This window comes from Punica granatum, chromosome 5 (assembly GCF_007655135.1).
Source record: "Punica granatum isolate Tunisia-2019 chromosome 5, ASM765513v2, whole genome shotgun sequence".
In the NCBI taxonomy this organism is placed as follows: domain Eukaryota; kingdom Viridiplantae; phylum Streptophyta; class Magnoliopsida; order Myrtales; family Lythraceae; genus Punica; species Punica granatum.
Genome location: NC_045131.1, coordinates 3,532,465 through 3,652,124, shown reverse-complemented (window position 1 = coordinate 3,652,124; position 119,660 = coordinate 3,532,465). Strand labels below are relative to the sequence as shown.

The 119,660-nt window shown below is 38.7% G+C and overlaps 15 protein-coding genes, 6 long non-coding RNA genes and 1 other non-coding gene across 34 annotated transcripts; 9 read left to right on the top strand and 13 right to left on the bottom strand.

Annotated features, from left to right (window-relative positions):
* Positions 1-5,182: 5,182 nt before the first annotated feature.
* On the bottom strand, positions 5,183-7,788 carry LOC116206717 (heavy metal-associated isoprenylated plant protein 5-like). 2 transcript variants are annotated; one of them, XM_031539513.1, is made up of 5 exons: positions 7,630-7,788; positions 7,368-7,530; positions 6,677-6,885; positions 6,349-6,427; positions 5,183-6,131 (listed from the first exon to the last, which is right to left on the bottom strand). In XM_031539513.1, the coding sequence occupies exons 1-5, from the start codon at positions 7,636-7,638 to the stop codon at positions 5,506-5,508; spliced, it is 1,086 nt and encodes a 361-aa protein (XP_031395373.1). In that variant the 5' UTR covers positions 7,639-7,788; the 3' UTR covers positions 5,183-5,505. The 2 variants fall into 2 exon arrangements, with proteins under 2 accessions (XP_031395373.1, XP_031395374.1); XM_031539514.1 differs by having other exon boundaries at positions 7,368-7,527; positions 7,630-7,725.
* A 3,330-nt stretch (positions 7,789-11,118) lies between these two features.
* Positions 11,119-15,823, bottom strand: LOC116206975 (glucomannan 4-beta-mannosyltransferase 1-like). 3 transcript variants are annotated; one of them, XM_031539819.1, is made up of 9 exons: positions 14,319-15,823; positions 13,444-13,542; positions 13,115-13,367; positions 12,909-13,019; positions 12,555-12,676; positions 12,341-12,454; positions 11,967-12,166; positions 11,669-11,854; positions 11,119-11,536 (listed from the first exon to the last, which is right to left on the bottom strand). In XM_031539819.1, the coding sequence occupies exons 1-9, from the start codon at positions 14,628-14,630 to the stop codon at positions 11,377-11,379; spliced, it is 1,557 nt and encodes a 518-aa protein (XP_031395679.1). In that variant the 5' UTR covers positions 14,631-15,823; the 3' UTR covers positions 11,119-11,376. The 3 variants fall into 3 exon arrangements, with proteins under 3 accessions (XP_031395679.1, XP_031395678.1, XP_031395680.1); XM_031539818.1 differs by having other exon boundaries at positions 12,540-12,676; positions 14,319-14,630; XM_031539820.1 differs by lacking the exon at positions 14,319-15,823 and adding an exon at positions 13,911-14,232 and having other exon boundaries at positions 12,540-12,676.
* Positions 15,824-16,672: 849 nt separating this feature from the next.
* Positions 16,673-20,775, top strand: LOC116206976 (transcription factor-like protein DPB). Of its 2 annotated transcripts, none has more exons than XM_031539822.1 (9): positions 16,673-17,566; positions 17,916-17,995; positions 18,122-18,165; positions 18,845-18,907; positions 19,007-19,153; positions 19,259-19,327; positions 19,445-19,543; positions 20,001-20,071; positions 20,214-20,775. In XM_031539822.1, exons 1-9 carry the CDS (start codon positions 17,295-17,297, stop codon positions 20,461-20,463), a joined length of 1,095 nt encoding a protein of 364 aa, XP_031395682.1. In that variant the 5' UTR covers positions 16,673-17,294; the 3' UTR covers positions 20,464-20,775. The 2 variants fall into 2 exon arrangements, with proteins under 2 accessions (XP_031395682.1, XP_031395681.1); XM_031539821.1 differs by having other exon boundaries at positions 16,677-17,566; positions 17,913-17,995.
* Positions 20,776-23,737: 2,962 nt separating this feature from the next.
* LOC116206977 (zinc finger protein 593) lies at positions 23,738-26,049 on the top strand. Its single transcript, XM_031539823.1, has 4 exons — positions 23,738-23,928; positions 24,060-24,168; positions 24,481-24,543; positions 25,701-26,049. The coding sequence occupies exons 1-4, from the start codon at positions 23,844-23,846 to the stop codon at positions 25,801-25,803; spliced, it is 360 nt and encodes a 119-aa protein (XP_031395683.1). The 5' UTR covers positions 23,738-23,843; the 3' UTR covers positions 25,804-26,049.
* Positions 26,050-28,042: 1,993 nt separating this feature from the next.
* On the bottom strand, positions 28,043-29,944 carry LOC116206792 (transcription factor RAX2-like). The gene is made up of 3 exons (XM_031539597.1): positions 29,622-29,944; positions 29,309-29,438; positions 28,043-29,003 (listed from the first exon to the last, which is right to left on the bottom strand). The coding sequence occupies exons 1-3, from the start codon at positions 29,755-29,757 to the stop codon at positions 28,280-28,282; spliced, it is 990 nt and encodes a 329-aa protein (XP_031395457.1). The 5' UTR covers positions 29,758-29,944; the 3' UTR covers positions 28,043-28,279.
* A 6,723-nt stretch (positions 29,945-36,667) lies between these two features.
* Positions 36,668-38,816, bottom strand: LOC116206726. The gene is made up of 3 exons (XR_004156780.1): positions 38,619-38,816; positions 38,262-38,332; positions 36,668-37,119 (listed from the first exon to the last, which is right to left on the bottom strand). It is a non-coding gene; the product is annotated as an uncharacterized LOC116206726 (long non-coding RNA).
* A 632-nt stretch (positions 38,817-39,448) lies between these two features.
* LOC116208533 (protein PTST homolog 3, chloroplastic) lies at positions 39,449-44,600 on the top strand. 6 transcript variants are annotated; one of them, XM_031542022.1, is made up of 12 exons: positions 39,452-39,796; positions 39,911-40,021; positions 40,486-40,655; positions 40,740-41,291; positions 41,531-41,750; positions 42,067-42,124; positions 42,267-42,317; positions 42,413-42,466; positions 43,030-43,149; positions 43,290-43,402; positions 43,953-44,004; positions 44,099-44,600. In XM_031542022.1, exons 1-12 carry the CDS (start codon positions 39,633-39,635, stop codon positions 44,195-44,197), a joined length of 1,764 nt encoding a protein of 587 aa, XP_031397882.1. In that variant the 5' UTR covers positions 39,452-39,632; the 3' UTR covers positions 44,198-44,600. The 6 variants fall into 6 exon arrangements, 5 of the variants coding, with proteins under 5 accessions (XP_031397882.1, XP_031397885.1, XP_031397884.1 ...); XM_031542025.1 differs by having other exon boundaries at positions 39,902-40,021; positions 41,531-41,663; positions 42,067-42,109; XM_031542024.1 differs by having other exon boundaries at positions 39,902-40,021; positions 41,531-41,663.
* Positions 44,377-46,540, top strand: LOC116208535. Of its 2 annotated transcripts, XM_031542027.1 has the most exons (7): positions 44,377-44,518; positions 44,615-45,457; positions 45,561-45,658; positions 45,747-45,818; positions 45,925-46,049; positions 46,127-46,199; positions 46,292-46,540. In XM_031542027.1, the coding sequence occupies exons 2-7, from the start codon at positions 45,160-45,162 to the stop codon at positions 46,394-46,396; spliced, it is 771 nt and encodes a 256-aa protein (XP_031397887.1). In that variant the 5' UTR covers positions 44,377-44,518; positions 44,615-45,159; the 3' UTR covers positions 46,397-46,540. The 2 variants fall into 2 exon arrangements, with proteins under 2 accessions (XP_031397887.1, XP_031397888.1); XM_031542028.1 differs by lacking the exon at positions 46,127-46,199.
* On the bottom strand, positions 46,499-47,528 carry LOC116208537 (thioredoxin-like 3-3). The gene is made up of 3 exons (XM_031542029.1): positions 47,078-47,528; positions 46,939-46,964; positions 46,499-46,817 (listed from the first exon to the last, which is right to left on the bottom strand). The coding sequence occupies exons 1-3, from the start codon at positions 47,228-47,230 to the stop codon at positions 46,598-46,600; spliced, it is 399 nt and encodes a 132-aa protein (XP_031397889.1). The 5' UTR covers positions 47,231-47,528; the 3' UTR covers positions 46,499-46,597.
* Positions 47,529-47,686: 158 nt separating this feature from the next.
* LOC116208534 (FAD synthase) lies at positions 47,687-52,561 on the bottom strand. The gene is made up of 17 exons (XM_031542026.1): positions 52,298-52,561; positions 52,013-52,120; positions 51,475-51,520; positions 51,235-51,392; positions 50,968-51,085; positions 50,768-50,850; positions 50,582-50,641; positions 50,230-50,484; positions 49,812-49,908; positions 49,644-49,694; positions 49,463-49,543; positions 49,136-49,207; positions 48,767-48,829; positions 48,480-48,629; positions 48,335-48,392; positions 48,183-48,235; positions 47,687-48,077 (listed from the first exon to the last, which is right to left on the bottom strand). The coding sequence occupies exons 2-17, from the start codon at positions 52,111-52,113 to the stop codon at positions 47,994-47,996; spliced, it is 1,530 nt and encodes a 509-aa protein (XP_031397886.1). The 5' UTR covers positions 52,114-52,120; positions 52,298-52,561; the 3' UTR covers positions 47,687-47,993.
* Positions 52,562-53,008: 447 nt separating this feature from the next.
* LOC116208532 (pentatricopeptide repeat-containing protein At5g66520-like) lies at positions 53,009-55,594 on the bottom strand. The gene has a single exon (XM_031542020.1). The coding sequence runs from the start codon at positions 55,349-55,351 to the stop codon at positions 53,180-53,182; it is 2,172 nt and encodes a 723-aa protein (XP_031397880.1). The 5' UTR covers positions 55,352-55,594; the 3' UTR covers positions 53,009-53,179.
* A 6,881-nt stretch (positions 55,595-62,475) lies between these two features.
* LOC116209439 (probable xyloglucan endotransglucosylase/hydrolase protein 32) lies at positions 62,476-64,882 on the top strand. Its single transcript, XM_031543076.1, has 4 exons — positions 62,476-62,879; positions 63,021-63,121; positions 63,281-63,498; positions 64,043-64,882. The coding sequence occupies exons 1-4, from the start codon at positions 62,660-62,662 to the stop codon at positions 64,407-64,409; spliced, it is 906 nt and encodes a 301-aa protein (XP_031398936.1). The 5' UTR covers positions 62,476-62,659; the 3' UTR covers positions 64,410-64,882.
* A 3,864-nt stretch (positions 64,883-68,746) lies between these two features.
* Positions 68,747-68,831, top strand: TRNAY-GUA. The gene is given in 2 exon segments: positions 68,747-68,783; positions 68,796-68,831. It is a non-coding gene; the product is annotated as a tRNA-Tyr (tRNA).
* A 210-nt stretch (positions 68,832-69,041) lies between these two features.
* On the bottom strand, positions 69,042-74,229 carry LOC116209363 (E3 ubiquitin-protein ligase RFWD3-like). Of its 2 annotated transcripts, none has more exons than XM_031542976.1 (14): positions 73,683-74,229; positions 73,398-73,476; positions 73,212-73,301; positions 73,064-73,108; positions 72,727-72,828; positions 72,042-72,138; positions 71,900-71,958; positions 71,388-71,498; positions 71,151-71,290; positions 71,022-71,061; positions 70,579-70,641; positions 70,314-70,501; positions 69,550-69,924; positions 69,042-69,347 (listed from the first exon to the last, which is right to left on the bottom strand). In XM_031542976.1, the coding sequence occupies exons 1-14, from the start codon at positions 74,117-74,119 to the stop codon at positions 69,125-69,127; spliced, it is 2,049 nt and encodes a 682-aa protein (XP_031398836.1). In that variant the 5' UTR covers positions 74,120-74,229; the 3' UTR covers positions 69,042-69,124. The 2 variants fall into 2 exon arrangements, with proteins under 2 accessions (XP_031398836.1, XP_031398837.1); XM_031542977.1 differs by having other exon boundaries at positions 73,403-73,476; positions 73,683-74,181.
* A 1,198-nt stretch (positions 74,230-75,427) lies between these two features.
* On the bottom strand, positions 75,428-77,817 carry LOC116209595 (dual specificity phosphatase Cdc25). The gene is made up of 3 exons (XM_031543285.1): positions 77,638-77,817; positions 77,378-77,516; positions 75,428-75,906 (listed from the first exon to the last, which is right to left on the bottom strand). Exons 1-3 carry the CDS (start codon positions 77,721-77,723, stop codon positions 75,736-75,738), a joined length of 396 nt encoding a protein of 131 aa, XP_031399145.1. The 5' UTR covers positions 77,724-77,817; the 3' UTR covers positions 75,428-75,735.
* Positions 77,818-77,967: 150 nt separating this feature from the next.
* LOC116209596 lies at positions 77,968-79,056 on the top strand. The gene is made up of 2 exons (XR_004157285.1): positions 77,968-78,283; positions 78,420-79,056. It is a non-coding gene; the product is annotated as an uncharacterized LOC116209596 (long non-coding RNA).
* A 331-nt stretch (positions 79,057-79,387) lies between these two features.
* On the bottom strand, positions 79,388-79,798 carry LOC116207054. The gene is made up of 3 exons (XR_004156847.1): positions 79,707-79,798; positions 79,553-79,616; positions 79,388-79,460 (listed from the first exon to the last, which is right to left on the bottom strand). It is a non-coding gene; the product is annotated as an uncharacterized LOC116207054 (long non-coding RNA).
* A 3,383-nt stretch (positions 79,799-83,181) lies between these two features.
* On the top strand, positions 83,182-83,948 carry LOC116207000. Its single transcript, XR_004156839.1, has 2 exons — positions 83,182-83,283; positions 83,661-83,948. It is a non-coding gene; the product is annotated as an uncharacterized LOC116207000 (long non-coding RNA).
* A 371-nt stretch (positions 83,949-84,319) lies between these two features.
* Positions 84,320-85,563, bottom strand: LOC116206998 (dual specificity phosphatase Cdc25-like). 2 transcript variants are annotated; one of them, XM_031539850.1, is made up of 3 exons: positions 85,446-85,563; positions 84,664-85,337; positions 84,320-84,587 (listed from the first exon to the last, which is right to left on the bottom strand). In XM_031539850.1, exons 2-3 carry the CDS (start codon positions 84,747-84,749, stop codon positions 84,434-84,436), a joined length of 240 nt encoding a protein of 79 aa, XP_031395710.1. In that variant the 5' UTR covers positions 84,750-85,337; positions 85,446-85,563; the 3' UTR covers positions 84,320-84,433. The 2 variants fall into 2 exon arrangements, with proteins under 2 accessions (XP_031395710.1, XP_031395709.1); XM_031539849.1 differs by lacking the exon at positions 85,446-85,563 and having other exon boundaries at positions 84,664-85,409.
* On the top strand, positions 84,586-86,037 carry LOC116206999. Its single transcript, XR_004156838.1, has 2 exons — positions 84,586-84,766; positions 85,408-86,037. It is a non-coding gene; the product is annotated as an uncharacterized LOC116206999 (long non-coding RNA).
* Positions 86,038-86,164: 127 nt separating this feature from the next.
* LOC116207001 lies at positions 86,165-86,628 on the bottom strand. Its single transcript, XR_004156840.1, has 3 exons — positions 86,565-86,628; positions 86,401-86,472; positions 86,165-86,321 (listed from the first exon to the last, which is right to left on the bottom strand). It is a non-coding gene; the product is annotated as an uncharacterized LOC116207001 (long non-coding RNA).
* Positions 86,629-89,509: 2,881 nt separating this feature from the next.
* Positions 89,510-94,460, bottom strand: LOC116207861 (aspartic proteinase-like protein 2). Its single transcript, XM_031540977.1, has 10 exons — positions 94,222-94,460; positions 93,130-93,232; positions 92,786-93,021; positions 92,320-92,532; positions 91,302-91,461; positions 91,142-91,203; positions 90,453-90,558; positions 90,299-90,362; positions 90,135-90,206; positions 89,510-90,055 (listed from the first exon to the last, which is right to left on the bottom strand). The coding sequence occupies exons 1-10, from the start codon at positions 94,458-94,460 to the stop codon at positions 89,922-89,924; spliced, it is 1,389 nt and encodes a 462-aa protein (XP_031396837.1). The 3' UTR covers positions 89,510-89,921.
* Positions 94,461-119,660: the final 25,200 nt, after the last annotated feature.

Here is a 119,660-nt window from a genome sequence, read left to right as displayed (position 1 = left end):
GTCCCGTTAAGTAAAGCAAAACCATTAATGGCAACCACAGACCAAACCAAATCTGACTGTATTTATTTTGTCTCGTCAACCAATGAAACATAATATATGTGCATGAGGTCAGCTCAAGTATACATACGTGCATGAAATATTTCGATGTCTCGTCATGGTGGTCTTGTTAGTGTTTCCACACCAAAACTTCACGAGGCCACAGGGATGATCGCACTGCTAAAAATTAAAGCCATTCTATCTTTACCTAATCCTCCATATATGCAGACACATATATGAGTTGCCATATATTCTTCTTCTTTTTTAAGAGTTTGGGTTAATTATGACATACATGTTCACAATAAACTTCCCTTTTCCGGTAAGTAATTTATGTAAATATATATGTGGGAAGAATTTGTGTGCATGCAGCTGATGATCATGCAGTACATATAAGTTTATAGCTGATCATTTCCGTTATGTTCGTGTTTCTCGTGTCCTATCCATAACACATGATTTCTTACGCCACAGATTTATATATATAAATGGAAATCAAAGATATTTATTCTCTATTATAAAAATAAGGGATTTCATAGGGTCTAGAAAACATACCATGCAATCGAGAAAGTAAGTGTAAGTGCTGTAGTACACATTCTGACCTGTAATTATGTAGTTTTGGATTTGATTCTTACAAATGGGACTTTTTGTGCCCCAATTATTTTTTTCGATAATTATTTTTCAAATGTAAAAGACACATAGACCTTCTTTTTAATCATAAAAGAAAATTACTTCGAGTAAACTTAAGGTTTCCATATTAATAAGATGAGGTTGCACGTACTGTGCCATCTTCTTTTCTGAACCTAATATGATCATTTGATTGAGCGCTGTTTTCAGACGCCAATATGTGGTCGTATATTGCCAAATCTTGCCAATGTGAAGAACTATGCTATTGCATTTACGGCCAAGGAATGTGCATGCCCTCCCTCATTCAGCAACTGATGATTGTCCTATCGGTTAGGTGCTTCAATAATTGGTCGAAAAATGGAATAATGAGCCGGACAAGGATATAGAATTTATAAATTTGAGTGACATGCTTGTAATTTCTTATTTTTCTTATTTTTAGTGATAATTTAATATTTATGTATAATACAACAGTACCAAGCTCCTAAAGATCTTTAATCGATGCATGCAAAGAGACGTGCACGATGATGCATGCAGAAGCGTGACCTCCTAATCCCCAGCTAGTGAAAGGGACATTTAATTGTACATTCGTCTTCGTAAATGGAAGTATATATTTATATATAGCTAGTAGATAGCTAGCCAGTATAGATCTTTTATTATAGCTTATAAAAATTATGTACCTGCCATCACTAGGCAAGTTTGACAATAATTTCATCGTTGGTTGCTTTCTTTATTAGCATATATATCGATTATGTCTAATGTGTATATATCCTTGTACGTACGTATATATGCATTGCAGGTACTTTGAATTGCCTTTCAGGCAAAAAAAAAAAAAAAAAACTCATGCATGTACTTACAGACTTACAGTTGTGCACTTTGCTTTTTGGCCAAGAAAATAGATAATTAGTTTGGAGAAAGTGTCGAGAAACAAAGGTATTAATTCAACTGTCTTGTTCATCATAGTCAACTTCATGTACATCCCGATGAATTGATTCTTTATCTTTTTCCTCGGTGAAATATAAGTAAAGTTCAAGCATGCGATTGCGATTGGGTAAGTCGATGAAATTTAAGTAAAGTAACATTTAAGCATGAGATCGTTCGGGTGAGTACGTAACTTCCCGTCAATATTTTATATATATCAACCTCTTACATACAATGTTTCCCTTTCTTTTTTAAATGAACTCAATTGTTTTTTCGAGAATTATACAAATGAACTCAATTGTTGTTTGAGTAGATTATATGCAGTCAGATATGATTGCACGCGAAAAAGAAAAACTACTATTTATTTGATAGTTTATATAGCAATAAATTTTGTACAAATATGCATGCATGAGGGTGCGCGCCGAGAACGGCATGCTTAGAAGCTGATAGCAACTTCAAAACCTCTAATGATTTTATTATCATTTCTCACCCGCATGATTCATGTATGATAAGGGAAGTTCGAACTGCATAGCAACATGTTACGCATGAGAATTGATCCACCGAGTATACGTACCATACAATATAGTGAACCAAGCGTAATTTTTATTTTATAAGTATTTTATGTTTGATAATAAGCCAAATGTAAGTTCAATAATTAACTGCCGGGATCTCATTAGTCATGCCTTAGTTAATTACCATTATCTGAAGCGGCCCTTTTAAGATTTGGCAAATCTATACACGCACATGAACGTACTCATATATATATATAGTGCAAATATATATATATATATGTACATAACATTTATTTGGCCAAAAACTAATTAATTAAAAAATAATTGTTGAAGAAGATTTTTTTCCCCATCTTTAATATAAATGCTTGACGTTATCCTATCTTTGTCACTTGACAGCACTGGTATACTTATCTATATTGGTTCACCCAAAAAAACTTGCAATTAGATTGACAAATCCAGTAAGCTCCGCTGTGTCCCATCACCATATCTTTTGGTATAATAAGATAGGGGAATTCTTGCTCTCATTACTGAAACGTGACATCGATTAGTTGATGGAGGCCTAATTAATTATGTAACTTTCTGGGGTCATGAATATATAACGTCCCAAGAAAAATTGACCCTTAGGAAAGCTCGAAAGAACAATTTCTTTTAATTCATCAAGACTTGCTATATATAAAATGCCCCAATTTTCATCATGTTAATGAGTATATTTATAGGTGCCTTTCTCGTATACTCAGAGGTTATATATCTAAACAAGTTTTATTAAAAGCGCGTCGAGTTTTTTAGTTTTTAAACATAATCTCAGTCTCTAGAATACCATATCATGAATACGAAAAGCCATATTACCTTAAAATTTAGAAAGACATTAAAAAAATGAAAGTCGCATATTATAAGTATATCGTACAATTTAATACATTTTTGGATGCACGGGGATTTCTTATGCTTGAATAAAATTACAATAGTTCTATAAAGTTTGAAGATTTCATATATTATACTCATAATATACATTATTTTCTTTTAAGTATTCTAGTAGAATACTGTCAGAAATAGTAGATCTTTCTCATATTACATATATATATATATATTTAACTAAAATAGAAGTGGATACCTTCAATTAAGTGCCTTATATATACAAAACTGTATCCATTTTAACTGTTGAATTTTGTTAATTAGAAGTTAGAAGTGACTAAGAAGAAAGTGAAATCACCCAAAAATTGGATAATACTATTTTACTATTATTTATTAGAGTATTATGTGACTCTTAGATGCTGGCAAGGGATATTAAACTACAATATCCCGTTTGACTCAATACGTATATAAATAGAGCAAAAGGCCGCGTGCTCTCTTCTATAAAGTAAGAGAGACGTATCATGTTGTTAGTTATTGATTTAGTACGAGGAACTAATTATCAATGTAATTTACGCATAATTAACATGTACAAAATTTATAATAAAGTAAAAGTGGATCATAAATTGATGTCGTTGAATCGATCTAATTACTTTTTGTTTCACTACTGAAATTGGGATAATATAAGGCAAAAGGTGCGCATAATGTTAATGCTCGAGTAAGTTCTACAAGATCATAGAACTTTCAGCTTTAACATAATTATTAGATATCATGGTAAATGCATCTTTACTTTCCCTCACATTATTTTCATTTGAACATGTTTTGAACTTTTTTTTTTGTGGATTCAACATCTTTATTCTTTTCATTTTAAACATGCTATTATGAATAGAAGATAGGGAATTGGATACAAGTAAAAACAGGAGGTTCCACTTAATAAAACTGACGTGATCTTTTAATTTAGAATTGCCGAAAATAAGTGTTAAAGCTCTAAATCCTTTGTCATTCTAGCAAAATGGGACTCTCCAAATGTATTAAATAAAACGAAAAATACACATCTCTCTAGACGTAACATTTTTAGAATCAAAGTCTTTCAAGGGTCATCGTTGTAACCCAAGAACATTGAAGGGCGGAGCGTCGCGAGGATACATGATTTTGCCATTTGTTATAACTAGTCAAAATTGGCACTTCACGAGTGGTCCGTTTGTTTCGGTTTTTTAATTGTCGAAAGCTTGGAAAAATATGGAGGATGATCATTGCTGTGGGTGCTGCTTCCTTGTGCAGATTTATCTTGTTTCATTGGGAACAAAGAATTAATAGAAAGTATCCTAGCTCGTACGTGCGTAATTAAAGACGTCCAGACCCTCTAGAGCTGTAGCTGGTCGACCAAACCAAACGTAAAGTTGTAAGCAAAACGAAACAAACTTTCGATAGCCTCCAATTTTTGAACTTTCCACAAACGAGTTTAGTTAATTAGATTATCGGGGTTCATTTTCTAGCTTTGTCCTCCCTAGGAAAACATAACATCGCCGGACTTTCATATCTATGGCACAGGAAGATATTGCATGCACGTGTATTTTCTCACATAATACAAACGATAAATCGATAAATAACTTGCTAGCGAAGTACTTCAAGTGATTCTATATGTGTTACTATCGTACAAAAATTGACATCGAAACGATAGAGGTGTAGCGTTACCCGACATTGATATTCTCTCCTATGAGGCTAAGGACTTACTTGGCACCAAATTAAAGTTTTGAAAAAAAAAATCTTTTTTTCTCTTGTTTGGCCGGTTTAATATGATCATCAAATTAATCTGATAAATAGTTTTTTATTTGTACGTACATTATCTGATCACCAAACTCTGTCGTAACCCCCCGGCCCCCTCCCCCAAAGAAAAAAAAAGTGTCGTACTGGACTCATGTGATCATTAAGTTCCTAACACTATTATTAGAGATAATGAATACTACTTAACGGGATAAAGGGCAAAAAAAAAGAAAAGATAACGGATCCCTCACCGCTGCCGTCACCGTTAGGTCCCACCGTGAAGATAGAACTCATCCGGCCACTCATTTTCCTTTTTTTTGTGCCACTTCCTATACAAAATATTATATACTACCGGAAAAAAATATTATAAAACCAGTTCATTAAAAATTCCTAAATATTGCAAGTACGCCACGTGTCCTCACCGGAGATTGCGAGATATAATAGTATGTTTTTCTTTTTTGATTGAGTAAGAAGTAAGAAGGGAATATATAATACATAATATATAATATAACATTAAATTAATACACGCGTCACAAAATTTTTATATAATCAAGAAAAAAATAACAGCCAACTGCTACCCATTGCCAACTACTGAACCGGCCAGCTCGCCGGCCGAGCTTATTTGGGCGGTCGGCATTTTATCTGACCTCATCGATCATCGACGAAGGACGATTTCAACGTAATTTCCTTTTCGTCCATTTCAATATTTACTTCGCCGAAAACTGTGTTGGGTTTTCCACTATTTACAATTTGGACCCCCATTGTATAATTTCTCTCCCTAACACACCCCTCTCGAGTCAAGTCCACCTCACATGACGGAGCAGGCATTTGGATTCTCGTCGCTGAACATCTGCGGCGCTTGTAGCCGTGGATCCACAGGGTACTGCGGGTAATGCGAGTATCCCTCGTGCACTGGATGAGCATAAACTGGAGCCGGCGGGCCGGCATATCCACCGTGGTAGCCATAGGGCTCCACCGCGTAGCTATGGCTGTAGTAGCTCGGTTGTCCTTGGTCATACCAGTAGGACGGCTGCGAATGGTAAGAACCGTGGTGCTCAAATTTGCTCATTTCCAGCTTCTGCTCTCCACTCTTTTCAGCCTTGACCTCCTTGCTATTCTCCTCTTTCTTTCCGCCGTCTCCACCGTCCGTCTTGCCGCCATCTCCACCCTCCTTCTTCTCTGCCGCGGCAGGGGCTTCTTTACCGTCCTTTTTGTCTCCACCTCCAGATTCCTTGCCCTCCTTCTTGTCTCCGCCACCGGATTCTTTACCCTCCTTCTTGTCCGCGCCACCACCGTCCTTCTTGGCCGGCGGAGGAACCACCTCGATGCCGCGCTTGAGCTTCTGCTTGAGGTACGGGGCTAGCTCCTTCACGTCCATTGTCCCCGTCACCGCGACTAGATCCTTTGCTGCCTCGATGTTCACCGAGTCTACCCCTGATCAAGTTGACAATAGCATCAATTAATTTCGTTAATTATAGCTGAAAATATTTTCTTTAATTAAGCGGGAAACGGATCTGGTCCTGTGATCGAAATTAATTTTGTAGCAGAAATGTAATTAAATAAGCAAGATTACTAATTAAAAAATACAATTAATGTGAATAATAAAACTTTGTTAATTAATGTCCGAGAAGCTTTCGACGTGCAACCTCACCTTTGATCTTTAAGATGATTTTTCTGATCTTCTGAATGCAGCCATCGCAGTGTAATCTGATCTTCATGACGACCGTCGTCTGAAAAACACACACAAAAAAAAAAAAAGGGATCAGACAAAATTAGCTCCAAATTGACGTCATTTAATGGACATTGATGGACGGATAGTTCAACGTGATTTGTCGAATTTCAGTTCTGATAAGAAAATAATAAATATTAATAAATGAGAATGGTAAATAGTCTTAATCTGTCCGAATGAAGAATCAAGCCACCAGCCGGCACCAACGCATTGATGGCGGATTAGATTAATTGCGCGAACGATTGGTTACCTGTTTAGGTTTCTTCTCCTCTTCCTTCTTCTCGTCAGCCGGGGGCTTCTTGTCGCCGGCGGGGGCGGCGTCCTTCTTGGGTAGGGGAGAGATGATGTCGACCTTCTTGCGGGTCTTCTCCTCCAGCCTCGCCTTGACCTTCGCGGGGTCCACCTTGCCGGTCACCGTTAGTTTGTTGTTGGAGCTGTCGGCCTTCACGTCTTCAACACCTGCCAGCACCGATCACCCAATCAGAAAAGGCAGAGCTGCGTCAGCACTAACATGCCTTTTGCTCCCTCGCTTGTTCCTCACGGCATTCAACCCCCACCATCACATCGCACTCAACTCAACAACCGTGTCAGTCATTCATCATCCCTCAACCAAAGAGAGCTTTACGTAATTCTTATGCCATCCTTTAATCTCATCCAAAAGAATTACCTAAATTGTAAGCTAGGAATCTCTAGTCTAATTTTCTGCCATGAATTTGACCGGAACTCGGTGGAGAAGTGAGAAACAGTTCATGAATTTGACCGGAACTTGGTGGAGAAGTGAGAAACAGTTCGTGATAGAATCATCTCGAATTGCTCTGCTCGGCATTGCTTCGAGTCTCCAGGTCGAAAAACACAACCCACAACCAAATTTGACTTCAGAATGTCTGTTAAGGCCTAGATTTTTAAATCTGGATCGACCGAGATTGACAGTTTAGTCTTACCCTCGAAATTCCGGATAGCTCGCCGGATTTTCTTCGCACATCCCTCGCAGTGCATGTCCATCTTCAGGACGATGATGTCATTGCCGTCGTCCTTCTTAGCTCCGGCGTCTGCGGTGGGGGCTGCGTCCTTCTTCTCCCCTTCATTCTTCGCCACTTCTACCTGCTGCAAATCATTCACAGAACCAGAAACTCGAAACTCAGTCCCAGAACCATCGGACAATTATCGACTTAAGTTGCTAGTCATTGCCGTATAATTGGTTACCTCGCCCATTACTTCGACCTGAGCAGTTGACAGTAATTAGGGGTTTGATTTTCTGATGAGAGCTTGAATTGTTTGAAGGGGAGAAAATGGAGGCAAAAGTTGGGGATATATAGGGGAGGAGGTGGGTGGGCAAGGTGGTGGTGATGATGATGATGATGATAATGGGCATGTCATGGTCATTCATGGGTTATGTTATGTATGTATGGTATGGTTTGGTCTAGAAATGTATGGAGCATGCCATACAGGGTGAACTGACGGTGACGTCATTACTCACGTTTGCCGCCGTTTTGGACTTACCGGTTTCGTGAAACGACGGCAGCTGCTACAGCTCCACTCCGTCGGGAATTCACCGCTTGAAAATTTGACTACACTGCACTGTTGACTCTTTTTTTTTTTTTAAAAAAAATTCTCTGTTTTATTTTAATTTTAATTAAATTATTTATGAATTAATGCAAATAATTTTTTAATAAATATTAAGTATTGGGAGACGTAATTTGGAAAAACGACAGCTCCCACCATAAGCCATCGCCGTATCTGGACAAACACAGCCGGATATAAATATTTTGAAATTTATTTTGAATATTTCAATAAAAGAAAAAGTTAATGGAAATAAAGTGGGGGGACCAAGGTGTAATGAGGGTAATTTGAAAAAGGAAAAGCAATAATCATGAATCTCACGACATTGAAAGTCATCGTTGATTAACAACGAAAGCTGTTATGCTAAATGAGCTTATATTGTTTACAATTCAAGGATTCGAATGTACTCAAATAGATCAAAGAGTTAAGGGCATCTAGCGGTCTCATCGAAAAAATTGTAATGATTCAATGATTGAGATTTACGTTATGAACCTGATTGCATGATAAAGTGATGTAAAGATTTTTCACGATGAATAGCCTTAGACATATGTAGACGTTTTGCTGTCTATTTGATAGAATGTCTCGGGCTCTCCAGATTTTGTTTAGCGCTTATGCACTGCGATACTAGACTAGAGACTGCATAGGTTTGTACTATATATATATATATATATATATATATATGTAAATTGCACTGGTGAATTTACACTGGTGGTTCAAAAGTTTTTATAAATGTTTTAATATAGTATAAAAAGTTTTTTTGCTATTGATGGTACAAAATGATTTGAAGTTATTTCAGTATAGTACAAATCGTCATCTCGCCATTTACGTCATCAAGTCGTCCCTTATAAAATCTGTACAATTTACCTATATATATTAGGCATCTATAATCTTTCCTGCCGAATTACTGTAAGTATCAACTCGCATTTTTGTTACTTATCTGATGAAAGGTATCGGGTTACGAAAATTCTGTCCGTCAGCTGACGTACTGCGGAAAAGAAAGCGATATGGGATTGGGAGGCTGCTAACACTCAATATTATTATCCATCGTCACAAATTTGATCAAAATATTTGCATATTTAGTTAAAATAACATTCTTCAGGTTGAAAATTGATGTTTGGGTGTGATTAGAGGTTTCCGTTTGTCTCAGTTGCTTTTATCATTATGGGGTTAACCGAGTCCATGTGTCTTCTGTGACATGCCATTCCAAAAGACAGCACGTTCCCCATGCCATCTGATCAACTTGTGTTTTGCGTAAGAAATTCTCCGATTAAGACGCGCGGAAAATTCATCTCGACATGTATCGCTGCCATTTGTATGTCCAGGTCCAAGCACATCCGTCCCAGATTATGTGCCTTGCAGCCTTTGGCTGTTGATATGTCTTTAAAGAATGCACTCTACGTGTACGTCTCGGATGTTGCAACATCGAATTGTTATGTGCGACAGATAGAGTAGTAGTTTCGAAAGCGCCTCGTGATTTTTCCGAGATTATCTTGCTATTCATTTGACACACGAGATTGGACTTGTGACAAAATTTAACAATTGACGTTGCTATTTGAGAAAAAAAAAAAGTAGATATTTTGGGACAAGCCGTCAAGAGTTGGGCACGACGGGCAGCAAAAAAATCAAGAGGCAGTCTTAACTTTATAATTCCATTGGCTGCTATTACGTGGAATATTAATAATCTCTCTTCAATAATAATAAAAAAAGTCAATTAATTTTATGCATGTTTTTAGAACTTCATTCACGAAGGAAAATGTTATTCCCATTTTTCTTCTTAAAAATTTATTCTCATCATGAGATAACTTTCAGTGCAACAATTTCTAAATAATGACCCAGTAGAATTCGGAACAGATTTTTATATAGTCAAGAAACTCGTAATTATGTGTATAGTAGCATGGGGATTTTTTAACACGATTTGATGAGACGTGTTCGTCGAAATTAAGGAACACGATTTGAGACCCAGCGAGCATGATGATAGGCGAGACTGAATTCCAATAAAATACAAAGAGTTATCACCAAAAGAAAGGAGTGATATGAATGGAATTTTTCTTTCTCGAGGTGAGCCTCGGTATTCAAAAGCTCAATCGGACTCCGACTAATCCAATCGAGCCAAGTCAGTTCGCTAAAGGTTAAAACTTTTTCATCATAAATTTTCTTTACTCATAAGATTCAAACTGGAGACATTACTTAAGGAGAACAAGCGTCGAGCTGTTTGAACCAACTCACGTTCGTTATGATTGAACTTATCGGATGAAGTGAGCGAGCAGAACCAGATTGATACCTAAAAGGCCAAAGGACATCCTCAGTGCGCCCATTGAAGTTGACATGATTTTGGACCGTCCGATCCTAACGAGGGGGACCCCTTATGGGCTGAAGATGGGAAAACGGGTTAGCTTGTGAAGTCGGGAAACGTGATGGGCCCATTGCTGTAACATCAAATTGAGCAAACGTCCAATCGAAGCATTGATTGTTGGAGTTTGACACAATTCCCCGCAAGTAAAAACACTGAAAATGAAAGTTTTGCATTATTTTCCCGTGAACATGTGTCGTGATTTTTGCAGATTCGGGCCGAGGGGGATGTGATTAAACGAAGTGACTAGATCGGAATATCGTGCATAAAAGCGGGGGGAAAAAGGAGAAACTCATCGGGCACTTTGAGGTTTTGTGGAAAAATCGAGAGGTATCGTGCGAAAGCTAGTGCTATAATTGAGATTGGACAAATGAAAAGAGAAAGGATTGTCGTGCTGATGACATTATGATGATGACGAAAAAGACACTAAGGTTAGACATTTTTCCCGTGGCAAATCGACACCCCTGTGGAAATTTCCAGGAAGGCCCCTCACCTGTTTGCGTGTGTGTCGACTCGTCCTCGTGTTCTCTTACGAACCTACTATCACGTTCATTACGAAGCCTCCACTAGCTCGTCGTGGAGTGTTCTGCATAAACCGGCAAAGCCTAGTCCAGACTGGGCTCCCGATTCCTGTTAAAGTTTTTGCGGGGACCATATCATCGACAACCTCGATTGCTTCGGTCCAGAATCCGATTAACATTTCGACAAAAATATAAAAACTGTACGGTTAAGCTCATGCCTCTTATCTGCAGCTGCATAAGATCAGAACAAGAAGCATCAACTGCATTTGAACAAACCGAGCGCGTTAGATTTATTCGAATAAAACAATACCTCAACCTATTACGGTATCTGACATCCGACCTGCCTCTATGGCGTTAAATTTAATAGGCTAAAAATTTCAAAGGCTGAACATACTGGCATCTTTATTGTCTCCGGTACAGAGTTTACAGAAAATTAATCCTAAACCTGAAAACTAGGAAACTATAATTTAGAGATAATCAAGAAGCATCAATGAGTTGGAAGCTGTGTTGGTTCCATGACTAACTGGGAACAAAAGTTCCAATGTATCCGAAACCCATTACGAAGAAAGCCCCAGCCTGGAGTAAGAGGTAGATGAAGAAGTGGTCTTTCCCAAACAGAAGGTCGTGGATGGCACAGTAGAGCATGAAGGTCCCCATCATCAGCTCCTGCACATGGATCCTGCTTGTGAAGCAACAGAGCAAAACTATGTATTAAGATGCAAACAAACGGATGAAAGCACAGTTTTGAAACTATAGCTAACAGATCATTTCAAATAATTCCATGATTACCCTCGGAATGGCAATAGAATACCTTTCTCCTAGTCGAAAACGCGGTTTTTTTGCTGCTTTCTTTTGTTTCATTGTGTTCCCGAGCTTTTCTGTCACAACCCATTCATTCACTCGATTGGCCTCGAGGAGCCCTATTATTGCAGCTTTGGTACGATGGAGGGACATGACATTCTCGAAAAGAATCCAAAAAACAACAAGATGCAAAGACCTGCCACAGGCAAGAGCTTTAACTCTCGAATACTTACTCAAATTACTATCAGAGATAAAAGTGAAGAAACTGACAAAGAGTAGTGGACAGAGAGGGGATACTGAAGTGATACCTGGGAGTGCATACAGCGTTCAAAAGAGTAATGATGGCGGGAATGTAAATTGCAACAGGTTTTGTGAGTTTAATTTCGGGAACCAAGACACTCGCTGGTATAACTATACAGTAGAAGAAGAAAGTCACCCAGTGGGCGACAATCTTCCTCACGAAGAAGAATGCGTAGATGACATGAAATCTCTTCCATATAGATACCCTCTGCAAAAAATCGCACGGTGTTGAGTTTCTTGCAAATAGGGTTCGAGCATGTGTAAAACATAAGGCCCTGTTTTCAACCAGATTTTTAGTTCTAATGGGCTGAAGAACTGGTTCACAAGTCCAGCTGAGCTGCTAACATCAGCTGCGAGAGTTTGGATACACAAGTTCACTCACCTCACACTGCAGGATCTCTCGGGTCATTTTTTTGAAAAGATTAGCAGGCCCGCAGGACCATCGGTGCTGCTGAAACCTATATGCCTTGAAGGTACTCGGGAGTTCATTCTTCACCTAGTAAGTTTGAAGAATAAGCAAGCTCAAAAAACATAAACCGAAGCCATAGAAGGGAAACAATGAAAGCAACAATATAATTTACCGCCAAGTCACCCACAAAGACGAATTTCCATCCTTTCAGGCTCGCCCTGACAGCGAGGTCCATGTCTTCCACTGTGGTTCGGTCTTTCCACCCACCAGCATCATGGATAGCTTGGATCCGCCAAACACCGGCTGTCCCTGTGATTCAATGAATTTATCAAACAAGAGAGTCAACTCAACTACGCGCGTGAGGAAAGAACAAAATACGAAGTTCAGGGAATGCTCAGAAATGATATTGCTCTATAACATCACCAATTTTACGAATTGCTTCTGACTGTGTTTTTAAAACACATGATGTTTGGGGACGTGTTTTGAATACAGTTTCTGAAAACCAACATCCAGGCCAGTCCTTAATATTCGATTCGCTTACCATTGAACCCAAAAAATGAATATGTTGATGAACCCACTTCTTGCTCAACGCTGAAGTGATAGTCAAGTGACATCTCTTGGAGTCGAGTCATCAGACATTCGTCGGCATTCACTGTCAAATATAATGCTAAAAATTGAGAAGAAAAACAAAACATAATTCTAGGATTTCGAGCAACTACGACATCTTTCTCCAAAAAATTTTTTTACCGAATTTCCAACGAGCCTGAACAAGACCCAAATCTGGGTTTTCGAGCAGATAAGGAATTGTCCTCCAAAGGAAATCCTTGTCGGGTTGAAAGTCTGCATCAAAGATGACTACAAATTCGCAGTCTGTGACATATTGCTTCTGAAGACCTTCTCGAAGAGCCCCGGCCTTGTAACCATTCCTATTGTGCCGATTCTCATACTTCACATTCACACCCTTCTCTATCCACTTTTTGCATTCCAGCTCCACTAATTCCTGTGGAGATTCATATAATTATCAAAAGGCCCATAAGTAAACACAGGCAGCGGCAACTTGAGAAGAATAGGATTACCCTTAAAGTTTCATTGGTGGAATCATCGAGAACTTGAACTATAAAGCGATTGCATGGCCATGAAAGACTGCACGCAGCTCCAATTGAGAGCTTGTAAACCTGGATGCAGAAAAGAGGTACAGTTACCAGTTAAATTATCAGCTCCCTAAAATATACCGGTATTTTGGACAAGAGAAAATTCAAATAGATGAAACAAGATAACTGGAAACAATTTTCTAAAGTAATTAAAAAGCTATATTGATGAGGAAATCAGTGGTTTTAGATTTCATATGTACTTAAAGATAATTAAGAGCAGAAACTTTTACACTGTTTTATCCATCTAGGCTTAATTAGCCTAGATAGGAGGAAACTAAGATTTGGGATGAATTTGAACTAGACATTAACAAACAAAGCTTGAGTGAAAACCTTTCACCTGACTAAAGTTCTGTTAGTATCTTAATTAAATTCTCAGGCATTTCAGGGCAGACCTTGGTGATCAACACACGACAATATGTGGTCCCCCTTATAGAAGAAAGTTGCAAGAAAAATTGATACATGAGGGGAAAACATGCTGTCAAATATCTGTATTGAACTTCTGACTTCAGAGGGACCATATGTTTGCCTCACAAATTGTATGCATGCTTAGTGAACAATAAATGACACGAAAATAGTTACTCATTCTAAATTAATATAAAATCTATCTAAGCATTTCGCTGACATTCTTCTAACAACGACCTATGGAATGTCGCATAAGAGAAATTTTGAAATCCATAACTACCTTATACTCCAAGGCATTATAATGTTGCTATGCAGAAAATACAAGCCACAAATTAACTGTATAAAGATTGACCCCAATAGACGGAAAAGCAATAATGGTATAAGAGAGTTGAATGTACCTCCTTCTCATTATACATTGGTATTTGAATCAACACCATAGGGTAGCTTTTATTAAGCTCTAGGTCTTCTTTCATGGCATTCAACCTATACTTGGTGTATCTCTTCTTTCCAAAAAGTTTCACAAATAAAATTATAACTGCCATGTAAACTCTTTCAATGAAAAGCATAAGAGACATCACAGTGCACAGGACAAGGGCTGCACGTAGAATCGGAACGAGAATAGGGCCCCCTAGAGATTTCAAGGTATAACTGAGGCTACTAGTTGTATTGGTGAACCCAAGCCTTGGCTCTTTAAAAATGAACTTTTTCATGGTTTCTGGTTTCTAACAGAGTGAAAACAGAAACCAGAGTTCTGGCTAGAGGGGTAATGACTCAGAGCACACGGACCTTAAAGTCCACTCGAGCAATCTATCCCAGCAATGAAGGTTTATATAGAAAGGCAGCTCACACAAGCAGATGGAGAGACCTAAACTGAAGTTTAGGTGGCATGAACGTGTGTGAGGAGAGACCCCATTAATAGGGAGGTATCTGTTCATAGAGACACACGGTCCACATGCACGAAAAGCAGCTGCAAGCCTGCAACGTATAAGCTAGATGGCCGGAAATCTGGCCTTTCCGCCGACAGGATTCTCAAAAGTTTTCTTGTTCGGTTATGGATCATTATCTTTCTTCCCCTCTCTGTCCATACTTGCACGTAATGACTAAATGAACTTCCAGCTTGTACTGCACCTCATCTTGAGATCTGGTGACTCAGATCATAGCATTAAGATGGATGAAACAAAATCAAGCTGGCATTTCTTGTTTTTTTTGCATGTCTAAGCGCGTTTTGTTAATGTTTTTGTCCATATTTCTCTTCACCCTAAGGTGTGAAGTAAAAAGGAAGGATGGCGAGAAGAGGAAAATAATAAAAGTTATTCTTTTATCAGATTGAAGTCTCATTTCAGATGCCAGTTGCTTTCAAGAATTGAGAGATACATTGGAGATATACAGAATATGACCATATAACAGAATTTACTGAGGTGCACTTATTATGGTAAAAGAAATGTTCCACAAGGATCATTGGCAGGGGAAATTAACTAAGAAAGAAGAGGCAAAGAAGGAAGCTGGTTGCATAATCAAAATTAAAATTTCATGCAGGATAAACCCTGGTACAAACACATGGTATCTATCATAGTTGACCTGTCAAAGAAGAAGAAAGTATTCTATTCATACGATGCTGATGTAGCAGTTGGAGACACGCAATACTGATGACAAATCTACATTAATGTCTTAGATTAATGTCAACGTCTAGAGGAAGCTTTCCATGGAATCGAGTCATTTGCATAGATTATGGTTTGCTACGCGTAATCTATCCTGGAAGTTTCTATATTTGTTAATTTGGCCAAGAGACCATGAATCAGGCTGGTCCCGATTCATCTTCTTCATCTATGTATGTATTTCTAAACATTGCTTCTTTTCTTTTCCAAAACTTTTCAAGCCATTATTGTAAGCTACAAACTAGAAAAGATACACAATTTAAGCAGTATTTGATTTGGGAGATCTGTTTACAAAAAAAAAAAAAAAAAAAAGAGGTTAGCATGAGTATTTTTTGCAATGCTGGGAACTCTCATGAGATTCATAACATCTTTCTGATATGTGACTGACTTTCACAGCTCAATCGCATTTAATGCTAGCAATATGCCAATATCATACAGAGTAACGAGATAAAGGGGCTGGAAAAAGAGACTCTTTATCATCAGAGGAGAGGAAGAACAATTTTGATCATAACAAGATAGTCCCCGCATTCACCTTCGTTTAACATTACCAAAACTTCGACGAAGCTTTGTCAGCTGAAATCTATTAGCTCCTACTAAGAAAAGTGACATACCATATCCATAGTGAATTTAAGACAAACATATAGAACGCCACATTTGGAAATAACACACCATTGATATCAACATACCGGGGGAAAAGAAAATTCATGTTGTAATATTAACAGTATGAAATTTGACCTGATGATAGATAATTAAAGCAGTCGGTCGCACTCCTATCCGATCAGGACATCCTAATGGAAGAGTAGGTCGAATATTTAGACGCATTCTTTTCTGAATATTCCTCTCCTCAAATGGAAAATACCCCAGAAAGGAAAACTACCCCTTCATCACCAGGACATAGTTAAGAAGGGTAACCCAGGACTTCTTTTCATTCTTCCCACGGAGAGATTCGTTCTCCCGTTCATTGAACATCATAGTATAGGCTCATAAGCAAAGCTCAGCAAACCGGAATGGCAATGGAAACCAAGTCGGAGACTAATGCAAATTACTTCATCCATTACTCCACAAAAGCAGAAAACAAACTTACACTGACGAACGCAGGGCCGATGCGCCGGAGGTTGAGCAACTCCTCGCCATCGCATCTTCCACCTCGAGCTGAATCTGGTACAGTCGACCAACCGCGAGGGCTATTGAGGTGCGCAGCAGCAATCCTGTTCCTGCATGCAGTGAGACAAGTGTCGTATTTTCAGAAGCTAAAGAGAGGGGCTGCTCTATTGTTCCCACATCCCAGCCGGTGGCGCGTGCTTCTTCTCGGCGGCGCGTGTTGGACGAGCCCAAATTAAACTTTAACAAGGCCCGTGTATAGGATCTATGGGCTCATAAATTGGGCCGAGTCCGGCCCAATAGGAACTCCCGCCACTCCGCTTCTCCCGCCGGTTAACGGAACAAAAACGGAATCCGTCGGATTCCGTTCCATGCGCCTGAGACTTGGTGGTGATCCCTCCTCTCAGGTCAACTCCCTCTCTCTCTCTCTCTCTCTCTCTCTCACTCTCCCGCGACAAAACGAAACGTACACACAAGAAGAAACATTCGAGCGGGACGGCAACGAAATCCCCAACAATCTCGAGAAACCTAAGACTTGTTGTTGCTGCTGATAGCATTCATTCTCAATTCGATCCTCTCCGGCAGCTGCGATTTCCCCCCAGCTGTAGGACGGTGGCGATGAGCAGCCAGCAGGAGGACGGGGACAAAACCCCTGCTGTTGTTGCCGTGATGGCATCGGCGTCGGCAACGGCATCGAGGGGCGGAGGTGCTACGAGGTCGTGGGGAACCACGGTGTCAGGGCAGTCGGTGTCCACGAGCGGCAGCGCAGGGTCGCCTTCCAGCAGGAGCGAGCCGACGATGGCGGCTACTCCGGCCAGTGACAGCACCTTCCTACGCATCAACCACCTCGACACTCAAGGCGATGACTCTGGTTCCCAAGGAGCTGCTGAGTGAGTTTTCCTCTTTCTTTCCTCCCTCTTTGGCCCTTACGATGTCAGTGAACTGTGGTGGCGAAGAGGTTTTGTGTTGTGGTTAATGCAATGGCGGCAATTTGTTAGAATGGAATGTGTTGAGGTTGATTCGTTTTCCCTGAATTTTGCTCCATGAGCTTGCAATAACTGCTTCAGTGAAAAAACCTTTAACAAAGCTGTCATTTTGCTCGGGTAGTTGGGCCTACTGGGTGACAGAGTTTATCTAGAGGTTCACAATCCAGGGTGTAGTTTGTCCTAAGGACCTTCTACTGACTGTTCTTATGATGAACTAGTTGTATGCTTACTGACGATCGTTCATGTGTAGTAGCAAGAAGAAAAAGAGAGGCCAAAGGGCAGCAGCAGGTGCGGACAAGAGTGGTAGAGGGCTCCGCCAGTTTAGCATGCGAGGTATTATAATTCTGTCCGAATTTCCTCTCCTGCTGCTCTTTTCCCTCACTTTACTCTCTTGAATTTTCTGAAGTTTGTTACTTGTGATGGCTTTCTTGTTGATCATTTATACTTTGTTGGTTTCAGTTTGCGAGAAAGTGGAAAGCAAGGGAAGAACTACTTATAATGAGGTCTGGAGATTCTACATTACTTTTACTTCATATGTCCTCTTGCCATAGCTTTTAATTTCAACATGTAAAAGTTGCTAAATATTATCTGTTTGAGACTTAGACTTCCAAAAATCCATGGTGCACAGTGAGAGTTATTAGTTCCCCCTCCTTTCTTCTGCTCCTGTGTTACTCTTGTTATGGGGAAGATGATATCCTACCCCGAGTCGTGGCAATGTAATGTCTATTTCCTGCTTGAATTAGATTGTATGCGACAACGTCCCAATTCTCTAAGCTATTACAACTTTGCAATTTAGTTTAGAGATAGAAGAAAAAATAATTGGTTACTTTTCATTTAGAAAGGCTTGAGGCATGATTATAACCAACTGATGGAGTGAAATGCATTTCTTTGCTGGTGGAGCTAATTATGTCAATTTTAGATTACAAGCTGGCCTTAGTTCTTTCTGTTTCGGTTCACCTTGAACTTTCTTCGTAAGTTATGCAGACTATAGCTGCTTAGGACTGGTTACATGAAAGGTCCTCCTTCAGATTTCTTTGTTTGGCAAGTCTTCTATCTGTTTATAGCATTGGCTTCTTTCATCCCTAGAGTGATATTTATTCTTTGAACGTCTTTCATTCTTCTTTTTCTTCTTTAAAGTTGAAGATAATAGGCCTGAATCTGATTACTAAAGATACTTGTCAGGTTGCTGATGAGCTTGTTGCGGAATTTGCTGATCCTTGCAATAGCTTGACAACCCCCGATCAGGTTCGATTTAAAAATTTTATGAAAATGTCTGGTGAAAAGTACATCTCTGACTTAAAATTAAGAAGCTGACTCAACTGTTTGACCGTGGTATTCTGACAGCAACAATATGATGAGAAGAACATAAGAAGAAGGGTATATGATGCCCTGAATGTTCTCATGGCTATGGACATTATATCAAAAGACAAGAAAGAGATTCAATGGAAAGGACTACCTCGTACTAGCCAGAATGATATTGAAGAATTGAAGGTTCAACCTTGGTCTCTTGCAAGAGCTCTCTGTAAATTAATTCTTCATGGTTAGTAATTTTCGAACCTGTAAGCTAATGTGAAGTTTGTCATTTCCCTTCTGCAGAGAGATCGTCATCGCATACGAAACAGCATTGAAAAGAAAGCAGCATATTTGCAGGAACTAGAGGAACAAGTAAGATCACGGTTGCCCATCGGATAATTTCCTGCATATTTGCCCTTGAGTTCCTTCAACTGAATTACACTTGTCGACTACAATCTCCTGACGTACTCTTGTATCTCCTTCATCAAGTTCATAGGTCTGCAGAACCTGATACAAAGAAATGAGCAATTATATTCGGGTGAAAATGCTCCAAGTGGGGGCATTGCTTTACCATTCATTTTGGTTCAGGTGAATATGCTATTCATTATCGAAACTCCACTCTTGAATAACTGAATATTAGAACTTTTGTCATCCTTAGTTATGCAGAGCATTTATATTTTCCATGTTTGCCTGTCTAGAATCTTTTGTTTGCCTCTGGCTTTGCTTCAGAAAATTTTGAGCATTAGCTGTAGGACCGTGATAATGATGAAGAGAAATGCTCCAACAGTATCTGCTGTTAGAGGCGTGATTGATCTGTGCTCAAGATTTCCTTATCTGCTACGACTGTTTCTAAAACGAAAAAGATTTTGGGAGTCTTATTACATCCGTTAGGTACCAAGAACTTTCTTGCCATGCATAGTGTGTTAAAGTTCCAATCCCATAGAAAATAGGTAGGAGGCCGTATTAATAACTATGTTATCCCATTTCATTAAGGACATTCACATTATTATTCTGTGCTCTAATACGCCCTCTGTCCTCTATACAGACGAGGCCCCATGCAACAGTTGAGGTTGAAATATCGGAAGACATGCAGCTTGTGCATTTCGATTTCAGCAGGTAAGGGCATCGGTCTGACCACATTTATTTCCATTGCTCAACCCAGTGGTTCTTGCTGATATGTTCAGTCGAGGACGTCTGAAATGATTTTGAAGTGATCTGACACGGTGTTTCTTTTTTATTTTATTGTTTCGGTCTTTAGCACTCCGTTTGAGCTTCATGATGACAATTACGTTCTCAAGGCAATGCAACTGTGTGGAAGACCACAGAGCGATGAGCCCCCACAAAGATTTCCTGAAGACAGAGGCGTCGACCCAAGCATCCCTGACGTAGTTTATCAGCCGCAACATGTTCCTCATCCTATAGCATCCGCAGCTGCTCCCTCACGGCCTCCCACCTCTCCTCCTCCCGTCCCCGGAATTCTCAAGGCACGAGTCAAGCATGAGCACTGATGCGACATGCTCGGGTTCCTATACCCTGAAGCTGTAGTGTGTAGGAGAACCTTCTCAGATTCGTTTTTTGTACATTTTCGGTGTAAAGTATTAGGAAATTGGTCAGGCAGGAATAGGAAAGGACTTGGTTGGTCGAGTCATGTAATTTCGGATCATGTCAATCATTTCCTCGATCTTCTCGGCCCTTGTAGATATAGGAGGGGTCGAGCTCGGGTATTTTGTTTTGCCTCGGCTTATACGTTAGGTTTGCGATGATCCCACAGGAATCGAAACATGGTCACCTCCGCGATCCAGCTGGTCCTTGTATCTCTATGTGCCAGGTATTAGTGGATATTTTTGTCGATAATTGATTGATAATAATGCGGTGCGCCCATCTAACGAAAGATCTTACGGAGAGATCAGATCAATGGACGGCAGGCAAGGCCGCGGTGTGACTGGGGGTGTGGGGTAAGTACTACGATCACTCATTCTGAACTCGAAGTACATCTGGGGCACGAGGGGCGGTGGTGGACAATGCCTACGTGTCCCCCCTGGATTGGTCGAGGACATTGCGTCTCACGTGCCCTAGTCCATTTCATCACGTGGAACCGGTCTCGTCTTTGATTTGGACTTCGAGTGGGAATCAAAATATAAAATCCCTTGAAAGACGGACAGATAAGAACTAACCTTAGCCAGCTCTCTCTTTAGTCGAAACCCACTGACTGGGCTATTGCACTAGCTCTCGGAGAAGCACATTTTTTGTTCTTCTTTTGGCTTCGGGGACATCGTTTGTTGTCGCCGTCGTCGCGTGATCGGCAGCAGAAGACGTTGTCATTTATCTGCATTTGCACCTGCACTCTCGTTCTCATGGTCGTTATCGGTTCCTGGAGCCGCTGATAGATCATGATCAGCGGCGGAGGTCGGTCGAGTGAGATAGGTGATGGTGCGGGTCCAACTGCAGACGAGTGCCGTCTTTGCTCTCGTTACTATTGCTATATGTACGTGTGATGAAGATGAACCTCCAGAGACAGTCCGGCGGCCGTGCACACGCATAATCTCTTGATATATGTTCTTTTTGTCGAGGCGAGTCATGAACAGGTTTCGCAAATTTATTATAGTTGTTGCTGTTTTGTTTCGTGATCCGCCCATGTATACTCATCAGATACGTAACAAACACGTTACTTGCATCAACGTGTTTTCTCATTGTCTCAGGCTGCTACATTTATAGATAGTTTTCCGAGACCGACTTAAGCGAACACCAGTTAGAATTCGTTTTGATCGCAATTGGCGCCATCTCTCCTGCACTACGTAGCCATCTAACCATCCTTCACTCCATAATATCAGAAACTAGTCACATCTGTTTGATTAGGTATCGGTCCTCGGAGTACATATTTATTGAGTAATACTTGCTCGTGTGAAATCCTACATAACCCTGCAATTTTCCTTTCGTTCTTTCCTTTTCTTTCCCTCTTCCTCACTGGAAAAAAAAAAAGCGCATGGAATTTTATTCGTGTCTCTCTAATTGATCGATGATGAATTATCGGTTGGCATCTATCATTTATTATAGTGGATGGCTATTTATATTGCTTCTTGGATCGATACGAATTATTTGGCGTTAACCCTTTGAAGAGAGTTCACCGGGTGGCTAACTAGTCCCCTGATTCTTAAGGATGTGATTAGCTCTCAGAAAATGAACATTTGAAAACTCATCTGAACCCTGCGTAGGTTTTGTGGCTGTGAGTGAGCACATGGCGATCGCTTCTTACTGGTATTTGCATAGCTATATCAAATTCTATAGCCCATCCTGTGGATACTTATAATTTGATTCTTTTTTTTTTTCTTTTTCCTCTTATTATTACTAAATGATTGCGCACTTCAAAGAACATTTTCTTATGTTCTCTCAATTCTAATATTGTCCATGTCAGGGGTGGATCAAGAAATTTAGTCCCGGGAGGGCCCAAAATCAATAGAAGGTAAACACAATATTCAATTTACAATAATTTCATGGGAAAAAACTAAAAACTCAACAAAATATACCATATAAGTTTTATAATTTTTCTTGAGTCTAAGGGGAGCAAGCACCCTTTACGCCCCCTAATTCAATTCATCCCTGTCCATGTTCTTGTGGCTGCCACGTTCTCGTGACATTTCTTCCACTGCTAATGTCCTTCCTTATCATCTTGGTAGCTTATCGAGTATCTTCATGCATTAGCATTTAGCATGTTGCAGCATTAATATTGCTATTTACATGTGCTAATGGGAAGTATTAGAAGTCCGTCACGTGCAGTGCGCGCAAGGCCCGAATTGACAGGTAGATGCACTGGATCGTGTTAGAGCTCGCCATTTTACAGGTTCACTTGACTATCTCAAAGGCATTTGGTTCTTCCGGGTATACACCTTGCACCTGAAGTGGCCCTGCTGCGAACCCCATGGTCCATTCGATGCACCAACTGCGCAACTACGACTAAAGGCGGACCAGATTCTTGAGTTTATTATCATCCACGGATCTCACACAGCTGAGTGTCCCATTTGACCATATATACCTTTCTTGTGGTTTCTTTCTATTATGTGGTTCCCTAATCCTTATCTTTTGTCATTGATTTCCACAATGTAATTGTAATTGGGCATTATAAATCGAGATGTGTATAATCTTACTTATCGAGAAAAGTTGGAGCTTAGATAAACATTCTTTCTACTCTTTATATTCTTATTGAGAAAGAGTTGGAGCTTAGATTTCAGACAATGCTGGACAGGCTTTATTTATCATGTTTGGTTGGAACGGAATCGAAGAATATTTCAAGGAAAGAAGATTGATGCAACTCAATTGGAATGCATGATTGTGCAACAAGCAAGATTTAAGTAATCTATAATACCCAAGTTTAGGAGTAGGATAGACGCATTGCACTTTGGCTGATGTATCGAGCTAAATGAAGGACTCGAAGCACTTGGTTCGATAAATTGAAAAGTGGGATTCACTGCAAAGAAAATCAGATGATCGAAGAAGAACTGCCGATGCATGAGCAAGTGAACATACTAGATGAGTTCCAATTCCGATGCCTTTTCCCTCAACGAACACCCCACCGAAGTGCTGGCCACTGGCATTATGGGCCATCAATTGGGTTTTAGCCCATTCCTTGAAAACTTTATTGAGGTTTTGGGCATTAAAGCCCATAGATCAACTGGGCCAACACATTTTAGCTATGCTTAGGCCCATTCTTCAGCCCACCACGAGCAGCACAACCGACTGCTTCGATACGGCGCCGTTTCCCACCTTCTTCCCGCGTTACAAAGCTCCAGAGCCCGTCTCCTTCTTCCTCTTTCCGGTTCCTAGGGTTTTCAGCTGTGTCAGTGAGCCCTAAATTAGCTTGCGGCAGCCTCTCCGTCAGCGAGGATTCAGCAGGATGGGCGGTAAGTGCCCCCATAGGAAGGTGAAGAAGAGAAGGCTCTCTCACAAAACAGCCCGCCTCTCCAAGTTCCTCAAAAAAGATATCCTTTTCTTATTTTTTGCTTAATTGAGTATGTTTGGCTCGAATTTGATCCTGTTCTCGGTTAGCTTTCGCTTCTGGGGTTTGAGTGGCTGAGGAAATTGTTAATCTTTGACTGGGAACTTTGATCACGCGACGATGCGGTTTATGAGGAGCTGAACAAGCCGGAGGATCTGCGGCAGCCTCTTCCTGTTGATGAGGACCTCCCAGGGATGGGCCAATACTATTGCTTACACTGCGAGTAAGAGACTGCCTCTGTGTTATAGTTTTTCTTAAAGAAATTTTTTTTTGGGGAATTCTTAGTTTTTATCAATGACTTGCATGTGTAAGCTTAAGGTGAGTAGCTGTGGGGTATTGAGCTTGACAAGTTAGCGGTGAGGGAAACTGTGGTTGGGAATTGTTCCTCTGGGCTTAACCAATAACTTGATAGAGTTTTGGTATTTGCTTAATTTTGCTTTCAATCCTGAGTTGAGCTGAAGCAGTTAATGTTTCTCCAAACCTTCTTTCAGTTTTTAAGGCTGAAAAAGACGCTAACTTTTTTGCTTCTTTTCAGTCGATATTTTGCAAATGTCACCGTTCGGGATGAGCATTTCAAGACGAAGCGCCACAGGAAACGGTAAGAGAACTCTGTTTTACTCCTGAAGTTTTGACAACTTATCAGCCTATTGTTTTTTAGCACAATCTTGTGTATGCCAGTTTGGGTTAGGAGGATATTAGAGTCAGCTACTCCACAAGTATCTGCTGTTTGAGTGTGTGCTTGTTATGCTATATGTATGGGATTAGTTACTGAAGGCTGTTTGTTACTCACACTGCTTGGTTGGTTTTTTTGCCTCATGCCGGTTATTTCTTGCTGTGGTCCATTTAACCACTCGTTATTTTGTATTACAAAATGCTTGAGAGATCAGTAAATCGGTCATTCTCATTCATGCTGTGTGTTTGTTATCACAACTGGTATAGAAGCTTTGTGCTTCTGATTAAGCATAGAACATGCAAAGTTGGTGGACATTCACAGTTGCTGTAGTTCCGGACAGATCATAATCCCGAGAAAGGCTTTGGTTCATGGAAGTTTTAGTTGTGTTTTACAAATTACGCGACCTGCTGACTGCTGAGTCCATCGTTAATTAGGTTTCTTTTATCTTGCTCCATTTTTCACTGCTTTGTTGATGTGTGCATTCTCCTCTTATCTGCTGTTTGAGTGTGTGCTTGTTATGCTATATGTATGAGATTAGTTACTGAAGGCTGTTTGTCACTCACACTGCTTGGTTGGTTTTTTTGCCTCATGCCAGTTATTTCTTTCTGTGGTCCATTTAACAACTCGTTATTTTGTATTACAAAATGCTCGAGAGATCAGACGATCAGTCATTCATTTTGGATATTTGTTATCCAATTGAATTAGAAGCTTTGTGCTTCTGATTAGGCATAGAACATGCAAAGCCGGTGGACATTCACAGTTGCTGTAGTTCCCAGACAGAGGCTTTTGTTTGTGGAAGTTACAGTTGTGTAGTACAAATTAAACCTGCTGAGTCTGGTGTTAATTAGGTTTCTTTTCTTTTATCTCACTCCAGTTTGCGCTGCTTTATTGATGTGTGCATTCTCCTTTTTTGTGTTTGTTTACAAAATTGATTCGACTTGTTGGCTTACTATTTGTTGTGAGAAATCTGTTTAATTATCTGCATTCCTCGTGGTATATAACTTCCGAGCACAACTATCATGACTATAGAACCAAAAGTTATTATGTTCTCATTTATTCTCATTGTTTGCTCGACTTTTCAGTGCAAAGCAAATGATGGGCCCTGCCCCGCACACACAACTCGATGCGGACTTGGCTGCTGGAATGGGCATGCCCGATAATGGCCCGAAACTTATGTCAATGTGATCCCCAAGTTTTACCTGCTCTAATCTGTGCTGATTGAAGTTTTGCCTTTCAGCTGCTTACATTTTAGTTATGTTGGATTTTATCCCGAGTAATTCTAAGCATTAGTTATAGATTACTGTTGTAGATGCGTGTGTTCCAGTCATTCATCTCGATATTGCATGTCTCTTCCAGACAATGTCCATAGCACCTGTATCTCCGTTGATGATGAGCATCATACAGTGTATCAAGTATTTCCAAGTCTCTTCAGCTCGGATATCCAACATGTGAAACCTCTGAATCATGCTGCTTTCTATTAGGATGTAAAATCAATACGAACCATGTGCGGCTTCTGAGAAACGTGATCCTAATGACCGATTTTATCTTAACCAAGTAAAATGCGTAAAAATCAAGGCTGGCCGGTTGTGGTTCTCACAAAACCACCTGTTACACGATTTGCTCATTTCAGGGCCGGTTCACGGAAAACATGGCTCCAAACAAGCTGAAAACAAAAAGACAAGGACACATAAATTTGATAAATCAAATAAATTTTAAACCACTGAGCTAATCATATTATTATCGCATAAAATATATCCGCCTTCATTGTTGATGTTGCTTGCGAATAATGTGAATTTTAATCTCTAGTCCTAACTCCTAACTAAAACTAGCCCTCAACCACAGAATCCACAATAAAAACACACCTAATATTTCAGCCATTTTCCTAAAGAAAGTTGTTTAACGTTTATGGAATCAGTAGGTATCCTAACTTTTGACCTTTATCATTATACTGCACTTGAAAAGACATTCCGAGAAAAAGCTTCAGTTCTTCCACATTTATTTCACATATATACATACACGTATATATGTATATATAGATTGATAATCTGCTCTCACCAGATAAAACCTCTTTAATTTAATCAATCAATAAAGAAGAATCAAACAAACCGGTGAAGGGGTCAATGCACCATCATCATCGGGTTTTCAACGTTTTCCTGTCTCCATTTTCCAATCCTTGAAAAAAGTATCTACATATGTATGACTTAAGTCTTTCTTTTCTTTAAATTTTATAGAGATCTGATCGATTATTATTGCCCCTTCGAACACGAATGCGCTGTTCAAAGTACTTCGAATTCGCAATTATTGGCCTATATAAATTAATTGCACTGATCTGAGAATCGCACATTTCTGAGATTTTATTGGTGTCATGTATTATTGTCAGTGTCAGCAGGAACAAGAAGCAATAAGCATAGATCAATGATTGTTCCGACCGATCTCTTCTCTGGGTATCATTATCTTTATCTCATCCACTAAAATCTCATAAAATTGGTTTATTCAAATTTTCTTCCCCGATTGAATCTTTCTTTCAAAAAGTTGGATTTGCTTAATTTATATTATATTTCTAATCAATGCCTTGCGCTGCCCACAAGTCAAGACATACACACATATCTATATGGGTAAGTATATATATACATATATATATATATAGAGAGAGAGAGAGAGAGAGAGGAAAAGTGATTAACTTTCAATTGCTGGAAAAACCCTAGTCACATGTGTCATGAGGTTATTGCATGCATATCATATGTGTAATTTTATAAATATTTTACCCATCAATTTTTTTTTATCAATATTTTGCTTTTATGGAAGATTTTGTTTTGTTTTAATGTCTCCTTGCAATGGGTGACGTCAAATGAGAGAACTAATTGGAGATTGAAATGCAAGCTCACAAGAGATTTTTCAAACAATACACCGTCTAATTTTTAAAGTATAAACTATGGCTTGGCATTTGGATCGAGCTAAGTGGGCCGACAGTGTTGATAATTAAGAAAGGACGTGTAAACAAATAATTGGGGTGAATAGATCAGATATAGTTTAATCAAGTAGGCCTAAATCGAGAGGCAGAATATGCCTGCCCCATTGCAGTCCAATAGTTGCTTTTAATTTGTAGATCAAACAACACATTAATTTTGTTAATTGATCAGATAAATGCTGTGGTTGTGGATTAACATCAAGGGGCATGATAAAATGTTTTAAAAAAAAAACTATATATGTTTGTACGAAGAAGATCTTGTATGCAATGGTGGTACCACGTAAAATTATGCCACAAGATACATAAAAAATATTAACAACAATATTTTATCAACGAGATACATGAATTATTTTATGTCATAAGATACATGAATTATTTTTATCAACAATAAATTATTTTTATTTTTTTTACCCACTAAAAATGAACATGAATGTATAGAGGACAGTGGACGCATGCTTGAGTCACAAGCTCAACTACATTATTTTAATCGAATGTTCTCTGATTTCCATGACATTTTTCCTATTGCAGAGAGAAAAAAGTAATAGTAATAGTAATACCCCGATTTTTACCATATTGTCCTTCTGAACGCACAGACGGAGTCCAAATCTCTGACATATTCTAACTCCAATACGTTGATTTTCAAATCTCTTTTGATCTTTCACCAGAAGTCACCATCACTTAATTAATTAATAATCAGTAGTAGTACAAGACTCCTTCGTCTGCTCTAGTAGGTACATTGGCCGCTACGCTTTCGGGACTACTGCTCCGGTTCTCGACATCGAACAAGAAGCCGCTGTAATTACAGTCATTATTATTATGGTTAGTAGTAGCGGTGGTGAGGCTAGAAGAAGTGTTGCTTATAAGCTGCTTGATCTCCTCGATGGAGCCATAGTAATCTAACGGGGCACTGTTGCTGCCGTAGTTAATCATGTCTTGATCGCCTGGCCCCAAGATCTCATTCCCATAGTGAGACGGTGAGAAGCCCTGCAGATTATTGTTGGGCACCTGCTGGTGATGATCGAACCGAGGATGATGATTATCTTTGTCGACGGAGCTTCCATCGGAGGAGCTGCAGCTAGCAGCTTCGTGACCGTACATATTGATGGGGCCCACAAGGGTCTCTCGGGACTGAAGGTTTGTTGCTGCTGATGAGGATGACGAGGAATTGAATGGACTGAGTTCGTAGAAGTCGGAAGTGGAAGAGCTAGGGACTGACAGTGTTGGGATCGTTGGAGAGAAGGGATCGATGAAGTGTTGTCGTTGTTCGGGTGCCAACGGCATTCCACAAGAAAGGTTACTATGACCTGGCGGGTTGATGTAGAAATTGCCCATGAGCTTCTTCTTCAGCTTCGTGTTCCAGTAGTTCTTGATATCATTGTCCGTCCGCCCGGGCAGCTGGGCGGCTATTATGGACCACCTGCAACAAACAGGACATTAATTCCGTGACTCTTGAGAACAGTACGAGTGGATAGATACAATGGCTTTCCTTCTGTTTTGTTGATTATCATGACCAATTGATGTCCATATAATTGGATATGTACATGCATACAGTATCCATCAAAAGGCAAAGCAGTGGCGACAAAAAGGTTAGAACACAAAGAACCTAGATAAAAGCAGTTCGCTTAATAATTCATTGAAAGCCATGATTTTTGACTTTTTCCCACGCCTTTTTTGATTGATTATCACGATGACCATTATCCATGTAAGTATGCGTGTATGTACCTGCTCCCGATATTAGCAAAAAGAGTGCAGATGATACGGTCTTCGACATCGGAGAATTCGCCATGTTTAATGTTCGGCCTGAGATAGTTGAGCCATCTTAACCGGCAGCTCTTCCCACATCTCTTTAGACCTTCACAAGAGAACAAACCCGGATCATATATGTATCATCATAAGATTAAATGGCACTGGAATTATGCACACGCGCACACGCATGCGTTATATTATGAAAATATTCATCATCATAGTCGCCGTCTTTAATTGTATAAACCGAAGCTTGAACGGCTAATTAACGAGTGGTGGATCGATCGAGTACCGGCTTTCTGAGGGAGAGCGATCCAGTTGCCCCCGGTCCCATGTTTCTCGATGTAATCCTTGAGCTTCGCGTCTTCTTCGGGAGACCACGGCCCTTTCTTTACATTTGCCTTGTCACAGCACGGTGCTCTTCCCATCTCTCTCTGTCTCTCTGAGTGTGTTTCCCTTCCAGTCGAGTGTTGAACAAAGGGAAGGGAGGAAGATGATGATGACTTTGCTTTCCAATTTGTGGAAACAAGCTATCAGCTATACCTCATATATATATACATATATAAATATATATAATATGGAGAGGACAGCAGAAGTCAGAGGGAGACAACTCTCTCTCTCTCTCTCTCTCTCTCTCTCTCGTATAATTACAAACTCCATTTAATTAAAGACAAATTAGCAACAAAACAAACGGGCCAGGCTCCATCATATATGCCTGCGTGTACATATATTAATCAAAGCTTTTTTATCTTTGTTTCTGGGGTTTTCTTCATTTTCCACATGCATGGTTTTCTCTATATCTTGCTTTCCGGAACATCGGACTAAAACTCGTCAATTGATGAACATGGAAACTTAGACCGATCTGAATATCGAGTTCTTAATGCCGCGATATATATTTGCTTTTATATATCATCTGCTGCCTCATACCTACACACACACACACACACACCCCATGAGATTGATTTTTTGCGAGATTTTTTTTTTCAACACGGCACGCCTAGTACTACTAGGGCACTGCCTTGGTCCCCATGTTGTGTTATAAAATATAGCTCATCTTCTCTATCTGCCATGGTAGAGATCATAATCTGCATGTTCCTGTGCCGGTTGGATGGATAGAGAGAGAGAGATAGTCTTATATATATTAAAGTCGATCGATCATAATTGTGTGGTCCAAAAGCTGAAAATTTGGAGGGGGAAAAAGAAACATTTTATGAGACAAACTAATTAACCAAAATTCGTGTCAAGTCCAAGTTTTATCAATTTAATTCATCCATTTAATAAATGTTGTTGACAATCTTGGCTTGTTGATTAGCTGTCGTCTCACCTTCTTCCACCAATTCATGCAAGATATCTGTATATGTTGACCTCTGTTCTTTCAAAATTACTCAAACTAGTTTTCTTATTTTCTATCTAATTCTTTTTAATGGGATCACATGATTTTCTCAATTTAAAAACTTCATTTATATCTCATTTTTCAAAAGAAACACAAAATTCCCTCAACTTATTGAACAGTTCATGCATATTTATGTCCATTTCCGTTCGGATGTCGGCTTGCCCCTTTAAGGATTTCGAACTCCATGTACATGACTACGAGTAAAATCCTTCCGCTGGCAATTCAAGTTCAAACCCTTCTCGATTAATCCTTAATTTCCCAAGAAAATTCTACGAGAAGGGTGAACGTTTCCAAGTCGTCAAAGGAAAAAGAACCAACGGCGTTGATGTATATATTATATGCTGTTTTATACTTTTCCATTGTTTTGCCCATAGCTTCTCTGGATTTAATTTTAAAAAAGAGAACTTTAATACACAGCCATGTCCAATGCATTTGAATGGACAAAGCTCCCGCTGCCCATCCGAACAATTGTATCTTTCTGCGCACGATAAAGAAATTTTTGCATATTGGTGCACAGGTTCGACTCGTGATCGATTAAGCTTCTTAATTATAATAATCAATCCCTAGTCTACCTTTTACGAGATACACTCTTTTGGGGTTTTGCAACCATAGCGTATCTCCGAGGTGCAAAGAGCAAGCCTCTCAAGCTCCAGGGAGAGGCAAATTGGCCTCGGCCCCCCAATTCACCAAAAAAAATCCCGAGAGGGTATGTACTGTCCACAATGGATAAGAAGCAGCGACTTATCGACCGAAGTTGACAGCTTCAAAAGTATAGTTAGGAGCGAATCTAGAAACAAATTACCAACTGCAGCCCCTTCGAAGGGATTGAAATTTAAGCTTACATTTAATTATATTTTAGTTTTCGGGAAATTCTAACCAAAATGATATGGCTTTGATAAGCATGTAGAAAATCTGTCCAAAAAATATACATAAGCTATACATAAGAACCTTCTGGCCATCTTCCTAAATCAAAGGTTAAGAGTTTATTTGGGAGTGCCGTGAGAGGTTTCTTAATCACTTTTCCTTATAATTTTAAGCAGATTTAGTGTTTACGGGGAGTTTTTAAAATCACGGGGTTGGATAAAAATTACGATTGCAAACATGATTTTCTCAAGCAAGTCAGTAGATGCTTTTCAAATCTCCTTTTGCTTAATTCAATTTCAAATATTAATAATAATTTTTTCTTACTTTCAATAGTTTTAAATTAGTTTCTTCCAAATACTTTAATTTATTCTGAAACCAACACTTATTTTTCAGCAATTTTATTTCAGTACTTCTCCATTAACAACAACACTCCCAAACCAAGCCTCAATAACATTTTTTTTCGGTTACAATGGAGACCCGTGAGGCTAATACAATGAAATAGAAATCCTAATAATAATAAATGGGCACGGGTAATCTTCTAAATATCGAACCCATAATCTCTTAATTACCAGGCGAGTACATGCGCCACTACATTACATCATCTTTTTACTTCAATCACACGCTAGGGTAAACTACATCATATACCAATCAGAATCATAACCCTACGACCAGTAATAAAGTAAAAATATTATATTAACATCTTTAGACCTTTCCCTCTCGATCACCTTGACCAAGTAATTATCACTCCGAAATTTAGTTTAATTAATTTCGTGTCTTCTAGATGCATGATTACATGATCTCTCTCACTTTGAAATGCAATTATAGAAAGAAACTTGCAATTAGTTAATCCGATGAGGCACGACAATTATGTGTCGCTAACATTGGAGACCCTGACCATAGAGAATTCCTTGTTCCTCCGACCAATCATTATCTTAAACTAATCGCTATCAAGGCATATAATATTATAATCGTGTATTTTTACTCGTTAGGTAGGACCGTAGGAGCATGCATACCAGAGGATTCCTTGTTATATACACACACACACACTCACGTATTTATATAATATATATATACTTCTTTTCTGATGAAATATATGTGTTATATTCAGTTTACATATATGTATGTACAAATGTGAATGTGCCTTTTCCAGCCAAAAGAAAAAAACGTGAATACTTTTAACAAATATAATTACTTTTGATAATTTCTATTTAAAAAAGTTCACTATCCTTCAAGGTTTTTTAAAATGGGGGGAACTGTACTTTAAAGTTTGAAATTCATGCAAAATTCGCATAAGAACAAAACCTAACAGATGGCAAATGATCAACGGACCAAAAAGTCAGCTCTTTTCTCTTCTCATTGATAACAGAAAACAGATATTCTCAACTTATATGCGATCCCCGAAAACAAACAATAATTGACCCGACACCACAACCAAGCATAAGAAGATCAGGTGGTTTGTGGATGTATTTCATTTTCCTTGTTAATTTAATACAAGGAGCAATACGTAGCTAATGATGTGTTTGGTTTTAGAGTTAAATAGAGTTGAGTTTTGATTTTAATTGGGTTATAATGATTGTATTGTTGAATTATGAGAAAAAGTGTAAAAAAGTAATGAATAGTTGAGAGAATTTAGTATTAAAAATTGAATTGAATGATTAAAAAAATTAAAGAAAAGGAAAAAAAATTGTGTTGTTGACTTTTGTTGTGTAGTGAGTAGAGTTAAAGTTAGAGTTAAAATTTTAAAAACCGACCATAAAACTAAACGGACTGTAAATGATTTGAATATGATTCCAAGAAAGGTTAATGTCGAACTCGCCACACCACTTCTCCCAGAATTAGCTAATACTCATGTATCATTTTCAGTCAAAAATTTTCATGCAAGAAAACAAAGCAGAAAACAAGAACATAGCTATCATGTAAGCGGCCATTAAATTGCTTGATGAGGTACAGCCAATAAACAAAAATGGTAGAAGAAGAAGAAATAAAAGGTTAATTAGGGAAATAAGATATAACTGAGTGAGGTGATATAATTGGTCAAAAGTAGATCATAAAATGTAGAAATTATATAGAGAAATATATATATATATATATATATATATATTTATATATAGTTGCAGGCATTGTATGCCACTTTAATAAATTGAATTGCATTATGCAGAGGAGTACCACTTTTACACCTAAAAGCTTGCAAGTGGACAATCGGTCTTCACCTGCATTGACTTGTAGCGTTATTGGGGCAAAAGATTCTCGACTTCATCTGATATAAGTGAATGACTGACTGGATAAACTAAGATCAATTTATAGAAAAAGTCATGTCTTTTATATATATACTATTCATACAAATATAAAATCTAACATAAATAATAATTTCGCGATTACAATAGAGGTCAAGGCTTAATAAAATAAAAATTTTAAATGACTAATAAAGAGGTACATGTAGTAGTCCCATTGTTATCGAACTTAAAACTTATTAATTATCGGACGAAGGCGCACATCACTTTACTATATCATATTTTATGAAAATGATGATTAACTCTTTAATGGATTAGCATTAACTCGATTGACTTAGCCAAACCCTTGTTTGGTAAAGACATATGAAGAGCGGAAAGTTCTTGCTAATATCAAATGTAGAAATATTCACTTCTTGCTTATATAAGTGAACGACTGACTGGATAAACTAAGATCAATTTATAGAAAAAGTCCTCCCCTTTATATATATACTATACATACAAATGTATTATCTGATATAAATAATAATTTCTTGACTACAAGAGAGGTTAATGTCTAATAAAATAAAATAAAATTTTAAATGATTAATAAAGAAATACATGTAGTGGTTTCACAACGGGTATCGAATTTGAAATCTATTGATTATCAAGCGAAAACGCGCGTTACTGTAATGCACCATTTTTTTTTTATGAAAATGATGATTAACTCTTTAATGGATTAGCATTAACTCGATTGACTTAGCCAACCCCCTGTTTGGTAAAGACATATGAAGAGCGGAAACTTCTTGCTCATATCAAATGTAGAAATATTCACTTATTTCAAGTCAGCCAGTGCTATTAAATATAAATATTTCCGTAAGAATTAATAGATATTTTGACAGTAAATAAGTTTCATTAACATTTCTGATTATAGATATTTGGAATTTAAACTAATCATCACAAGTCTTCTTTCGCATAAGATGATAGATATTACATGCCCGCGATTTATTACCCATTTATCGCATGAAATTATTTAAAATCATGTCATAACCGTTTGCTATTATGAAGCTATCGTATTGACGAACTTGTCTTGGGGTAAGGTTGTGGTTGCTAGTTTCGACTCGAACGACATCGAAAGCTTCTTCTACCCCTCTTAAATCCTCATCCTCTACTTTTACCTCGAGTGGTCGATGGCAACTTCGTGAATTATTTAAGATCAAATCATAATTGTTTACTACTATGAAGCCATCGTAACTTTCATTATTCAGATCATAATTATTTAGGGTGCGGTTACAGTTGCTAGTCTCAACTCAAACGACGTCACAAACTTCTTCTACCCGACTTAAATCCTCGTCCTCTACTTCTACCTCGAGTGGTCGATGGTAATTTCGTGATATTCTGAAACACTAAGGGCCTTCAAGCACTTGACTGAGATACACTGAAGAAAGAGATGACAGATTCACTGACAAAACGACGTCACTTTCTTCAAGAGTGAGTAAGCCAGGGTGCAGTGCAGTGTATTCTGTACAGCATCCCGCAGAAAATTACAAAACTCAAAATTAATTAACAAATCAGCATAGTGAAACGTGTCAAAAGGTGGCCGTGGCCGTCAGGAAAAGAACATCGCTGAAAACTGGACTGTGGTCAACTAATTGAAATTTTAAAAATAAAAGAAATATATTAATAAAAGTAGTGGGACCCAATCCTGTTTGGATCCCATGCGATGACCTCACCGATCGCTTAGTTGTCTGGTTGTTTTGAAATTTGGGTTAGTGGGGTGAGATCAAATCAATCAATCAAAGCCATCAATCATGTTTCTAGCGCACGGCCGTGATCTCTTGGCTCTGTGCGCTCCAAGAGTACAGGGGTGCTTTAACCCTCTTGCGAGGACGGAGGAATCGGCTCTCGGATTCAGGTACGGGCAGTTCGCACGTGTGAGATCACTGACTCGTCAGTGCCGAGGTGACACTCTCTGACATTGGACCGGCTGTCGTCGACCAATTGGGTCTTGTTGAAGCCACTTCGAGGACAATAACAGGCGGTCCTCCATATTGGGCCAACTTTCTTAGGCCAGGAGAGAATTCGAATTTAGGAATTTCGAGTTATAGAAACAACACGTGGGTTACCAGCGTGGAAGAGGTCGCACCGCTGTAACCTTAATAATAATACTTCCAAAATCGATTCCTTTGGGCTATAATAGCCCATTTAGCAATCAAGCCCAATCTTATTAGGTCCAGTCCATGAGTCAAACACATTAGGGCACGTTTGGTTCGAAGGATTAGAATAGACATGGAATAGAATAGACTGGGATTAGAATAGACAAGGAATAGAATGAAAATTCTGATGAAATTTTTGTGTTTGGTTAGAGGGAATGGACAGGGAATAGAATTATAATTCTGATGTTTGGTTGGGTTGAATAAGGAATAGAAAGAACAGGAATATGATAAAAGACAAAAATACCCTTCATATAAATATAATGGATTTTATAAGATAAATAGATAACTTTAATGACAATTTTTATAATTAATAAAAAAATAAAAATTTTAAAAAATATAAAGAAAGGTAATTCTAAAAATTAAAAAATTTAATTAAATTACTAAAAATTGTGTTTATTAATAAAATTAATTATTTTAATAATGTAATAAGCATAATTATCTATTTTTATAATTTTAAAAAATAGATAACACACCAAATGGATTACGTTATTACTTTAAAAAAAAAAAAAAAAAACAAATGAAAGACTTCTTTGTTTAGCCTAATGAAATTCTAATTATTCTGGATAATTAATTTTTCTGAAAAATTAAGAATCCAATCAAGGGGAAGGGTCACTTCATAGTTCTGGTCCATCTCCACATGCTAGAATAGGCAACGGAATTGAAAACCGATTTTGCATTCATTACTCGTTTGGATACAATTCATTAAAAGGAAAAAAAATGCGAGGAAGAGAAGGGAAAGGAAAGGAGGAGAATGAAATCGTAACTGCATTTTGTATCACATCGTCGTCCCATCTACAATATTATGCATATCACAACATAAGCCCAACAATAATATAAAGCCCCCTTCTAGAAACTGTTAACCTTCGACCTGCTCCTCTCAGTCAAATCGATAAACTAACCAAAGCAAAGCCCTCTGGTGCTTCTTCTGTAAGTACCTAACAGAACCTCATCCCTGAACTGCCCAACATTCCGAATGGCTTTTCTTCTTCATCTTCTCTTCATGAATCATAGTTTGGAGCAGCCGCCGTGGGATTTTCTCTTCTTTCTCTTCCTCTGCTTAGGGGGCTGCAGTACCACCTTAATGGCTGCGTCAAATACAATTTTCACGTTCTGTATTCAAAACAAACGGAAGTTTGATGTCAGTGAGGATGACAGTAACAAGTCCATTCTTTCAAAGTTTGTGCATAGCTATAGAGTCCGGGTCGGTCTGATGGGTCCATTATTCACAAAAAAAAAAAAAACCAGATAGGCAGATGGATCCAGCAAACTGTCCAGACACACATACACAAATATATAGAATTGCCATCAAATGCAAGATTCTGTTTTTGCAATCAATGGAAATCTAATTTACAATGCACGTTTCACCTCTCCGTCTAACTCATATAAAATAAGAAACCGATCAAACAAATGGCTTCAACGACCCTGAGATAGAACAAGAAAAGTTGAATTCAATTAATTCAACGTATAAGACCTTTGAACAACAAAGGGGAATTACAAAATCATGCTGATGATGCAGAGATGTTTCTTCTCAGAAGTTTCAAGATATATATCTTCTCAACTGAGATATCCTCATAAGCATGAATAGGGATGAGGCAAATGAATTTGTTCAAAACTGCAGCATATTAATTGCAAAAGACAATCCATTTGAAAAGGACGGAAAACATCTACATCAGAAAAACTCTTCTTTTTGCCGTTTACTGTCATTTTTAATGCAGGTCTTGCTCATTAGCTTCAACCGCCCTCCTCCTTTGGTCTGTTAATGGCAGAAACACCAGCTAGCCTCCACAGTCCACTATCCCTATATACGTCTATATGCATATATGTCCACAAACACAACATATATATCTAAATCAATTGCCCAGATTTTGCCTTTTATACTTCTTTCGAATTGGACAACCTGTCCTACTATATTCTACAAAGAAAATTATAAAGACGAAACCATTCATTTTGAACAACAAAGGGGAACAATGTGCAGAAGGAACATATATAAATATAAATATGTACATATGTGTGTAATAAACCTCAGAAATCTCAAACAGTGAAATACATATCAAAAGATAATAATCCCAAACAAAAAAAAATCAGAAGACAACAAAAATCTTAAATATTCTAGCAAAACAGTCAAAACCCACAAACGCAAAAAACTGAAATCCAGATCAAGATGACAGTATTTATTAATCAAGATATATCTCGTGATGAATAGTTGAAGCAACACGCAGGCATTGATTCGAAGTACCAAGAAAGCAACCAACCTGAGCACAAATCCTTCTACTTGCTTGGGAATCTTCACCATTCTTCTCCAAATGGGGATGTAGAAACATATCTACAGCATTTGAGAGCCCAATTATGTACTGACATTATGCTCATGAGTCATCCAGGAAAGCAAGAAAGCAACCAACCTGAGCACAAACTCGAATTATACAGACGTTATGAGAACGAGAACCTTCAATGAGACCGACTCATCCTTGATACAATCCTTCCCAGACAATAGGGAAGGCACCAGTATATCAAATCAAAAATTGATTGCGCGACTTCATGAACAAGCAGCTGTATTGGGCTAGCAAAAATCGAAGAATCCTTTCGGTCAGAGCGAAACGAAGCAGACTTACCTGAGCAGGGACGTCCGCCTAGTTTCCGCTTCTCCTTCCACTTTCCGACCGGCAATGGAGCGGCGGAGATCAACCCTTCCTCGAATATCCTCTACCAGACGGCCGAATCGAAGCCCAAATCGCGTCGGAGGGGATGCGAAATGGACGAGTTTAGCTCTGCTAGGGTTTCTAATTTCCGACTGAAAGGAAATGTCGGGGAAGCAAGGTATTTTATAGGATGGCATACGTTGTAATTACTTGACGAAGGCGAGGGTATTTTGGTCTTTTTGCGTCCTAATCCGCACCCGGCTCAGCTAATCCGGACTATACTGGGGGGCTTAGCTAATCCTGACCTAATCCGCATATACAAGTCCGGTCGGAATTTTTATTCCGGAATCCAGCGAACCAAACGCCGGATTATCTATTCCGTACGGAATACCTAATCCTTATCTGATCTAATCCGGCGAACCAAACATGCCCTTAGTGTTTGTTCATAAGTCGGTAACGCGCTAATGTTTTAAATATTAAGTCAGAAGTTCAAATCTCTTTGGGGATTTGGAAGTAAATAAGCGGGAATGCCATCCTATTGGTTGTCGGACCATAGTACTCCGACTACAGATTTACGAATAGGTAATGTCTCTCCCGTATTTTATTGAGGTCGCTGTGATGAGTCCATACCACCAAAAAAACCTAGTATAATCCACGCACAGAAGTGAATGTCCAACAAACTCTGGCCCAAAAAACACGATTCTAGCAAACATTTTTTTATGCAAATGCATGGGGAAAATTTGAATTTAGGAACTTGGGAGTTACGAAACGACACGTGAGTTACCAAACCCTATCCGCACGCGGAGCAGCGTAGAGGGGATCGCACCGTAACCTTAATAATGCGTCCACTGTTCTCTGATCACCAGAGATGATGTCGCCCTCCGTCACGCTCAGTCTCAGTCACAGTCAGTCCTCACCATCCCTTCCTCTCCTGTATGTGAATATCACCAACCTCTAGATGCTACGAGATCCTTCTTCCGCCCTCCCATGGCTGCTCTGACACTTCACGTCACGACTTCCTTCACTCTCTCCCCCTATCGGCTCCTCTTCCACCACCGCCGTGAACGCCCCAAGCTTGTCTTCTCCGCCCCGACCTTCTCGTCCTGCCACCGCTTCTCTGTGTGCTGTGCTTCCATCCGCAGAAGGCCGAGGTCCCTGAGCCGATCCCCTAATCCTGTTTGTTCAATTTGAGCTTTCCTGTGCTGCAATGCTGCTAAACTTGCATGGCTGACCGTTTCTTTATTTGTGTATTTAAGGGCTGGTAGGAAGGTGATGAGCAATGTGGAGCTGCGCAATGAGATTAAGGAGTTCTTATCTTCTGTCGGATTTCCGGAGGACCATGTGCCTTCCATCAAGGAGCTCTCACTGCACGGAAGGTCGATCCTATTTCTGTGTTACTCTTGATTGATAATATAGTTTTGTTCCCTGCTCCGCTTTTTCTTGGAAATATAACATTTCAAGGCCCCATCATGCCAAAAAATCCTAAAGTTTGATACTTGGATGTCAAATGGTCGTTTTAGATTGGAATTTTGTTTGATGAAACAGTGGGCATTGGGCAAGTTCCAGACTGATTAAACCCCAAGGAATTCACGGATGCTTCTTTTGAAGTAACAGAGATAAAGACGATTAGAATGATTTATTGATTTTGGTTTATTCCCAAAATAGTTATGCAAGTCGAAAGTTGTTGACTTACTGATGCCTTCGTCTTCTCTGCGTGATATATTCTCACACTCTGCCAGACTTGCAGCTGCAATGACTCTCTTGTTGAACTTAAATAAACTGGTTATTATCTAGGTTGGTACCTTTTCAAGTTGGGACTTATTGGAAAACTATTCTGCAGGAATGACCTTGCCAACATTATTAGAAGGAGAGGGTATAAGCTCGTGAGAGAGCTTCTTACCAACTCATTGCAAATGGATGTTGATGAGTCGATTGATATGCAGGACGGCTTAGCTGATAAAGAGGCAGAGGCAGAGGCAACTGCCAGTGGCAAAGTAGAGCAATTGGAAGGTCAGTGATTCTAATACTTTACTTTGATCTGTATACAAACCTTTCATACTTTTTGCTGATAGTTTGTGTTGTGTTATCTAAAAGGTCAGGATAAGAAGGCAGAAAATTTGGCTGAACAAACTTATTTATCTGATGAGGTTCTTGTGGAGGAACACTTTTCTGTTGGCCATGATGTGCGCCCCCACATTTCTTTCCACGGTGATAAATATGCCAATCAGGAACCTCCAGTCATCCTGTACTCAGAGGAAAAGGACCCTTCTTTTGATGGGGATGGTTTAACTAATTATGCAATCTCATTAAAGGAAGGAACCACTGCTGAAGAAGATTCCAGTGGTTTTGATACAAAAGAGGAGTCCGACTTTAGTAACATTGAGCGTGCTCCAGCAAAAACTTCGAATAATCTGGACTCAGAGGTTGACGCCTCCTCTAGTTTCAGGGTGCAAGTTGAGGAGTTGGACTACAATGGTCAAAGCATATCTTCATCGACAGATGCTCCTTATGGAGAAATTTGTCCTGAAAATTCAGAGTTTGATTCCATGGGCAATGCTGGTAGATCTAGTGAACTACCAGATGCTTCAACCTTGGAGGAGAAGGTGGCAAAATTTATGGCAGATGGTTATCTAGATCCAGTTGAGGGTAAGTGTATTCAATACCGTCTGCTTAATGTTCAATGTCAAATTTTCATGACATTAATAGCACATGATGTAAATATACGCATGATGTTATAGTATTTTCATGCTGGATACATGCAGTGTCGATCTTTATCTCATGACACTGATTTTTCTCACTGGTTATATCTTCAAACTGGATTTCCTGGTGACTTGCAGTTGATTCAAAAATCTACTTCTCAGTCCATTGTATTGCTTTTGATTCAGACAACCCCTCTGGGATATATAAAGAGATTGGTGGGGAAGAACCTGTTGGGCTTGCTAGTTCAGATTTCACTGATTCAGAAAATGGGCTAGTGATTCGGTCAAAGACCACAGCAGAGGTGCAACCTGTCCATGTGTATGGTAGCTTAGATGCTCCTGTAACGCTGCATGAAAGTACATCAAATCCAGGCTCTTCTTGTGCAAAATTAGATTATTCTCTCGTGTTAGTTCTTCTCTCACCTGCTTGACTTTCACATGTTAGTATTTCCATCTCTGAAAATGTGACTTTATTGTGTTGGTCCCAGTCACTGGATGATTATAATACATAGCTTTTGCCTCTGGCTTATTTTTGGTAGTAGTTCGTATTAGCATAACAGCAAAAGCACCCACGTTTTTTCAGTTTAATCTTACTCATTTTCATTTCACATGATATGATTGTTCAATCTGTGAAGTTGTAAAATGCATCTCAAGGATAGAAAACCTTTATGTATATCTCATATGATTAAACTTATTATCTTTCCCCACTCTAATTTCTGTAGGGACAACCAATCATCTGGTGAAGGAAATGCTGATATGCGCAAGGTTGTGGATACTGAGGTTATGATGTTAATGCACCGTCGTGTATCTTCTTTCTTTTTGGCCAGGCAGCATTTAATATTCAGTAACCCTTGATCTGAGCTGGAACATACAAAGTTGAGGTGAACTGTATTAAATCCTTTCTCCTGTTTCTGTAATGCAGATGAGTAGAGAGGAGAACCGAGCTGAGATCAGTCAGCTCAAATATATGCTGGTACTCATCGATGAGGTTCTTTCTTCATGAATGTTTTTTATAATGCTGATGTCTAACCATTGGAATGAAGTTGATGCTTCTTGCTGTGTATTCAGCATCAGAAGGAACTGGAATTGTCTCGATTAAAGGAAGAGATTGAAAGAGAAGAGGTACTTTAGGCTCTCTTGTCTGAAATCTTATGATTTAAAATAAGCAAAGAGGATCGTCTGTAGTAACGGCTGGTTACTTTAAACATAAAGCATTTAACTTAATGAACTAACGTATGTTTTATGCTTCTGATGGTCTAAATCTGACGAGTTCCTATAGATCATGGGAAATTTTTCCTGGGCCAAGAGTTTAATCCAAAAGATTTGGAATCAGATCTAGTGGGATCCACCTAAAAGTTCTGAGTTCCTACACAATCTGATGATTGCTCGTCATGTTATATAAAACTTGGTCCAGGCCAAATATTTCCTAAGATCACTGGGTGCTGAGTGAAATATCAGAAGAAATATCTTATATTGCAAATCTTAGAGTTAGTTGTGATTTTGTTTTCTTGAGGTTGAGCACTCTAAAATTGTGATTAAACATGTCTTCATTTCTTTTCAGGAGTAAATAATAATGATAACAATCCATTTGTTGAAGCTTTTGCAGATTGTATAGTTTCCTTTCATGATTGCCTTAATTTCGTTTATGGACTAGTTTGGCTCATTCGTTTCTCCCTTTTTCCTAGCTTGCACTGTCCTTCTTGCAAAGGAAGGCTGAGAATGAGATTAATAAAGCTCAGAAACTTATCTTAGAAAAAGATGCGGAGTTACAAGCTGCTGAAGAAAGTCTTTCTGGGCTGAAAGAGGTACTGCATATATTCATCTCTAAATTGCACTTACGTGTGCACTTCTATGTTGCTCTGTCAGAAAGTCTCTTTCAGCTCCATTTGGGCCCACTGCCTTGTGGACTACTAAATCTCGAGGTTTTATGTATTTGTACTAGTAGGTTGAGATCCAGTATTGTGGGGATGGTGATATTGTGGAGGTGTCAGGTAGCTTCAGTGGATGGCATCACAGAATAAAAATGGATCCCCAGCCATTAGCTGGCACAGGCTCAAGGTTTTCTCTTTTCCTTCCGTAAATATGGCTTTATCCTAATCATAATTTTTGGAATATCACTTCCTATACGATTATGTTTGTAAAAGAAGAGTTAGCTTCCTGTATGATTGATTTAACTTCCATTTCCTTTTGGAAAGGCCGCCTTACTTACTGACTTTTTGGCATCTCATTACTGTTACCTAGGAACTCCTTATCCATCTGATAATTTCAACTCCTTAAAAAGCAATTTAAAACTATCTTAGTTTTCTTCTAAACGGTTCGGTTTTACTTGTTTGGAGCAAATCTGCCCCATTTAGCTAGAGTTATACAGTAAAATTAATTGAAAGAACATACCGAACTAATAATTTCCATATCGGAAACTCTCTGAGATAAACAAATAAAAGGGAAAAAAATAACATAGGGTTGAGGGGCTGAACTTATGCATAAGTCATGATAGCTAGTAGCTTCCCATATCTTGTGTACTTGATTCTCTATGTTGGGTTCTTTCTAGTCATATGAATCAAACTGAATTAAGTGATTCTGATATTTTGGTGATGTCATGCTTTTGCAGGAAATCTAGATTGTGGTCAACAGTGCTATGGCTCTATCCTGGGGCATATGAGGTGAGGTGTTTTGAGGTGTATATATCTTACTTTGTGTAGGGCCGGATGTGCATACCTTAATTCTCAATTTTCTATCTTCACTTTCTTCTTTTAGATTAAGTTTATCGTTGATGGCCAGTGGAAGGTTGATCCCACAAAGGAGTCAACTACAGAGGGTGCAATATGTAATAACATTCTTCGAGTTGACAGATGAGATATTTATGTTGCCCTGCATCAGTCCGCTCTTGATACAGTCTTCTCGCCCACCTCGAGGAAGCGAATTTTTGCCGATATCCCACTTTAATAAAGAAGACTCGAGGCTCCCAGATTTGAGTATGCAGTTCTGCCTCACCTTGCAGACATCTTTTGAGCCTGCATTCTGCTCAAAGCGATTGAGGATTTGGGTACAGAATAGGGTCTTCAGGACTGATGGAAGTTGTTGATCAAGTCAATAAGTTTGAGCATATGAACTCTATAGCTTTTAGGCTGCTTCATTTTGCTAATCACGGTTTAGGGAGCAGCAGGATGAAAATAGGTATGTAACCTTTGTAGGACATCTCCGAGGACTGTACATAAATAAAGGTGCACTCATACGGTATTGATCGGTTTGTTGATGACATGCACATTGCAGATTCTCAAACCATGCTCCTCCTGCAGAACTGCAATGAATATAGTTATGGGATCTGACCTGACCTCAAGACCTCAAGACCAAGTTTGGTAGGAATATGTATCTTTGGGCTCTGCGTTACATGAACTGTTAAAGAGTAACGGGCCCAATTCGGCCATAATCGTGTTATATATGAGGAAATATTAGTTAGTTGTCGATCGCCGCATGTTATTATATAACTTCTATTACAGTATGCCGTGTCAGTCATCAAAACTTCGATTATGAGCATAGTTCTAGATGTGAATAGTCGAGTGACGGTTGTAAACTGACTAATAATTTCCCGATTTGAAAAGGAGGTTATTCTCCAAAGTCGAAGCGCACCCGGGCGGGTTAAGGCCACGCTCCTAGTCATAGGAACTCCTTTATGGAAGTGTCGTGAGATATTGAAAGCAGCAGAGGACTGGAGCGTGTCTCTCTCCTCACCTTTCCCACTCCTCTCTTTTCTATCTTAATTCTCCATTGCCACCCACTTCCTGTCTCTGCTGAATTGTCCTCCCCACCGATTCTCAATGGCTATGCTTTTCAGTGCATCTGCCCGCTCGCATTCCCTTCTCCCAACCCCCCATTCTTCACTCCTCCACAGGCCGAAGCCTTCCTCCCGAGTCCCGCTGCTGTCCACGGGAGCAAAGTCAAGAGACAATGGAGCTTGCCCAGGCAAGGTTTCGGCCCGGAAAAGGGACTTGTGCGAAGCTGTGGACGAGACAGAAATGGCGGGAGCTGAAGAAACAGGGGAGCTCACTGAGAGTGAGACTCTGCTGTACTCGTTCACTCCTCTGCCTCTTCTCCTCTTCGCTGCTCTTCCTGGAGGTACTCATGACAGCGCTTCTCGATTTAAATGATGCGGATGGGTTCTTTTATTTCTTCCAATCCTTGCTGTTAACAAGTTTGAATGCCCGACTCGATGATGCAGCTGGGGCTGTGAGATCTGTGTTCGGGCCGTTTGTTGAGCTTGTCAAATCGTGGAATCTTCCCGATTGGCTAGTGCACTGGGGTCACCCCGGAAACATGGTAAAAGTTCATCCATCCTTCTCTCGTTTCCTTGATGACCGATGTGAATTCTGCGGTTATCGGCAGCATGTTCACTTGCAACTCTCAGGCTGTTGTGCTCTTCGCCATGGGAGGATATGGGACGTATCTGGGTTTCCGCATCAAATACTCGGATGACGTGGTAAGGCGTGAGCACAACACAAGGACTTTTTTATTTTTTATTTTTTGTTTGAAGTTTACGATCTGTGCCGTTCATAATCAGCGGTTTTTGTATCGTCGGGTGATAGGAGGAGAAGGCCAAGGCGAAGGACTTGCACCCGAAGCTTCTCGGCGGGATGTTCTTCTTCTTTGCTCTCGGGGCGACTGGTGGAATAACATCTCTTCTCACCTCTGACAAACCTATATTCGAGAGGTCGGATCCTCCTGTAAAATCCTTACATATCTAATCACATCCAGTTGATAAGCTGAATTCGATCCTGTCATTTGCAGTCCTCATGCTGTCACGGGATTTATCGGTCTCTCACTCTTGACTATACAGACCATTCTGCCTACACTATTCGAAGTAATGAACTCGGGGCTGCCTAATTTTGTGCATCTTTTGCTTTCTTCGAGTTTCTCCTTCTAAAATATCCCATATTTCTTCCCAAAACGCAGGGCAACCCGGGACTTAGGAATGTTCATGGGATACTGGGCAGTGGAATCATGACGCTTTTTCTCATCCATGCTGCCTTCGGACTTCAACTCGGCCTCAGTTACTGATCTCAATGATTTCCTGTGTTCATTTGAAGCAGGACTTGGTCGAGCAGTAACAGTCAATAGAAGATAAAATTTTGATCTCATCATCTTTCAGTAGAATCGAAACAAGAGAACATATATATAGAGAGAACATTTTCCATTGCTGAATGTTTCGTTTAACATGTTTCGATCAATTCCAATACAATCATACAGTCATACACCCAATCAAGAATGCAACCACAGCCGATCATGAAGCCGCTCTTCCCCAGCTCCAAACATCTCATCGACCCTCTCCCCGTCCCGGTAGAAATGGAAGGTCGGGGTGTAACGGATGTGCTGAGTCGCTTCGGGGCACTCATCGATATCTGCATACACGAAAGACAGCTTCGGGAACTTGTTGCCCAATTTGCAGAATGATGGGAGGATTTGGCTGCATACTCTACACCTGAAAAACCGAAGACCGCATAAAGGATAACTCAGCATACGTACGTTCTCATAGGACTTTCAGCAAACACGTTCTGTCCAGAAACGACCCAAGTTGTTTCAGGGTGTCGGAGGAGACATACCAGGAGGCGCCATAGTTGATCACTGCCTGCAGGAAAGAAAGAAGGGTAAGAGGAAAAGCTGAAGAAAATGAAAGTATAGCCGAGAAACATCCAGTCTTCGCAAAGCGATGAAATTAACCGGAGCTTGTTTTCAGCGTACGGGTTTCTTGGATGACTTGATTTCGCCCATAATTTGGGTCAGGCTCTGGTCGGTGGAGGCGACTCTGAGGTTGCCGTGTCGGTTCGCCGGTAACTCAACTCCGGCGAGCTCCTCAAGTCCTTTCATCAAGTTGTCCTCCCCGCTGCCCGCCATTTTCCTCGACTTTCGTCAGAATCAGAAGTACGGGAGAAAGAAGAAGAGATATGCGGACACTACCCGAGGATCAGATACATATGGTCTGCCCGGGTGCATACACCAGTATAGGAAAAATGCTGCTGCGCTATTCCCGGCTTGCCTCTTCCGGCGTATACACCTGGTGTTTATAAACTTTGAGTCGTTCTATAAGCCCAATGGGCCTCTAGTTGATTACGCAGCGGCCCAGTAGACCTGCGCCCATTCCCTTCCCCCATCCATGAAAGATTCTCTATTGCTGCTTTCTATAGTGAAAACCAATCCCCCCCTCCCCCCTTCAATTCTCTGTTCAAACGTAAACAATCTACACACAGCAAATATGCTTCGACCTCCTAATATCAACCTCTTCTTCGACCGGGTCAGTTGGACTTAAATGGACATAAACAACAAATATTTCGGCGGTAGAGGTGGAAGAAGTATCGGAAGGCAAAGTAGATTATCGAACATCAGTAGAAAAAAGAGATCAGAAAGTGATCAGGTCAATGATTGTTTATAAATGATGATGCCCCATGTATCAACATTGGCACTTAATGGTTTGGGCTTCGCCCAGTTTTAATGCTGCAATTCATTCCCTTCATCTGCTGCACTCTCCGATGACTATTTTGATCTCATCATCTCATCGAAATCGCAACGAGTAAGGCAGTGCCACGAGGAACTAACACAGCTATCGACCCCTCTTCCTTCCTCTAGCTTGACAGGCATATAGCTAAAACTGGGGGTGCAGTTACTGACTCGACCGCTCAGGCATCGACCCCACAGGGAGTTTCTTGCGCAGTGCCTCTATTGCTGAGTCGACACGAGCCTCGTCCTGAGACCAGTATCAGTGTCAGTCGAATGTTGACATAACTCATATTATGCAGTCTTCAAAAAGAATTAATGGCATTCCTAGGCAGACATGAGATCAAGTCATTACCTTGCCCTTGAAACTGACAAAGAGAGCTCCGTATCGGGATTTCCGATGACACGCTTTACATGAAACAAATCAAAGTTAGAAGCAAATAATAGTATTAAGGCAGTGTAGCCAACAAATTAGAAAGGATTAGTATTACTAATAGTATTTATTACCGATGAAAATGTCAGGAAATTCAAGGCAAAGCTTAGACAGAGGTTGAGCAGCCTCCACCTGCATCTCGCCAAATCATAAAGGTACAATAACTTCAGCTGCAAATCATGGAATTTTAGAACGGCATGTATTGAAGGGGAGGCGTACATCTGAGGTGGTTGCTGTGACTTCCTTGATTACAAATGGTTCCTTGAGCTGAAGTCCAGTGGATTCTGTGAGCTCGATCAAGCACTCCCACTGTTCATTCAGCTCAGCAGCATTTGTTGCAGTGAGGATGATTACGTTTTGGCACTTTATCTGCAAGGGAAAAAAATTGTAAGAGCTCAGAACCTCAAGGTGCTACCCATAAATCACGTTACAAGTTAGAAAGCCCAATCTGTATATTTGGTTTAAGCTATAATTCAAGAGACAGAAAACAGTCAGCTGAGCAATACCAGAGGCACAGGGAGCCTTTCATGGTGCAGCAATTCAGTGATACCTTCAGGCAACAGAGCCATCTAAAGAATGAAAATGACCAAAACATCAGAACAATTAAATAGGAAGAAACTCGAACAACTAGTAACACATATATATATGGACAGATTTGTCCTTAAAACTCTCGGCACATTTGGTCCATATAACCCTTAATTATCCATCTAGCACATGTTGTGGAGCTAATCAAAATAAACTGGCAATATAATCGCATGATTTTGTTTGTTCTTGGATAAGTAATAAGTTCAGCTGACTATCCATAGAAAGTACCTCATTCCAATTACTTCGTTAAGTACATGAATTAGCCAATCAACAATATATTGTCAAAGTACCTCATTGTGATCGCCAGTACATTTATCACCAATCAGATGCCTGAGATATTCTTCAAATTCTTCATCAGGTGCCTAACAGTGAAAGAACATCAGTGAGACAGGCACAGAGATTGTCCATCAAGGTGAGAGCGAGGAAACTGTTCTAGTTCCAGATTCCCTCGTTTTCCTCTTCCACTTTTACTTTAAATGTTTTAGAAAAGCCATACACAGTAAAACAAACCACCACCCAAACACCAAAAGGAAGTCAACTTATTAAATAAATAAACTATAAAAAAAACCAGTTGATGCCTTTCTTATTCAATATTTTAGCTAAGATTAAGAACTCACCAAACGAACACCAAAGGCCTTTGCAACACCTGCTAAGGTTACATCAGAATGTAATGGCCCAATTCCTCCATACATGAAAACCTACAAGACAAAGATGTGAATCAAAGAACAGAACCGGAAAAGGGAACTTTGATCCCATTGTGTAAGAAGTATAAAGTTAACCATGCATTTCAAGATTTACCATATCATTGGACGATATTCGTTGCTCCACTTCTTCAGCCACTGAATCTATCTGGTCCAGGAAAATCATGATGGAGAAGAAAAAATTATTAGGATCAATTGACAGTCAAGAACGGGGAAAGAAATACCAGAAGCAACACATAGATTACCTCCCAAATAAAAAACTTACATCATTGCGCACGACCAAACTCTGGGACACTAGCCAACCAATGGAATGAAGCTTTCTACATAGCAGAAGCTGCAATTGATCCTCAACAGTGCCGGATCTGAGCTATGGAACACATTAAAAAAAAAAATCAGCATTTTCAGTAAAGCCAAGAAAAATAATACAAATTGACAGGTAATAGGTATAAAACAGTTCAACAAATCCCCAGTTTTTTAATTACTCAACTAATAAAAACAGTTTTGATAAATCACACTGAAGAATAGAGAATGGAAGCAGAAAAGTATGAACTAGCCAAGGCCCTATACTTTTAAGACTACCGTTGACTTCCTATTAGCGCCTCTACTTCTAAGACTTGCATTTCTGTTCATTTTGACTTGAACAAACCAATAGGATGAAGAGCTTATCTGTATGAGATACATACAAAATCTCATCCCCAACAGCGATAACTGAGGCTGTCAGTGTGCTACCATCCACCGGACATGCAATGCTATTTCCATTACTAACAGCACGGTTATTTACACAAGCATGTGAAGAGAACTTCTTCAGTCTCCCAGCCCTTTCTAGTCTTCCATCTGAGAGCAGATATGCAGGTCGGAACTTTTCCCCGCCACTTGGATTACTCGCACACAATAGTGAATTTGGAACTGTATCATACACACTTCCAATTGAAGTGTATCTGCAAGGTAGAAAATTACGATCAAATTGAACCCAGAAAGAAATCATGAGACTGAAATACAAAACAAAAGGGTATGTTTACAAGGGGGAATTCCTACCCTTGATCATAAAGACTACAGTAAGGCACTTTGCATGTCAGTAGGAACGCCCACACATCTCTGTCAAATATTCATTAAAGATGAAGCATTACAATTTGAAACAAGTCGATGAAGTAAGAAACAATTAAGAATCCTCCCCCTTGGTGTAGACCGAAATTTGTAGGGAGACATAGCAAATAGTGATACCTGTATGACCAATCCAATATAGGATTCACTCTCATAAAAGGAGGCCAACCAGGCGAGCTTGGGGAGAATTGTTCTTGCCCTACCTGCGTTCAGTTTAATGATGTAACTCTGGAACATTCATATAAAGTAAAAAGAATAATAAAGCACATTTATTGGGGTCTAAATTAAGGGCAAAGCAACAATGCAGGGATTGGAAATACCGCAGTAGGATCACCAATTCTAACACCAAGAAAAATAGCTCTGATTGGATTTGTCTTTATTAGAGCCTCCAAACCAGACTTAAAATCCGTCCGAATGACATCAACTTTAAGACCATACCTGTAATTAGACATACGTAATTAAAGCATAAGATTCTCTTCATACAGGTCAGAGGTTTGTAAATATAATCTCCATGAGATAAGAGCACCGACCAAATTGTAAAGTTTGGACTATTAACAGAAGAAAAAGAATGAGTTTGCATCTCTCACATTTTGGCTGTGTCGTAGGTAAATGAGTTGATTTCAGGAAAAGCAGAGGAGCTCTCAAAGTAAATTGTTCGAATTGGAAAATCTGCCACTTCTCCATTAGAACAACTCTTCTCAGTATTGTGCAAAAAATAGCCCGCTCTCAGCAAGTGCAGCAAAACCTGCAAACCAAGTCTACTGTCACCTTCCATGAGAAAGGACAAAGAAGCTGCAGCCCAAATTCAAGATAAAGGAAATACTCACAGTTGAATCTTTTCCTCCATTGAAGCTGAAGGCAATCTCCTCAGTGCTGTCAACCAAAATTAAGTCAAATGCCTGATAGGATCAAGGCCTAAGTCTGTGATACAATAAAACAGATTCAAAAGGATCATCCCTCATGCTTCTTGCAGCAATTTTTCTCAGAAACACCTTGCTAAATGAAATGAAGCCCCTTAAGTTGTCGAGCTGATAGGATCTCGGGCATCGCAGTTCTGAACTCTTTCCTGAGCTAAACTCTTTACATGTCGGGCCATCATATTTCTCCTCATAATGAGATTCGAGTTTAGCAACATCTACATCTCCCAAACAAAGCAAAGCACCATTGACATATACGTTTTTTTGCTGAGTAACACCATTGACATATACGTACATCTAATTCATACTTCCAATCCCTGTAATCAGATTCCTGAGCAACCATAGAGAAGAACAGCTCCCAACCCCTAAGCAAAAAGGCTCAAAGTCCAGCTCACGTAAAATGAACGATGCCCAGAAAATGGAATTCAGCAAAGGAAAGACGACATACGAGTAGAGAGCCAAGGCTCTTCGAATCACATAAACGGCATTATCGTACTTGGTCTTCAGCCTCCTGTCATCACTTCCTTGGATTGCTTTATCGATCTCCATATGAACCCTGAAACCCCAAATATTTCAGCTTTATACAGAACCAAAGGGATCCCCGGTTCCCAGTGTAAAAAAAAAATAAAAAAAATAAAAAAGAACCGCAAAATGGGATTTCAGTTTTCCATTGACCGCGACCCTTGGCGGCTTCGATCAAAGGACGAATCCTCACAGTGAAAGCAAGCTCTACCTTTGAATCCGGGAAGGAGTATTCTGAGCTCGTCGATCTCCTCTTTCTTATTCTTGCTTTCTTGAAGTGAAAACAAGAACAAGAAGGTTGAAGGGAGAGGAAGAAAGAAGCAAAAGGGAGGCAGCACTGCAGCCGTTCAGCAATATGTTATATGTGCTGCAGCTCTTATGGCGGAATTGAATGCCACAGATTGTTTATCTATCCAAGAAAGAAACACCCAAGATTGGGAACAAAAACAAAAATCAAACATTAGATAATATATATATATATATATATTTCTCTCTCTCTCTCTTTATATTTCGATTTCGTGCAGAAATTACCGTGCTAAGAATTTTTTAAAACTCTTCAAAAATCTTTATTGAGCTTATTCATCGTCATTCATTTTTTCTTTTAAAAAAAGAAGAGAGACAAAAAAAATGAGATGATGTGAATGAAATGAATAAAATTTCCAATTTTTCCCTTTGTATCTTCCCAATTAAGGAGAGCAATTTTGTTCTCGTCTAAGAATTATGGGTTTTTTTTTTTTTAATTTCCTTTTATTATATTTTCAGTTTCTTTTCTTATTAGAACATAAAAGGGGAAGGAAATGCGAGTAGTCGTTTTGTAATTTGCATTGAAGGTTGACTGGGGATTTGGAAATGGAAGCATTCTTCCTTCCAATAGGAATATTCACGAGAGCTTCGCATAAATTGGAACCCGACCTTGACCAGCTGCCACAAATTGATTTGTCAATAATCCAATAACAAAGGAAAAGAAAGGTGATTAGAAAAGAGATTTGTCATCGAATGAAAATTGGCCCTATACACAATATCGCATTCACGTGCTGTCACTATCATAGGAGTCATATAGAGTTCGACCCATTTAAAATATCGGGAGTACAAGTCACCAGAAATCTTTGCAAGAGCACAATCCATTCCTAAAATGATGGAATCTAGCCGTGTCCCTCACGATGATCTCTCTCGCGTAGGCCTTGGACAGAAGCTTGAAGGCCAAGTGACAGTCCCCGCAGATCCTAAGGTTCTTCATTATTTGCAGAACCTCCCCAGGGCCCGAGTTTAGCAGTCCGAAAGCTAATGCTAGCTTCTCGCTGTGGTGAGAAACAATCGTCTCCTTCTCCTCCTCGTCTACATCAAACACCACATCGACCGTGCTAGGAGCATACCCAGCGGTTCTCAATCGACTGTTCATGTCCCTGAGCTTTGACGCAATCTCTTCCTTCTGCGGATGCGACCTGTAATTACTTGCAGTAAATTGATGGACAGTCCCATTCGATATTTCAATATAGCTCCAACCCGGGGGTTTCTGTATCCCTCGCTGTTCCATTCCCTTTCTCACTCGCCCAGCCTCCTCCCACTGCTTTGTGGTTGCAAGAATGTTAGACAGTAAAACATATCGGGCCCCATGATCAGGTTCCAATTCGAGAAGCTTGGCGCTTGCAATCTTGCCCATCTCCACATTCCCATGAAGCTTGCAAGATCCCAGAAGAGACCTCCAAATAACTGAGTTTGCTTCAAATGGCATTGTGCGAATGAAGTCATGAGCATCGTCTAACTTCCCATCTCGACCGAGGAGGTCAACCATGCAACAGTAGTGTTGCATTTGTGGGTTAATGCCGTAAAATTCAGACATCAACTTGAACAGGCTCCGACCCTCTTCTACTAGTCCACTGTGACTGCAAGCACAAAGCAACCCAGTGAATGTAACTTCATCAGGCCTTACTTTGGTTGATTCCATTTCTCTGAAAACTGATACAGCAGTCTCGCCGAGCCCATGCTGAGCAAGGCCCGTGATCATGGCATTGAACAGATGAGTGGTCCTCTGACTGTCCGGTACATCCCTGAAGATTTCCAAAGCAGACTCTATTTTCCCACACTTTGCATACATATCAACAACAGCTGTTACTAGGATTGCATCACGGCCGAAGAATCTGGCCCTCAAGCTCTGATTATTAATCCTCTCACCCACAGTGAGAGCTCCCAGCCCAGCACATGCAGAGAGAACAGCGACCAGGGTAACCTGATCTGGCTTTAGGCCAGACTTTTCCATCTCCTTATATAGCTCAAGAGCCTCATCGTATCGCCCTGCCTGAGAATAACCACTAATAATTGCTGTCCACAAAATCGTGTCTCTTTTATTCACCCGGTCGAAAATCTGTCTGGCAAGCTCAACTTTTCCAGCTCGAGCATAGCCAGAAACCATAGAACTCAAAGCGGGTAAGCTTTTAACTGGTTGGAAGGCGCTAAAAACCTTTCGGGCCATATCCATTTCCCCGCATTTAGTGTACAAATCAATGACAGAACCTACCAAGTGAGCACCACTACTACAATCAACGAACCCCAAGTACCTATAGACCAAATTATGAATCTGTTTCGCGAGCCCATGATCATTTAGCCCCGAGCAAGCCGAACACAAAGCAACGAAAGTGAACTCATCAGGCCAAATACCCGAATCCGACATCTCCTGGAAAAGTGACAGAGCAGCATGAGGCTTGCACATTTGGGCCATCCCGCTGATCATGGTATTATAGGAGACAAGATCTCTAGCAGAACTTTCCTCAAACAGTTTCCGTGCACAGTCTGCAAGCCCGGAACTACAGCAGAAATGCATCAAAGCGTTCCTTATAAAGATATCCGGTTCGAACCCAAGTTTTATCACGTGGCCATATATCTGGAACCCGGGACCAGGGGCCGCCAACCTCGCGCAGGAGTTGAGCAAGAACGTGAAGGTGAAGTTGTTGGGCAAATCTCTTGCCTTAGCAACCATGGCCGGGTAGAGAAGGACTGCTTCGTGATGAAGCTCGCTCAGAGAGTGGGCCCTGATCATGGTGTTCCACATGAACACGTTGGGGGATTTGGTCCCTGAGAAGATGAGACGGGCATGACCGAGACTTTCCGGGCAGCCAAATAGCGCAAAGAAAGAGAAGATCTTGCTGAGGGAATAGAGGTGGCGTTGGAGGCCATTGACGACGATCTGGGCATGGATTTGGTAAGCATGTCGGAGGGACTTGCAGGTCTCTGTCAGCAGCAACAGGGAACGACCTTCCCTGAGTTGCATCCTCCCGAGCGACGTGCTCTGTTCTTCCTCCTATCAGCCATTTCGTCCCATCAAGCTGCCATCTTTCCAAATGGAGGGAAAGATTTGAAAGAATGGGATGAGCGCATCGGAAGCGAAGGGCTTCGGCAGAACAGAATCATCGTACCATTAGGAATCAATCATTGCACGGGGAGAAACCGAAATCATTTGTCCTTCATGGGTGCATTGAGAAATTCATGGGACGGAATTGCTGCTCTCCCAAGTTCCAACAATTACCTGTAGAAAGGTTTGGGCCGCCTAAGGTTGTCGGGTGGGCAAATATTGGGCTTGCGAGGGCAGAAGTGTATGTGCCCACTTGGGCCGAGTCTTTCTTCATGGGCCCTCATAGGCCCATTACGTACTGGTCCCGCGAAAGTAATGATATGTGGGGAAGAAAACTAGCTAGATGAGAGGCTCTTCTCTAATTTAATTTCATCATTGATCGTGCTTGGCATTTATTTTCTCTCAAACTATGAATGCATCGTTCGAGTTTTATCCGATATATAATGAAGGAGAGACACTGAACTCGATATCTCCATGCAATGTCAGGGTTTGTACTAGCATTAGATTATAAAGAGAGGAAGCCGGGAACTCCGAAAACTCGCATGCACTGCGCCTACAAGGCCCACGATCAGTCTAAATCCAAGGAACATGGAAAATTCTTAAGGTGTCGGTGGGGGCGGGGGAAGGGCAAGTCTGTTTCATGGGTACTTTTTCTACTTTTGGCTACACATTGAGGATCCAAATCAAACAATGACGTTTCGGAGGCATCCGATGAGCATTCCGAAACTCAAAAACAGCCAGAGAAAAACACTATTAGATACCACGCACAGACAAGGAGCATCAAAGAGATCCATCCATCGATGTAATCTCTCTCTTTGCAATTAATATTTCCATATATATATATGTGTGTGCATATTGGTCTATCGCATAACACTGTGATAATATTGATGATGCTCATCTTATCCATCGATTTCATATATTCTATCTTTTATTTCATTGGTGCAATTTAATTTAATTTGTCTTCCAATTAGTGCTCGATACTTCTAAAGTCCAACTTTAATTACGTAGGAAATTCAATCGCAATTATTCTATGGGAAAAACGCCGCACCAGGAACAACTTCCCCTTTATTAATTATGGACTTTGATGGTGTCGAATCCATATGTTTCCTCAAGTACTGCTTAATTAGAGACATCATATACTCGATTAACACTGAATCGTTAAGGTTAATTAAGAATGTTAGATTTGATCCAAAGTTATCTGGCTATGATATGTAACTTAATTGTCTTGCTGTCGCATGCATGATTGCACTAGCAATTAGTATTAGTTTCTATCTTAATTAATTGCTTTTGTATATGATATATATATCTATATCTATATCTATGTGTGTGTTGTGGTCTTATGTGTCTTGAAAGGAAAGTGGGTGAGCTAGTTAAGAGAGAATTATTCAGCGATGTCGGCTGATTTTTATTTTTTTTTATGACTTTCTGTGCCTTCATTAATATAATGATATGGGGGGTTGCCCCAGCAAAGCCAAAAACTTTGCCTATAATTAGAAGACAAACCTTCTTCCCAAAGAAATAAAAAGGTCTGAATGATTGCCGGGTGGTTTTTTGCTGCTTTGGCCACGGCACAAATGCTGTCCTTTTCGTTTGCCCTTCCTAAAGGGGGCATTGTGATGAATCCCTAGCTAGCTAGCTTGGACTGATAGATGCAAAATTAATATATCTATCTTTCCCAAAGGCTCAATAAAAAAAAAAAAAAACTCAAGTAACTAGCCCCTAACCACAAGCTTTTCGTCTCCATCGATCGTGTAGGAACTCACTGTTGATAAATCCGGTTCTTACTTTAAAACATAAAAATATCCTCAAAGGTGCTATGCTAAGTACGTATAATAAGAAGCTGCAGGCACTTGCAATCCTATTGTATTGTATGATCTTAATTAAGTTTGACGTGACATGCATATTGTACATACATACTAATTAGAGTTGCAACTGTTGTCCCCATGCGAAGCGAAAAATAATCACGCATGCTTACAAGCTCTATAATTACAATATTAATATATCGCTGGTAATCGTAAAAGCAAACCATATAGCCATTGCAACTATACATGCACGGAAGTTGCTATAATTCATAGCTCTTAATTAATTAAGGTCAAAATAAAGTTTGTCTCTGCTCGGATATTCTCATCCCAATTCAATAGCCTTCAGGCCAATGGCAAGCTCATCATCGGGTGCGTCGGTCGAGAGAGAGTGAAAATTCGCCAACCAAGAATTATACAAAGTACCTTCCCTCCCAATCCCAACTATTATTAATAAATGATCGAAAAATGAAAGATAACCATAATAATAATAATAATAATAATAGTAGTAGTAGTAGTAGGAACGAGAAGATCAATTACTATTATATTACACCTATTGCCATTATTAGGCAATTACAGGGGATTGGATCTGATGCCATGGGAGTGTACGTACGGAAAAATCCAACCTAAAGGTTTCGTCTTGTGATTTCCTTTGATTTGTCGGGAGATGGGGCCCCACTGGCACTCGCCCCCATTTCATATTTTTCCATGTATATTCAATCCTCACTCCACTCTCTCTCTCTCTCTCTGTCTCTCGTGCCGCTGTGGCCGACACAACAGTTTCATTTCAATTTCATCATGTATGTGTATGTGTATGTGTATGTGTATGTGTATGTGTAGCAATTCTGTATGAATTGAATTGTGTGGTCACTCTCTTATTTTGATTTGGTCTAAGAAAGAAGCTCTTGACGACGACCACCAGCTCTCTGATCTCATTAACAGTTTCACAAATAATAGTAAATTAAATTAAAAATATAATTACATAACTTACATGAAAATTGGTGAGAGGAGGAGGAGAGGAAGAAGCAGGGAATTATACATGCATGCATACATACATACAGTGCCTACGTGGCAGGAACCCATTTGTCATTGAATGAGAAATTGTGGACCTAAAAGTCAGACATATCGACGGTATAGGCTGGTGGGTTCATCTGAATTCAATGCCTGCTTTTTAAATGATTATATTGAGCAATATTATATATATATATATATATATATATATATGAAGGTCGTCGACAAATTTTGAACGATTTTAATGTTCTTTCCCCAACAATATGTTTTGTTTGTTTCAACATATATATACGCATAATTTCCTTCTTCATCCGGGCATATGATTTTGATAATACGAACTATTGTTCCTCAACGAGACATCATATTCGGGGGGTGGTCAATGTTGTCAATTGTGTCACATGTTAATTAGACGGATCGGCATTCATATAAAGGTGTAATAACATGCATGGCTGGTTACCACTCACCAGTCGGGCAGACAATTGAACCTCTCTTTAATTTCAAGTTGTCCTTCGGATATAATTGGCTGACTAAATTATCGATGCTCCGATGATCTTTTGTGATTCTCTTTGCTTCTCTTTCCGTGGTACGAGAGGAAAAAGAGAAATGGAGGTCGTGAGACTTCCATTTAGTGATGGTAGGTCTTGGAATTCAATTTATGGTCCTCTTTTATTTAGGGTTAAAATTATACGTACCGAGTCTAGTCTTTAGAGCAAAGGTTTGTGTCCCGGGAGAGGAAGACCATTTCCCAGGTCCATATATGTGTACGTCCGGCAAGATCTCTATCAATATTGCGATTGCCTCTTACTTTAGGATCAGAAACCCGATATGATCATATGCGTTAATTAACTAACAGCTTTAACAAAATCATTCTAGAATGTTTGTTTACAAAAAGTTTACAAACACGTAACTTATAAATTGACAATCCCGCTATTATTCTCTACTAATTTTCTCTAAGCCTCTTGATGAGTTGAAGATTCTTGTATGTGCACAATCAATCTCACCAGCCAAGCGCGGAAGTTTCATGTTCTTAATAATAGGTAAAATATATGAAAGAAGGAAACACACGGTTGGGAGCTCCTATCTTTGGGACCGCCGTATCCCGTCTTTGTTGCTATTAATTTTTTTTTATTAAGTTTCGGCCTTATTAAACTATAAAAAAAATGTACTAGAAGAGTTTTATCTCTTAATGATTCAGTTCGACTTGAACTAGATTTGTTGGGGCTCATTGAGTTTTTCGACACCACAGTACACACCGAAAAATATTAATCCTAAGATTTACAATTTCATTATCAATTATAAATCTTACAACCATATGCAAAAAAATATATATATATAATTTTTTCTTGGTTGAATAATATAATATATTTTAATTAATATAAAAGGAGACAAGAAGAGTAACTTTCGTGGCCCCACTAAAATGTTTTAGGGATTCTAACATTTCCCCTTGATCTTCAAAACTATGAAAAACAGTATGCACTATGCAATTCAATTTATATATCTTGGAAAAAAGGAACAGAAGTATATCTGAAAATCAGGATTATCAATCAACAAATTAATTAGTTTTCTTCTGCATTTTATCAAGGTGTAGCTAGCTATCAATCGACCTGATTGGATCATCGTTAGAGATCAACAAGCTTCTCGGGATAGAATAATTTATGATTATACGATTGATCAGCCATTTAATTAACAACTTTAGTGAAGATGATGATCCTATCCTAGCTATAGTAGAGTGTGGAGTGACGATGTATGTGTGGCTCAAGAGTAACGTGCAAATGTTATATCACACACACATCATGGCATCTGATTGATCGGTGCAAGCTATATAAGTGTGGTCTTTCATGGTTAATTCAGTCTTAACAGTCACACTCTCCGCATTAAAACAAACGAAAATGCTTTATCGTTCGTACACTTACGGTCCATTAATTAATTCAAAGACACAATCAATCCCCTTCATTGCCCAAAAGTCAAATCGAAACAGAAGCCAGACCCCAAATCATTAGCAGGGAAAAAAGGAAAAAAAGAAGAAGAAGAAAGAAATAGCACAACCATCTCCTTTTTTCTTCAATTTTAAATGATAAATGATGCGGTGAACCGGATGAACACGATCCACGATATATATCTACCATATCTCAATATTTGCAGCCGGAAGTTATGTCCGGCCGGGTTATACATATATTCTTGCGCGTAGCATGAGTTGGATACATCTAATCGATCGTATGTTTGGTTGTAATACTTATTTGGTTTGTCGACGGAATCATATCAGTACTGGGAATGGTCCCAATTAGCATGCACGATGGACGGACGAGAACGAAGCTCATTATCAGTCATTCACTGGGACTGGGGAATTGACAGTAATCTGTCATCCTTCCCCCTTTTTCTCCAGGTGTTATTTTTTTTCCTTTTTTAACCGTACTAGTCTATACTATATCATCATATCAAGTCGAATTCTGGTCAGGGGAGACTGACTCTTACCGTGTGATGTGAATGAGAAAAGGTTAAAAGTAATTATGTCTATAACCGGCAGAGGAAAGGATTAGGGCAACAATAAATCTCTAAAATTTTGATGAAAAATTATAAATTATTCTACTATTTTTTTATGAAACTGTTTATGTTCGTCCCTCCTAACAGACAAAGTTACTTTCCCTTTTGCCTCCTAAGCACTCGCCTCCGTCCCAGTTATTTTATTTTACTTTTTTGATGAATAACCGTCCCAGTTATGACAGTAGTGAAAAGAAGAGTAGCGTCCAATAAGGTTACTTAATGAATTATTTCAAGCAGCAACTGTCCTGCCTTAAAGTCCCAGACAGCGATGCATGTAGTCTTTAATGACCATGCAAACGACTCTACCCTCCATGGCTTGCCCAATCCCTCAATAAATAAATAAATAATTCGCATAATAATCATAAATGAAATTACCTCTTGTAGACTAATTATTATCACGGTTTGATTGCAATAAACGAAAGATATCCTACAGAATGAGCAATTTTTATGACATGCTTTTGGTATTTTATGTCTAGCAAGAGTGCATGGTCGGGGTCAAAATTATGATGAGGTCTATCCCGGCCGAAGGTATAAGGAAAAGCACGCACGGCGAGGAGCTAGCTAGCGAGAGAGAGCAGAGCACATATTAATTTAAGAGACGTTGTTGATCTACCTGCTGCCCGCTCAATGCTTCGATATCGCTTTCCATTAACTATTCATGCAAATTGCAATGCAACCAAATCCCATCGATTCCTAACAAAACAGGCTTTCTTTATGCAGGAAAGTACCTGAGATAAAATGGGCCAATATATATTACCCATATTCTATATATGATATATATGTCATCAAGCATATATAAAATAATTTCCACCAATGGAGTCTCATTCATATATATACATATAAATATCATCATCATCATCATATATAATTATGTGGAAATATATATGGACTCGCACTCACATATACTAATATTATCGTAATCCCTCGATTCGACATCCATACCACGGAAATCATGAAATTTCCAGCGCTTGATTTCCCTGTTCTATTGTTTACGTATTTTCACCGAACTTGTCGGATTTAGGAATCATCGCAAGAGTCAGGACAAAGCATCGCCCCCTTAACTATAATAACTAGCGTAGCCACGTTTATTCAGATGCGAATCATAACTATAAATTTATGATTTTTGACTTTAGCTTTGTAACTCATTTATGAATCTATTTAGTCTTTTTGAGGGCTTATATCCTGTAGTTTCGGGTCTGGAAGTTTTTTTAGGTCTGCGTGCCATTTTTATTCATCTGTTTCCATTTTGTGTTTCGATCTGTTATTGAAGTGCAATAAAAGAGCAGATGAGTACGGATCGAAAAAAAAAAAACTAGCGTAGCCCATCCCATATAGCACGATTCCAAGCAGGTGCATCAGCTAGTCGAATACTTCCTTAATTCATAGCTAGAGGCAGAGGTTAACTCGTGCCGAATGTAAGATCGACTAAAGTCACTAGACGTGTGTCCAGACAATCGTATTGGATCTCCTTTTGGTTTGACATTGGAACCGACCTGCCTTTGACTCGAACCAGTAGCTAATAATGCTGCTGCTTTACGTATAATTAATTCACTCTGTGTTAATCAATGGATTCTACCATGGATTTTGCTTATCTCAGATTAGAGGAAATTGTATTGTTTCATATACGCACTTGCATACATAGAGCTTGGGGGCCTACCAAAATTTTTGCTTATTTATAGCGTCTGCACTGCCCTTACGGATACACTGCTCTCAGCTCACTTCCCCTCTTCTCTTCCTCTCTCTCACACTCATCCCATCTCATTAATTCTCTACAGAATTAATCTTCTTTGATCATCCCCCCAGCTCACTTCCTAGTCTAGCAGTTCCAAAAATCCCAATTTCTTTCTCCTTGAAGGAGAAAGAAAAATTAGCTATAATGGGTCTCGTTCTGGTTCCTTCGCTGCTTAAGATGGTGACTCTTCTAGTAGTCATCATTCCATCTCTGACCAATGCCGAGAGGCCTCCGTCGCCGGGTTACTGGCCGAGCTCAAGGTTCCGGTCAATGAGCTTCTACCAGGGGTTCCGGAACCTTTGGGGCCCTCAGCACCAGAGAGCGGACCAAAATGCACTCACTATCTGGCTCGATAGCACTTCAGGTATGCTCGGCTGCTCGTCCATCCGTTAATTAATCAATAACATAAATTATGAACTATTAGTGTTCGTACTTAATTAACCAGCCCTGATCTCTTAATCACGCAAAATATAACTTGCTGTATATGCGTGCGCCCTTGTGACAGGAAGCGGGTTCAAGTCAGTTAAGCCATTCCAGTCCGGTTACTTCGGTGCCTCCATCAGGCTTCAGCCCGGCTACACCGCTGGAGTCATAACTGCATTTTACGTGAGAACCACTAATCCCTCTTCTTTTAAAATTAAGTATGAGGGAGATTAACAGAAACAATGCAAGGATAATAGACCGAGTCGGGATATATGTATATCTTTTTTTCAATTGTTTCCTTGAAATGCGAGATTTGATAAAAGCTTACTATATTTGTGGCAGTTATCGAACAGCGAGGCGCACCCGGGGTACCACGACGAGGTGGACATAGAGTTCCTGGGAACGACATTTGGGAAGCCATACACATTGCAAACGAATGTGTACATAAGGGGCAGCGGGGATGGAAAAATAATCGGGAGGGAGATGAAATTCTATCTCTGGTTCGATCCAACTCAGCACTTCCACCATTATGCAATTCTCTGGAGCCCAAAAGAGATCATGTAAGTTTAATCATTAATTAGTTTTTCCTACCGAAAAAAAAATCCCTACTGAAAATATATTAATTAATTTTGATTATCTAACCTAATTAACTAATCAATAATCAATCCATTAGTCCCATTGCTAACATCAATCTATATATACATATATATATATATTTATTGAGTGAATTCCATCTATATTTTATTTGATTTACCCTAGTACCCGATTTCCGGTACGGTTAAATTATAGCTAAAGTGCAATTCATAAGTAGAAGAGTGAATTTTCCTTTAATGGCGATTTTGTGAATGTCTGTCCTAGTTTTGTTGCACAATGGAATAATTAACCACTGAGATAATGAACGACAAATATATAATAACAACACAAGATGCTGTCTGTCGTTCTTGGTGGATAATAACAAAAATTAGTTGTAATATAATGGTCACTGGTTATATATATATGTTCATCACATACACGGACGTAATGTTTAAATTTGGGCAAGAAACTTCATGTGTCCTAGTGTTTGTTCGGTCTTTTTGTGTTTATTGAAACTACAGATTTGTTCAGATTCCTGGTCGATGATGTGCCCATAAGGAGGTACCCCAGAAAGAGCGACGCGACGTTTCCCTTGAGGCCTATGTGGCTCTACGGGTCCATATGGGACGCCTCGTCATGGGCAACGGAAGACGGTAAATACAAGGCGGATTACAGGTACCAACCTTTTGTTGCGAGGTACACCAACTTCAAAGCTAGCGGCTGCTCGGCCTACGCCCCTGCCTGGTGCCACCCCGTGTCGGCCTCCCCTTTCCGGTCAGGTGGGCTGAGCCGCCAGCAATACAGGGCCATGAGGTGGGTCCAGTCTCGGCGCCTAATCTACAATTACTGCAGGGACCCCAAGAGAGACCATTCCCTAACACCAGAGTGCTGGCAGTGACGATATGGAATCGGTTACCTCGTAATTCCTTCAACCACTTTTTTTTTTTCCTTATATAAGAAGAAGGAAATGCCTTGAGATGTGACCTGGTGCGTGCAAATCGACCATGGATATGTGCTGCGATGGTTTAGTCAAGACTCAAAGCGTCCAAGGCCAAGTTCCCAAGACTTCAGAAAAATAAATGAACAATCTTTATAAAAAAAATACATTTTCAAAATTTGTAGTTTTCATGTGAAATTTCATTTTTGTTTGGGGTGTTTTCTCTGTGAATATTACCAGAACGAAAAAACAGAAATGATAGAAAGCGAGGGATGAAGAGATGAAAATGGCATTGAATGCTTTGGCCAAGGGGATGAGGCCAGTGGCTTTTTGAGTTTTTTCACTTGTCAATTCTCAATAATTAATGAGCTTTTCATGGTTTAATGTTCTTTTCATGGGATGAGCAATAAAAACGGGAGACTTCCTTCTACATACATGCGAGAAACAAATTCGAGAATGAACCATCTCAGACGCCTATACTATTTCAGTCTGGAATCCTACCTGTACGACGCCATCTACTTACATGCTTCGGGTGCGCTGATAAGTGCATCTCAACCGCTCTGCGGGAAGTGGGGCGAGTTTTCTCGTTGTCAATTTATGGCTCACTTCTTCTCAGGGCATATGAAATATCACTTGATCCGTTTAGGTGATCACGCCGTCTACAAAGGATTAATGTAATGAACTTTCATCGTGTAAAGCATATCCCAAAAATCTCTAGACAAAATATCAAAAGGGGTACATCAAAATAAATGCTTTTTTTTTTGGGTGAATAAGTAAATGTTAGTTACAAAGTAAATGAATGTGGCAGGTTGTGCACCATCTCATTCGTGGCTCAAAAGAAAATTGACATGAACTTAAAAGAGGGTATAGGGTAGTGACGGACATCCCGTTCCGGCATGGTAATTAAGAGGTTCCAAAATCGATACTTAATGGGATTACTCGTGTTTCTTTATTAGTTAATAGAATTTTTATTTCATTTTATTATGTCCATAGATCTCCTTTGTAATCGAAAAAAAAAAGAAAAAAGAAATTGACGTAACAAACAAACAAGAAGGAATACATCGGGCAGGTTTTATTATTTTTTGACAATAAAGTTGGATATGAAATATTGATTATTTAGAACTACGGAATAAATATCTATTATTCCTTCTCGATTTACCTGAATATCTTGCAATTACAGTATAAATAAACCGGTCTCGAGCCGTGCAAGGGACCCCAATGTGATTTGAATTTGAGTGAAAAATGTGAGAGACTACTCATACTATCACTAAACCAAATCCCTTGAGCATATGTACATGTACATGTACATATACATAATCGCATGCAATGCCATGTTAGTTATGCTATTTACAACGACCATGATTGGCTCGACCTCTAATAATTATGTCTTGACTTTGATATCTGCAATTAGTTTATGTTGAAAAACGATGGCGTCTGATCAATAATAAAATGAATGACTCTAGTATTTGTTTTTATTGATTATAAGGGAGATTTATGGATCTATTATAAGAATAAGAATTAAAGCGAAACAAAGGAATACATAAGTCCCACCGATGAATCAGACCTCTATAGAATCCCTTGTCGTTTTGTCAATTCAATTTTTTTTCCGATAACTCTTTCGACCGAGAGGGTTTAATTTCCCGATTCAAATCACGTATCTGCACACAATATCCATTTTATTCCTATGGTTTAAAAAAAAAAGAAAAAAGAAAAAAGAGAGAGAGAATCTGAAAATGACATGCTCGAAATTAGATTTAGTGAAGATAAAAGTATAATTTTCAATCTATTCCTCTCTTATCAAGAAAAAATAAAAAGGAAGAAAGTCCCCATCTCTCCATTAATCAGATTAACTAAAGTATCTGATGGTAATTATGAGCTAAACATTTTCCCGGTACAAAACTCGATAGATATGATAATAAAGTATCTCACCTGGCAAAGGACTCATACGGATCTGATGCCCTATGTAATTAATACAAAGAAATGAAGGAAAAGAAAATAACATAGATTATATTATCAGTCTTGGTTCAGGGACATATACAATGCGTTTGTTTTCGGAGTTAAAGTCACGAATTTGTGATTGTGATTGTGATTGTAGAAGAAGACAAAAATATATGGGGCCCACCAGTTTGACTTTTGAAATATGAAATGAATGGAAGGTATAGATAAATAATTATAATGGGATTGTATTTTAATAATATATGGGGCTCACCAATTTGACTTTTGAAATGTGTGTTTTGTTGTGTAGTGTTTTGAGTTAAAGTTAAAGTTAAAATCTTAAATCACGACTTTGAAAACAAACGGAGCCATATAATTCTCTGAAAGTTTTAAGCTGAGAAGTCACAAGGGATTAGAGACAGACAATGTGAGGTATCATGATGAGGAGCCGATCGAAAAAGTCTGATCAGATTATGTGGCCCAGAAGCAAGTGATATTTAATAAGGAACATGGTGATCAGAAGGTGAGGGAAATGTCCATCAGAAAGTCTTTACATTATTATTTGTGCGTGTGTGTGGGCTATATGAATCTCTTCAAGTGTTGGCAGTCCCACACACTTTCCTTATCTGTTTGATCCCAAGAAAGAGATGAACCAAATTTGTGAACACAAACATGACAACAACAACACGATGGAGGACAACATATACTTATTCATGAATATATATCTGATGAATATATATGTATTTATGGTCCATTTAAAAAAGAAAGAAAAGGGGTTGGGAAAGAAATGCCTTTCTCTCCCCTCCCCCCAACTTCCCCCCCCCGCCCCCTCCTTTTTGTTGGATTTTCCTTCCCAACAAAGGCAAAATGTATGAATTGGGAATAACATTGGAAATTTGGAAGGGAGCTATGGATAAGGGATGCACAATAATAATTCAAAAGTGCGGAGAGGCTATGATGTCCCAATAACATTAGATGGGGTCTCTCTAAAATTGGAATTGAAAAGGACAGAATGTCATTAGAAAAGGGCGAGTGCACAATCCCAAGCACAAGTCCAAATCTTGCTTTGCTCACTCACCCCTTTTCTTCTTTTGGCATTATGTGTGAGCTTGATCTCTATGATTATGAAATGTGTCTGCTTTTTTTTACATTTTTCTCAGCATTTTTATTAATATAATATTTATAATGAGTGGTCATGATGATATTTATGTAATATAATATTGAGGGAGCTCTTTTATGTGTAGACCATCTATGGTAGTCATTGAGACCGTTATTATCAGAAATGGTATCATCACACTTGTATAAATATAATGGGATCAATTGTGGGCAGGCCCGTACTTCATCTGTTTGGGCCCAATTATGTCAGGATTGCACCGTTACATCGACCGTCTTTGTATTGCCCCAGGCTATGTAATATGTGTGGTATGATACAAATGAATCAAATGATGATATGGTACGATGAGTGCAAATAAAGCAAATGTCAGTATGTAAGAGAGATGCATTTCTGGGTTGGAATTTTATCTTGTAATATACTGATAATGGATGTGACAATTTATTGCGAAAGGAGTCGGCTGATAATAAAAAGAACGAAAAGAGAAAAAAAAAATTAGATCTTCTATTTTGGGATGATATTGGACGAGATGGTATTTATTGCTCATTTTGTCATGAAAGATTTTACTCCTTTGCTTCCTTTGGTTCCCATTTTTGGATTGTATTAATACAAAGTACCATTATGTCCGCGTTTTGCACAGAATTATTATTCATAACGTAATTTAGTATATTCATCATCCAACCTTCGAATAGTAATACTAATTTTTCCATAATTTTATTAACTTTTTAAATTTGTTTATATGTGCACATGTTTTTTTTTCAATTTTTTGTTAATTTAATTTTTAAAAATATTTATTAATTTATGTTTTTAGGATTAATTTTTAAAATTTGTTTATATGTTCAAGTAGTAATTAGGTTTTTCATTTTGAATTGTAATTATATTTATTATGATCATTTTAAATTGTATTTATTATGACTATGTTTAAATAATTATTTTACACGAGACATCATATTAATTACGAAAATTAGATATATCTTGAAACTTGAGTTTTGATTGAATCCTTTATCACTGGATTTATTATTATTTTTTTAATCCTTGTGGGTGAAGTTATATGTTCATAGGGCAATGACAAGCCACACAATATAGTGTTGAGAATTTGGAGATTGGAGTTACAACTTAAATTTATTATATTACATCGATGGGAGAGATTTAGAGGATGGTGTAAGGCGTTGTCGCCTATGGACTGGGCTGGGGGTGTAATGTCACAAATCTTTGCTGGGTATCAAGATTTCATTTGATGAGAAGACCCAAACCGACCTTAGCTCAGTTGGTAGAGCGGAGGACTGTAGTTGTTGCAGATAATCCTTAGGTCGCTGGTTCGAATCCGGCAGGTCGGATTATATATATATATTGTTTTTGGTTCAACTGATCCTTCATCTCATTTATCTAATTTAATTATTTATGATGACACCAGTTTTGCTCGCTCTCCGGAATAACCTGAAAACCATCATCGTCTCTTAAGGGAAAAAAAAAACCGTTGAAAAATATCGTCTTGTATGGCAATTGATTCCGAACTATTTTATACATGATATCCGTTTTCTGCAAAATATTCACAATATTTGGTACATAAACAAAGATATCATCCTCAACATTCATCCACGTATTTTTCACCAATACCAAGGGAAGAATACTATAAAGTTGCTTGCCGCGATTCATACAAACCAAAAGGAAGATAGTTCTCTGAACATAAGGTTACAGCCTCCCAAGAGGATTTGGCCATGGGAGAAATTGATGCTAAAAAAGAATATTCACTGTACAAAGCTACTTCACTTTTCTGATTCTGCACAAAGGAAAGCTCTTCCACTACAATTTCAAAGTCGTTGTGCCATCCGGAAAATCCACCAAGTTGGTTCCTAAGACATCAGTCATGAATTTTATTAATATATGGAAATAATCAATCCAAAGCTGCTCACCTAAAAGAGCAATGCGTATCGTTATTATCCCTGTCTACGGCTGAAGACTTGCAAGATATCATCACCTAAACAAGTGAGTAGACCGCAGTTCATGGCAACTGTGTACTTTATATCACGCAAAGGGGGTTTCTTTAATTTAAACCTCTGAGAAGTGGAGAAAGATGGCAACTCTTGCAAGGCCACCTCATTCGTTGCTTCGTCTCCAAAAGCAAAGAACCGGTTCTGATTCTCCGAGCCAACAATCGCAGACCTTGGGAGACGGATATCGCTCACATTTGCATACATGGATCCGGACTTCCGAAGAAAGTTGCTTCCTGCTGATCTTTTGAAAAGGACATGAGAACCTTGTGTTACTTGCCCTGAGATAGGCGAAGGGTTGGCTGAAGGTTGGGTTGGTGTCACCTCAGTAGACATATCGATCTTTGGACGGTAAGTGGCAACAATGTCATCACCATTGGGAGAACAAGCAAGAGAAATGCAGACACCCTCATCTGCACTTTCGGGAACCAAAGTAGGCCTTCCCGCAAAAGAAAAGGAAAAAAAGAAAAAAAGAAAAAAACTGTGAGAACAGTTGACACAGGAAAGTACTTCACACATCAGAAAGTTGAGCAATAATTCCTCGTACAAAAAGAGAAGACAACCTTTCACCCTACAATCATACAAACTTCACAACGCTTTATTGGCCACACAATGTGTTAGCATGAGAAACTTATAAGCTTCAGACATATTTGTAATAGTCATCAAATAAAAGCAATACACCTGAATTTAACAGATAGAAGAATAATCGCAAAAAGACCTATTAGTATATCACAATTGGAAGATTAAGCATGCTGCTCAAACAAAGAGTTTCTGTCTGTTCCAATGGCCATCCGCAAATTGTAACCTACACATAGTTGCTTCTCATACCTTTCCTCACGACAGTCAACATTCCACAGAGACAAGCCAATTGAAGATGCAGTTAGGATTGATCTAGGTCCATCAGTATTCTTCTGTGAGAGGGACTGTATTGTATGAATAGGGTTGGATGACAGCCCATTCAAGGATTCCACGGGCTTCACAGTTTGGCGCATATCAAACACCATCAGGGTACCATTCTACAAGGTGAACAAAATAAAATAGGTTAAACAAATACTCCTTTAACTCGATAGGAAGACACTTAGAGATATCAGACCTGTAATCCAGCATATATGTAGTGAGATCTATGGAAATCCCATGAACATGACCAAGCAGCTGCCTGCAAAGTCACATGGAACAGACAAGTGGATAAAGAGTTATAGAACTAATTGATATCAATTTTTCTTTTTCTTAGATTAATATGATGTTACAAGAAAGAAAAAATGAAACTTAAGCAGATGAAGAAAGGATGCTATACGCTGTAAGAAAAACCATGCTTTGGTAAAGTAACAATCCCACACACAAGAAAGAAAGTAACAATCTCCCTAACACAATCTCCATAGGAAATCTTCTATTTCATCCTCAGGAAAACAATGCAATGCAACAATCAGAGCTATTCAACTCTTCTTCTTCTTTTTCTTTTTTCCCCGAATTCTACATCCAGTGCTTCCTAACAAAATTGCTGACTACTAAATAATGTGCTCCGGATTATATCCTTACCGGCAGGTCATAATCAAGAACAATATTGTTGCTTTCCAGACTGCAGCAAAGAAAAGGAAAAGTTACAAGTGCAAGTAGAAGAGAAGTGCAGAGTAAAATTTCACAACTAGAAGTAAAGCTAAGCGTTACCTGAGAACCGCCAATGACTTCCCTAATGAAGCAAAAAGCACTAGGCCACCATCACAAGGGGAGATGTGCAAGTCCTTGACAGCTTTTGTCTTTGATGGAAGTAGAACATCTTCAACTTCACGGGGATTCATCAGACTGATCTGAAAAATCAAGTTCAAGTGCAACAACAATCATGCTACCACTCTGTGGGTTATCAATGTTCCAAAAATTACTATTCAAGCAGGTCAAATTTTTTACCTTGGTGAGAGCATCTCTTACAGCCATCCCAGGCAGCCTTCGAGAGACGAGCAGCATTTGATAAGAAGCACTCACATCAAACAATCTCGCGCCCTCCATCAATAACTCCATCTATGGAAGCTAAATAGATCAGATGTTTATCACGCATGGAGCCATAATGCATGCATCTGAAAATATGTATTCTGGTCTAAAAGTACAAGAACATGCAAGTCAATTTACTGACAATCCTTAGCCCAAAATATATATATATATATACTGACATCCATTGCTCTTTTTAAAAATAAAAGTCTCATACAATATTTGCAAGCAGAAAAAGAAAAGGAAAAAAAAGAAAAAGAAAAAAGAGAGTATTTTCTATACCTATGACCTGATTAGAATACTGACAGCTCTTTAATATATAAATAAGTCAGATATTAAATGATGTACAAGCCATATTACCAAACGAGGTAACAAAGATAAAGCAAACAATTTTGCTTCATTTACATGAGTCAGATGCACATGTAGTTGCAAACCTGTTGTTCAAAGGTACGTGATGATCGCTCTGTTTGAAGTTCTAAGCCATTACTGCCACCTGTAGAAGATACTAGATTAGGTCCCAACAGAATATTACGTGCTCGAATTGAATCAGGCACTATGCTCTTTCTCAGTTCATACCAGATGTAAAATATCCTTGACACCCCCATCCAACTTCAGCAGATTCAATCGATCTGTTCTGCACCTCTTCTAATAGATGCTCCAGATAAATTGTCCTCTACATATCCAAAGTTTGGAAACCAAGAGTATTACAACAAGACAACCAAAAACATTTTGTCATCTAGAGAACACATCCGATTCATCCAAGTCTAAATATTGCTTGTAAAGTGAGCAAAAACAAAATGTAAAGAAAACATAGAGCTATAGCCTGATATTTTTCTTATTTCTCTTTAAGTAAACATGCCTACTGCGAGTACTTTTGAATTAGAAAACAATTATGTGAAATAAGAATTGCATGATTGTGCAACTTAGTATCATGACATAAATGCCCTATCTAATAGATATCCCAGTGGCAAGGAGGAAATTATCAAGACAAGTTCATGGATATCTTTCTTCCAAAATTAATTGCCAATAGATTATGGTAGATGCTGATGAACAATTTGCCTAGAGGTTGAAAGGGCAAATATAACACATAATATGTGTACATAAGATAAATAAAAATGTTGGAGCCCCAAAAACAGACATTGAAGAAGACATGATCTAGACATGACCGAGCAAGTAGCGACCTACCTTAACAAAATACAACCAAGTGATAAAATTATCTTCTCAAGATAAATTCAGATGGTCATGGGAATCTAAAAATTACCTCCTTAAGCTGACTAACTTTCTGCCGCAACTTTTGTATTTCACTTTCTGACCCGGCTTCCTTGTTCTTCCATTCACACTCCTTTTTCTTCCAACCTGCATCCTACAGATAAAAGTAGCAAAATAAAGTTCAACACCCCAAGATCATAAGCACCCAAGAACTGATAGTCTTAGTTTTAAAAAAATACCATTAATTCAAAAGGTCAACAAACTCAAAGAGTTTCCACGATTCATTTGTAAATCTAAGACATCAGAGAGAAAATAGTTTACTATGACAAATCAAAGATATCTAATATGAATATGACTGTGAGATGTGCCAGTGCTAGTGCATTCCTCACCTTTTTCTCCAAAGCAGCACACGTAGCCTCAAGTTGTCGAATTCTCTGCACCCAAGAACTGATAGTCTAAGCCTCAAGAGGAGGAGCTCATTACTCTAATATCATTGACTTAACATGCATCTATCATACTGAGGTGACAAATAAATACCTTCTGCGACTCCACATCAACTGTAACAACTCTTGATGCAAAAAGTTTTCTCACATCCTTCAGCGTGCATCGTTGGTTGCAGTGGGGGCACTATAGGAAAGACACGCAAGCAGAAAATTTTACCACAACCGTAGCTTGTTTAATCAATTACACTAACTTAAGATACAGACAAGAATAATACAAGACCTTTCCTGCATTCTTCTTTTGCTGCTGCAGCCATCTCTTGATGCAAGACATGCCGTATATGTGACCACAAGGCAGACAACTGCAATCCTCGGACAAAAGGAGCGTACTTTACAAATGGCATTTTTTCAAGCATTGCGTATTCAGTCAAAACAATAAAATGCAGGAACTCCCATTCCATTAAAGCCACAGAGTTAAACAAAATTCGAGAATTTTGAGCTCGTGAAACATCGGTAGAAAACAGTAGGACAAGAAAGAAGCCATTCTGTCAACAGATAATGAACGAACCAGATATAATGATCACCGTCATCAGACCAAGCCTCCATACATATAGGGCAAAACAAGCCATCAATTTCGCTTCGATTCCATTCGCTGTCTTGGGAGGTAACTCGCCCAGAAGAGCAAGCCTCTGCTTCTCCTTCTCCCTGTCTCCTCCGCTTACTATCCCTCTCTTCTTCACCGGATCTCGGCAGAGCAGAAGTCGAGGCAGCGTTTCTAATATCGTGCCGCGGGGGCGAGTCCTCCACTGGGATGTAATCCGCATCGCCGTCTTCGTCTTCTTCCTCGTCTTCGGTAGCTTCTGATTCGCGTTCAGATCCTTCCTGCTCTTCGAGGAAACGCTCGGCAGCATCGTAGAGCTCCTCGTCCTCGAAGTACTCCCGGTAATGCCCCATCTCTTGGATGAACAACCTATAGCTTTCGTCGTCGGAGTCGGAGCCCGCCATTGATTAGGCGTCGAGGCCAGCGGAGGCAGTCCTCCTCCCCTTCCCTCCTGTGGAGAAAGAGAGTGAGCGCCAAGTACTTTCGTTTTGGAGGGTAAACGAGCACTGTGCCGTATTTCTCATCGGCCTTTTCTCTTTTTAATTTATAATTAATTAAAATTAATTCATTGATTGATTAATAACAAATTATTTTAAGAAATGAGAATTTTACGCCAAATGACTCATGATTTACGCGTTTTGTCAGATCTATCATTTGTTTTTTTTTTATCAAATATATCTCATGAATTATATTTTGTTCGAAATCTATCCCGCTGTTTTTGTTGTCAATTAATGAAACATTAGTAGATTCTAAATTTATCTCATTGATACAATTTTGTTCCAAATCTATCATATGATTTTAATTATTTCCTTAAAATTATTCCATTATTTTAATTTTTCTCAAATTTATCTCGGATAAAAGGGGTTATTATAGCAAAACCATTAGACGTTGACGGAGATATAACGGCGAGGTAGATTTGAATCAAAATATAAAATATGAGATATAACAAATAAAAAAAACATGGGATAGATCTAACAAAACGCGTAACTCATGGATCATTTGGAGTAAAAATCCCTTAAGAAATATTATTTAACTTTTTTCCCAAGAGAGAGATTTTCTCTTACAATTTATTCTTCAGCCTAGAAGAGAGCGTTTCTGAATTAAATATAGATTATATTATAAAATTAAATTTAGTATTTAATTCAAATTAAATTTGATTTAATTTGATTTGAGGAGATGAAGAGAAAAGTAGTTTGAAAAAGTATGTAAGAAAATTTAAAATAAAAGATAAAAAAGTAATGATTGTGTTATTAAATTGAGCAAAATTATTGAATAATTAAGAGAATTTAGTATTTAATTCAACAAAAATATTCAGTAAAAAAACGAAAATTTAGTACTAAAAAATTAATTATAATAATAAATAAGAAAAAATATAAGAAAAAAAATAAAAAATTAATTATCGTTTTGGTGAATTAAGGGGGAAAAAATTAAGTTTGATTATGTGAACAAAAATAACGAGTCCTAGATAATGCGAAAGCAAGAGCGCAAATTTGGCCGATTCTTCTAATTACTAACAATTAACCAACGACAAATGAGTGCTAAATTTAAAGAATATTATAGTACGAATTCCACATCAACGACAATAAATGAGTAATAAATTTGAAGAACGGCATCGAAGCAATGGATGCTCCGAACTAACTCACAAACGTGAAACCCTACCCCGAGAAATTTAAAGAAGTGAAAAGTTCCATTATACATGTCCAAGTAAAGTCTTTGCTGCGAAAACGTTTTTTTGATATCAGAAGAAATAACCGAAAGTTCGCTTGGATCTCATTAAAGTACATGCGAATGCAGATTAATTCCGGCCACTTTAGAAGGCACACCGCCTATTTCTGTCTGTAAGATTACGATGTAATCTCAATTCATCGACAACATATATTGTGCCAATGCAATATAACAGGTTAGAATCCAGTGTCACAGAGCTCAGACAGCTTTAATAGAATAGAGAAGAATGGTCTCGACCGATTCGTGCCTCTCAAAACATCTCTATGTCCTGAGAGTAACTGGACCAGACCAAGGCTCATAGGTTATGAGCCTTACAGGGGATGTCAGTGCAGCGGCATACAGGTCTCCCAGAAGACTCCCAGCCATTAAAGCCCCTCTCAAGGACCAAGATGTCCTTAATTCCCACGTCCTCCTTCACCTCCTCAAGATAACTGGCCAGTCTCCTAGCACAAGTGGGTCCACGAACCTACAAGAGTATTTATAATTTCTCTTAAGATATATGGACAACATTTCGAGAAGAATGTTTAGGAGAATTTTATATATGAAAGCAGACATTGCAGAGCAATAGCTGCAGTTTTGTTTGCTGCTCCTTACACTAAACAAATCTGTTCCTATAATTCTTTCTTCGAGGTTCAAGTTCAAAGGACTCATCAAACAAAGAGGTTCAAGTTCAAAGGAATCTCTAGTTGGAAGATTTGTCTCCTGATTATCTGTACTCTAAATTGTAAGATTAGACTCCCACAAGAGAACCACATATAACTCAGCACTGTGTAATTCAGGTTCAGCATCTCTATACTCGAGAAGTTTCCAGTGGGAAAACTCAGCAGAATCGCAAACGTATAATTCAACAGTGTCCATGGCACAAACAGATGGATATCAAGTGGCTACTCGAACGATACAAATGCAGTTCAATCACAAAGAGGTTCCAGCACTAAAGATTAAATTAACGAGTCTGAGATGGCAATTTGGAAATCCTACCAGTATTGAAGTAATTGGCATACTGATGAATTGTAGTAGTACCAACAGTTTATTGGGGAACGAAACATCCAAAAATTTATTCTACTGTTTACTCAAACAAAAGGCAGGAGAGTCTTCTGAAGCTTAAAATTTGAGAGAAAGGAGCATATAACACTGTCATATTCCCTCAACTCGTAACATTATTCGAGTAGTAAGCAAGAACTTTTATTAATAGCATGCCAAGAAGGTGAAAAAACTTACAGGAACAAGCGAAATCCAAAATGTACAGAAGAGTTTGTCAAACAGAAAAGCTAGGGAGTCAAAAACGTCCAAGAAAGCAAAAATGTTCCCCATCGATGCTCCAGGATAAACTGAAATTTCACAACCCTAAACCATATCCATACAAGTGATTTGAAGACTTTTGGCAAGGTTTCTGTTGAATTAATTGTTAGAAACAACTATTTGTTTATCGAGATAACTAAAGGACACATTCTTGCAGAAACCATTAACAGCTCAAATAACACTTTCGTAAAATACAGTGCGTGCTTTCAACGATGTCATTGGTCCAAGAACCATCAAATACATATTTCTATTACATTACGGCAATCTTCGCAATGTATAGAACTTGTGAAATTCTTGAAAACTACAAATTACAACTAAATCTACTTCTCACAAGTGCATTACTTCTGATGAAGATCAATAAGTAGTATAGACTGCAGACATTAGACTATAAATATTATCTATCTAGAAAAATGAGCTTAAGAACAAATTGATCTTCTGCAATCCACCAGCAATCAAAATCAAAACTCATATTGGAATTGCTCTCTCAAGTATAAGAAACAGGAGCTAACGACTAAAAACAACAGTCGGCACAGCAATCGAGCATGCAAATCGCAAATATTTCCCTCATTGGAAAAGTAAATTAGTCGAAAAGAAATTAACGGGATCCTCTATCAAGAAGAACGCTGCCAGCAACTGACCTGGCTTAAAGCGCAGTGGAAAACTAGGGTATCCTTCTGCTTCACGGTCTGAATGAGATCGGAGATCTTATCGGAGAAGGAGTCGCTAGCAAAGTGCAGAGAGCCCGGTATGTGCCCGTCATAGCTCCTCTCTTCATCCCTGCGAATCAATTTTCCCCAAACATTACATCATCAGGACAGAAGAATCCCTACTCGGTGGCGAGTGGCCAGTGGCGACGAGGGAAGAAACTGAGCGATTGCGAGGGTCGTCAGGGTTTTACCTGACGTCGATAACGGCGATATTGGGGCGGCGCCGGAGGGACAAAAGCTGAGCTCCGGTGATGAAGGAGACGCCGTTGCGAGCCATCTCCGAGCGAGTGGAAGATCGATCTTCAGCTCGCCAATATATAATATTCCTCCTCTAGTCGCTTCAGTTCTGACCAATTCTTAAGAAGCGAAAAGGATATAAAATATCCACCATTTAAAAAATATATATATATATAATTCCATTTCACAAGTCCCCGCCATATCTCTGTCTCTCTCTCATCTTAATGCTCTTCTTCTTCTTTCTCCTCCACTGATCTCTTCTCTCTGGAAAATGGAAGCTCTTTCATCTCACTCTCTCTCTCCCCTTAACGTCTCAAAATCAATCAACGCCCTCGTCTCAGCCTCATCTCCACCCGGCCCCTTAACCGTCTCGTCTCCTCCCTCCGTTTCCTCCTGCCGGACGGCAAACCTCTTCTTCCCTCACTGACCTCTGCCTCATCTCCTCCACCACCACCTCCGATTCCCAATACATATAGGCCATCCATCCTACCTCGATTCCAGCCACCTCGACACAGATAAAAATCGTCAGTGACCGACCAAGCAACAAACTCTCATCCAGCCAGCAACGCCCTCCCTCTGCCATGATTTTGCTGCAATTAGGTCACGGCTACAACTCTTGCTCGATACCATACGTACAAGGATTGATTGAATATGTCTCGAACGAAGCTGATTCAATTCAGCATGTTAGTCGGACAATACTATTACTGCTTCTAATAAAAATGGCACTTTCGGGCAGATTTGAAGCAGTTTTCGAGGAGAGGAGAGGTTACCCACCAAAAGCACCATAAATTATGGAGCGAATTCATTGTGTGTTCAACGAGTTCCGAGCCCTGCCTGAAGATTTGCCATCTACCTCGTTAAGTTAAGACGACAAAGGGAAGGGGAAAAATCAAAGATTGAATTGTGATGCTGTGGGGACCTGTGATGTCAAACTGGGGATGGGAAGTTGGTCAGGCCTGTAGCAAGAATAATTTTGTCCTTCCAACTGCAGAAGCTTGCTGTTTAAGTAAGGTTGCCTGCTCCCCAAGCAAAAGAATTGGAGGCTCGTCGACATAGAATTTTCACTTGGGAGCTATCGTGAGTCTCTGCTATAGTATTGTGGAACTTTTCACTTGGGATGGATTGAGCCATGTCATACAGATATTAAGATGCTGATGAAAGATCTTCCTGGAGATAAAGTTAGTTTAATCAGGGGGAAACAAATGCTTGCGCTGACCGGATTGCAGCATCTCCTTACAGTGTTTCCTGTATAGTGACCATAGAAGAGTGAATTGTCCTGACTGATGAGTGTGTTGAGTTTCATTCTTCTGTAAACAACTGCAGTGCATTCGATATTGGATCACATGAATAAAAGAGTTTCCCGTCTACGCCAAGAAAGATGAACATGCTCTTCGATGAATTCAAGATTTTCCCATCAGTCAGTTATACAATATTCAGAATCAAAAGGTTCCACAACCCCTTTAAAAAAAGTTCCAACTCCAACATAATACATCTAAATATCGAAAAAATACAATAAAATATATACTAATACTAGACCGCATACTCCCAGTCTCCTATACGAGTTGGATTCTCCCTTGTGATGTAGTGGGGGACTCGGCGCGATAGATACGTTCATCGGTTGGGAGCCTGACAAGAAACGAATCCAGTTAGTGGATTATTAACAGGTTTTCAAAAAATCATATATCAACATTGTTTAACAGCTTACAATCATAGGGAGTCCACCCGATACGCTGCTGACCAAGATCATATACAATGATCTTGTTCTTAAGTACCAACTCTGCAATGCCAACAATTCAGTCATATTTGCAAATGTGGTAAGCAATCCTATAAAATACAATTGTTAAAAGTATGATTCAACTATTTTCAAACCTCCAAGAACGATTAGTCCATCCGGAGCTTTCTGAAAGCCTATGCAATGCAAGGAAGCCGGTCCCTGTGCGCCAAATAACTCATATAGTTAGCATATACCAGCCCACCTCACTTAAATATAAATAATTGAGAAGATTGGGGGCGATAAACTTACAAGGGAACCTAGCTGGACGAGATAGTCTTCCGGTTTCAACAACATCGACCCGCCGCCGATGAAGTTGAAACTCACTGTCGGTAAAGGGGCAGAAACGCTGTATGATATGAGGGGAAAAATCAATTGGATGAGCAATGAAATCAACTACTTTGTTCAAGGGAGATCTGACGTTCTAAGGGCTCCTATGAAAATATTTGATGAGTTTTATATGCTCTCTGGGCTTAAGCTCAATCCAACCAAAACTGAGTTATATGGTGCAGGGTTGAGTTCTGAAAATATGTCTGAAATGCTGAGAGTTAGTAGCTTTTGAAAAGGAGCACTCCTAGTTTGTTATTTGGGTCATTTGGGAGTTCCCTTAATTCTGAGAAGATTAATTGATAAAGTTGCTGCAAAATGTTAAGAGAAGTTTATTTTCTGATAATATTGCGGCCATAGGTGAGAGTTCTGGGATAGCACAGGAGGATGCCATGGAGGAGGTACAGTGTTTAGAGAGTGATGATAGCTCTGAAGATGACATTGAAGTGGCTGCAAGAGTAAAGGAGACCAGTTGGGTGACACAAGGAAGTTAAGGAATGCTGCAATGGGGTTGGCGCAGGCAGTGCTGATGGTTCAAAGAAAGAGGAGATCCGCAACGAAGAAGAAGGGGGGAAAAGGGAGTCCAAACTCTTTATTAATTGGGAAAAAAGGGGGTAAGCTAACCTCTGATCATAGCACGACAGGCCTGAGACGGTAACTGCAGTGCTTGGAATTGTTCCAGTAATCTGCATATAGAATAAAAAATTTAAAAATAAAAGACAATCTAACGTTGAAATATAGAAACAAAAATCACTTTTAACTATTAATTTCAAATGAACACTTACAGCATCCATCAAAGGGTAGAGGGCATCAGCTGCCAGTAAGGCGTATGTTGTGCCTGAATCAATGATTATCTCCCTTTGTGATAAATCGAAAACCTTGCGGTCAATGGGCGATATCTGTCCATTGACCGCAATGGACTGAAGCTGGATGTTGTAATGCGGCCTATGCAAGCAAAGAAGACCAGATTTACTCCTTGATGCATCACAGTACAGTCGCAGACTTAAATTGAAAAATTACATATACGTTTCTAGAACCGTTGCCCGCATCTGTTCTGTCGTCAAAGACTCAAATGCAGGCTGTCGGGAGGTAGGAGTGTGCAGAAAGAAGGTAAAGAAGGCTAAGCACAGGAAATTACTTAAGCCTATGTAATTGCACAATGACACGGATCTAGTAGCCCAGCCTAGTAAACACAATGAAACAGATCAAAGTACAGAGACAGGAAAGCTAATCTCAAAAGCATTCACAAACACAGCAGCAGAGATAAACAGCTATTCCCCAGTTTTCATCGAGCTTCTCCTGATTGCTGTTGATGATCTTTCTGCTGAAGTTCTTATCCCCCAACAATCTATTTCTAACAGTGCTTTTGATACTCATCAGAATCTTCTCAGCATGAGGCATAACATTTGAGTGAACTTTCTCATTTCTGCTTTTCCAAATGAAGTACATATGAGTCTGCCAAGCCAATTTGCAGAGAGTTGTCTGAACAAACCTACCCTTCATGTACTCGACCCCCCCATTCTAACTCAACTCTCCAGGTATTTTATAGGAATTACTGAAAATTCAAGAGTAGTCCGTCCAAATTCAGCTAAATCGTCTACCGGTTTGTTTCCATCTTCCTGGTTGGGCATCTTATTACCGCATACCAGAACTCAACAGGGTTATGAGCATATCTAATTTATTCTCTGCTGATAGTAATCTTGCTTAAAACAATTAATAGGCAGAAGGAACATAGAGTCGCGTCATAATGTACTCACATGCATAATTCGTGATAATATTATTTATGTATTAATTATTAGCCACTACATCGTGTAAATGACATATAATGATTTATTGACATCACATTATGCTAGAACTTAGAAACTTATCTGGAAGCTGAATGCCATACATTGTACAATGATGAATTTCGGGAAGGATTATGGATTATTCGAAGGGGTATTTTGCCCTGCCATATTATCCTCTGGAGGATAACCACCACAATGGCAGATTCCAAATTGATCGCAGTAACAAGGGACACCTTTTTTAGGAAGATAAAATGATACGCATTCCTGGGTTGAATGACAAACGTGTGCCTGCGTTCACAAGAATAACAATTACAATACATTAACTGTGTCTGTTTATTTGTGTGTATATATATATATAATTATATCAGAGTATGTGCCATTTAATATTATTATAGGCCTTTCACATGGACAAAATGGGGTAAATTTCATCGGTGGTCCAAAATGTTTTAAAAATGTTTTATTATGGTCCAAAAAGTTTTTTTCGCTATATGATGGTACAAAATGTTTCAAAATTGTTTCTTGATGGTACAAACCGTCAATTGGCCCTGACGCCGTTAACATTTTGCTGACGTGGCGCGTCCTATGTGTCACTTTTGTTACGTGGAACCAATCATAGTGCGCCACGTCATTTAAGAGAAAATAAAATTTTAAAAAGTCCAAAAAAATACAAAAATAAATAAATAAATACAAAAAAGAGTAAAAATTTTCAAAAAAATAAAAAAAATATTTTAAAATTTTGAATTTTTTTTAAAAATATAAAATATTTTAAATTTTTTAAAAAAATATAAAAATACAAAAAAAGAGTAAAAATTTAGAAAAAAATTAAAAATTATTTTAAAATTTTGAAAATTTTAAAATTATTTTTAAAAAATTGAAAAATTTAAAAGTATTTTTAAAAAATTTAATTTTTTTTTAAAAATTTTAAAAATTTTTAATTTTTAAAATAATTTTATAAAAAAATTAATATTTAATATTAAAATTATTTTTTTCTATTAAAATTATTTTAAATTTAATATTAAAATTATTTTTTAATATTAAAATAATATTTTAAATTTTAAATTAAAAGTTTTAAATTATTTTTAAAATTTTAAAATTTTAAAATTTTTCGGCCACGTCAGCAAGGAGGTGACACGTAATAGCCACGTCAGCGTCGGCTTGACGGCGTCAAGCTCGAGTTGACGGTTTGTACCATCATGAAACAATTTTGAAATATTTTGTACCATCATGTAGCGAAAAAAACTTTTTGAACCATAATGAAACATTTGTAAAACATTTTGGACCACCAATGCAATTTACCCGGACAAAATGTGCACTGTTTGCTAGCAATATATATAGTGAGGTATATCCATCATTCATCATCTCCGATGATTGATTTAATTTTTTAAATGCACGATATCTAAAATCTTGTCATCTAAATAAATATATTGTAATACTAGTAAAATCTTAAAATAATCTATTTAAATGGTATGATATCTCCAGATTATGAGCAATTCAATTAATTTCTGTGTATTCATGATTCTCATTAGATGTTATTGCGTATCTACACATTAAATTTATTAATTATTTAATGGATTATAAATAGTCCATACATAACCAGAAGGAAGGCACAACACTATCTCGTTTAACAAAATATATATCACTTTGGGTGTATTGATAACCGGAGAAGATGGAGAAGAAGTTGGTAGTGCAACTCTTGCTTGTTGTTTTAGTAGCAATCGGTATATTTCTTCCTCTGTTTCGCAAAAAGTGATCATGTCTTGATCTACTCATTTTTACATAAATATTTCATGACAATATAGATTCATTACATATGTACGACATTTAATTCTTTGTTTATTTTTATTCTCAATTGCATGAAGGTACATATATGATAATCTTAAAGTAGATTAAGATAGATATCATGAATTTGTTTTTTGTTTTTTTTATAAATAAACCAATCATCGGTCGATGCATAAAATTACGAAGACACTTTAATTATTTAATTTCACTAATGTGAAAGGCCTGTAACAATATCAAATAGAACGGACTGTAATACATACATAATTGAACACACAAATTGTGTTGTAATATTTGCCCTTTCGACTTTTGAGCGCAGGCCCGCTAACCGAGAAGAAGATAGAAGCAACATGCATAGCACACACCTGCGGTTCAGATAAAGACTGCGTAGACTTTTACCAGCCTAATCCAGGAGTCCCTTGCTTTTGCGATCTTGGATTATGCAACTGTGGCCATTGTTATGTTCCCCCGAGTGCTGATGGGGCAGGCAACAAGATCTTTTCGAATACTCCATGATCCTTCCCAAAATTAAAAAATGTCACCGTATGGCACCCCCACTTCCGGATAGTTAATCGTCCAATGAAAAGTTGATAAAACATTGCGGCTCTGTTTGGTTTCAGAGTTGTATTTTAGAATCACAATTCTAACTTAATTCTACCCACTACAAAACAAAATAACTCATACAAAGTCAAAGAGTGGGTCCCATTTATATTACTTTTTCCCACAACAAAACAACATAACTCTTACAAAGTCAAAGGGTGGGCCCCATTTATACCACTCAAAATCAAAATCAAAATCACAATTCTAAAATTCTACTATGAAACAAAACACCACCTGCATCATTTTACTCTAATAAATGAATGAATAATTTTATCATGAATTTTGGCATGTGTGTACATAAATTATTATGCCACTGAAAGTGAAAAAAGAAATAAAGGGAAGAAAGATTGCCATGCTCATTTTTCCTAGAACGTCGTGTTCAGGATGAGAAATCAAAACTCATATTGGAATTGCTCCCTCAAGTATAAGAAACAGGAGCTAATCGACTAAGAACAACTGTCGGCATCGAGCAGTAAATTTGTCGAAAAGAAATTAACAGGATCCACTATCAAGAAGAACGCTGCCGGGAACTAGGGTATCCTTCCCCTTCACGGTCTGACTGAGATCGGAGATCTTATCGGAGTAGGAGTCGCTAGCAAAGTGCAGAGAGCCCGGTATGTGCCCGTCATAGCTCCTCTCTTCATCCCTGCGAATCAATTTTCCCGAAACATTACATCATCAGGACAAAAGCTGAGCGATTGCGAGGGTCGTCAGGGTTTTACCTGACGTCGATAACGGGGATATTGGGGTGGCGCCGGAGGGACAAAAGCTGAGCTCCGGTGATGAAGGAGACGCCATTGCGAGCCATCTCCGAGCGATTGGAAGGTCGATCCTCAGCTCACCGATATATAATTTTCACCATTTTTTTTTTAAATTTATAATTCCATTTCACAGGTCCGCACCTTATCTCTGTCTCTCTTCCATCTTAACGCTCTTCTTCTTCTTCTTTCTCCTCCACTGATCTCTTCTCTCTGGAAAATGGAAGCTCTTTCGTCTCTCTCTCTCTCTCCCCCCTTAAAGTCTCAAAATCAATCAACGCCCTCGTCTCAGCCTCATCCCCACCCGGCCCCTTAACCGTCTCGTCTCCTCCCTCCGTTTCCTCCTGCCGGCCGGCAAACCTCTTCTTCCCTCACTGACCTCTGCCTCGTCTCCCCCACCACCACCTCCGATTCTCAATACATACGGGCCATCCATCCTCCCTCGATTCCAGCCACCTCGACACAGATAAAAATCGTCTGTGACCGACCAACCAACAAACTCTCATCCAGCCAGCAACTGCTTAGCAAAGCTAAGCAACGCCCTCCCTCTGCCATCATTTTGCTGCAATTAGGTCACGGCTACAACTCTTGCTCGAGACCATACGTACAAGGATCGATTGAATATGTCTCGAACGAAGCTGATTCAATTCAGCATGTTAGTCGGACAATACTATTACTGCTTCTAATAAAAATGGCACTTTCGGGCAGATTTGAAGCAGTTTTCGAGGAGAGGAGAGGTTACCCACCAAAAGCACCACAAATTATGGAGCGAATTCATTGTGTGTTCAATGAGTTCCGAGCCCTGCCTGAAGATTTGCCATCTACCTTGTTAAGTTAAGACCACAAAGGGAAGGGGAAAAATCAAAGATTGAATTGTGATGCTGTGGCGACCTGTGATGTGAAGCTGGGGATTGTGTAGCCTAGTGGCTCGAAATTCAAATGGGAAGTTGGTCGGGCCTGTAGCAAGAAGATGCCTCACCTGCTAATTTTGTCCTTCCAACTGCAGAAGCTTGCTGTTTAAGTAAGGTTGCCTGCTCCCTAAGCAAAAGAATTGGAGGCTCGTCGTCATAGAATTTTCACTTGGGAGCTATCGTGAGTCTCCGCTATAGTATTGCGGAACTTTTCACTTGGGATGGATTAAGATGCTGATGAAAGATCTTTCTGGAGATAAAAGTTAGTTTAATCGGGGGGGAAACAAATCCTCACGCTGACCGAATTGCAGCATCTCGTTACTGTGTTTCCCGTATAGTGACCATAGAGGAGTGAATTGTCCTGACTGATGAGTGTGTTGAGTTTCATTCTTTTGTAAACAACTACAGTGCATTCGATATTGGATCACATGAATAAAAGAGTTTCCCGTCTAGGCCAAGAAAGATAAACATGCTCTTCGATGAATTCAAGATCTTCCCATAAGTCAGTTATACAATATTCAGAATCAAAAGGTTCCACAACCCCTTTAAAAAAAGTTCCAAGTCCAACATAATACATCTAAATATCGAACAAATACAATAAAATATATACTAATACTAGACTGCATACTCCCAGTCTCCTAGACGAGCTGGCTTCTCCCTTGTGATGTAGTGGGGGACTCGGCGCGATAGATACGTTCATCGGCTGGGAGCCTGACAAGAAACGAATCTAGCTAGTGGATTATTAACAGGTTTTCAGAAAATCATATATCAACATTGTTTAACAACTTACAATCATAGGGAGTCCACCCGATACGTTGCTGACCAAGATCATATACAATGATCTTGTTCTTAAGTACCAACTCTGCAATGCCAACAACTCAGTCATATTTGCAAATGTGGTAAGCAATCCGATAAAATACAATTTTTAAAAGTATGATTCAACTATTTTCAAACCTCCAAGAACGATTAGTCCGTCTGGAGCTTTCTGAAAGCCTATGCAACTCAAGGAAGCCGGTCCCTATGCACCCAATAACTCGTATAGTAGCATATACCAGCCCATCTCACTTAATATAAATAATTAAGAAGGTTGGGGGTGACAAACTTACAAGGGAACCTGGCTGGACGAGATAGTCTTCCGGTTTCAACAACATCGACCCGCCGTCGATAAAGTTGAAACTCACTGTCGGTAAAAGGGAGGAAACACTGTATGACATGAGGGGGGAAAATATCAATTAGATGAGCAATGAAATCAACTAGTTTGCTCAAGGGAGATCTGACTTGTTTTAAGGGGTCTTATGCAAACATTTGATCAGTTTTATTTGCTCTGTGGGCTTAAGCTCAATCCAACCAAAACTGAGTTATATGGTGCAGGGTTAAGTTCTGAATCTATGTCTGAACTCCTGAGAGTTAGTGGCTTTTGAAAAGGAGCACTCCTAGTTCGTTATTTGAGAGTTCCCTTGATTCTGGCACGATTAACAGATAAAGTTGCTGCAAAATGTGTCGCAAAATGTTAAGAGAAGTTTATTTTCTGATAATATTCCGGCCATAGGTGAGAGTTCTGGGATAGCACAGGAGGATGCCATGGAGGAGGTACAGTGTTTAGAGAGTGATGATAGCTCTGAAGATGACATAGAAGTGGCTGCAATGGGGTTGGCGCAGGCAGTACTGAAGGTTCAAAGAAAGAGGAGATCCAGAACGAAGAAGAAGGGGAAAAGGGGTCCAAACTCTTTATTAATTGGGAAAAAAAAGAAGGTAAACTAACCTCTGATCATAGCACGACAGGCCTGAGAAGGTAACTGGAGTGCTTGGAATTGTTCCAGTAATCTGCATATAGAATAAAAAATTTAAAAATAAAAGACAATCTAATGTTGAAATATAGAAACAAAAATCACTTTTAACTATTAATTTCAAATGAACACTTACAGCATCCATCAAAGGGTAGAGGGCATCAGCTGCCAGTAAGGCGTATGTTGTGCCTGAATCAATGATTATCTCCCTTTGTGATAAATCGAAAACCTTGCTGTCAATGGGCGACATCTGTCCATTGACCGCAATGGAGTGAAGCTGGACGTTGTAATGCGGCCTATGCAAGCAAAGAAGACCAGATTTACTCCTTGATGCATCGCAGTAAAGTTGCAGACTTAAACTGAAAAATTGCATATACGTTTCTAGAACCCTTGCCCTCATCTGTTCTGTCGTCAAAGACTCAAACGCAGGCTGTCGGGAGGTACGAGTGTGCAGAAGAAGGTAAGGAAGGCTAAGCACAGGAAATTACTTAAGCCTATGTATTAGCACAATGAACAGATCTAATAGCCCAGCCTAGTAAAACACAATGAATAGAGAAAAGTACAGAGACAAATGGCTAGCAAGCTATTCCCCAGTTTTCACCGAGCTTCTCCTGATTGCTGTTGATGATCTTTCTGCTAAAGTTCTTCCCCCCAACAATCTACTTCTAACAGTACTTTTGATACTCATCAGAATATTCTCAGCATGAGGCATAACATTCGAGTGAACTTTCTCATTTCTGCTTTTCCAAATGAAGTACATATAAGCCTGCCAAGCCAATTTGTAGAGTTTTGTCTGAACAAACCTACCCTTCATGTACTTGACATCCCATTCTAACTCAACTCTCCAGGTATTTTACAGGAAGCATTCCTAATCTGAAACCACTCCCATTAATCATTTTATCAATCTGCTTCTTATTTATCCCGGCATAATAAATCTCAGTTTTGCTGGGATTAAGTCGAAGACCTGACATTTGATAAAATGCATCAAATGAACAGCTTTTAAAGACCCTACATCTCCCCTCATGAACATAAGCATATCATCTGTAAAGCCTAGATGAGTGAGAAGGACCTTCGAGCAATTAGCTAATAAAGAAGCATATCATCTGCGTGCTCCTTAGCAAGAACAATGAGGCAAACAAAACTATTTGACCCAACAATAAGATAAATCCCTATGCATAGTATTGAACTAAACGAAAACTTACTTGGAGGGTACTAGGGGAGTGTACACCATCCCCGGCTCTGAAGCTTCACCCAGGACTAGGGTCCCTCCTCCTTCTAGACCACCATTTAGGCAATGGGAAAAAGCACTTGGGGTCACTCCTTCCTCGGATAATTGGGTAATAATAGACCAGGCTCCGGGCCCGAGTGCCAATATCCCGTCCACCTCAAATGGTTCACTCTGGTGGGTACCGCACCTGTAAAATGAAAACATATATATATATATATATAATTGGGAGACGAAAACAAAGAACAAAAAAATCATTTCTTTGGGATTCTTGCATCCATTCCTATTAACCGTATGTGATAATGTTGGTATAAGCCTATGACGAAATTGCTTAAAAAATCGCACAACAGTGCACAAAATATATTCAGTAAAATGTTTGAAGCAATGAATAGTCTAAACAATGTACAAGAACATCAAATTGTTTAAAAGAGTATATCTTTCCTTACCCGAAAATAATAGGAACGGTACGATCTGGCAACCGAGTCTGACTCGTGTACATATCGAAGTATATTTGGTCAGCGACCAAATAACCCGATATGCTGCTCAGATCCCCGTAAATGATGGAAAAGCCGCATTGGTTGCTCTGCCTGGAGCAACCAACCGACTTGTCCTTGGAGTTGCAACGCCAGTCTGAACATGGGAGTGCCCGAGATGTGGAAGAGCGCAAGATGCTCACCTGACCCTATTGAAATGCGAAATGTAAATATTTTTTTGCTGAATACAAAAAGTCAAAGATTGAATTGTGATGCTGTGGGGACCTGTGATGTGAAGCTGGGGATTGGGTAGCCTAGTGGCTCGAAATTCAAATGGGAAGTTGGTCGGGCCTGTAGTAAGAAGCTTGCTGTTTAAGTAAGGTTGCCTGCTCCCTAAGCAAAAGAATTGGAGGCTTGTCGACATAGAATTTTCACTCGGGAGCTATTGTGAGTCTCTGCTATAGTATTTGTGGTACTTTTCACTTGGGATGAAAGATCTTCCTGGAGATAAAGTTAGTTTAATCAGGGGGGAACAAATGCTCGCGCTGACTGGATTGCAGCATCTCCTTACTGTGTTTCCTGTATAGTGACCATAGAAGAATGAATTATCCTGACTAATGAGTGTGTTGAGTTTCATTCTTTTGTAAACAACTACAGTGCATTCGATATTGGATCACATGAATAAAAGAGTTTCCCGTCTAGGCCAAGAAAGATAAACATGCTCTTCGATGAATTCAAGATCTTCCCATAAGTCAGTTATACAATATTCAGAATCAAAAGGTTCCACAACCCCTTTAAAAAAAGTTCCAAGTCCAACATAATACATCTAAATATCGAACAAATACAATAAAATATATACTAATACTAGACTGCATACTCCCAGTCTCCTAGACGAGCTGGCTTCTCCCTTGTGATGTAGTGGGGGACTCGGCGCGATAGATACGTTCATCGGCTGGGAGCCTGACAAGAAACGAATCCAGCTAGTGGATTATTAACAGGTTTTCAGAAAATCATATATCAACATTGTTTAACAACTTACAATCATAGGGAGTCCACCCGATACGTTGCTGACCAAGATCATATACAATGATCTTGTTCTTAAGTACCAACTCTGCAATGCCAACAACTCAGTCATATTTGCAAATGTGGTAAGCAATCCTATAAAATACAATTGTTAAAAGTATGATTCAACTATTTTCACACCTCCAAGAACGATTAGTCCATCCGGAGCTTTCTGAAAGCCTATGCAATGCAAGGAAGCCGGTCCCTGTGCACCAAATAACTCATATAGTTAGCATATACCAGCCCACCTCACTTAAATATAAATAATTGAGAAGATTGGGGGCGATAAACTTACAAGGGAACCTAGCTGGACGAGATAGTCTTCCGGTTTCAACAACATCGACCCGCCGCCGATGAAGTTGAAACTCACTGTCGGTAAAGGGGAGGAAACGCTGTATGATATGAGGGGAAAAATCAATTAGATGAGCAATGAAATCAACTACTTTGTTCAAGGGAGATCTGACGTTCTAAGGGCTCCTATGAAAATATTTGATGAGTTTTATTTGCTCTCTGGGCTTAAGCTCAATCCAACCAAAACTGAGTTATATGGTGCAGGGTTGAGTTCTGAAAATATGTCTGAAATGCTGAGAGTTAGTAGCTTGTGAAAAGGAGCACTCCTAGTTCGTTATTTGGGAGTTCCCTTAATTCTGGGAAGATTAATTGATAAAGTTGCTGCAAAATGTTAAGAGAAGTTTATTTTCTGATAATATTGCGGCCATAGGTGAGAGTTCTGGGATAGCACAGGAGGATGGCATGGAGGAGGTACAGTGTTTAGAGAGTGATGATAGCTCTGAAGATGACATAGAAGTGGCTGCAAGAGTAAAGGAGACCAGTTGGGTGACACAACGAAGTTAAGGAATGCTGCAATGGGGTTGGCGCAGGCAGTGCTGAAGGTTCAAAGAAAGAGGAGATCCGCAATGAAGAAGAAGGGGAAAAGGGAGTCCAAACTCTTTATTAATTGGGAAAAAAAGGGGGTAAACTAACCTCTGATCATAGCACGACAGGCCCGAGACGGTAACTGGAGTGCTTGTAATTGTTCCAGTAATCTGCATATAAATAAAAAAATTTAAAATAAAAGACAATCTAAAGTTGAAATATAGAAACAAAAATCACTTTTAACTATTAATTTCAAGTGAACACTTACAGCATCCATCAAAGGGTAGAGGGCATCAGCTGCCAGTAAGGCGTATGTTGTGCCTGAATCAATGATTATCTCCCTTTGTGATAAATCGAAAACCTTGCTGTCAATGGGCAACATCTGTCCATTGACCGCAATGGACTGAAGCTGGACGTTGTAATGCGGCCTATGCAAGCAAAGAAGACCAGATTTACTCCTTGATGCATCGCAGTAAAGTTGCAGACTTAAATTGAAAAATTGCATATACGTTTCTAGAACCCTTGCCCGCATCTGTTCTGTCGTCAAAGACTCAAACGCAGGCTGTCGGGAGGTACGAGTGTGCAGAAGAAGGTAAGGAAGGCTAAGCACAGGAAATTACTTACGCCTATGTATTAGCACAATGAACAGATCTAGTAGCCCAGCCTAGTAAACACAATGAAACAGATCAAAGTACAGAGACAGGAAAGCTAATCTCAAAAGCATTCACAAGCACAGCAGCAGAGATAAACGGCTAGCAAGCTATTCCCCAGTTTTCACGAGCTTCTCCTAATTGCTGTTGATGATCTTTCCATTGAAGTTCTTATCCCCCAACAATTTATTTCTAACAGTACTTTTGATACTCATCAGAATCTTCTCAGCATGAGGCATAACATTTGAGTGAATTTTCTCATTTCTGCTTTCCCAAATGAAGTACATATGAGCCTGCCAAGCCGAGAGTTATCTGAACAAACATACCCCATTCTAACTCAACTCTCCAGGTATTTTATAGGAAGCATTCCTAATCTGAAACCAATCGCATTAATCATTTTATCAATCTGCTTCTTATTTATCCCAGCATAATAAATCTGAGTTTTGCTGGGTTAAGTTTAAGACCTGACATTCGAAAAATTCATCAAAAGAACAGCTTTTAAAGACCCTACATCGGAGCTTAGAGCAATTAGCTAATAAATGAACATATCATCTGCGTGCTCCTTAGCAAGAACAATAAGGCAAACAAAACTATTTAGAATCCCTATGTGTAGCATTGAACTAAACGAAAACTTACTTGGATGGTACTAGGGGAGTGTATACCATCCCCGGCTCTAAAGCTTCACCCAGTACTAGGGTCCCTCCTCCTTCTAGACCGCCATCTAGGCAATGGGAAAAAGCACTTGGGGTCACTCCTTCCTCGGATAATTGGGTAATAATAGACCAGAGTCCGGGCCCGAACGCCAATATCCCGTCCATTTCAAATAGTTTACTCAGGCGGGTACCACACCTGTAAAATGAAAAACATATATATATATAACTGGGAGACGTGAACAAAGAAAAATAATCATTTCTTTGGGATTCTTGCATGCATTCCTATTATCCGTATGTGATAATGCTGGTATAAGCCATGAAGAAATTGCTTAAAAAATGCAATCGTACATCAGTGCACACAATCTATTCAGTAAAATGTTTGAAGCAATGAATAGTCTAAACAATGTACAAGAACATAAAATTGTTTAAAAGCGTATGTCTTTCCTTACCCGAAAATAATAGGAACAGTACGATCTGGCAACCAAGTTTGACTCGTGTACATATCGAAGTATATTTGGTCAGCGACCAAATAACCCGATATGCTGCTCAGATCCCCGTAAATGATGGAAAAGCCGCATTGGTCGCTCTGACCGGAGCAACCAACCGACTTGTCCTTGGACTTGCAACGCCAGTCTGAACATGGGAGTGCCCGAGATGCGGAAGAGCGCAAGACGCTCCCCTGACTCTGTTGAAATGCGAAATGTAAATATCTTTATGCTGAATACGAAAAGTAAATAATTAGGCACATATCTTTGGGTTCTTAATCAAAATGAAGGAATTACTCGTATCTTACCCCAATCCCACTGCAGCGGACCCAGGAGATCGTACTTCCTGTATCAACCAGCAATTTGAATTCGGTAGGTGGAGTCCCCAACTTCACCTTCGTATAGTAATTTCTGCAAGAAGCAAAATTTCATAGTCAAACAAGGACAAGAAAAGGAGCGAAAACAAAATCGTAAGAATAACATAATCTTTTCTTTTTACGGTCCGTTTGGAACCTTAAAAAATTGTAAGAATTCAATTCATTGTATAATTTTACTTTTTCCATGTCAAAATGACACAAGATTTGTTTTAAAAATGTAAATTTATATTGGAATTCAAATTTAGCTAAAATCAACCAGATTTAGTAAGTATTCAATTCTTTTGGAACTAACAATCTTAAATTTCTGATTTTAAAATATTTTGTAAACAAACGACTCCCTTTCAAATGCATTCCAAACAAAGATAATTCAATTCAATTCAGTTTAATTCCTTAATTTTCCAAACAACATAATTCATTTACAATTGAATTGAATCGAACCGAATAGAACTGAAATAAATTGAACCGAAATCATTTCTCTCAAGAATTGATTCCAAAGAGGGTGTTATTGTTTCCCTTTAAAGGATTTCGCATCTACTGATATGTGACGGTATGTTTTTAAGTTGGGGTGGGCAAAGGAACCAAAATGGGCTTTAATTTCTTGGGGCATTGCCTCGTTTTTCTACCGGAAAGAATAAAAATCGTGGATAACCGAACCAAAGCTGATTTAAAAAAAAAAAAAGAAAGAAAAGTCAAATAGACAAGGTACTTATAAAAAGAGGTTAAGCGAACCGTATGAACCGGTTTTAAATGGTATGTTGTTTTGTTTTTAAACGGTGCAGTTAGGAATTCGGTTCCGAACCGAAAGTACCATCCGCTTCGGATCGGAACGGTTTCCCGAACCGAATCCAGCCGCAAGGGTTGTGCGACTTTTTCTCCATATTGGGCCTACAAGCCTAATTGAATAGGCCAGTGCCTCTTTCTGGGACTGGGCCTCCCAGCATTTAAAATATATATATATATATATATATATATATAAGTCTACGTAGCACACATGCGATAAAATAATGAGGATCTAGAATTTACCCAATTTCAATGCTCCCATGGAGGGGGAAGTCCACCACACCGCCTGGCACTGGGCTCTGCTGCAACCTGGAGCTTCGTTGCAGGTCGTGCGCTAGGAGTGCCGCAACATCTAGCGTGTGGTTGAGCCGGGGCAGGGCCCGCTCAAGTTGCAGAACGACTGGGGAGGAGCCGACCTCATAAACAACCATCACCACAGTCAATACAGCAGCGGCGAATGCGCAAGCCAAAGCCGTAGTCATGTGAGTACTCTACATTTGAAAAAGAAAAAAGAAACTTGTTATATTAATGAAATCATTTTTCTATGCCAAATAATTAATATCTTAACAACAATTTGCTCAACGTAAATTTGACAAAGTTTAAAAGGATTTTAATAGAGTTTAATTGTTTCAAAAATTTTCACAAAATAAAGTTCGCCGTAGTATGTTTTAGGTTATATTTTTCCTATCTTATAAAGTGTAAATTTAACCATATAGCTACTTTTCCAGTTTCAGATTATGAACCCATACGAGGCTATATAATCCGGAAAGGTGTCTGATTTCATTTCATTTCATTGAAATATATTCAAATTCAGACAACCGAGTAACCGACGAAGTGAGTTCGGCCCAATTCATTTTTAGTTGGGCTGGCACGAATTGCATTACCGACTCAATTTGGAAGGATATCCAGCCCAAATGTGGCAGGACTTGCAGTTGTCAAGTTTGGATCGTTTGGGCCCATTTTGATATCGTGAGGCCAGTCTGTTTCCGCCGAAAGCCCGGCTAGCAAATCCAACCGGATTGGCAATTCCCTAGCTAGGAATTTTTTTTTCTTTTTTTGGGCCCGTTTTGCTAATCCGAGTCCATCCTAATTCAACAATGATGTTGTCCAGCTAAAAAAACAATGATGTTCTGCCAAAAAAATAAAATAATAAAAAAATTCTATAACTAAGAACGATATAGCGCTTTCTCGAATTATTGGCAACACATTCTCTCGTTGCTCATAAATCAGTTGGTGTTTTTTGAAGACGTGATAATTTAAGATTATCAAATAATTTATCATTTTTGTCCGAGTTTTTTTTTCTTTTTCATTTTCGTCCACAATCTAAAGCTGTGGTTACATTAATTTACTTCTGTTAGTATTGTATATGAAAAAAATCTGTAAAGGTTTTCTTCTGTTGGAAAAATTAGCAAACTTAGATTACTCAACTTTTGGTTAGTTGACATACCCTTATATAATCTTATATACATTTGGTTAGTTCACAAAGATCGTTCAACTCAGACCCCTTTATTCCTCAAAAGGGATACTGCGAACTAAGATGGCACATAAAAGTAAGTTATCCTCTTTGACGAAATATAGTTATATTCCTGTAGATTTTTCAAACACCAGTTTTACTTTTCACTTGACTTCTGCGGTCGCATGGTAGAAAAATTTTTGTCTGATCAATGAGAATTCATATACTTTGATTTCCGACAGTATAGAAGGATTAAAAACAAGAACATAAAGTTTTCTCGGAATTGAGTATCAAAAGGATTAATCTCATTAATATGGGGAATGATAGTATTGAACACCATATAGAAGTTTACCTTTTACCAAATCTAATAATTATGAATTGACTAGCACTAAAAATTTAACTATCCAAACAATGCAAGAGATTTCGAAACCTCAGACACACGTATTCATATCCAGGAATGGAAATACTTACATGTTGTCGAGTTGAAGTGGAAGCATTGCCTGTGTGCACCCGAATTTCATGTCGTCGAGGCACACGTGCGCGCGCTTATGCAACGCGGCTTGGGAGTGTCCACCTTTTCGGGAACGCGCGACGAACGCACGTGAGAAGAAGTCGCCACTACTTGTTTACGACCCGAAGGTCGAGGGCCAGTGAGTTGCCCAGGTCTAGGGGTATGGGATACACCTAATATGCCAAGGCAATGGTCTGTACGGAACCGAAAATTTCGAATTCGATGGTTCTATTACGTGGGAGCCTATATCCCACACGCCCTTTCGGTACTCTATCTTGATAGGCTTGCCATTTTATTTATTTACTGCATGATTTAGAGTTGAACTTGACTCACCCGTTTTGACACCGTAAATTCGAGGAAAACACTCCGACCGAGATTCTTACATAAATGTATAACATAAGTCCTTACATTGTTCTCTCAAATAAATAAAAATACAAATTACAATGACTGAATCCCGATCGGTTTGTGTTCGATCATTATTCCACTCATGCTCACCGTGTGGTTTGGAAAAGACTGAAAATTAGATTAAGATAAGAGTGTTTTTGCCTAAAACCCGAAACCTTTACTCGACTATTTACCCATGTTTGGTTAAGCCGAGTTTGAGGTTAATTTACTTTTCGTATTTTAACCTGTTCTAAACACTAACTTAGGGAAATGGGAGTACGAAATATCGCTATGGTATCGGTGGGTCAAGAACCAGTAGTCATGCCCTTGAACCGAAAAATATGTGTGCGTGAAAAATCAAGATCACATGACACGTATCTCGATGTATTTTTTGAAATTGTGAATTTTAAAAGGGCGTGGCCAACAGTTTTTAAACTGTTGGCGCGATTACAAATTATTAATCGGTTCATGCAATTCATTCAAAAGAGTTGAGTGATTTATTTTAGCCAAGTTTAGTGTCCCGATTGTCCCATGTGTGGAATTTTAAGTCGGTTAAAAATTTGCCGAATGCTTTAATTTATAGATTTCGAGCCGTCAGAATGGCCATTAGTGGACCGCCCGATAAACTCTAATTTCCGACCGTCTTAGGGTTAAATTTGATTTTTAGTTGACTTCACGTGATTAAATCGATTCATGTGAGGTATTAATCAAATACAAATTCAAACACTCCAAGCACACGAGTATGGGCAAAATGATCACAAATAAATTAATTCGTCGGTTTTAAGTCCAAGTGATTAATTAAACCATTTTGATGTATCATTTGCCTTAGAAATTAGGGATTTATAAAGTGATTTATTTAAATCTAACGCATTTAACCTACGATTTATCGTCCGATCAAGACTAAACATAAAATACGGTCGCATGCGATCATATATCACTACGGTCATAATGCACATCTCATAAATTGCTCAAGGATCGAATTAAAAATAATTTTGAAAGAACATGGACTGATTTGGAAATTCGGCTAAAAATCCCGGGGACTGATTTGAGACAGCTTAAAAAAGTTTCCTGGACTAATTTAGAATGTCTGAAAAATTCTGTGGCTGAACAGGAACTAAAAAGTGTTGGGACCTCATTGAAATATATTTGAAATTTTGGGACTGATCTGAAAAAAAGTGGAAAAATGTCACAGGGACTGAACTGAAACAAATTAAAAGTTTCATGGACTGATTTGAATGACCTGAAAATTCTGTGGCTAAATTGAGAGTGTTACAAATGGCCTAGGACTCGATGGAAACGAATTTTAAAGTTCGGGACTGATATGAGAAAGTGAAAAATGTCACAGGGACTGAACTGAAACAAATTGAAACGTTTTCTGGAATGATTAAAAATTCTGAGACAGATTGGAAAATGTTAAAAATGACCCAGGATTTGTTTGAAACAAATTTGGAAGTTGGGGCTGATCTGAAAAGTGGAGAATGTTCCAGGGACTAAACTGAAACAGATTGAAAAGTTTTCTGGAATGATTAAAAATTCTGAAAAATTCAGGGACTGGTCGGAAAATGCTAAGAATAGTCCAGGACTTGTTTGAAACACATCAGGAAGTTCAGGACTGGTCTAAAAAAATGAAAAAAGCCACAGGACTGAAATGAAACGAATCGAAAACTTCATAAAACCAGGTTCAAAACAAAACCTGCTCATCTCCGCATTCCGCAATCATTAATTTAACGTTATCGTCGTTTAAACAAGCATAATATACGTAGATGAGGTCCTATACATGACGGGAGAATCCGAGCTAAGAGTGACGGGAGTTTCCTGTCGAAGAAGGTATGAGGCTAGGGTTTTTCTCGGTTTTCCATTAGGTTTTTTTTCCCTAGGGTTTGCTTTTCGTTTTTTTTCTTTTTTCTGAGCTGGGGGCAGGAAGGAGAAGAGGAGAGGAAGCTAGGGTTTTTTCGGGGGGTTCTCTAGGGTTTCCACTTCAGGAAAAACCGAAAAAAAGAAGGGAAAAGAGAAGAATGGGAAGAAGAAGAAATGGGGGCAGCTGGAAGAAGAAGAAAGGAAGGAGATATATGACAAATTTTATAGTTTTCCATTTTTACCGACTCTAAGGGGATGCAAAGGAAGAGCATGAGTAAGTGTTTCCCTCCTCCAAGGGGTGCTAGTGTAACTCCAGTTTTGGATTTTGCTCAGGAAAAAAAATTTAGCCTAAAAATTATTAGGCTCTTAATTAAGCTTTCTTTCAAAAAGAGGGGACTGAAATTGCGATAGAAGTTTGCCTTTTACCAAATATAATAACTATGAATTGACAAGGATTGTGTGAGCGGGCACTAGTCAGGGAAAGGTAGACGTGAAACTCATCAGGTGGGGCGGGACTGGGAAGAAGAGAAAGAGAGATTAGGGTTTCGGTGGACATTGAATTTTAATTAATTAGGTTGTAAGTTTGTTGCCTATGTCGTTTTTGCTTTGCGCTGACAGTCACGGATCCCTTTTGAATGAAAGTGGAAACAAACGTCTACTTTTAAGTAGATGAACTGGAGTGGAGCCAATGAATCATGAATGTACTAAAAATATATAAATGGAGAAAAGAAAGATAAAGTGCGAGAGAGCTAACTAAATATATCATAAATTATTTTTTTTACAAACAATTATAATTTTAAAGTGTAAAATCATGTATTACGTAAAACTTTCATCAAATTTGTCATTTTTTTTTATACATAGCAAGCGTCACATCTTTTGCACACATATGTACGTACTTACATTGATTGGCTTTCTACTCATTTTAGTGCAAGTATATGATCCAGCCACTACAAGAAATTTTGTATGTTGTTTGGGAGTTCCTGTGATTCTGGGAAGATTAACAGATAAAGTTGCTGCAAAATGTGTCATGAAATGTTTAGAGAAGTTTATTTTCTGATAATATTCCGGCCATAGGTGAGAGTTCTGGGATAGCACAGGAGGATGCCATGGAGGAGGTACAGTGTTTAAAGAGTGATGATAGCTCTGGAGATGACATAGAAGTGGCTGCAAGAGTAAAGGAGACCAGTTGGGCGACACAAGGAAATTAAGGAATGCTGCAATGGGGTTGGCGCAGGCAGTACTGAAGGCTCAATGAAAGAGGAGATCCAGAACGAAGAAGAAGGGGAAAAGGGGTCCAAACTCTTTATTAATTGGGAAAAAAATGAAGGTAAATTAACCTCTGATCAAAGCACGACCGGCCCAAGACGGTAACAGGAGCACATGAAATTGTTCTAGTAATCTTCAAATAGAATAACAAATTTAAAAATAAAAGACAATCTAACGTTGAAATATAGAAACAAAAATCACTGAATAAAGTTTCATAATGCAAATACTTAATATGTATGTAGATACATATGTATTTATATGTATATACATATCTTCAATATTGTGTGAGCATTGAAAATCAAGTATTCTCATAATAACTAACATATACGTATACTTAATATATATACATATTTAATATGTATATTGTTATAAGAACGTTAAATTATACTAAATAAAGTCTCATAATGCACATACTTAATATGTATGTAGATACATAGATATTTATATGTATATATATATTTAAATCTAACGCATTTAACCTACAAAGAGAAGGGGAAAAATCAAAGATTGAATTGTGATGCAGTGGGGACCTGTGATGTGAAGCTGGGGATTGGGTAGCCTAGTGGCTCGAAAATCAAATGGGAAGTTAGTCGGGCCTGTAGCAAGAAGATGCCTTGCCTGCTAATTTTGTCCTTCCAACTGCAGAAGCATGCTGTTTAAGTAAGGTTGCCTGCTCCACAAGCAAAAGAATTGGAGGCTCGTCGACATAGAATTTTCACTTGGGAGCTATCGTGAGTCTCTGCTATAGTATTGTGGAACTTTTCACTTGGGATGGATTGAGCCATGTCATACAGATATTAAAATGTTGATGAAAGATCTTCTTGGAGATAAAGTTAGTTTAATCAGGGGGGAACAAATGCTTGTGCTGACCGGATTGCAACATCTCCTTACTGTGTTTCCTGTATAGTGACCATAGAAGAATGAATTGTCCTGACTGATGAGTGTGTTGAGTTTCATTCTTTTGTAAACAACTACAGTGTATTCAATATTCGATCACATGAATAAAAGAGTTTCCCGTCTACACCAAGAAAGATAAACATGCTCTTCGATGAATTCAAGATCTTCCCATCAGTCAGTTATACAATATTCAGAATCAAAAGGTTCCACAACCCCCTTAAAAAATGTTCCAACTCCAACATAATACATCTAAATATCGAAAAAATACAATAAAATATATACTAATACTAGACCGCATACTCCCAGTCTCCTATACGAGCTGGATTCTCCCTTGTGATGTAGTGGGGGACTCGGCGCGATAGATACGTTCATCGGCTGGGAGCCTGACAAGAAATGAATCCAGTTAGTGGATTATTAACAGGTTTTCAGAAAATCATATATCAACATTGTTTAACAACTTACAATCATAGGGAGTCCACCCGATACGTTGCTGACCAAGATCATATACAATGATCTTGTTCTTAAGTACCAACTCTGCAATGCCAACAACTCAGTCATATTTGCAAATGTGGTAAGCAATCCTATAAAATACAATTTTTAAAAGTATGATTCAACTATTTTCAAACCTCCAAGAACGATTAGTCCGTTTGGAGCTTTCTGAAAGCCTATGCAACGCTAGGAAGCCGGTCCCTATGCACCCAATAACTCATATAGTCATCATATACTAGCCCATCTCGCTTAATATAAATAATTACGAAGGTTAGGGGCGATAAACTTACAAGGGAACCTGGCTGAACAAGATAGTCTTCTGGTTTCAACGACATCGACCCGCCGCCGATGAAGTTGAAACTCACTGTTGGTAGAAGGGAGGAAACACTGTATGATATGAGGGGAAAAATCAGTTAGATGAGCAATGAAATCAACTACTTTGCTCAAGGGAGATCTAACGTTTTAAGGGCTCCTGTGCAAATATTTGATGAGTTTTATTTGCTCTCTGGGCTTAAGCTCAATCCAACCAAAACTGAGTTATATGGTGCAGGGTTGAGTTCTGAAAATATGCTTGAAATGCTAAGAGTTAGTAGCTTTTGAAAAGGAGCACTCCTAGTTCGTTATTTGGGAGTTCCCTTGATTCTGGGAAGATTAACAGATAAAGTTGCTGCAAAATGTGTCATGAAATGTTTAGAGAAGATTATTTTCTGATAATATTCCGGCCATAGGTGAGAGATCTGGGATAGCACAGGAGGATGCCATGGAGGAGGTACAGTGTTTAAAGAGTGATGATAGCTCTGGAGATGACATAGAAGTGGCTGCAAGAGTAAAGGAGACCAGTTGGGTGACAGAAGGAAATAAAGGAATGCTGCAATGGGGTTGGCGCAGGCAGTACTGAAGGCTCAAAGAAAGAGGAGATCCAAAACGAAGAAGAAGGGGAAAATGGGTCCAGACTCTTTTTTAATTGGGAAAAAAATGAAGGTAAACTAACCTCTAATCATAGCACGACTAGCCCAAGACGGTAACAGGAGCACATGGAATTGTTCTAGTAATCTTCAAATAGAATAACAAATTTAAAAATAAAAGACAATCTAACGTTGAAATATAGAAACAAAAATCACTGAATAAAGTTTCATAATGCAAATACTTAATATGTATGTAGATACATATGTATTTATATGTATATACATATCTTCAATATTGTGTGAGCATTGAAAACCAAGTATTCTCATAATAACTAACATATATGTATACTTAATATATATACATATTTAATCTGTATATTGTTATAAAAACGTTAAATTACACTAAATAAAATCTCATAATGCACATACTTAATATGTATGTAGATACATATATATTTATATGTATATATATATATTTAAATCTAACGCATTTAACCTACAATTTATCATCCGATCAAGACTAAACATAAAATACGGTCGCATGCGATCATATATCACTACGGTCATAATGCACATCTCATAAATTGCTCAAGGATCGAATTAAAAATAATTTTGAAAGAACATGGACTGATTTGGAAATTCGGCTAAAAATCCCGAGGATTGATTTGAGACGGCTTAAAAAAGTTTCTTGGACTAATTTGGAATGTCTGAAAAATTCTGTGGCTGAACAGGAACTAAAAAGTGTTGGGACCTGATTGAAATATATTTGAAAGTTTGCGACTAATCTGAAAAAAGTGGAAAAATGTCACAGGGACTGAACTTAAACAAATTAAAAGTTTCATGGACTGATTTGAATGACCCGAAAATTCTGTGGCTAAACTGAGAGTGTTAAAAATGGCCTAGGACTCGATGGAAACGAATTTTAAAGTTCGGGACTGATATGAGAAAGTGGAAAATGTCACAGGGACTGAACTGAAACAAATTGAAACGTTTTCTGGAATGATTAAAAATTCTGAGACTGATCGGAAAATGTTAAAAATGACCCAGGATTTGTTTGAAACGAATTTGGAAGTTGGGGCTGATCTGAAAAGTGGAGAATGTTGCAGGGACTAAACTGAAACAGATTGAAAAGTTTTCTGGAATGATTAAAAATTCTGAAAAATTCAGAGACTGGTCGGAAAATGCTAAGAATTGTCCAGGACTTGTTTGAAACACATCAGGAAGTTCAGGACTGGTCTAAAAAAATGAAAAATGCCACAGGATTGAAATGAAACGAATCAAAAACTTCATAAAACCAGGTTCAAAACAAAACCTGCTCATCTCCGCATTCCGCAATCATTCATTTCATGTTATCGTCGTTTAAACAAGCATAATATACATAGATGAGGTCCTATACATGCCACTAAGTCGGGATATTTACCTAGTTTCGGGAAAAAGGGAAGGTCACGGAAGAGGGATCTTACTGGTCTTGGTGGTCCCGGTGACTCCTCCGAGCTGGCCAGGGGGCTTTGGATTCTCCGAGGGTTGCTGGAGGTAGTCGAGAGCGATTCCCCGCGGCCGGTTATCTGCGTTAACCGGAAAAAAATGCGTCAAATCCGGTGAGAACACAAGAAATCGAAAAAAGAAATAGAGAGGACGAGGGCGGTTCGACGAGGTAGTGCGACGGCTCCGTGCTCCTGGGGTTCCTGTGGTCTGTTGTGGGTGGCCTTGAGGTCGCGGGACGGGAGGGCAAGGAACGAGAGAGAAGGAAGCTGAGAATGTGTGTGAGCTGGAGGAGTCGGGCTGAGGAGGCGAGAGAAGTCCAGTTGTAGGTGAGGGGAAAAGAAAACGAGCTGGGGGAAGTCGGGGGTGAACGAGCTGTGGGCAGTGATGAGAGGGAGTTGAGGGAGTCGTGACACGAGGTTGGCTGCAAAAAAAAAACAAATGTTGAGAAGGAGTTGTGGGGTTCGATTGAAAGGGAGCTGAGGGAGGAAGAAAAGGAGGCGACAGGGGATCAACTGAGAGGAGGAGATGGGAGCCGAGGGTTTCGGGTGTTTTTTGGGAGAATCCGAGCTAAGAGAGACGGGAATTTCCTGTCGAAGAAGGGATGAAGCTAGGGTTTTTCTCGGTTTTCCGTTAGGTTTTTTTCTCTAGGGTTTGCTTTTCTTTTTTTTTTTCTTTTTTTTCTGAGCTGGGGGCAGGAAGGAGAAGAGGAGAGGAAGCTAGGGTTTTTTCGGGGGGTTCTCTAGGGTTTCGTCTTCAGGAAAAACCGAAAAAAAGAAGGGAAAAGAGAAGAAGGGGAAGAAAAAGAAATGGGGGCAGCTGGAAGAAGAAGAAAGGAAGGAGTATATGACAAATTTTATAGTTTTCCATTTTTACCGACTCTAAGGGGATGCAAAGGAAGAGCATGAGTAAGGGTGTGTTTGTTTTTTGAAAATTTTTTAACACAACTCAACTCAACTCCACTTATCTTCAATTCAACGTCACAATCATTACTTTTTTTCATTTTTAAAATTTTTTTAACCATTCAATTTAATTTTTAATATTAAATTCTCTTAATTATTCATTACTTTTTCACAATTTAACAACACAATCATTACTTTCTCTCAATTATTTATTACTTTTTTACACTTTTTTCATAATTCAACAATACAATCATTACAAACCAATTAAAACAAAAACTCAACTCTAAATCCAAACGCACTCTAAGTGTTTCCCTCCTCCAAGGGGTGCTAATGTAACTCCAGTTTTGGATTTTGCTCAAGAAAAAAAATTTAGCCTAAAAAATTATTAGGCTCTTAATTAAGCTTTCTTTCAAAAAGAGGGGACTGAAATTGCGATAGAAGTTTGCCTTTTACCAAATATAATAACTATGAATTGACAAGGATTGTGTGAGCGGGCACTAGTCAGGGAAAGGCAGACGTGAAACTCATCAAGTGGGGCGGGACTGGGAAGAAGAGAAAGAGAGATTAGGGTTTCAGTGGACACTGAATTTTAATTAATTAGGTTGTAAGTTTGTTGCCTATGTCGTTTTTGCTTTGCGCTGACAGTCACGGATCCCTTTTGAATGAAAGTGGAAACAAACGTCTACTTTTAAGTAGATGAACTGGAGTGGAGCCAATGAATCATGAATGTACTAAAAATATATAAATGGAGAAAAGAAAGATAAAGTGCGAGAGAGCTAACTAAATATATCATAAATTATTTTTTTTACAAACAATTATAATTTTAAAGTGTAAAATCATGTATTACGTAAAACTTTCATCGAATTTGTCATTTTTTTTTATACATAGCAAGCGTCACATCTTTTGCACACATATGTACGTACTTACATTGATTGGCTTTCTACTCATTTTAGTGCAAGTATATGATCCAGCCACTACAAGAAATTTTGTATGTTGTTTGGGAGTTCCTGTGATTCTGGGAAGATTAACAGATAAAGTTGCTGCAAAATGTGTCATGAAATGTTTAGAGAAGTTTATTTTCTGATAATATTCCGGCCATAGGTGAGAGTTCTGGGATAGCACAGGAGGATGCCATGGAGGAGGTACAGTGTTTAAAGAGTGAGATAGCTCTGGAGATGACATAGAAGTGGCTGCAAGAGTAAAGGAGACCAGTTGGGTGACACAAGGAAATTAAGGAATGCTGCAATGGGGTTGGCGTAGGCAGTACTGAAGGCTCAATGAAAGAGGAGATCCAGAACGAAGAAGAAGGGGGAAAAGGGTCCAAACTCTTTATTAATTGGGAAAAAAATGAAGGTAAACTTACCTCTGATCATAGCACGACCGGCCCAAGACGGTAATAGGAGCACTTGGAATTGTTCTAGTAATCTGCAAATAGAATAACAAATTTAAAAATAAAAGACAATCTAACGTGAAAATATAGAAACAAAACTCACTAAATAAAGTTTCATAATGCAAATACTTAATATGTATGTAGATACATATGTATTTATATGTATATACATATCTTCAATATTGTGTGAGCATTGAAAACCAAGTATTCTCATAATAACTAACATACACGTATACTTAATATATATACATATTTAATCTGTATATTGTGATAAGAACGTTAAATTACACTAAATAAAGTCTTATAATGCGCATACTTAATATGTATGTAGATACATATATATTTATATGTATATATATATATTCAATATTGTGTGATCGTCACACACCAAATACTCCTATAATAACTAACATATATGTGTATACATATTTTCATACATTGTCACACACATTATATAACGTTTTCATCGCAAAAACGAGTTTATCACCATAAGTTATAAGATATTGTGACCAAACGTTATTTTGTCACGATATACTTATTTGAGTTTATTTTGACAAGACCCGTAACAAGTTATCCGCTATTTTCGTGGCAGGAAATCTTATTTATTATTGTGAGCATATTGCACAACAATGATGTGAATTTTATTTTGTTTTTGGCTTATGTGTCTCTTACGTCGGAACAGGTATGTAGATACTAATCCTTCGAGCAAATATATATATATATATATATATATATTAAAGTTTTCATCATTTATCTGACCCTGTGAAAGGAAATACTTACTTCGGTGAGTCCATTTAGTACTGCCTTTGGACGGTAATCCCCTTTTCTTCGTCCAAATTAAATGTTTATCAGAACAAGTTAAATAGGTGATAGGAGCAGATGCTCCGATACTACTTATTAGACCCAAAACGCCCTAATACCACTCGTGTCGTGGGGACCTGGAATGCTTTGATATTGATAGTTTGACCCAAATCCCCGATATCACTTTTTGATCCCAAAGCCTAACCCATATGTTTGTTTAATTGGATCGCCGATCTCGATCCGAATTCACAGTACTTCAGACTCCATAACTCAACAATCTCCCACTTGGAGACTGAACACGAATGTAATTATCTCTTCATCTTCAAAGTCAACAAATAACCCATAAAATGACGGCGGCACCAATCCTCAAACTCCTCAAGTTCCAAGGCCAGTTGAAGCCATGCATAGCTTCAACTTCTCTAAGGTCACAACCTTAGTTAATATGTCAGCAGGATTCTCGCTTCCACGAATCTTCATCAGTTGCGAAGCCTTCTTTTCCAAGAGATGTCAAATGTAATGATACTTCAACTCGATGTGCTTCGTTCTCGAATGAAAAGCTGGATTTTTAGCTAAGAAAATAACGCTCTGACTGTCGCTGTAAAGAATACTGTTCTTCTGCTCTTTCCTCAATTCACACAAGAAATTATGTAGCCATATCATTTCTTTACTAGCCTCTGTCACTACTATATACTCCGCTTCTGTAGTAGACAAAGCCACTGTCTTCTGCAACTTAGAAGCCCAAGAGACCGATGTACCACCGAAAGTGAACACGTACCCGGTTGTACTCTTCCTTTATCAGGATCACCTGCCAAGTCAGCATCAATATAACTATTCAAAACCATGTTCTTGCCTTCGAAACATAGAGCCCTCCCTGTGGTACCTCGCAAGTATCTGAAGATCCACTTTACTGCTTCCCAATGCTGCTTACCCAGATTACTCATATATCTGTTCACAACTCCCACTGCATGCGCAATATCTGGTCTAGTACACACCATAGCATACATAATACTAAGCGTAGGGAATTTTCTCTATATGAGCACGCTCTGAATCACTTTTAGGTGAATCCCTTATTGATAGCTTAAAATGGCTACCCATAGGAATACTCACTGGCTTTGCTGTATCCATACGGAATCTCTTCAAAACTTTTTCAATGTATTCAGCCTGTGAAAGGAACAGCTTTCCTGCCACTTTATCTCGATTAATCCTCATACCTAGGATCTGTTTAGCCTCTCCAAGATCCTTCATTTCAAATTGTTTGGACAATTGCTTCTTCAACTTATATACCTCTTGAGCATAAGAGCCTGCTATCAACATATCATCAACATATAATAGCAAAATAATAAACCTATTGTCAAACCTCTTGAAGTAGCAACAATAATCAGCATTGCATCTAACAAACTCGATCTCATGCATAAACCCATCAAACTTCATATACCACTGTCTCGGAGCTTGTTTCAAACCATACAAACTTTTTTGTAGCTTGCACACAAGCTCACTGCTACCTTCGGACAAGTATCCTTCTGGTTGCTTCATATATATGTCTTGGTTAAGATCGCCATGAAGAAAGGCTGTTTTTACATCCATCTGCTCTAACAATAAATTCTCTACAGCAACTATGCTCAAAACTAATCTGATAGTAGTTAGCTTCACAACATGAGAGAATATATATGTATAATCAATACATTGTTTCTGCTGAAAACCCTTCACAACCAACCTTGCCTTGTAACGCTTGCTTCCATCAGCCTCTTCTTTAATTCTGTAAACCCACTTGTTATGCAATGCTTTCTTACCCTTTGGAAGATCAACTAGTTCCCAAGTACTATTGGACATTAAAGAATTCATTTCATCATCCATTGCAAGCTCCCACTTGCTCGAGTGCTCACTCTGCATAGCCTCAGCATAACATTCCGGTGCGTGATGTTGTCTTTCTGATCTCCTCAACGGAACTACTGGCGTACTTGGTTCTGCCTCAACAATCTCCTGGTCATTCTGAATTTTGCTAACATGTGAGTTTAGAATATCCAATTCAACAAATTGAGGGCTTTTAACCCGAGTACCTGCACTATCAATGTCTGGTGTACCCGACCTGTCTTTGTACAAAACATGCTCATTAAATATGACATCTCGACTTTGAATTATTTTCCGATTCTGATCATTCCAAAATCTATAACCAAATTCATCACCGCCATATCCAATAAAGGTACATTTCATAGATTTTTCATCCAGTTTACTTCTAGCAGTAGCATCAACATGAACATACGAAACACAACCAGATACTTTAAGAAATGACAGGTTTACCTCTTTACCACTCTAAACCTCCTCTGGTATGTCGTTATCCAAAGGAACTGATGGTTCTCTATTAATTAAGAAGGCAGCAGTGTTAACTGCATCTGCCCAAAATGTCTTCGATAACCCACACTTCAATTGCATGCACCTAGCACGTTCATTCAAGGTTCTGTTCATTCGTTCTGCAACCCTGTTTTGCTGAGAGGTTCCTCCAACAGTTTTCTCCATGCGAATGCCATTCACAGCACAATACTCTTTGAACTCATTGAGCTCATATTTTCTACCATTATTAGATCTCAAACACTTCACCTTCAAGCCTGTTTCATTTTTTACCAAAGCTTTCCACTTTCTGAAAGCATCAAAAGCGTCAAATTTATGTTTAAGAAAATAAACCCATACCTTCCTCGTGGAGTCGTCAATGAAGGTCATGTAATATGATGCGCCAGCAAGAGATGTGACCGGTGCTGGTCCCCATAAGTCACTATGTACCAGCTCCAATTTCTGCTCCTTCAAAGTTCTACCAGCCTTCGAAAAATCGACTCTTTTCTGCTTCCCGAATACACAATCCTCGCATAATCCAAGCTCAATTATTTTTAGACCTGGTAGTTTGACCTTTGAACATAACTATTTCATCCCCTTCTCACTCATGTGGCCAAGTCTGCAATGCCACAAATCTGCATCGCTGTTTGCACTGGCGAGTGCAATGTTATCATGGTTGTTCATGGTCATGTACAGTGTACCCTCCTTACCTCGAGCCACCACCATGGCTTCTTTGATTATTTTCCAGGAACTAGAGCCAAAGGACATGTCATAACCCTCGTCATCCAACTGCCCTACAGAAATCAGATTTTTCTTCAAACCAGGAATGTGCCTCATACCACGCAACTGCCATACGAGTCCATTCAGTGTTTTAATCCGAACATCTCCCTTCTCTGTGATCTCCAAAGGCTCATCATTAGCAAGATAAATCTTACCAAAATTACCATAAGTATAATTCTCCATAATATCAGCATTAGGGCAGGAATGAAACGATGCTCCAGAATCCAAAACCCACGATTCCAAGGGACTGCTGACACTCAAGATCAGTGCGTCACTAATCTCCTCTGTTGCCACGTTCGCTGAGTTGTCGTCTTTCCTTTCCTTTCTCGGTGCCTTACACTGATTCTTGTAATGACTACGTTTCTTACAATTCCAGCACTCAATTGAACTTTTGTCTTGTCCTAACTTAGATTTATTTCTCGACTTCGATCTGCCTCGATGCGAATTCCTTGATTCCGATCTACCTCTATTTTCTATACTCAAAGCTAATCCTGAAGTTTTCCCTGATTCTTTTCTGCGAATTTCTTCACTAACTATCAGATCTCGAATTTCATCAAACTTTAATTTCGCCTTCCCCGCTGAAGCACTAACAGCTGTGACCGTTCCGCTCCAACTTTCTGGTAGAGACGACAATAAAATTAGGGCTCTTCGTCATCAAAATCGATAGTGACTGAGGTCAATTGAGCCGTTATCAAATTGAACTCATTCAGATGTTCGGTAACAGTAGTACTCTCCGATATCTTTAGGTTAAACAGCCGCCGCATCAGATGAACCTTGTTCGCTGCTGATGGCTTTTCGTACATATCGGCTAAAACCTTTAGTATACCTATGGTGGTTTTCTCCTTCGCTGTATGAAACGCCAAGTTCCGCGATTGCGAGAAACGAATCACACTCATCGCCTTTCTATCCAACACCTCCCATTCCGCTTCGGTCATCCCGATCGACTTATCCTCTAGAGGTTGCCACAAATCTTTACCGTACAGATAATCTTCGATCTGCATCCTTCAAAATCCGTAATCCGATCCATGGAACTTTTCAATCACCAATTTTCCTCCGTTCATCGTAGATTGCTCCATTCAAACTCGAGCTCTGATACCAATTGTTGCGAAAAATATACGATAATGGAAGACAATATGAACGAAAAGCAGAAAGGACACACGGAATTGATTACCTAGTTCGTCAGAAATTCTGACTACGTCTGGGGGTGCCGCCAAACCAGGTATTCTACTATTTTGAGTTAGGGTTACAAGAGATATAAACTGCTGTTTATAAAGGGAACAAACCCTAATTATAAACTGCGATAGTTGGATCGTCGATCTCGATCCGAATTCACAGTACTTCCGGCTCTATAACTCAACAATGTTTACGGAATGACACATAACAATGGAAAGTAAAATACATAATAGCCAAATCGGCACAAATTCGACTGGGTAAATATTACATAGACATGGTCTCAATAGACCCTTCAATAATTGTATACAAAAACAAATTTCTCTTAATTTTCTTCAAGTTGGCGGCCGCAATATCAATTCACATTCATATTGCTAGCGAATGTTTCTTCCAATAAGGAGGGACCCACCAAACATTAGGTTCACTGACTGCTACACTGTTCTTGGTTCGTTGTACTGACATTTTCTTTTGAATGAGAAACGGAAATAACTGCTATCTATAGGCAATGAACCAATGGAGAAGGAAGAAACTAAAGAAAAGAAGAAAAAGAGGTATCAACAGTTGCATTTTCAGGGAAAGAAAGATAAATTGGGCCGCTGCAGTACCAGATATGTGGCCCGTGGGCCTACTACGGGCTTGGACGACATGACGGATTGGCCTAATTTTATATTGATTCTTCTTTTCGTTTAGAGGAATGACACATGCAGGAAAGACAAATTAGCACCCACCACTTTCATCTTTTCTCTCTTTGCAATTTTAAGGAGAGAACTTGGGAGATTCTGGCATTGGTGTTTAGATGCACGCTGTTACCATAATTCCAATCGAGGTAATTAATTATCAGCATTGGCGTTTGGATGCACATGATGAAAGTGAACAAACTAAAAGTTAGTAGGCAAAGAGAGAGTAAGTGAACGCAATAATTACGGTTTGAGGGGGGGTGCAAAGTGTCTTTTTCTTTTCATCCTAATTTTTCAATTAAGATATCACTTGAGCAGGATATATGTACGTACGATCAAGAATTACTGAAAATTCAAGAATAGTCCATCCAAGCAGCATTTTGCAAAGTCACATGGAACAGACAGATGGATAACGAGTTATAGAACTAATTGATATCAATTTTTCTTTTTCTTAGATTAATATGATATTACAAGAAAGAAAAAAAATGAAACTTAAGTAGATGAAGAAAGGATGCTGTACACTAAAAGAAAAACCATGCTTCCACCTTCCAATAAGTGGTAAAGCAACAATGCCACACACAGGAAAGGAAGTAAATGCATCAATATATATAATTAAAAGTCATGTCCCTAACACAATCTCCATGGGAAATCTTCTAGTTCATCCTCAGGAAAGCCATGCAACAATCAGAGCTATTCAACTATTTCCTCCCCCCCCCTGAATTCTACATCCAATGCTTTTTAACAAAATTGCTGACTACTAAATAATGTGCTCTGGATTATATCCTTACCGGTAGGTCATAATCAAGAACAATGTTGTTGCTTTCCAGACTGCAGCAAAGAAAAAGAAAAATTACAAGTGCAACTAGAAGAGAAGTGCAGAGTAAAATTTCACAACTAGAAGTAAAGCTAAGCATTACCTGAGAACCGCCAATGACTTCCCTAATGAAGCAAAAAGAGCAAGGCCACCATTAGAAGGGGAGATGTGCAAGTCCTTGATAGCTTTTGTCTTTGATGGAAGTAGAATATCTTCAACTTCACAGGGATACATCAGATTGATCTGAAAAATCAAGTTCAAGTGCAACAACAATCATGCTACCACACATTCTCGGAATGGGAGCAATATATAGTTTTGGCGCTCACACAATATTGAAGATATATGTATACATAAAAATATATATGTATCTACATACGTATTAAGTTTGTGTATTATGAGACTTTGATTAATGTAATTTAACATTCTTATCACAATATACCGACTAATTATGCATATACATGCATATTAAGTATGTATATACATATATATTACTTATTATGGGAACACTTGGTTTTCGGCGCTCACATAATATTAAAGATGTGTATATATAAATATATATATGTATCTACATGCATATTAAGTATGTATGTACATATATATTAGTTATTATGGTTTTTGGCGCTCACATAATATTGAAGATGTGTATATATTAAGTATGTGCATTATGAGACTTTATAATTTAACATTATTATCACAATATACTTTTCTTGTGATAAAATTTCTTTCGTAGCAATATAATTTGTCACAATGTCATCTCTCAAAAGAAAGATGCTGCCGATCAGCAAATGAAGTATCTAGATATGTAGCAGGTGTCTTTCTCTTCCCTTTGTTTATTACCCTGGGCTCCCCTATGCTTGATGAACATAATTCTAAGCGGAACCTAGCTCGAGGGAGGGTCAAAGCTCAGCTTTGGTCCTCACCACTTGCTCCCCCAGTTCGATAATTATACTTGACTTGACTTATTATTATAAAAACTACTGACTGTAGGTAATTTTTGCTTTGTTATTTTTTTTCCATTCCTTTGGAGTCTGGTATTCGATACCATCATTCCCCATATTCATGAGATTAATCATTCTGATACTCAATTCCAAGAAAACTTTATGTTCTTGTTTTTAATCCTCCTATACTTTCAGAAAACAAAGTATATGAATTCTCGCTAATCAGCCAAATTCTTTTCTACCATGCGACCGCAAAAAGTCAAGTGAAGAGTAAAACTGGTATTTGAAAAATCTGCAAGAATATAGTGATATTTTGTCGAAGAGAATTGCTTACTTTTATGTACCATCTTAGTTTGCAATATCCCTTTTGAGGAGTAAAGGGGTCCGAGCTGAACTATCTTTGTGAACTAACTAAAAGTACATAAGACTGTATATAAGGGTTTCTGAACTAACCAAAAGTTGAGTACTCTAACTTTGCTAAGTTTTCCAATAGAAGAAAACCTTTGCACATCTCATCATATACAATACTGACAAAAGTAAATTAATGTAACCACTGCCCTAAGATTGTGGACGAAAATGACAAAAGAAAACTTGGACAAAAATGATAAATTATTTGATAATCTTAAATCGCCACATGTCTTGAAAAAGTACCAACTAATTTATAAGCAACGGGAGAATGTGTGCCAATAATTCGAGTAAGTCTATATCATTCTTAGTTATCGGATTTTTTTTTTGGCAGAATATCATTGTTTTTTTAGCTGGATAAGCAAAACATCGTTGTTGTTGGTTTGAATTAGGATGGACTCGGATTAGCAAAACGGGTCCAAAAAACGAAAATAAAATTCCAAGCTAGGGAATTGTCAATCCGGTTGGATTGGCTAGCCGGGCTTTCGACGGAAACAGACTAGACTCGCGATATCAAAATGGGCCCTAAAGATGCAAACTCGACAACTGCAAGTCCTGCCAAAAATTGAGTTATTTGGGCTGGATATCCTGCCTAATTGAGTCGGTAATGCAATCCGTACCTGCCCAACTAAAAACGAATTGGGCCGAACTTGCAATCTTGCCTTTTACTTTTTTAAAGGGAGTTTTCTTTTTCTCAAAACTGTGTCTTTGTTCTAAATGTGGATGTTTGGGATTGCTTTTACTTACGCTTTTTCCACCGCAATTTTCAACCTCACCGGTAAAAGATTCTTTATTTTAATTTTCAACCTAGCCAGTCCGACGATGGAAGCCATCATGACATGACTATATAGCACGAGATTTTGAAACTCATTGCTCGAACTCATAGTATCCAAACCCTGGAGGTCTAAACAGTTATCTCGTGCAACGGAGTGCGAGATTGTACCCGATATGAGAACCCTCTGTTACTTGCCCTGAGATAGGCGAAGGGTTGGCTGAAGGTTGGGTTGGGGTCACCTCAGTATACATATCGATCTTTGGACGGTAGGTGGCAACAATGTCATCACAATTGGGAGAACAAGCCAGAGAAATGCAAACACCCTCATCTGCATTTTCAGGAACCAAAGTAGGGCTCCCCGCAAAAGAAAAGGAAAAAAAAAACTGTTAAGAAAAGTTGACACATGAAAGTACTTCACACATCGGAAAGTTAAGCAATAATTCCTTGCACAAACAGAAGTTCACCCTACAATCATACAAACTTCACAACGCTTTCTTGGCCAAAGGTTTCTATACTTCTACTTCTGAGAGTATACATAACGCATTATCATGAGAAACTTAGAAGCTTCAAACATATTTGTAATAGTCATCAAATAAAAGCAATACACCAGAATTTAACTGATAGAAGAATAATCGCAAAAAGACCTATTAGTAGATCACAATTGGAAGATTAAGCATGCTGCTCAAACAAAGAGTTTCTGTCTCTTCCAATGGCCATTCCCAAATTGTAACCTCCACATAGTTGCTTCTCATATCTTTCCTCATGACAATCAACGTTCCACAGAGACAGGCCAATTGAAGATGCAGTTAGGATTGATCTAGGTCCATCAGTATTCTTCTGTGAGTGGGACTGTATTGTATGAACAGGGTTGGATGACAGCCCATTCAAGGATGCCACGGGCTTTGCAGTTTGGCGCATATCAATCACCATTAGGGCTTCGACGAAATATAGCTATATTCCTGCAGATTTTTCAAACACCAGTTTTACTTTTCACTTGACTTCTGCGGTCGCAATGTAGAAAAAAAAATTTCTGATCAATGAGAATTCATATACTTTGTTTTCCGACAGTATAGAAGGATTAAAAATAAGAACATAAAGTTTTCTCGGAATTGAGTATCAAAAGGATTAATCTCATTAATATGGGGGATGATAGTATTGAACACCAGATAGAAGTTTACCTTTTACCAAATCTAATAACTATGAATTGACTAGCACTAAAAATTTAACTATCCAAACAATGCAAGAGATTTCGAAACCTCATACACACTAATTCATATCCGGGAATGGGAATACTTACATGTTGTCGAGTTGAAGTTGAAGCACTGTCAAATGAGTAGTTTTCTCCTCGTCCAAGTTAATGCTGCCAAATTAAAAATGAAAAATATATGCATCAATTTAACAAATCAATTTCTTCCTTGTCCAAATTATTACAATATTTGGAAAAGAAAGAAAAATTTGAATTGATGAGCACATCACCTGCTGACTGGCACCAGTCAGAGGTGAGCACATCTATAAAATCATCAAGTCTTTCTCTCCGGGCAAATATCAGTTTTGAACTGGATCTATAAAACAATATCAAAAGTGAAGGGGACCAATACAAAGCTAGAGGACGCTGGTTTTCTGGGAGAGAGTAACGAGCATGTTCACTGGGTCCAATTGCACATCCAGTTTTTATGCCAAGAGGTTGGCATGAAGCTTTCCTTCCACTTAGACTGACAGCTTGATTTAAACTCTAAAATGATTATTTCTATATAAGACTGGGCTGTCGTTGTTACCTCTTACTTTAAGTGCTACTGGTATCCCCAAACGTAAAGGAGAGTGTGCTTCTTTTTTTTTAAAAAAATTGTTATATCTTTTATATTAATATAAATGAACATTTTTTTTTAATTGTGGATTTCTTGAATGGTGAATGTTAATGCGTATCAAGCCATAAACGAGTACTATTTCTCATTCATTCCTTATCAACAAGAGCAATGGAAGAGCAGTGGACCTAAACGGAGGGAAAGGTCCGATAATGATGAAGAAGAGGGCGCACACAATGAGCAGAGGCGGAAGAGAGGTGGGAAGAAGAGGAAAGAGAGAGGCTCGAAGTTACCATAATTCCAATCGAGGTAATTAATTATCAGCATTGGTGTTTCGATGCACATGATGAAAGTGAACGAGCTAAAAGTTAGTAGGCAAAGAGAAATTAAGTGAAGCAATAATTTGGGGGGTGGTTATTCCATCCTAATTTTTCAATTAAAATATCACTTGAGCTGGATAAACGTACGATCACGAATTACTGAAAATTGAAGAATAGTCCATCCAAATTTAGTCTAATATACCAAAACTCAATAGGGTTATGAGCATGTCTAATTTATTCTCCGTTGATAGTAATCTTGCTTAACAGTTGACAGGCAGCAGGAACTTAGAGCTGCGTCACAATGTACTTACATGCAGAATTCGTGATAATATTATATATTCATTAATTATTAGCCACTACATCATGTAAGTGACATATAATAATTTATTGACACCGCATTATGCTAGAACTTAAAAACTGTCTGGAAGCTGGATGCCATACATTATACAATGATGAATTTCGGGAAGGATCACGGATTATTCGAAGGGGTATTTTGCCCTGCCATATTATCCTCCGGAGAACAACCACCACAATGGCAGATTCCAAATTGATCGCAGTAACAGGGGACACCATTTTAGGAAGAAATAATACGCATTAACTGTGTCTATTTATGTGTCTATATATGTATATATATATATATATATATATATTAGAGTATGTGCCATTTAGTATTATTATTGGCCTTTCACCTGGGTGAAATATGCACCGTTTGCTACCAATATATATAGTGAGGTATATCCATCATTCAGCATCTCTGATGATTGATATAATTTTTTAAATGCACGATATCTATCTGGAATCTTATCATCTAAATAAATATAATGTAATACTAGTAAAATCTTTAAATAATCTATTTAAATGGTAAGATATCTCCAGACTATGATCAATCCAATTAATTTCTGTATATTCGTGATTCTCATTGGATGGTGTTGCGTATCTACACATTAAATCTATTAATTATTTAATGGACTATAAATAGTCCATACATAACCGGAAGGAAGGTGCAACGCTATATCATTAAACAAAACAAATATCACTTTGGGTGTATTGATAACCGGAGAAGATGGAGAAGAAGTTGGTAGTACAACTCTTGCTTGTTTTCTTAGTGGCAATCGGTATATTTCTTCCTTTGTTTCGCAAAAAGTGATCATGTCTTGATCTACTCATTTTTACATAAATATTTCATGACAATATTGATTCATTATTAAGATTAAAGTACAAATACATATGTACAACATTTAATTCTTTGTTTATATTTATTCTCAATTGCATGAAGGTACATATATGATAATCTTAAAGTAGATTAAGATAGATATATGCATATTTTTTTATAAATAAACCAATCATCAGTCGATACATAAATTATGAAGACACCCTAATTATTATGCTAGTAATTGCGCACATTAATATCATTCCTGTGAAAGGCCTATAGCAATATCAAATAGTACATACTCTAATAGATACACATAATTGAACACATAAATTGTGTCGTAATACTTGCTCTTTTGACTTTTGAGCGCGGGCCCGCTAACCGAGAAGAAGATGGAAGCAACATGCATAGAACACACTTGCGGTTCAGATAAAGACTGCACAGACTTTTACCAGCCTAATCCAGGAGTCCCTTGCTTTTGCAATCTTGGATTCTGCGATTGTGGCCATTGTTATGTTCCTCCGAGTGCCGATGGGGCTGGCAACAAGATCATTTCGAATGCTTCATGATCATTCCCAAAATTCAATATCACCGCATGGCATCCCCACTTCCAGATAGTTAATTGTCCAATGGGAAGTTAATAAAAAATCATATCATTTTATATTAATAAATGAATGAATAATTTTATCATGAATTTCGGCGTGTGTGTACATATATTATTACGCCCACCCACACTTTCTTTAGCAAACAGTGGCAAAACATTTGAAAGTATTAAAATATCCAACATTCCAATTGACATGTAAACATAGGCCACAGATATACATATAGATCTTGCAAGGAGCCCAAGGGGGCCTTCATTGTACTTTATGTATCGATCTAGGAAATTGTACTTCCTGGATCAATCCTGAGGGCTTACATTGTACTTTTGACGTAATTGATTTTATAGTTAAATAGAGTTGAATTTTGATTTTAATTGAATTGTAATGATTGTGTTATTGAATTATGAGAAAAAATATGAAAAAAAGTAATAAATAGTTAAAAGAAAGTGATGATTGTGTTATTGAATTGTTAAAAAAATAATGAAAGAGAATTTAATATTAAAAATTAAATTGAATATAATGGAATTATATGTATGTTTATATATGGGGTCCCATTTTTGAACTTTGAGAGTTGATTTTTATTGTGTAGTGAGCATGGTTAAAATTAGAGTTGAATTTTTAAAATCAAACTGCGAAATCAAACGGGATGTTTTCATGTCTCCTTGGGATAATCTGACCCAGGCTCACCGCAAAAGACCCAGGAAATTGTACTTCCTGTATCTATCTGCACCTTGAATTCTCAAGGCAGTGTCCTCAATTTCACAGTGGTAAAGTATAATCTAAATGAAGGAAGTTGATATTAATAGAAGAAGTGGGAAGTCGAGCATCAGAATTAATACATTCTGTTCAAAATTCCAATTACGAAACCCCTTTTATCTCACACCTCGGAGCGCACTCTTTTTATTACAGAGAAATAGAAAGCGTATATATTATTCAATTTAAACAAAAATGAGATGATACATGCATGAAACGTTGTTCTTGTGTTCAACTGCATTCACCTTTCCAAATTTATGCATGAATTGAATTGCAGGATGCTCACACAATGCATGATATTTATCCACATGATATGAAGATCATTTTACTAATATAAAGAAGCTAGTGAATCTTGGAAAGGCCCCACGTTTTGTAAAGACTTTGCATGTAACTAATTAAGTTTTAATAATATTCTTACTTTACTAAAAAAAAAGAAATCTTGGAAAGACATATCAAATCATAGTTAACCGTACATTGAATATTCTCGTGTTCTGTATTACAAAGACTAGTGCAGATAGATTTTGCACTTCCTGTCATATTACCTTGCCTTTACTTTTGGTTGACAATATTTGCGTTGGTACCCCAAAGATGATCATGAGTCAGCAGCAGAGAGAGAGAGAGAGAGAGAGAGAGAGAGAGAGAAGTGAAAAGAAAGCCATGGACAACAGCTGTCTCTCTCTCCCTTTTTCCACGTTCTCACTTTAACCATGAACACCCATATACATATAGATCTTGCAAGGAACCCAGGGGGCCTTCATTGTACTTCCAGTATCGATCTAGGAAATTGTACTTCCTGGATCGATCGAGAGGGCTTACATTGTACTTCTGATGTATTTG

Bases quoted from the DNA above. Each gene is read 5' to 3' on its own strand.
- LOC116208533 (XM_031542021.1), top strand. From the start codon at position 39,633: ATGGCTGCTCTGACACTTCACGTCACGACTTCCTTCACTCTCTCCCCC. The intron at 39,797-39,901 runs GTCCCTGAGCCG...TGTGTATTTAAG, and splicing joins TCCATCCGCAGAAGGCCGAG to GGCTGGTAGGAAGGTGATGA. The intron at 41,751-42,066 runs GTTAGTTCTTCT...TAATTTCTGTAG, and splicing joins AAATTAGATTATTCTCTCGT to GGACAACCAATCATCTGGTG.
- LOC116209363 (XM_031542976.1), bottom strand. From the start codon at position 74,119: ATGGCGGGCTCCGACTCCGACGACGAAAGCTATAGGTTGTTCATCCAA. The intron at 71,959-72,041 runs GTATGAACTGAG...TATCTTCTACAG, and splicing joins TCAAGGATATTTTACATCTG to GTGGCAGTAATGGCTTAGAA. The intron at 69,925-70,313 runs GTATGAGAAGCA...TTTTGCGGGAAG, and splicing joins GTTGACTGTCGTGAGGAAAG to GCCTACTTTGGTTCCCGAAA.
- LOC116209595 (XM_031543285.1), bottom strand. From the start codon at position 77,723: ATGGCTCGCAACGGCGTCTCCTTCATCACCGGAGCTCAGCTTTTGTCC. The intron at 77,517-77,637 runs GTAAAACCCTGA...ATTGATTCGCAG, and splicing joins ATCGCCGTTATCGACGTCAG to GGATGAAGAGAGGAGCTATG. The intron at 75,907-77,377 runs GTCAGTTGCTGG...ATACTCTTGTAG, and splicing joins TCCACTGCGCTTTAAGCCAG to GTTCGTGGACCCACTTGTGC.
- LOC116206717 (XM_031539513.1), bottom strand. The intron at 6,886-7,367 runs GTAAGACTAAAC...CGGTGCTGGCAG, and splicing joins AGCTATCCGGAATTTCGAGG to GTGTTGAAGACGTGAAGGCC. The intron at 6,132-6,348 runs GTGAGGTTGCAC...CAACTTGATCAG, and splicing joins AATCATCTTAAAGATCAAAG to GGGTAGACTCGGTGAACATC.
- LOC116208532 (XM_031542020.1), bottom strand. From the start codon at position 55,351: ATGCAACTCAGGGAAGGTCGTTCCCTGTTGCTGCTGACAGAGACCTGC.
- LOC116206975 (XM_031539818.1), bottom strand. From the start codon at position 14,630: ATGAAAAAGTTCATTTTTAAAGAGCCAAGGCTTGGGTTCACCAATACA. The intron at 13,543-14,318 runs GTACATTCAACT...TTCTGCATCCAG, and splicing joins CAATGTATAATGAGAAGGAG to GTTTACAAGCTCTCAATTGG. The intron at 12,455-12,539 runs GTAAATTATATT...CAAACTTACTAG, and splicing joins TCTTTGTGGGTGACTTGGCG to GTGAAGAATGAACTCCCGAG.
- LOC116208535 (XM_031542027.1), top strand. From the start codon at position 45,160: ATGGCTATGCTTTTCAGTGCATCTGCCCGCTCGCATTCCCTTCTCCCA. The intron at 45,458-45,560 runs GTACTCATGACA...TCGATGATGCAG, and splicing joins CTTCGCTGCTCTTCCTGGAG to CTGGGGCTGTGAGATCTGTG. The intron at 46,050-46,126 runs GTCGGATCCTCC...TGTCATTTGCAG, and splicing joins GACAAACCTATATTCGAGAG to TCCTCATGCTGTCACGGGAT.
- LOC116208534 (XM_031542026.1), bottom strand. From the start codon at position 52,113: ATGGAGATCGATAAAGCAATCCAAGGAAGTGATGACAGGAGGCTGAAG. The intron at 49,208-49,462 runs GTGAGTTCTTAA...TTTCACTGTTAG, and splicing joins AGGCCTTTGGTGTTCGTTTG to GCACCTGATGAAGAATTTGA. The intron at 48,830-49,135 runs GTACTTTGACAA...TTCATTCTTTAG, and splicing joins GTACTGGCGATCACAATGAG to ATGGCTCTGTTGCCTGAAGG.
- LOC116206977 (XM_031539823.1), top strand. From the start codon at position 23,844: ATGGGCGGTAAGTGCCCCCATAGGAAGGTGAAGAAGAGAAGGCTCTCT. The intron at 23,929-24,059 runs ATATCCTTTTCT...AACTTTGATCAC, and splicing joins CTCCAAGTTCCTCAAAAAAG to GCGACGATGCGGTTTATGAG. The intron at 24,169-24,480 runs GTAAGAGACTGC...GCTTCTTTTCAG, and splicing joins TACTATTGCTTACACTGCGA to TCGATATTTTGCAAATGTCA.
- LOC116206792 (XM_031539597.1), bottom strand. From the start codon at position 29,757: ATGGGAAGAGCACCGTGCTGTGACAAGGCAAATGTAAAGAAAGGGCCG. The intron at 29,439-29,621 runs GTACTCGATCGA...TCTCTTGTGAAG, and splicing joins CGCTCTCCCTCAGAAAGCCG to GTCTAAAGAGATGTGGGAAG. The intron at 29,004-29,308 runs GTACATACACGC...TGTTTGTTGCAG, and splicing joins TTTGCTAATATCGGGAGCAG to GTGGTCCATAATAGCCGCCC.
- LOC116207861 (XM_031540977.1), bottom strand. From the start codon at position 94,460: ATGACTACGGCTTTGGCTTGCGCATTCGCCGCTGCTGTATTGACTGTG. The intron at 93,022-93,129 runs GTAAGATACGAG...GCATTTCAACAG, and splicing joins TCCGCTGCAGTGGGATTGGG to AGTCAGGGGAGCGTCTTGCG. The intron at 91,204-91,301 runs GTAAGTGTTCAC...ATTTATATGCAG, and splicing joins TCTACCCTTTGATGGATGCT to ATTACTGGAACAATTACAAG.
- LOC116209439 (XM_031543076.1), top strand. From the start codon at position 62,660: ATGGGTCTCGTTCTGGTTCCTTCGCTGCTTAAGATGGTGACTCTTCTA. The intron at 62,880-63,020 runs GTATGCTCGGCT...CCCTTGTGACAG, and splicing joins CTGGCTCGATAGCACTTCAG to GAAGCGGGTTCAAGTCAGTT. The intron at 63,499-64,042 runs GTAAGTTTAATC...AGATTTGTTCAG, and splicing joins TGGAGCCCAAAAGAGATCAT to ATTCCTGGTCGATGATGTGC.
- LOC116206976 (XM_031539821.1), top strand. From the start codon at position 17,295: ATGAGCAGCCAGCAGGAGGACGGGGACAAAACCCCTGCTGTTGTTGCC. The intron at 18,908-19,006 runs GTTCGATTTAAA...GTATTCTGACAG, and splicing joins GCTTGACAACCCCCGATCAG to CAACAATATGATGAGAAGAA. The intron at 19,154-19,258 runs GTTCAACCTTGG...TCCCTTCTGCAG, and splicing joins ATGATATTGAAGAATTGAAG to AGAGATCGTCATCGCATACG.
- LOC116208537 (XM_031542029.1), bottom strand. From the start codon at position 47,230: ATGGCGGGCAGCGGGGAGGACAACTTGATGAAAGGACTTGAGGAGCTC. The intron at 46,965-47,077 runs GTACGCTGAAAA...TCTTTCCTGCAG, and splicing joins TCAAGTCATCCAAGAAACCC to GCAGTGATCAACTATGGCGC. The intron at 46,818-46,938 runs GTATGTCTCCTC...TCGGTTTTTCAG, and splicing joins ATCAACTATGGCGCCTCCTG to GTGTAGAGTATGCAGCCAAA.
- LOC116206998 (XM_031539850.1), bottom strand. From the start codon at position 84,749: ATGGCTCGCAATGGCGTCTCCTTCATCACCGGAGCTCAGCTTTTGTCC. The intron at 84,588-84,663 runs GTAAAACCCTGA...ATTGATTCGCAG, and splicing joins ATCCCCGTTATCGACGTCAG to GGATGAAGAGAGGAGCTATG.